General features: G+C 34.5%; 3 protein-coding genes across 6 annotated transcripts; all 3 read left to right on the top strand.

Moving 5' to 3' along the window:
• The first annotated feature begins 6,080 nt into the window (after positions 1 to 6,080).
• Positions 6,081 to 74,660, top strand: LOC123552992 (sushi, von Willebrand factor type A, EGF and pentraxin domain-containing protein 1-like). The gene is made up of 40 exons (XM_053542277.1): positions 6,081 to 8,340; positions 10,702 to 10,869; positions 11,369 to 11,542; positions 12,280 to 12,474; positions 14,771 to 14,950; positions 15,182 to 15,355; positions 18,093 to 18,272; positions 18,536 to 18,709; positions 19,590 to 19,769; positions 20,039 to 20,212; positions 24,083 to 24,250; positions 26,453 to 26,626; positions 28,910 to 29,083; positions 29,416 to 29,589; positions 30,210 to 30,383; positions 31,036 to 31,209; positions 31,835 to 32,008; positions 32,657 to 32,830; positions 34,035 to 34,208; positions 35,935 to 36,108; positions 44,295 to 44,468; positions 47,640 to 47,813; positions 50,723 to 50,896; positions 51,295 to 51,468; positions 51,748 to 51,921; positions 55,145 to 55,318; positions 56,894 to 57,067; positions 58,892 to 59,065; positions 59,490 to 59,663; positions 59,888 to 60,061; positions 61,278 to 61,454; positions 62,339 to 62,440; positions 64,488 to 64,579; positions 69,159 to 69,362; positions 69,558 to 69,629; positions 69,945 to 70,059; positions 70,633 to 70,764; positions 71,304 to 71,376; positions 73,033 to 73,135; positions 74,442 to 74,660. Exons 1-40 carry the CDS (start codon positions 6,687 to 6,689, stop codon positions 74,658 to 74,660), a joined length of 8,016 nt encoding a protein of 2,671 aa, XP_053398252.1. The 5' UTR covers positions 6,081 to 6,686.
• Positions 73,223 to 83,441, top strand: LOC123542316 (adhesion G-protein coupled receptor D1-like). Of its 4 annotated transcripts, XM_053541687.1 has the most exons (9): positions 73,223 to 73,359; positions 74,064 to 74,130; positions 75,016 to 75,101; positions 76,489 to 76,615; positions 80,344 to 80,385; positions 80,653 to 80,721; positions 81,903 to 81,945; positions 82,481 to 82,548; positions 82,873 to 83,441. In XM_053541687.1, the coding sequence occupies exons 3-9, from the start codon at positions 75,052 to 75,054 to the stop codon at positions 83,044 to 83,046; spliced, it is 573 nt and encodes a 190-aa protein (XP_053397662.1). In that variant the 5' UTR covers positions 73,223 to 73,359; positions 74,064 to 74,130; positions 75,016 to 75,051; the 3' UTR covers positions 83,047 to 83,441. The 4 variants fall into 4 exon arrangements, with proteins under 4 accessions (XP_053397662.1, XP_053397661.1, XP_053397663.1 ...); XM_053541686.1 differs by lacking the exons at positions 73,223 to 73,359; positions 74,064 to 74,130 and adding an exon at positions 75,809 to 76,054; XM_053541688.1 differs by lacking the exons at positions 73,223 to 73,359; positions 74,064 to 74,130; positions 81,903 to 81,945; positions 82,481 to 82,548 and adding an exon at positions 75,809 to 76,054.
• Positions 83,442 to 106,591: 23,150 nt separating this feature from the next.
• On the top strand, positions 106,592 to 109,864 carry LOC123524808 (uncharacterized). Its single transcript, XM_045303298.2, has 2 exons — positions 106,592 to 107,872; positions 108,446 to 109,864. Exons 1-2 carry the CDS (start codon positions 106,592 to 106,594, stop codon positions 108,470 to 108,472), a joined length of 1,308 nt encoding a protein of 435 aa, XP_045159233.2. The 3' UTR covers positions 108,473 to 109,864.
• The last annotated feature ends 17,689 nt before the right edge of the window (positions 109,865 to 127,553 follow it).

Genomic DNA, 127,553 nt, shown 5'->3' with positions numbered 1-127,553 from the left:
TAAGTCTTTATGAAACCTGTGTAAAAAGTATATATAGTAATCTGTGTTTCAAATTAGAGTATTTGGTAAAATTATATATATATATAACCCTTTTATCATTGTAGAGGCCACAATTTCTATTTACTCTACATAAAATTTAGACAGAATATAAGTCATCATAAAATTTAGGTCAAAGTTAGTCGACATGGTAAAATGATAGAGAATAAAATAAAATGGGCCGTGCCATGGGAAAACCAACATAGTGGGTGTGCGACCAGCATGGATCCAGACCAGCCTGCGCATCCGCGCAGTCTGGTCAGGATCCATGCTGTTCGCTAACAGTTTCTCCAACTCCAATAGGCTTTAAAAGCGAACAGCATGGAGCCTGACCAGACTGCGCGGATGCGCAGGCTGGTCTGGATCCATGCTGGTCGCAAACCCACTATGTTGGTTTTGTCATGGCACGGCTCAAATTATCATTTGGAAGCATAGAACAACGTAACCAAGCAACATCATAGCAGACTTGGTTCGATAGAGTTTGGTCATGAGAAGTTACGAGAACCGAGAACCCTCACAGGGGGCCTCCGTGGCCGAGTGGTTAAGGTCGCTGAGTTGAGATCACTTGCCCCTCATCGATGTAGGTTCGAGCCTCACTCGGGGCGTTGAATTCTTCATGTGAGGAAGCCATTCAGCTGGCTTACGGAAGGTCGGTTGTTCTACCCAGGTGCCCGCTCGTGATGAAATAATGCACGGAGGGGCAGGGGTCTTCCTCCACCATTAAAGCTGGAAAGTCGCCATATGACCTATCATGTGTCGGTGCGACGTTAAATCCAAAAAAAAGAAAGAAAAAAAAATAGAAACCTCACACCCCATAGCACTAGTTTAAGCCGAATTCTATTACAGTACAGTCGCATCTTTTCCATGATCTAAAGGCCTAGAAAAAATAAAGCAACACCGAGTCAATGTATGGGGAGACTATTTACAGCCGTCACACGGCACTTGAAGACTGCTGTTTTGATAGGAAAGGATCATTTGGAAGCAAAGAATGCAACCAGGAAATACAATACCAGACACGGTTTGATTGAGTCTGTTCTTGAAACATAGGTAATGAAATGTGATTTTAAAATGATAGAGAAAGCTTCCTCCCCGAATACTTACGGTTGAAAATTAAATGATCTACGTAATTCATCTCCAAGATAGGAACCTGAACATTGATATATTTGAAAGACAGTATAAATACCTTTCTAATGACGTAAACAACGCAAAACTTGTTGTTGACGCAAAACACATTCCCTAAAAGAGAGTCTGTGAGCTGTTCAAAAGAAGACTTGAAGAAGATTGAATGATATACTTTTTCATCCCCATATGGGTCTAAATGCGTCTGAAAGACAATATAAATACCTTTAACCTGATGTACAGTAAGTGGTGTTATATATCCGGCATAAGATTTTGTGTGTTGTTTATCATGGCCGCTAACGGCATTTCTCCCTCGATACCATACGTACAAAACTGTTCATTACACCCTATGCATCCTAAAAGTATGTACTTTGAATTACATGCATTTAAAAGACATTAAAATTACCTTTAAATACATGTATGATAAGTTGTCACATTCCCTGGCGGTTTGTCTATAAGCTGTTAAAAATACCCTAATGATGATTAACATCGTAAGACCGTACACTAGTATTGGAAATTTCGCCGTTAAATGCCCAATTTCTTTACCCAGAATCCTTACTGTGCGCTTGGGCATCCATTTTGTTATTGTTACGTGTGCGCTTTCTTTATTATCATGGCGATTGTTATTTTCTCTCACTGTCACGTGATGCTTGCATGGTGCTAGCTGAACGGAATCCCATTTGTTTTATAAACCGGGAAATCCTTATCAGAAATCGCAGAGGAATGATTTTATTTAAAATTTGTTAGAAAAAACAGACAAATACATTGTTATAGCATCAGTTATGCGACAAAAAGATCTATAGGGAAAGTTTGATGTTTAAAAATCTCCGACCACGATGTGTAGGGTAGTCGCTTTAATTAAATAGAAAAAGTGGAAACTCCACAGGTCGCTCAACACAACAAAAACGAAAATGTTACAGGCTCGGTTTGATTGAGCCTGTTCATGGACGGTAGTGGAAATGCATGCTACCGTCCACGCCCTCTAGCCCCGGGTTGAGCAGAACTCAACATTTACACATGCTAAAAGTACCAAAAAAAACCCAACAATTTAGAGACATCCGCAGATGTGTTCATACGGCGTTGTACATGGAACCTTCAATGCTACACTAGTGTGTAATTCCGTGAAAAGCGGCGTGTGGTCCCCAGTCCCCTAAACGAGAAAACAATGGGCAGAACTAAATAAACTGGAATTTAGAAAGGGGATCTGAGGTTATGGAGCCTGCATATCACAGGAACTGCCAAAAGACAAAATTGAAAAGCAGGCACCATACCCAAGGGGTGATACAATACCCAAAAGCTATGAAAGCGGGTGTATTGGAATCACCCAGGCCGAAATGTTCATTCTGAGAAAGTAAACAGTACCAGTAACACGGCATAAAAGTCTTGCTTAACGAGCTGAGAAGATCGAAATATAACAGCTCTGATTACTCAACGAAGTTGTAAATCTATTCTCTAATAAACGTCTGGAACCAGTCTAAATACCTACAACATTTGAACATTTCGACAGTGATGTATGTTTTAGCACAAGTGTATCAAGCTCTACAATAAAACAAGTGTTTGGTTTAGTTTATACTAATATGTTTTAGCTCGATTGTGATGAAAGCCAAAGCCTAAAGCTTATTTGAACCACTCTCGATTCTGCTTCCTGGAAAAACCAATACTGATGTCATATGAGAAGTCATGTTCGTGACCGAAGTGGGGCTCGAACCCACGACCTCCGGGTTGAAGGCCGACACTTTAACCACTAGGATATGATATTGCATATATTTATTGACAGAGATTCAAGCGCCTGTGGTTTTTGTTTGAGTTACTTTGTTTTACATTAGGAAATTTCTATCAAAGTATTATACTTAAATTATTTGAATGTATTGAAATGTATTTTACAAAAAAGGTTCTCAAGGCAGAGACCTTCATAAAATGAATGATATGATGACATATTTGATAAAATGTTTATTGTATCTGGGTGTCCGGATGAAAAACTAGATTGTTTTGATAAAGGTAAAATTGCAGCATTAAAGCGATGCAGTATAAATTTAAAACTGAATAAGTTAATAGGACTTTAGTTTGACCATAATAAAATAAAGATCATAATCTGTTCATGCAGGCGTAGTATACAAAACAAATCATCCGTGTGAAAGTATGTCGTCCGAAGTAGCTATTAAGATTTTAATAGTTTTGTTCAAACGATGTCGATCAGTATCAGAAATCTGTTATGTCCCATTTGGCTGTTTCTATGAAATTATTAATATTTTCGCTTTGGGATATTCTGTTTTATCAGATTCTTTAAAGCTGATCTGCTGTTATAAATCAACTAACTATGTTAAAGGATATTTGGTAATATTTTTAAAGTCTGCTTGAAGAAACGGGATGCAGTTATATGTAAATTTCACTGTTTGTTGGAGGGCAGGAGATGTTATTAAATCAGTTGCCGCACAAACTTACTTGATATCCTGATAACGTTTATTATCCTAAAAAGAACTAAATTAAAATGGGGTGTTTGCTTTTATGTTAAAACGTTACACTTCATTCACTGCAACCCTCCTATGTTTCTTTTTGGGACTAATATTTTTTACGTAATTTTTAGCGTAGAGATATTTCGACAAAATACTGTACATATGAAGTAGGGTAAAATAACGCCTGTGATAAAGGTATGAGGATACGATGAAAGATGAGGACAGGGGGGTGGGGGTACTGACTAGCCTTTAGATTCGTTTGCCCAATTTTAATCAACAAGTTAGAGTGTCTTACACATTTAAGGAAGTACATTGCTTATTACCCCATCCTGTTCTCATCCAGGCTCAAATTTTGGAAAAAATGTTTTTACATAATATTATATACTTTCCACAAATACATAGTTATTTCGAATTATATATATTGCTAATGATAGACTTAAAAACCCTTAAAATTTTGAGCTTGATAAACATTGTTATCAAATGAGAAGAAATGAACATGTTGTTACATTTTAGCAGGTCTACTATTTCAAAGTTAAGTACGAGACTTACGTTTTTCTTATTTTAATTTTTGATACACTTTTAGGTTATTTCATACGCGTCATTTATGGTTAAAATCTGGAAAATCATATAATGTTCGATTATATTAAATGTCCGATTGTGCACATATTCCGCATAAAAATACAGTTTTTGAGCATTCCTCTTTTATCTAAGGCCTTATTCAACTATACGCATGAAAACCCTCCAACGGAATCTATGTACATTTTTATTAGTTGTTTTGTTTATTCAGATAGGACGATCAGGTTACTAAGAATTTGTCAAAAAAAAAAGAAAAAAGAAAAAAAAATAATTCCTAAGTGAACAGAAAATTCAACAGTATCATACTGGCATGTATACTTACTTATATTGATGATTTAATTGAAGTGAAAATCTAATGTTTCAGGGATTTTTTTTATATTACCTGGCTGTCCTTAACTAAAACTACATGGTTTTATCGCAATATTTCTTTTTCTGCAAAAGAGTGAACGACGCATTTGCATGATGATATTTTCAATTTCAGACTGTTTTTTCAATGTCTTTGTTTTGGTGGGCTCAAAAATTTACGAAGTTGGAAGTATTAGTAATTTTTCAATGCAACAAAAGTTATATCCTTCATTTCGAAATTATAATTCATATGAAAAAAGTTAACTACTATTTACACGTGATAATAATACATAACAAAAATAAGTCTTATAGATATTCCTTTTAACATCTTTACTACTTTTGTATATTTCAAAGTCACTAAGTCAAAGGTCAAGGTCAAAATGACTGCTTGTAAAGAAAACCGATCCCGCCAATCCATTCTTATTTGCAGTCTCGATTGATTTTAAGTTAATTTGGTGGTTTTATAAATAACAACATAGACATTTTTTAGGTTTAAAGATTCACCACGACCTACTGACTTACTTTTTCGACCTACATGAACTTCGTGAAAAACATTCTGATAATACTGGTACAATCACGGGTGGTAAACGCGCAACCCAATTCCCGCCGGGAATACGCTTAAAATGGGTTGCGCGACTTCCGGTGCTGGTGTTGCGCGTAAAAATAGACGAAATTGAGATATGTGAAGTCATGATTTTGCTTCGTATGAGACAAGAATATTTTTTCTCGAAAAAAGGAAAATGCTATTCGACACAAATATGATGATACATCGTATATATAAAATATCTGGTTTGTAATTAATGATTCGGCTCTATTATCACAAAAACTCTGGCGGCACGAAGTGTGAAAAAAGTATGAAATCAACAAAAATGGAAGTTTCTGACCTCATATACCTAATCTGAGGACATCTGATGCTTTTTATGATAACTCAACTGTTATATAGTAACGAATATCAAAATTATTTGCTTCAAATCCTGCTTACAGGGACATAATTGACAAAAAATAATCGGGAATGGGGTTGCGCACCGGGAATGGAGTTGCTCGTATACATCATAATGTATATAATGTATACGCGCAACTCCATTCCCAGGGCGCAACCCCATTCCCGATTGTTTTTCTGCCAATCTTTCCCCCTAAAGCAACATTTCGTTCAAGTGTATGTAATATTCATGACTGTTATACACGTGTTTGATCATTAGAAGCGTCACATTTCCAGAATGAAGGCACAAGAGTTAGAAAATTTGCATTTTTATGATTCCAAACTTTTCTGACAGACCGAGCCAGCAGAGTTTTCATGATATCAGGGCTGATTCTTAAATTAATAATTTCGCATTTCAAACATATGATCTTTATTCATTTTTGTGTCGAATAGCATTTTGCTTTTTTCGAAAACACTCATAAATGTGTCATTATTTACAAAAACAAAAACCCACCTACCTCGATTTTGTATATATTGATGCGCAACACCAGCACCGGAAGTCGCGCAACCCATTTTAAGCGTATTCCCAATGGGAATAGGATTGCGCGTTTACCACCCGTGACAATACAGCTATACTTCAAATGACAGGTGAAAGATTTAGGCCATCCCTTAATTAATGTGTTTTCACTTCGTCTCACACTGTAGAAACGAAATGTGGTCTAAACACAACTTGATACATCAAATACTGTGTAGACTGCTACATTCATTCAATAAAATGTTTACACATTTTCTTGGCCTAATATATGTCAGTCAATTTGAAACTAAATTCTTGTATATCTCATATTTTTCATGCAAATCATGTATAATTACCATCATGGAAATACATAAGAATAAAATTATTCTGTGGTGCTCCTATAATAAAATGCACATTATGAATTTTATGGTAGGGCTAACAGTTATATATTCGGTGATATATCAAGTTACATGTATATACTCTCAATCGATTGGCAGATATATCCTGTCATAACGGTTCATCACGATGTTAATTTGAGCGTGTCCTTTATAACTTAGATTAATAAATTGAGTTAAATAACGGACTTGTTCAATTACCTTTATAAAGAAAGTTCTATAAAACCGTCTGAGCACACATGTGTTGGATATTATATTGGTCGTTATTTATGAGAATTATATGTTTGGATTGGATGATTTAATTGTGATTCGGGTTTGGATATTTCGACATGGAAATATTTGTTGTTTGGCATGTTATCATTACTTGTGTTATAATGACAAAATGCCAGGCAGTGTATCCTATGGAAGGCCTTATGACAGATTACGTGTCAGAATCATTTACAATGTACGAAACTACATCTATTTCGGAAACTGTTTCTTATTCCACAACTGCGAGTGCAACACTAAATAACGTTGCAAGTGATTCAGGTGCAGCTGTGACTCACACTGGTTCAACATTTTTAACTGAACTAACTGCTTCCTCTGGATTTACTGTGTCTTCTGAACTAAGCATTGCTTCTTCATCATTTACATCCAGTGAAACTGTATCATCACAGAACCGCAGCGGACGAAGCACTGGAACAAATGACACATTAACAGCTTCACCACATGTCACATCTCAGATTATCACCAGTACAACGTATACAACTTCTCAACATGTTATATATACATCTCCTCCACTTGACACACTTCAGTTAACCACACATTCAACAAATACAATATCTCTCTATGCCACACCTCGGATTACCACAAGTACAACGAATACAACTTCTCTACATACCACACCTCAGATAAGAACAAGTACAATGAATACAATTACTCCATATACCACATCTCAAATTACCACAAGTACAACGAATACAACTACTCCAGATACCACACCTCAGATTACTACAAGTGAAACAACATCTCCATATACCACACCTCAAATTACCACAAGTACAACGAATACAACATCTCCATATACCACACCTCTGATTACCCCAAGTACAACGAATACAACATCTCCATATACCACACCTCAGATTACCACAAGTACAATGAATACAACCTCTCCATATACCACATATAAAATTACCACAATTTCAACGAATACAACTTTTCCATATGCTACATCTCAGATTACATCAAGTACAACGAATACACATTCTCTGCATACTACTCATCAAATTATCTCAAGTACCACGGATACAACTTTTCCATATGCCACATCTCAGATTACATCACGTACAACAAACACAATTTCCACACATACCACACCTCAGATTTCCACCAGCACAATGAATACAACTTCTCCACATACCACAACTCAGGTTACCACCAGCACAGTGAATACACCTTCTCTACATACCACACCTCATATTACCACCAGCACAATGAATACAATTTATGTACATACCACACCTCAGATTACCACCAGCCCAGTGAATACAACTTCTCAACATACTCCACCTCATATTACCACCAGTTCAACGAATACAACTTCTCAACATACAACACTTCATATTACCACCAGCACAGTTAATACAACTTCTCAACATACCAAATCTCAGATTACCACCAGCCCAGTTAATACAACTTCTCCACATACCACACCGCAGATTACCACCAGCCCAGTGAATACAATTTCTCCACATCCCACTGAATCGCTTAATACAACACCGGTTACTACACAGCTAACACATACGTTTGAGTCGACTTCGATGTCTCAGAATTTCTCCGGCTCAACAGAAGTATTTTCAACAACTGAACACCCAGTTTCTACTGAGGGCCAAGGAAAAACAACTATTAACACTGAAACGCAAACAGGGGATGAAACAACGTTGGAGAAATTCTCAACAACTACAACAAAAACATCAGCAACAACAGCAAGATATGAGACAGGTGCTCGGTATTACTGAAATAGTAATGTTATCATATGATTTTTAATATCATGTGCGTACAACAAATTATGATGTTTTTAAGTAAACAAAATCTTTCTTTTTCTTTTCTGAAAGAAACTTGTTTTTTCTTGGGAAGAATACTTTACTGTATGTGATGGCTGTTGGTCGTATATCACTGTTTCCTTATTTTTGGTTATTTTTTTTCCATCCTTGTGAACATTTGAACAATTTATATAAACATTTTGAAGAAAAAGAAATTTTACATGCACATTGACAAATGCCTAATCGAAAATATTCATTATATTGTAGCCCAGTATGCTGCTATTCATAGGCTTTACATGTATAAGTTAAATGTTTTATTCATCTGATCTCGTTATGTTTCCTGATGAAAATACGTCGCACAAAAAGCGTTCCTGTATTCTATATCAGTACTAACATATTCTCCGCAAGTAAATACCAACCTCCCAAAATGAATCAGAGGTGGAGGACGCATGAATTTAGACACGTTGTCTTTTATCAAATCGTCACGTAGAACATACGCCCCGCCCGGGGATCGAACTCACGGCCCCTCAATCCGTAGATCGGCGCTCTCCCTCTTGAAGTAAGCGGGCATCCTCATTCCAATATTGAACAGGAAGGATATGAATGATATAAAATATATATCTATTTGTTGGTCAACTTTCCATATATTTTAACAACAGGTACCAGCCTGGTTACAATGTCAAAATACGGAAGTAAAAGTTATACGTTATTGTTTAAATAATTCCATATTTACAAGATACGTATTATATACGTTAATGAAATATCTGTTTTGTTCTGTGTGTTGGATACCTTAAGAATAGCTAAATTATTAAGTATCTTCTTTTTTACCTTGTAAAACTATCAGCGATTTCACACACAAAAATGTTGTACGTATAATTTTGTTCAACGATCAGATTAAGAAAATAATATTCTGAAAATTACAAGTTAAACTCTAGTTAATAATGTGTCTTAAAAAACGTTTTGTCACACCTGTAATCTGATGACATATAGTGATAAAATATCAGGATTTTACTGTAGGGGTACAATTTACATCCGTGTATACATGTACCCCGAGTATCTAATTTACATATAAAAATAAAGTATCCGTTTAAAAGCGACACAGTAAACAATTTTATTGTTTACACATAATGTATATGTAATTGAATGAAATTTCACAGTAGATTGGTAAAAGGCACTGTAATTTGATGGTAATGTCTCAAATTATACGGTGTAAATACAGCGAGGAAGTTTATTATGAGAAATTACTACTTGATGTAAATTCAGTCCAGTATCAGCAAGATAATTATGTTTGAAGAATTCCTCTGCATGTTTTGCCCAAACGTCAATAATTTCCCGTTTGACTGAATGTAGCGGAGTCACGCAACAGTTGATAACTATTGGGATAACTTCGTCTTTTATCAAATTTTGTACAGTTTCTATGTTGACTGTATTCCAACGATAATTGATTTATAGTCTTTGTAAATCAATTAGATATATTAATTTGAGTTACTTTCTAAAACAGGACATATTTACGGTATTATGTTTACATTCTTTACGGGAGGGTAGATAACCACGGTTTGCTCCGACCAATGTAGGTTCGAGCCAGACTTGGTGCATTGAATTCCTCATCCATCTGAATTAAGGAATGTCGATGTTTTTACGCAGGTGCCCGCCCGTGATGAAATAATTCACGGAGGGGCACATAGGGTCTTCATCAATCATCAAATGCTAGAAAGTCGCCATATGAATGTGTCAGTTTGGTGTAAAACGCAATAAAAATACCAACAGTTTCCATTCTATTTTTTTTAACATATTCGCTAGTTTCTACCATAAAATTGATATTTTTAAATCTATTCATTTAAAATATCCTTATGCCACCTTCGGAGAAATTATGAATGAAAATAATGAGCCGCACCATGAGAAAACCAACATAGTGCATTTGCATCCGCGCAGTCTGGTCAGGATGAATGCTGTTCGCTAACGGTTTCTCTAATCGCAATAGGCTTTGAAAGCGAATAGCATGTATCCTGACCAGACATCGCGGATGCGCAGGCTTGTCTGGATCCATGCTGGTCGCAAATGCACTATATTGGTTTTCTCATGGTGCAGCTCATATACACACATATCTTGCGAAAAAAATCTGCAATTCAAGGAAAAACAGTTATGAATTATGTGAATCACGGAACTTTAAGTTAGGATTGGTCATTACATAACCTTTTGTTCATGTTTGCTTTTGCACCATTATTAAATAAACTTTTGTTTATATTTGCTATTTCACTATCCCTTGGCCACGACAGTTTTGTCTTTTTAAAGATATATATTTTAAATTCATTTATTCTAGACTGTGGTGCGTTATCCATTTCAAATGCAAATGTGAATGACAGCGCAACCACCTATGGAACAGTTGTAGAAATAACGTGTAAAGAAGGGTACAACATCAGTGGGAATACAACAGTAGAGTGTCAGGCTGATGGTGTCTGGAGTGGGTCTGCAATTTGTGATCCAGTCGGTGAGATTAACATTTTGTTTGAAAAAAAAGAGGTGCAACAGAACGTGATATCTTTGATAGACTGGATAAACGTTTTTGCATTGTATTAAATACATTTTCAAAAATAAGCTAAATTCATTTAGTTGTGTTCATAACGCAACATACCAAAGCAAAAAGTGTGTAAAATTCCTAATCACAAATCTAGAAATTATGATTTTGCACGTATTTAGCAGTTCAAAAGAAATATTCTATTGCAAATTTTGGAGGTTAAGAGTGATGTATACCTTATATATGCAAAGTCGCAATTCATGGAAAATTCCTATTACAGTTAAAAAGAATATCAAACTGTAGTTTTATTTTAAGTTTGTGATTACATAAAACTTTGTGTATAAGCTAGTATTTTGTGGAAGGGCTACCGATAATCGAGCCCGTGTTAATAAGAGAACCGTGCTCCTTGCGTCGTTGTATATTATATGCTTTAATGGTTAATGTTATAGCCTATCAAATTTGTGGATTATAGATTGTGGGTCACAGTTTAACATCAGTGATGGTACTATTAGCCTTACCAATGACTCTGATACCACATACGGAGCATCAGCCGAAGTCAACTGTGATTATGGATATGAAACAAATGCATCGACAATATACTGTCAGATTTTTGGTGTTTGGGAAAATTCAGTATGTACGAAAAAAGGTAATCAAATTCTTCCTATATGGTTGTCTAATAATATTATGTTACATGTACACAGTATTGTAAATGTTAAATATCGTACATGTCATTTAAAAAATATTGTTATACACTTGTAAGCACCGGAAGAAAAACAAATGATTTACCTTAGAAAATTAAGGCATCTGTTATCAAGATTTCGTGAAATCGATGTAAAATATACGGTACAAGTACCAAACCTTATACACTTTGTAGAGACTGTACGCACAAAAGCAAAAACGCGTAATAGTATGGATTGGCAAAGTCAACATAAAAGCAATATAAAATAAACTAAGAGAAAGAGAAATCAAATAAGAGTGTCCATCAGTTCATTTGTAGCAGAAAATGGATCATGGAGCCATTCAAGCCTTAGGAATAGGATTTCGTGTATTGAATTCTTTCATGTGAAAAAGCCAGCCAGCTAGCTAGCTTTTGGAAGGTCGGTTGTTCTAACCAGATGCCCGTTGGTGCCTGAAATAATGCTCGGAAGGCTTCTGGAGTTTTCCTCTACCGTTCAAGACTTGAATGTCCCTATATGACCTTTAATTGTATCATTGTGGTATAAAACCCTTTAAATTATAACAAGACCGAGTCATTAATTGTACGCATTATGTCCAAAGAAGAACGATATATTGAAAACGCCGTTTGTACAGCGTCTTCATTTAATGATGCATAAATGTTGAATCAGTTAAAGGTAGTACTTTGAAATGTTTCATTCTGATAAGATTGTGGGCCAGTGCCGGAAATAATGTATGGAAATGCAACGCTCAGTGTTGAGAATGAAACTACTTTTGGAGCTCAAGCAACAGTGGTTTGTGAGACAGGATACACTACAGAAATAGTTAACAATTTGTACGAAGTATTTTACATCTACTGTAGAGGATCGGGCGAATGGGATAATCGTACTTGTAGTATTACAGGTTAGTTTTTCTTACCTGTAAAACAATTTCATTTTAAGCATTGCAGTTTTAGATCTTGTTTATTCTAAAGTTATATCACGGTTCATGAAATGTGTTGAGACTAAATCCTCTTGCATGAATTTTCAATGTGGCTGTTGTTACTTAAATCATAAAAAAAATCATGTTGTGACTGGGGAGGGTGATAACTTAAGGGGACGCATATTGCTACATTCACAGTTCATACAGCAATGCGGAAGGGGTGCATATTCAAGAAATCGATGGTGGGAAAATAAAAAACATATTCCTAAACTGATATAATACTGATGGACACCTGTAATATTCAGTATTTTGTGGATAAGGATGTGGTACTATGAATGTAATAGGAAAACAGAGGTCTTTGTGAAAGTACATTCAACACAAAATATTAAGCTTTTGTATAAGGAAAAAACAGGTTTTTTACAATAACAGTGTTCCAAATAATGTTGAAGGGATGAGATTTTCTTTCTAACACACCAGGTTTGCTTAAACATGTAAAAATTTAACGCCATGTCAGTTCAGCTCGGGATGGACGCCATATTTCTCATTGATAAAAAATGTAAACAAAAAAATCAGAGTGGGATTAGCATTGCAAGGGCATAACATGACATTCTACACAATGAATACCTTAGAACAGATATCTAAGATGCTACACAGGTCAGGCGGGTTAAATGCATAATGGCGATCACTTGAAATTCATCTTGAAAAGGTGGTTAATTTTAGTTTGTTTACATGGTTTTTAATTTTCCCACGACTTCTCGGCGATTCACTGCAAATGTATTACTGCGCCGGACGAAAGGTAACTCTAATAAACAACGGGAGACAACTTAGGTGTCAGCACGTGTACGATTTTTAAAAAAAACATGTCGATGATTATAATTTCTTATCAAATAATGAATCCTATTCAGATATTCGTCTTTAATATTAGAAAATTATTAATTTCTGTGGACATTTGTCAAAAAATATTACTTACATTGGACTACTTTGCGCATCAAACTCGTTTCCGCTTCAGTTGTGAGGCACTTCCGTTATACTTTTTGACAACAATAACAAAACATAAAATGAATCAATAGTCACTTATAAACCGACTGCTACTTAAATCAGTGTAAGTAAAGTTGTTGTTACAACATTATACATGTTCGTTACGTTATGAGATAAAGTTTATCTTCAACTTCATAATCCATTAATTACGTTTAGATGATATTGCATTTACAACTTATTTGACCCCATTTTTTACGTGAATGACAGCATTCTCGTGCAACTCGTGCAAACAGAATTATGAAAAGTATGGTGGAGAATTCAAGGACAAATTATAAATGACATTAAAGTGAGGATAACTGTATATTCGTCCAGTTTTGATCATTGACATGCCTGCTGTGTATTAGTAACTTTTGTGAACAAGATTAGAATGTTACTTTTGCACATATACACATTGATTGGACCTCTCAACCAAATTTCATACCTTACTTTAGGGATTTTTAAGACAATACATTTTCAAAAGTTTGTTAAATGTGTTCTGATATTTAAGTGCATTGTAGTTCATGAATACCAAGTTAAAAATTAATAATGGCAACATTTCTAGGCCCTTATTGTAAGCCACTAGACTTCTGTAACGATAAATGTTTAATGTATTAAGGGGAATATACTCTTTTAGTTTTGGAATGTGGCATTCCTTGACCACCGTATCTTTTCTTATGCACTACTTTGTAAACAAACTAAATAATGTGTTTTAGCTTACATATGCGAAATGAAAAGCAATACAGTGACCATATTTCACATTCTTTCTTTAAATTAGAATCTGTAGGACATTGATAAATGTTTGGACAAGGTGAAGCACTATTATTTTCCCACCAAAAAGTCTTAATTGTTGACTTTGAATGTACACAAGAAGTCTTATGTAATTCAACAATAACTTTCTTGTTTCAGTTTTCTCATTTTTATTTTAGTGAGCAATCCTTTGTGTACTTATAACAGTTGAAACAGTATCCATTTCATGTACCAAAACCTTGTACTTTTTTGCAGGTAAATTTTATCATACCCCACCCACTTTTTTCTAATTTCAAAGTATGCGTCCCCTTAAAGCGTAATAAGGTGAACATAAAGTCTGATTGTCAGTTTGCCTATTATCATGTTTCATTCGGCCATATTGTTTTCATTTGTTGGAATAATAGTTAATTCATTGAACGATGCTAGTTATCCAAAATATTGAGTATCGATGTTTTTGCAAAGCTCATATCTTAACTGCATAAAATAGAAAGGCTTGTTTAATGACTATTTTTAGATTGTGGACAGCTGCCAAACGATACATTTTACGGGGAACTTACGCTTGATAATGAAGGAATAACAACTTACGGAGCCACAGCGACGTTAAAGTGTGTAACAGGATACGAAACCAGCATGCCTAATATAACTTGTCAGACATTAGGCGCTTGGTCTGAATTTGAAAACTGTGTAGTTAAAGGTAATGGTGATTTCAGTTACAAATTGTAGATACTATGGTATGCTGTTGATTTAAAATCACTCGTTTAAATATATATTGTACATAAAACTCTGGTATTTGTAATAATATTCTTACATATAACAGTATCTGAGCCAACATAAATATGTTCATCACAATTCATTAATCCTTCTGAAAATCACTGCAACTCCAAGTTATTATATTCTACACTTATAATTCACACATATATTACAGACTGCAATGCAGTTCCAAATATCTATAAAGGAACAGTCATATTAGCTGAAGACGGTAACACAACCTACGGTGCCCTTGCTAACGTAACCTGTGAAGAAGGTTATAATACCAGCACGGAAATAATACAGTGTCTTGATACAGGAACCTGGGAAAATACTACGTGTGAAAAAATTGGTAAGGGGATATCAATGATTATATTAAACGTGTGTAGTTATTCAACTTCTTTAGCAACGGAAAAATTATGTTAAAGATATAAAATGCCCACATGTTTTCCATATTTGAACTATGAACACTAACTTAAGAATATCTGTGTAAACATAGAATAGACATATTTGTTTGTAGAATCAGGACTGTATGTAAGATTTAAAATTTCTAAATCTGTGCGTCCGGTCGCAAAGCGGAATAGAGAGAGCTCAGGGTGGCAAAGTCGACCCCGTGCGATTTCTGAAATCATTCGTCCTCTATCTCTGATTCTGTTTGGAAACGCAACTCTAAGCGTAGAGGGTGAAACTTGCTTAAGAGCTCAAGCAACAGTGGTTTTGAGACAGGATACACTATAGAAGTAGATAAAAATTTGTACGAAGTATTTTACATCTACTGCAGAGGATTGGGCAAATGGGATAATCGTATTTGTGCTATTACAGGTTAAATGGTTAAATATGTTTTGTTAAAAGGTATTTCACTGTTTGCGTAAAATGTTGAGGGTACTGCACTCGCATGGATTTTCATTTAGGATATTTTCGATTTAAAATTATAAAATGAAATTCATGTGCGAATTTGGGAGGTTGAGAACCAAAGACATAATAACTTTAAAGTTAGTTTACCTTTAAACATGCTTTATTCTTTTCATTTGCTGCAGTAATAGATAATTCATTGAACAATGTTAGTTCTGCCAAAATGTTGAGTACAGGAATTGAGGCATATCTTTATTGATATACTGGTGTTTTGCATACCTCTGTGTCTTTACTACACCAGGTTAAATGATGGTTTTGGTGGCTGCTGCCACCAGTGTCAAAAAGAATACTCAGTTTGAGAAATCCTGTCAGTTCTTAAGACCATCCTAACAACACAACCAAAAATAGTTCCAAGCTTTCCAGGTAAACAATTATCTACACAACGTGCAGAATGTGCACAGCTACAATATATGCCTTAATACCATTTTTAATGTAAATTCGGCGACTCAGATCAATACAAACTGAAGTCAACGTTGTAATTAAAACAACCACGTGTATGAATACAAGTATGCAAATTTATGGTCACCTGATTAAACGATGACCTCTTGTCACCTGAACTGGAGCGATGATATTGATTAGCTATTGCATAGTACTGCCACAGAGGTCACGTAGCTTATAACGTAGAAAAGGTAGCTTATATACATATAGAAACCTAGCCTGGGAATCCAGACTGACAATTCAAAAATGTTTCCTAACCGCAGTGTCACATGTATAACTCCCGAAATTTAAGGCTTTATTTGATAATTTAAAAGAACAATTACTTCTGCTAGCTATAATCCGCGGCTAAAAATAGAAACGGAATTTCAACGGAAAAGTTTCCAAACATTTCCGGGTCCATAGACAATACCAGTTTGTTCCTCTGATAGCTTTTCCAGCAAGTTGTAACACTTTTCAAATATGTCAGAACAAACTTAAATGTTCGTCATAGCTATCAAATTGTAAGATATTATATTAATGCAACCCTAGTGATCTAAGAATGTTACTGAATTTTCGACTGCATTGTCTCGTTTTCGTTTCAAGCACGCAAAAATATGACCACATGTTAATTAGGCTATTTGACTAAGTTGTGCTACTGTATCACGATTTCATTAACTTGTAAGCCCGTGAAAGTGAGCGCAGCGATGATACTAATACTCGCCTTTTTGAAACGGCAATCTGTCAGACTGCAAGTCGTCGGATAACAGATTGGACCAACTTAAAAAGTTGAATTGTTTTAAGACAGATTTTGCTTACTTCAGCTATATTCATTCGAGTCGCACCATGAGAAAAACAACATAGTGCATTTGTGACCAGCATGAACCCAGATCAAACTGCGGATCCACACACTCTGGTCAGGATCCTTGCTGTTCGCTAACGGTTTCTCTAGTTGTAATAGGCTTTGAAAGCTAACAGCATGAATTCTGACCAGACTGCGCGATGCACAGGCTGGTCTGGATCCATGCTGGTCGCAAACGCACTATGTTGGTTTTCTCATGGTGAGTCTCAATATATCTGGATTGATACAAATATATGTATAAAAATTAAAACGGTTTCGTTTCGCCAGTTACATATTTTTCGACTTTTATCTCGGTCTGACTAAAGTTGTAAGCTTGTCTGACTTAATGTCCAACATTTTTGCGAAGCCTGCTGTCATGTCTAGCGAACTTTTGAGTATAACAGATGGAGTGATAATTACTGCACCTCTAAAATACACTGGCTGCAGAACTGACATTCTGAGATGCATTTGTGGTGCTTGTTTGTGTTGTTTTCTTTCACAAAAGTCTCATGAAAACCACAGCTATCTGATACGGACTAAATCCGTGTGTATAATAATTCATGACAGACACTGCCCAAAAGCTTGAAAAAGAAATTTTAAAAGCTGAATGATTTGGAGAAAAAGCTTATACTATTTATTCAAAGTAAAACATCTTCGATGTAATTTATGTTGTAGTTTTCGTCACAAATAATCAAAAAGGATCAAAACTATTCGTTAAAGACTGAATCAGTGTGTATGTAAACAATGACTGGCAGTGAAAAAGGATTAATTTTGAAACCAAAGCCGAATATTAAAAAAAAATGCAAAAAAAAGTTCTTATGGTTTATATTAACAAATCCTTAGTTGTCGCTTTCTTTTTAATATTTTAAACATTGATTAGCAGCCACCATCAGCGCTTTGAGCACTTTGATTTTATTTATAGATTGTGGAATGCCACCGAACGATACAATGTATGGAGAACTTACTCTTGACAATGAAGGAATAACAACTTACGGTGCTACTGCGACGTTAAACTGTGTTGTAGGATACGAGACTAGCACGCCTAATATAACTTGTCAGAAATTAGGCACTTGGTCTGAATTTGAAAACTGTGTAGTTAAAGGTAATGGTGATTCTACATACAACGGTATGTTGTTGATACACATTAATTCGTTGAAACAGACTTTGATGTATAACCAAACACGTTGTGAAACTTTCCCAATATGGTGAATAACATGAAGAGGCATATTTGAAATAAAATTATTGCATTCCTACATTAATTCATTCAAAATGCACGAATCATTTTGCAAATTGATACTTCCAAAATGATTTTAGTCATTGCTGCTCCGGGTTGTTATTTATTTGCAATACCACTATTATTTTCAGACTGTAATGCAGTTCCAGATATCTATAAAGGAACAGTCACGTTAGCTGAAGACGGTAACACAACCTACGGTGCCCTTGCTAACGTAACTTGTGGAGAAGGTTATAATACCAGCATGGAAATGATACAATGTCTTGATACAGGAACCTGGGAAAATGCTACATGTAAAATGATTGGTAAGAGAATATCAGTGATTATATTAAACGTTTGTAGTTATTCGATCTTTCTTTAGCATCGGGAAAAATCTGTTAAAGATAAATTATGCCCAAATGTTTTCTACATTTGAAATATGAACACTAACTTAAAAGAATCTATGTAAACATAGAATAGACATATTTATATGTAGAACCAGGACTGTATATAAGATTTCAAATTTGTAAATATGAGCGTCCGGTCGCATATTGGAGTAGATAGAGCGCAGATCTATGGATCGCAGGGTGACAAAGTCGACCCCGGGCTAGTTGTTAATTTTTCTTGACGAATGTTTCTGAAATTATATGTCCTCCATCTCTGATTCTACTTGGAAATGCAACTCTCAGCATCGTTGATGGTGGAACTTGTTAAGGAGCTCAAGCAACAGTGGTTTTGAGACAGGATACACTACGGAGGTAGATAGCAATTTGTACGAGGAATTTTGCATCCACTGTAGAGGATCGAATAATTGGGATAATCGTACTTGTAGTATTACAGATTAAATGGTTAAATATATTTTGTTAAAGTTACATCACTGTTCGCGTAAAATGTTGAGGGAATCTGCACTTGCATAGATTTTCATTTATGATATTTCCGACTGAAGATTATAAAATGAAATTCGTGTGGTGATTTGGGAAGTTTATAACCAAAGACATGATAACATATACTAACTTAAAGCAAGTTTACCTTTAAACATGCTTAATTCTTTTAAGTTGCTGCAATAATAGTTAATTCATTGAGCGATGTTAGTTCTGCCAAAATGTTGAATACAGGAATTCAGGGATGTCTTTATTGATACACTGGTGTTTTTGCATAACTCTGTATCTTTACTACATCAGGTTAAATGATTTGTTTTATTTGTAGATTGTGGAACACCGCCAAACAATACAATGTATGGAGAACTTGCTCTCGACAATGAAGGAATAACAACTTACGGTGCTACTGCGACGTTAAACTGTGTTGTAGGATACGAGACTAGCACGCCTATAATAACTTGTCAGAAATTAGGCACTTGGTCTGAATTTGAAAACTGTGTAGTTAAAGGTAATGGTGATTCTAGATACTACCATATGTTGTTGATCCACATTAACTCGCTGAAATAGAATTTGTTGTATTACCGAAGTATTTGTAAAACTATCCCAATATAGTGAAATACATGAAGCGTCACATCTGAAATAAAATTGCATTCCTACATAAATGTATTCACAATGCACGAATCGTTTTGCAAATCGAGACGCCAAAACGAATTTTAGTAATTGCTGCTCTGGGTTCTTATTTCTACTTCTCAAAATTTATAATACCACTATTTTCAGACTGTAATGTAGTTCCTGATATCTATAAAGGAACAGTCACACTAGCTGAAGACGGTAACACAACCTACGGTGCCCTTGCTAACGTAACCTGTGAAGAAGGTTATAATACTAGCATGGAAATAATACAGTGTCTTGATATAGGAACGTGGGAAAATGCTACGTGTGAAATAATTGGTAAGTGTATATCAATGATTATATTGGACTGTTGGAGTTGTTCGATTTCGTTAGCAACGGAAAAGTTATGTTATAGATATAATATGCCCACCTTTTTTCCATATTTGAAATATGAGCGCTAACGTAAGAGTATCTGTGTAAACATAGAATAGGCCTATTTGTATGTAGAACCAGGACTGAACATAAGATTTAAAATTTGTAAATGTGAGCGCCCGGTCGCAAAGCGGAATAGAGAGAGCGCAGATCTATGGATCGCAGCGCGGCAAAGTCGACCACGGGCGAGTTGTTAATTTTTCTTAACGAATGTTTCGGAAATCATTTGTCCTCTATCTCTTTGGAAACGCATGTCTCAGCATAAATGGTAAAATTAATCACAGATCTAGAGCTCAAGCATCAATGGTTTGTGAGACAGGATTTCCTATGGAAAAAAAGATAACAATTTGTACGAAGTATTATTTATTTACTCTATAGGATCGGACAAATGGGAAAATTGTAGTAAAATATATTATCTATCATTATTTGTAAAGCTATTTCGTTTTGAGCATTTGCAGTGTTAGACTTTTTTTGTTAAATGTTATTTCATTGTTTGCGTAATATGTTGAAGGTACCTCCACTCACACGAATTTTCATTTAGGATATTTTATCTGAGAAATATAAAATAAAACTCATGTGGGACTTTGGGATTGTGATTACCAAACAGGTAATAACATAAACATAAATAGTTTATCTTTAATCATACTTCTTCCTACTTGTTTGAGTTATAGTTGATTTATTGAACGATGCTATTTATGCAAACTTGTTGAATACAGGAATTCAGGTATCTTTATCATTACACCGGTAGTTTTGCATGCTGTTGTATCTAAACTACATAAAATTACATTCCATTTTTTTTTACCATACCACAGCACTGTTGTTTGTGCCCTGTGGCTGCCGTAAAATGTCTCTCATACATTCAATCAGGGGTGTTATATTTAGATTTTCTCAGGCCGTTCAGCACGATATTTATGTCGTGTTATTGGTACTGTTTAGTTATCAGCTTGAACATTTATGCTTGGGTAATTCCAATACTCCCGCTTTCATAGCTTTTGTATAATCACACCTAAGATACGATGCCTGCTTTTAAATTTTGTCTTTTGGCAGTTCCTGTGATATGCAGGCACCCCTTTCTAAATTTAAGTTTGTTTAGTTCTGCCCATGTAGGGCAAACCCATTATTTTAAAGAATACGCTGCTTTTCATACATTACACGCTAGTGTATCATTAAAGGTTCCATATGCATTGCCGTATGAATACATCTGCGGATGTCTCTAAATTGTTTTTGTACTTGTAGCATGGGTAAATGTTGAGATCTGTTTAACCCGGGGCTAGAGGGCGTCAGTGGCAGTATGCATTTCTACTGCCGTCCATGTAAAGGTTTTATCAAACCGAGACTGTAACATTTTTGTTTTTGTCAAAAAAAAACAAAGACAAATATCAAACAGGGAATGCCACGTACCAAAATCCCAGCCTCCCCTAAACGAAACTCACAGCACGCAGACGACCTGTGGAGTTTCCAGTTTTTCTATTTTATTATTTCTGCCTACACCACACTTATAATGTCACTAATATGTTTAGACAATAATATTTTAGATAGTATATATATTAAGCCGAAATCAGTATCTGATATCAAAAAGGGATTCCATGGCCGTGTGGTTAGGGCCTCTGACTTTTTCCACTTTCCCCTCACCGATGTGGGTTCGGGCGTCACTCGGGGCGTTGAATTCTTTATGTCATTAAGCCACCCAGTTGGTTTACGGAAGTTCGGAGGTTCTAACAACGTGTCCTTGCGTTACGGAGTAATGCATGAAGGGTCACCTCGGGTCTTATTCCATCATCAAAGCTGGAAAAGTTGTCATAAAACCTATACTTGCGTCGGTGAGATGATAAACAAAAAAAGTTTCTGTCATTAATGACAATCATTTTAGCAAATGATTGGCATAGTGTACCTTAAATCCGCTTGAAATGAAAACACAAGCATTATATTGTACCGTAGTTGGTTGTGTCAATACGCCTAGTTGCCATAACAAATATAAAATATGGTGCATTTCATTGGTAGGAAGAATGAAAGTACAACATTCCTTATGCTCCCTCGCAACGCCGTTTCTATTTTAAAAGAACATTAAATGAAATCTAAAATCTCAAAAGTCTGCATACGTTATTAGAACTGGAAACCTTCGTGACCGGGTGGTTAAAATCGCTGAATTGAAACGGTTCGTTCTTCACATTATTAGTTTCGAAAACTCACTTTGGGTTAGGAAGTCATTCAGCGGGAAGGCTGGTTTATTTACAACGATATTCGCTTGTTGATGAAATAATACACTTTCTCTTAACATTTGAAGCTTGAAACTCAGCATGTTACCTTTATTGTGACGGTGTGAGATTAAACCCAACAAATATTTTTTTCGACGAAGTGTTTCATAAAGTTAAAGTACTTCTTAAGGTACAGCTCTGCATTGCTTCTTTTCCTATTTTTCAGTGTATCTGCCTTGATTTTATCTGTGTTTTATATTGATGTGGAAAAGACACTTATCCCTTGTCTTAACCTATAGTTACACTGATGTTTGATTCAGTTTAAGATAAAAATTTGACATTTTTTATTTTGATAAGATTGGGTACATGTTCTAGAAATAATGTAAAATGGTCAATGCTCAATGTTGTGGGTGAGACTAAGTTGTGTAATATGCTGTGGCTACCTTACCTCCCCTCCAATGAGTTTTGTGTGTATGTGTGGTGGGGGTATTTTTACTTACATTTGTGCAGGGGCTCTTGTGGTTGTACGCGTGCGCGTGTGTATGTTCCATGGAGGTCTGGATGGTGGTGATGAAGTTTATAACCTAATAAATGATAACTTGAGTTGAAAATCTGTTTTTCAATTTGTCCATAATCATGTTTTTTTTTCTTTGGAGTATTGTATCAACTTGCTGAAAATTACTTTTTGTTGAAAAATATAGAACAAAGTAGCTTAAGTATTTAAGATACTCCTGCCTATTCTTGATGAATAAAACAACATATTTTCAGACTGTAATGCAGTTGCAGATATTCATAAAGCAACAGTCACACTAATTGATGACGGTAACACAACCTATGGTGCCCTTGCAAACGTAACTTGTAATGAAGGTTATAATACCAGCATGTACAAAAACATAAACGCTTTTCACGAAAAGAACTGCAAATATTAAATGGAAAAAGATTGCGTTTGTGCCCACTACTGCATAGGAAAACCAGATAAGTTTCGCGAAAATGGACTAAACTTTCATGAACAACGGTAAAGTTTTCGTGAAAATAAAATGTTTTCGCGAAAATAATATTTTATTTTCACGAAAACTTTAACGTTTTTCATGAAAATTTGGTCCATCTTCGCGAAACTTATCTGGTTTTCTTATACAGAAGTGGGCACTAACACAAATTTATCCACTTAATATTTGCAGTTCCTTTCGAGAAAAGCTTTTATGTTTTCGCGGAAAGTTTATATGTTTTTGCGAATTTTTTATGTTTTTCTTGAAAACTCGATACATTTTCGCGAAACTTATCTGGTTATCGTATGCAGAAATATGCCACCATACAAAAGTGGTAATACAAAGAACCATGATCTACGTATGCTTTGCACTTTCAAGCACTAACTTCGCATTTTGCAGAAGAAGACTGACGTTAAAATGGTCTTATAGCTGTTTAAGCATCAGATCTATTTTTATCGCACAGAAACAATTACAATTGTACATAATACCTTACCGCAAAAGATGTTTTGTATACATATAAGTATGAGGAGACATGCAGTTTTCAAAGGCAGGCTTAAGTTATGTAATGCATATATAATTCCACCTTATATTTTCAGACTGCGATGATCCTAGACCAACATACGGCATTGCAAATGACACAAGCACTTACTACGGTGCAGTGATAAAAATAACCTGCTATCAAGGTTTCAATATTACAGGAAATTCGTCTATCATATGCCAGTCTAATGGAAAATGGAGTGATAATCCCACATGTGAAATCATAGGTAAAAATTGTTATCATATTCATCAAATGTTAAAGCAAATATTACATAAAATACGATTTGTACCATTTTGTTTAGTACGTAGAGTAAGTCAATCTTGATGACTAATTTTCGTATTTGATCTATTTCAATTGCGTCAGTTTGAAATTTAAAGACTCGGTACTCTTCACGGAACTGTTTTATTTTTTTATTTTTTTTTTTGATCATGAGCTGTTTCGAGACTCAATCAAAAGTAAATGGAGAATAATATCTAAAGACAGAAAGTATAATTACTTATTTCAAGCACTTGATTCTAATGTTATGTTGTAATTAAGAATTTGTTTTGTCTGTATCATTAAAACACAATTGTCATGAAACTGACAATATTATTTTGAAATAGTATTGGACTGGTTTTTATAGGAAATGGTCCATTCAATTTTAAACACGCATTCTTGAATTTAAAACACGAGTTTTGGTTTCTAAATGCTTAATCATGAAACAAACACATATCTAAATCGGAAATCTAATCCGGGTTGCGTCTGCAATAGAAACTATCCTAACAATTTGCCCAAAGCACTAAGGAAATTGTTTTTCCGACAGACCGTTTATATGAAACTTAAAGATTAGCTTAAAAGCTCTTAAACTTCGGTACCCCATGATCAACGCTTCTCAAGTGTGAAAGAAAATCAAAAACGTGTAAAAATGTTTTAAGAAGGCTTGGATGCAAAAGCCTCACGGCAATTGATGTTTTCTGCCAGCCACCTTCCTTCCAAATGGAAAACTTGTATTAAGCACGAACGCAGCATTTGAGTGCGATAGTGATAATAAAGAATTTAACTGCTCTTATCTGTATGAAAGGACACAGGTGACTTTTACATGACAATATATTAAAATACAAATGTTGCAGCTGTTTTGGTCAATTGTGGTAACATCATGTTAATGTTACGAAGGATATGACTCCATATAGCGATACTCTGAGAGTATGTTAAGCTACCTCATTTAGCTTCCACACATGAACCTATTTTGCAAGCATATATGGGATATATATGTATGGATGAGAAAATATTAGTTGGCCTGATTCATTCTGCAACTGGTATAGGCTCGACAATATCGGTAGTTACTGATACAATATTTTCTTTTTTATCCCCCGCCGATGAAATCGGGAGGGGGGTATTGAAATGGCGTTGTCCGTCCGTCAGTCCGTCAGTCCGTCCGTCCGTCCGCAGCCATTTCTCAGTAACTACTTGGTAGAATTTCATGAAACTTGAAATAAACATGAACCAACATACTGCGATGATGCCCGTCAAGTTTTTTTTTGATTGGTCAATTTCCCTCAGAGTTATTGCCCTTGATTTAATAAAAAATGTCCGTCTGCAGCCATTTCTCAGTAACTAACAGGTAGAATTTCATCAAATTTGAAATAGACATGAACCAAGATACTGCGCTGATGCCCGTCAAGTTTTTTTTTGATTGGTCAATTTCCCTCAGAGTTATTGCCCTTGATTTAATAAAAAATGTCCGTCTGCAGCCATTTCTCAGTAACTAACAGGTAGAATTTCATCAAATTTGAAATAGACATGAACCAAGATACTGCGCTGATGCCCGTCAAGTTTTTTTTTGATAGGTCAATTTCCCTCAGAGTTATTGCCCTTGATTTAATGAAAAATATCCGTCTGCAGCCATTTCTCAGTAACTAGCAGGTAGAATTTCATCAAACTTGAAATAGACATGAACCAAGATACTGCGACGATGCCCTTCAATTTTTTTTTCGATTGGTCAATTTTCCATATAGTTATTGCCCTTTAATTGTTTAAAAATCCACAGATCTGTACATAACAAACCAACCAATTGGAAGAATTTCATTAAACTTCTTTCATTCTTTTCCATGAACATTTATTATAAACATGTGATGTTGTGTACCTACACCTGGTCACCCCCCTCACCCCCCCACCCCCCACCCCACCCAATTTTTTTTTTTCATTTTTATTTTTTTTTCATTTTTCGTTTTCTATCAATATTTATAATCAACATGTAAACTGTTGTATCCTCACCACCCCACCCCCACACCCAAACAAACTATTCATTTTCTTTTAATTTGATTTTGACTAATGAAATTATTTGCTTCTTGGTAACATTCTTAACTTTTTGCTGGAGATATTTTTTGCCGTTCCTCAACTCTGACCCTTTCGGCGGGGGATTCCAATTCATCGAATTTGCTTGTTTCAGACTGTGGCGACCCATCTCCAGAGAATGGTGGGGTAGATTTCTTGATTGGCAAAACATTTTATGGAGATGTAGCCTTCATTACATGTGATGAAGGATACACACCTTCATACAACTCCAGCATTTCGTGTCAAGCCAATGGAACATGGAGTTCACTGCCAGGCTGTTTACCAAAAGGTAGATAGTAATTCTTGCTTTAAAGCATCCATTTTACCAACTTCGGATCATATACATATCGTTCACTTCAAAGTCTGAGACATGTCTTTTCTCAATAGGTTACTTCAAATAGAATACCGTTTTGTGATGACTTGATCTCATATCGTTTTACATCATACACATTTTTACCTTATTACTTTGTTAAATGACAACTGGCCCAAATAGGGATCTTGACATTTTAAGAGAGGGGTCTAGATTTTGCGCGCGGCACTCAGTCTCAATGAGGCAAGCATTTAGGCCAAGTAAAAATCCTCGATCCATGCCAAAGTTAAGTCTGGACAAGCTCTTGATTAAACTTTGACTCTAAATAGCGACATTAACCTTAAAGATTTGGCGTAGGGTTTGCGTGTGACATTCTTTCTCATTGAAGCACAAACTTCTGCCCAAAACTGCCTCCCATAAAAATAAAAAAAGATAATTGGTAAGGGCAGATTTCTCGGAATTTTGAAGTTACTGCCAGGCAATCCTTAAATGACCTTCGATCTCAATGTTATCTCGACATTTGAGGCAGAGACATAGAATTTGCGCATGACACTCGATAATAATAGTGATAACACTTCTGCCGAATAAGAAACGAGTTGTTTATTGCAAATCAAAATAATGCTCCTGACAACATCTGACACGATTTTTAATCACGAATGCAACATTTTCCTTTTGTTTTACTCATCACATTTTGTTTCAGTGATGTTAACAATTATACAAGATAGGTACAATTCGAAATCTGGATCCACTTACTGAAATGTCAATTTACTGAACCAGAAATTTTGAGATGGAATCTTGCCAAAAAATCAGAAACAATTGGAGAGTCTATCCGATTTTGTCGAAAAAATTTATTGGCTAATTTTTCAACACAACAAAGCTCAAAAGTCATTTAATTGACACCTGGATAGTAAAACTGTGGAGTTGTACTTCTACTTGCACACCCATGATGGTATCCAGCTTGTAGGACCTGTAGCATTTATCACCACACATATTTCTGTTAACTACCGTTGCTCAACACTTCCATTTGTATCAGTCAAATACCCCCGACCCAGTCGCGCATATAACAAGCGCAATAGTCAGTGATTCACGTCCAATCGTAAATTGTAAGCTCCAGAGTATAATATAGAAAAAAGTGAAAAGTCACAGGTCGCCCAACAGGACATAAATGAAATTGTTGCAGGGCCTGTTCATAGACAGTACGTGAAATGATATACAGAATGCAAATATATCAAAAGCTGTGTATGGTCCCCATTTAAAATAATGTAATTGCCGTAAACAAGAGTACAGAGGGGCTTTGGTGTTATTGAGCTTTCATGACATAGAAACTTTCGAAAACAAATTTTAAAAGCAGGCACCATATACAATGGATGAATGACATACCCAAAACTGTATTGGAAACAGTGCCAAGCTGAAATGTTCAAGCTGAAACATTAAATAGGACATTAACAAAACATAGATGTGAAATAATTGTTTCGTATAGCTGTAGGCAATATATTTATCTCATAAACAGGACAATTCTGCAGCATTGTTAGCATACGACCAAAAGACAGCCATCAAATACATACACAAACACAATCATAGCCTCTAAAGCTACTCCAGATGGCGACCCGAAGCTGGGATATACACTATATGCTTTATGTGCATATGTGAGATGGTTTTATAATTTGGTGGTAGAAGTTCAAACTAGATCTAAAACAGTGAAATATACTCTCAGCTGAAACACTGCCCTGTCAGATAATTCTTTCAAGTCGTAAAACACACTAGAATAACAGTGTTACATAACTCGTAATCATTGCCATAGGTGGACGGATAGCTCAGTGGTTTGCACACTGGCCTTCCAATCCTGAGGTCGGGGGTTCGATCCCCGGCAGCTACTTGGGAATTTTCAGAAACGCTTTTCAGTGTTTCCCACCCAACTAGAGGTGTACTGGTCAGAAATCCAGGCAATCCTTGCGTGTATCAGTGCTATACACCGGGCACGTTAAAGAACCAGGTTGTCTATTCGCAAAGAGCTAGGCTAATTTAGCCGGACAAGCCTGTATCTGATTTCTGATCTCTCTGTCGTGGGGGCTTTGTCTCACTCTGTCCCTCTGGTCAGATCGCTCTGTGTCTGTACTAGTAGAGGATGACTTATGCCCCCTGTATGGCTGCATTTGAACGAACTATGTAAAGCGCCTTTGAACGTGAAATTGATCATGAAAAGGGCGCTATATAAAACTGGTATAATAATAATAATAATAATGAAAGTTTAGTTTATTTCAGATTGTGGACCTCTAACAGCCATACTAAATGGAGAAAGTGTTCTTGGTGACACTGCAAACTCAACATTTGGGGCAACAGCGACTGTCATATGTGATACAGGCTATATTGCGAATACAACAAACATAACGTGTTTAGCTTCAGGGAAATGGGAAGTAGCAAAATGCTCTGTCGTCGGTATGTTTTATTTATGTGTTGTATTATTTAGCATAACCATATTGCAACTTTCTATGTATCTTAAAGACCCAAAGAATAAATGAGCTGTTTTAAATTTTACATTGTATTTTATCTCATGTTTGACATCATTTTGGTACAATACTAGTGAAATTGCAATTTGGTATCGAGTCGTTTTAAGTGTGAAATACCTTACACGATTGAATTTGCCTTAAATGTTCATGAAGGAGCTAACATTTGCCTTGTCGGTTCCTTTCGCAGCGTATTAAATTTTGCATTACTCGATGTGATCACTTAGGTGCTTTCCAGACAATTATAAACTACCTTTATTACAGACTGTAAAAATGTAACGGGTATCTCACAAGGAACTGCAGTACTACTTGAGGACGGAAATACAACGTATGGTGCCTACGCAGCTGTTACTTGTGAAACTGGTTATAATGCATCTTTGGACACAATACAGTGTTTGGAAGCAGGAGGTTGGGAAAATTCAACATGTGAATTAATAGGTAATACTTTTAAGATATTAAGCATGTCGGATATGTGCATCATTATATCTGCTTTACTTTTGTATGATAATTTTCTAAATATACTTCTTGAAACAAAGGCGTGTCCTTTAACTTCAAATAGATGTCGATTTGATTCCAATTAACGATTTCACCTCCATCCAATAGAAAAGCAAATATAACGTCGGAGAAAAAATCTTTAATTTTCAGTTGACAGTATTATACTACCGAGGTTTTGAAAGGACAAACATACGTCTTACAAATCAAAACATTACATGATACCTTACATAAATTAAAAATTTAAAGTATTTGAACTAAAGTTATCACCTCGTAGGATTGGTGAGCATTTTGTGAAATTATGCACAAGAATTTTCTTTAGAATTATGCTAAGCCAGTCTTTAAATTAGTCCAGATATTGTAAAGGGAGTTATATGTGACATTCTGATTCTCTAGTTGGAATTTCACTCAGTCATACCTGAGTTATGGTCTTTCGTTTAGTGAAAAATACGTATACATTGCTTATAATTTGTGTTACATATATCTTATCAAACTTCAAATACCACCATCTAAAGTGTTGCAGGGATATGACATTTGTTATCTGTGATCAAGTGTCGTTCTTTCAGATTGTGGACCACTTACTGCCATAATAAATGGAGAAAGTGTTCTTGGTGACACTACAAACTCAACATATGGGGCAACAGCTACAGTCACATGTGATACAGGCTATATTGCGAATACAACAAACATAACGTGTTTAGCTTCAGGGAAATGGGAAGTAGCAAAATGCTCTGTCGTCGGTATGTTTTATTTATGTGTTGTATTATTTAGCACAACCATATTGCAACTTTCTATGTATCTTAAAGTCCCGAAGAATAAATGAGCTATTTCAAATATTACATTGTTTTTTTATCTCATGTTTGACATCATTTTGATACAATACTAACTAGTGAAATTGCAATTTGGTATTGCAGTCGTTGTAAGTGTGAAATAACTTACACGATTGAATTTGCCTTTGATGTGTGAAGCGAGAAGAGAAGCAATTTCGATGCTTTGGCAGAATAAAAGCTAATATATGCAGATAAGATATTGAAAAAATGTGTTTTGCCATGTTGAACTTACCAAATAATATCTGTGATTTTGTTTCGTGTCCGCTCTGTAGCTCTTAAACTGCTTAAAAGATATTAAAGAAACTTGGCAAAAATTTTAACCACATTAAAATGACGTGTAGTGCTCATGTTTAGGATTGCTCGGTTCAAGGTCACTGTCACACTTAGGGGTCAAAGGTCATACCTGCGGGCTTATATTGCTCCGCTTTGAGGTGCTCTTGTAATTTCTTGAAGGAGCTATCATTTGCCTTGTCGGTTCCTTTCGCAGCGTATTAAAGTTTGCATTACTCGATGTGATCACTTACGGTGCTTTCCAGACTATTATAAACTACCTTTATTGCAGACTGTAAAAATGTAACGGATATCTCACAAGGAACTGCAGTACTACTTGAGGACGGAAATACAACGTATGGTGCCTACGCAGCTGTAACTTGTGAAACTGGTTATAATGCATCTTTGGACACAATACAGTGTTTGGAAGCAGGAGGTTGGGAAAATTCAACATGTGAATTAATAGGTAATACTTTTAAGATATTAAGCATGTCGGATATGTGCATCATTATATCTGCTTTACTTTTATATGATAAATTTCTAAATGTAGTTCTTCAAACAAAGGCGTGACCTTTAACTTCAAATAGATGTCGATTTGTTTCCAATTAACGATTTCACCTCCATCCAAAAGAAAAGCAAATATACCGTCGCCGAAAAATTTTTTTTTTTCAGTTCACAGTATTATATTACCGAGGTTTTGAAAGGACAAACATACGTCTTACAAATAAAAACATTACATGATAATTTACATAAATTAAAAATTTAAAGTATTTGAACTAAAGTTATCACCTCGTAGGATTGGTGAGCATTTTGTGAAATTATGCACAAGAATTTTCTTTAGAATTATGCTAAGCCAGTCTTTAAATTAGTCCAGATATTATAAAGGGAGTTATATGTGACATTATGCATCTGCTACTCTAGTTGGAATTTCACTCAGTCATACCTCAGTTATGGTTTTTTGTTTAGTGAAAAATACGTATACATTGCTTAAAATTTGTGTTACATATATCTTATCAAACTTCAAATACCACCATCTAAAGTGTTGTAGGGATATGACATTTGTTATCTGTAATCAAGTGTCGTTCTTTCAGATTGTGGACCACTTACTGCCATACTAAATGGAGAAAGTGTTCTTGGTGACACTACAAACTCAACATTTGGGGCAACAGCGACAGTCACATGTGATACAGGCTATATTGCGAATACAACAAACATAACGTGTTTAGCTTCAGGGAAATGGGAAGAAGCAAAATGCTATGTCGTCGGTATGTTTTATTTATGTGTTGTATTATTTAGCATATTAACCATATTGCAACTTTCTATGTATCTTAAAGTCCCGAAGAATAAATGAGCTGTTTTAAATATAACATTGTGTTTTATCTAATGTTTGACATATTTTGATACAATACTAGTATAATTGCAATTTGTATTTCAGTCGTTGTAAGTGTGAAATACCTTACACGATTGAATTTGCCTTTAATGTGCGAAGCCAGAAGAGAAGCAATTTCGATGCTTTGGCAGAAAAAAGCTAATATATGCAGATAAGATATTGAAAAAAATGTGTTTTGCCATGTTGAACTTACCAAATGATATCTGTGATTTTGTTTCGTGTCAGCTCTGTAGCTCTTGAACTGCTTAAAAGATATTAAAGAAACTTGGCAAATATTTTCACCACATTAAAATGATGTGTAGAGCTCATATTTAGGATGGCTCGGTTCAAGGTCAATGTCACACTTAGGGGTCAAAGTTCATATCTGCAGGCTTATATTTCTCCACTTTGCGGTGCTCTTGTAATTTCATTAAGGAGCTAACATTTGCCTTGTCGGTTCCTTTCGCAGCTTATTAAACTTTGCATTACTCGGAGTGATCACTCACGGTGCTCTCCAGACTATTATAAACTACCTTTATTGCAGACTGTAAAAATGTAACGGATATCTCACAAGGAACTGCAGTACTTCTTGATGACGGAAATACAACGTATGGTGCCTACGCAACTGTAACTTGTGAAACTGGTTATAATGCATCTTTGGACACAATACAGTGTTTGGAAGCAGGAGGTTGGGAAAATTCAACATGTGATTTAATAGGTAATACTTTTAAGATATTAAGCATGTCAGATATGTGCATCATTATATCTGCTTTACTTATCATATGATGAATTTCTAAATATAGTTCTTCAAACAAAGGCGTGACCTTTAACTTCAAATAGATGTCGATTTGATTCCAATTAACGGTCTGGAAAAAGCACTATCGCCTCCATCTAAACGAAAAGCAAATAAAACGTCCCCGAAACAGTTTTTTTTATTTCACAGTATTATATTATCGAGGTTTTGAAAGGACAAACATACGTCTTACAAATCAAAACATTATATGATACCATACATAAATTATTGCCATTATGAAATTTTAATTTGTTAGAAATTACAAGAAAATAATTAAGTTATATAGGTCTTGTTAATGTACGGCTTTTGTTCAACTAAAAAGTTGTTAAAAGGTAGAGCGCGTTGTCTTACAGACAGCTGTTGTTCTATTGTATTTTTGTATATTATGAATCACAAGTTTTGATTTAAATGTCATACTAATATTTCCTCGTAGCCTTAAATGCAAGATGCAGGTTCCATAACATTATATTGTATATGTACAAAGTGATGCCCTCTTCCGGCTCAGCAGTGTTTTTTTTTCCTCCTCTACTTAATCTTTGGGGCTGGGGCACTTGAATTTGTCCACGTCGATTCGTCCGTTCAAATTTGTGTAGTGCATAATTTAAAAAAAAATAAATAAATAAACATTTGATTAGATGTAATCAAAAGTCAAAGGGTTGTTAGTCAATACGTGAAATTGTGTACCTGGGTTTTCATGGATTTCCATACAACAAGACTAGAGTTATTGTCCTCGACTTAGTACAAAGATGTCAGTCCGTTTGTCTGTCTGTCCATCCATCCGAATGTATGCCTTACCTATCTCAAAAAGAATTTGACCTAAATTTACCACCATCGTAAGATTGGTGAGCATTTTGTGAAATTATGCACCTAAATTTTTAGAATTTTGCTAAGCCAGTCTTTAAATTAGTCAGGATATGATAAAGAGAGTTATATGTGAAATTATGCATCTGCTACTCTAGTTGGAATTTCACTCAGTCAAACCAGAGTTATGGTCATTCGTTTAGTGAAAAATACATATACATTGCTTATAATTTGTGTTACATATATCTTACCAAACTTCAGATACCACCATCTAAAGTGTTGCAGGGATATGACATTTGTTATCTGTGATCAAGTGTCTTTCTTTCAGACTGTGGACCTCTTACAGCCATACTAAATGGAGAAAGTGTTCTTGGTGACACTACAAACTCAACATTTGGGGCAACAGCGACAGTCACATGTGATACAGGCTATATTGCGAATACAACAAACATAACGTGTTTAGCTTCAGGGAAATGGGAAGAAGCAAAATGCTATGTCGTCGGTATGTTTTATTTATGTGTTGTATTATTTAGCATATTAACCGTATTGCAACTTTCTGTGTATCTTAAAGTCCCGAAGAATAAATGAGCTGTTTTAAATATAACATTGTGTTTTATCTAATGTTTGACATATTTTGATACAATACTAGTATAATTGCAATTCGGTATTGCAGTCGTTGTAACGGATGAAAATACCTTACATGATTGAATTTGCCTATAATGTGTGAAGCGAGAAATAATTTCGATGCTTTGGCAGAAAAAAGCTAATATATGCAGATAAGATATTGAGAAAAATGTGTTTTGCCATGTCGAATTTATCAAATTATATCAGTGAATTTGTTTCGCGTCCTCTCCGTAGCTCTCGAACTGCTTGAAGGATATTAAAGAAACTTAACAAAAATTTTCACAACATGAAGATAACATGTAGAGCGCATGTTTAGGATGGCTCGGTTCAAGGTCAATGTCACACTTTGGGGTCAAAGTTCATATCTGCAGGCTTATATTTCTCCACTTTGCGGTGCTCTTGTAATTTCATGAAGGAGCTAACATTTGCCTAGTCGGTTCCTTTTGAAGCTTATTGTACCCCCCGACAACAAAGTTTTAAGCGGGGGTATACTGGTTTCAGGTTGTCTTTCTGTCTGCCTGTCTGTCCGTCTGTCCGTAGACGCAATCTTGTGCGCACCATCTCTCCTTATCCCCTTGACAGAATTTAATGAAACTTCACACAAGTGATCAGTACCAACAGTAGTTGTGCATGGGGCATGTTAGGTTCTTTTAGAAAAAAACAATGCAGAGTTATGGGACTTTGTGTTTTTGTTACTATACTATATACATAGACACAATCTTGTGCGCACCATCTCTCCTCATCCCCTTGACACAATTTAATGAAACTTCACACAAGTGATCAGTACCAACAGTAGTTGTACATGGGGCATGTTAGGTTCTTTTAGAAAAAAAACAATGCAGAGTTATGGGACTTTGTTTTTTTTGTTACTATACTATATACATAGGCACAGTCTTGTGCGCACCATCTCTCCTCATCCCCTTGAAACAATTTAATGAAACTTTACACAAGTGATAAGTACCAACAGTAGTTGTGCATAGGGTATGTTAGGTTCTTTTAGAAAAAAATTGCAGAGTTATGGGACTTTGTTTTTTTGTTACTATACTATATACATAGACACAATCTTGTGCGCATCATCTCCCCTCATCCCCTTGACACAATTTAATGAAACTTCACACAAGTGATCAGTAACAATAGTAGTTGTGCATGGGGCATGTTAAGTTCTTTCAGAAAAAAAAATTTGCAGAGTTATGGGACTTTGTTACTTGTTAACATACTATGTACATACAGTCTGCATATGCAATCTTGTGCGTGCCTAATCTACCAAACCCTTGCACACAATTTAATGAAACTTCACACAAGTGATCAGTACCAACCGTATTTGTGCATGGTGCATGTTACATTCTTTTAGATAAATAATCTGCATAGTTATGGGACTTTGTATTTTGTTACTATACTGTATACATACACTCTATATACATATAGTCCACATAATTATGCAATCTTGTGTGCGTGAAATTGCAATGTATTGTGTCAGTGCATGCGGGGGGTACATTCATCACCTTTAGTGATAGCTCTAGTTAAAGTTTGCATTACTCGATGTGATCACTTACGGGTTAAATTGGACATGCTCTCGAGACTACTATAACCTACTTTTATTGCAGACTGTAAAAATGTACCGGATATCTCACAAGGAACTGCAGTACTACTTGCGGACGGAAATACAACGTATGGTGCCTACGCAGCTGTAAATTGTGAAGCTGGTTATAATGCATCTTTGGACACAATAAAGTGTTTTGAAGCAGGAGGTTGGGAAAATTCGACATGTGAATTAATAGGTAATACTTTTAAGGTATTAAGCATGTCAGATATGCGAATCATTATATCTGCTTTACTGTTATATGATAAATTTCTAAATTTACTACTTCAATGGCGTGACCTTAAACTTCAAACAGATACCGATTTTATTCCAATTAACGATCTTGTAAAAGCACTTTCACCTCCACCCAAAAGAAAAGCTTTCTCTTCAGTTCACAGTATTATACTATCGTGGTTTTAAAAGGACAAACATACGTCTTACAAATTAAAACATTACATGGTACCTTACATAAATTACCTCTCCATAGTTAGTGCCATTGAACCGTATGTCATTCTACATGAAACTACTTTATCTTCCTCCCTCTTAATACTTAATATAAGAGGTTTTTCAGTAGCAGTTAAAAAGCTTTACGATATATCAGGCGTAGTAATTAATGGCACTGAACTTAAAGTATCACTTTCCGCAAATGAACCATTTGTATATACTAACGGAATCAAGAAAACATGAAATAGCCGTTCAGCTATTTAAGACTATTTTATAAACGCTTCAGGCCTTAAGCCAAATGCTAGGAAAAATAAATCTGCAAGACTCCAGGTTGGATCACTTCGATAGGAGTAGACAATTTCTTGTAAAATGATAAATGGTAGAGGACATCAAATCAGGCATGCACATTTGTTATCACTATTTTCTAACGGTTTGCAAAAGGAAATCTTCGAACTATATCATGATATGAACAGTAATGAAATGATCATGACAATAAACAAATCTGACTTTAATTGCCAACCTGAATTGTCAAAGCATTTGTAATTTCAAAAATAATGTTTTCACATGCTGTCCTCAATAATCAACCGACTCATTTAATTAGTTTGATAATAAAACCATTGGCTGAATGTCTGTGGGATTGCAAACTTAAACGAATTGCACAGAACATTATTAAACTACGCAAAAACATAGGCTTTAAGTATTTTAGGTCATACATAGCCTAAATTAAATAAAGCAAGTAAAACATTTTTGTTTAACGTCGCACCGGCACAATTATATGTCATATTGCGACGTTACAGCTTTGGTGGTGGAGAAAGACCCCAGGTGCCGCTTCGCGCATTATTTCATCACAAGCGGGCACCTGGGTAGAACAACCGGCCTTCCGCAAGCCATAAATTGCTTTCTCAAATGATGAATTCATTGAGATAACCTCGAACCCGAATCGGCGAGGGACAAGTGATTGGAAATCAGAGACGTAAACCACTCGGTCAGGGCGGCCCCTAGAGTAAATATATAAAGATAAAATTGGAATATAAAAACAAATCTATCTTCAAAAAATTAATGTAACCGAACAAGTTGTATTTGATACATTTATGAGGTTCAAAACAACCAAAGGAATCTTAAATTAAATGCGCATGGAAGCTTAGAGAGGTCACCTTTTACAAAAACTCGTTTAAATGCTCCCATTGACACCATATTAAAAGCGTTCCAGTATAAGTACAAGTAACACATCCTCACTACAGAAATGCAAAATTGTAAATTGGATCTCTGTTACACGAGTAATAAGCACTCACCTGATTTTTGGGAAATGGTGATATTAGACATTTCTTACATGACAACAATAATTTATAACCATATTACATGACTACAATAATAGTTTTTGTCTATTATGCCGTGTAAAAGCAAATTTTGTTAAAGATTGAATACTTGTGATTTGCCAAAAACTTGCTGTATACGTACAAACTAAGTAAAATCAAATCAATCTGAAACTGCACAAGGAAGATAAACTAAAAACCTAATAGCCCAAACTAAAATTGAACGATCAACGTCAATAGCCGATATAAAACAATAAAAAAAATCTTTATTTCAAACTACCTTAAAAATTTATATACAACGCTTGTACAACCGTCTCCTACTTCTTGTTTTTCTTTTAATACACCTATTTTGATGTTCCATTGTCGTTAATAATTTTTAAATTAATAAAACAAACAGTGTTAAAAAGAAGCAGATGAATTGATTAAAACATACACGGTAATAAACAGTTAATTAGGTGCAAGCATTGCGAACAAAACAAATTACATATAAAAATGCAGGTTCAATATTAAGAAGTAAGAAAACTTAGGTAGTGCTTAGTTTACTGACTGCAAAGAAGACAATGTCATCAAATCATATGTTGTCCTTTCCTATAAAAGTCGGTACATTAGCCGAGGTGACAAAGGTTATAATATACGATATTAGCTCTTATTCAGTGTCTTGAAACGAGAGTTGTGGAGATACCCTCATATGATGTCTTAGGTAAAATGTTAATTCGTGAAATACAGCATGTCTTGAAATGAAACCATCTTACATTAGCATTATCGGAAGTGACTATAAGATAAACAGTTGGGTTGTGTCCTTTTAATTTGGATTTTACTATTCTGTTTTTACCTAGTTTATTATCTAACAGTGATAGAAAACTTACTCAGCCGCTTTATGCACAAAAATCAGCTTGTGTAAACACGCATGCATTTTTTTTTCAAATATGCTAAATGTTTTACATATTCTGCTCACCTGAGCATAGGAGGCATTTACAAACAGCATATACCATTCATCCGTCGTCTATCATATATCAATTAAGACAAAGTCTGTTTTCAAACTGTGAAAGTTGATGCAACTTGCTTTCATTTTTCATAGACGACCCTATCAAAGTTTTCTTAAACTGTTGTACATGGAGACGATTAATCTTAAAATAGAACAGTCTTAAAACATTATCTTCTCTTGAACCGTTAGTATTAACAAGAATATTTTCAGACATATTTTCCTAGGAGATACCCTACCAAGGCTTTTCAAATTATTTCAATTTTTCAAAAATGATGGACATCTGGTTCTCTTCGTGCAAATGGTTGAAATTTTAATATTTTGGTCATAGATTGCTGACCTTATTGTACCCCCCCCCACCCGACAACAAAGTTGTAAGGGGGGTATACTGGTTTCTGGTTGTCTGTCTGTCTGTCTGTCCGTCTGTCTGTCTGTCTGTCTGTCCGTAGACACAATCTTGTGCACTCCTCATCCCCTTGACACAATTTAATGAAACTTCACACAAGTGATCAGTAACAACAGTAGTTGTGCATGGGTCATGTAAGGTTCTTTCAAAAAAAACAAAATTGCAGAGTTATGGGACTTTGTTTTTTGTTACTATACTACATACATAGACACAATTTTGTGCGCACAATCTCTCCTCATACCCTTGACACAATTTAATGAAAATTCACATAAGTGATCAATAACAACAGTAGTTGTGCATGGGGCATGTTAGGTTCTTTAAAAAAAAAAAAATTGCAGAGTTATGGGACTTTGTTTTTTGTTACTATACTACATACATAGACACAATCTTGTGCGCAACATCTCTCCTCATCCCCTTGACACAATTTAATGAAACTTCCCACAAGTGATCAGTAACAACAGTAGTTGTGCATGGGGCATGTTAGGTTCTTTCAGAAAAAAAAAATGCAGAGTTATGGGACTTTGTTTTTTGTTACTATACTATATTCAAAGACAAATCTTGTGCGTACCATCTCTCCTCATCCCCTTGACACAATTTAATGACACTTCACACAAGTGATCAGTAACAACACTTGTTGTGCATGGGGCATGTTGGGTTCTTTCAACGACAAAAATTGCAGAGTTATGGGACTTTGTTACTTGTTAACATACTATGTACATACAGTCTGCATATGCAATCTTGTGCGCGCCTAATCTTCCGAACCCTTGCACACAATTTAATGAAACTTCACACAAGTGATCAGTACCAACCCTAGTTGTGCATGGTGCATGTTACGTTCTTTTAGATAAATATTCAAATATTCTGCATAGTTATGGAACTTTGTTTTTTGTTACTATACTGTATACATACAGTCTATACATATACAGTCCACATATTTATGCAATCTTGTGTGCGTCAAATTGCAATGTACTGTGTCAGTGCATGCGGCGGGTGGGGGGGGGGTGGGGTACATTCATCACCTTAAGTGATAGCTCTAGTTTAAAACTATTTCACTTAAATGATCTTTTGTGCCTATGTATCGAGATCTGTCAAAATTAGACTGCCAGAACATGTGGTCAGCAGGCACCATTTTATTTTCATTCAGACACGAATTCTTTGCTATATACATATATATAATCAGAAACTTTAAAGTAAAGTTTAAAATCTGTCTTTTAAACTGGATAATAATTTTCAATGCATTTTTGTTAGGTCCGGCTAATCTTTTAGAAACATGGCCGACTAGTCTCAGTTCAGCATCTCTTAAACTGTTGTTGCTTTTACGAAATAATTTAACTAAGATGATCCTGAAATCTTCTTTGAATAACTGTAACTCCAAGTTGTCATAAAGCATGATCACCGCAGCTGAGATTTGAAAAATCTTCAATCGACGTCTCATCCGAACCTATTTGTCCGATATTGAAATAAACTCCTCAAAGGTTTGATAGCTGCCGCCATGGCAGGCCAAGTCGTCCCTAAATGACTCCATAGTAAACTTTGAAAATCTTCCCTTTGACATAGCATGCCAGTTATGAAGGGATTGGCAGTAATGTTTCATGTGTACCTCTTAGAGTTGTTAATCACAGGTGCGCGATTTAATATCATTAAGGTCTTCTTCTTTTCAGCTAGTACATTTGCGTTAGTTTCAACTACAGCAGCAACTGTTTGAAAACGTTTAAAATTACCTAATAACATCACATATCATGTACAGTTCATTTCATCCTGTATCGTTTTGACACCGTCTCCTATCAGTAAATACGAAAAAACACTAAGATCCGAAGGAAAACTCATCCGCCTAAAAAATAAACCCTCAATCAGTATAATATGCTTATGTATAAAATCTGTAAAAGTACCTTTTTGAAGCAAGCAAAATGATAGCAAACTCGCTGTCAAATAGTACTTAAAAACAGATCTTGTAGATGAAATATTATAAAGATTATTTGGACCAAGAAAAATAATAGCACATTTTGTTTGATTTTCTTGATAATAAAATTAATGGTATTTCAGATACCGAGTTGAATTTAATAAAAACAACATACACCGATCCTCACACCCGCTATCATCGGCTTCAGCTGAACTCTATTATCCTGAATAGACTTCATGATCACAAAGGTCCAGAACATATAACCAAGAACGGGGAGAAGCTTTACAGGCCCCACACATCACTTAACGACTGCTGTTGTGATAGGTTCTAGTAATAAGATTTATAGGAAGATCTTTTTGAGGCATAGAATGCAACCAATCTGTTGAAGCCTGCAAACTATGCTAATGTCACATTCTTAAAGAAAGGTTGCGCAGCTCTATCTCCGAACAGATTGATTAGCTTAGCTGATATCAGCTTGTAAAAACCATTGACGTTATTAAGTATTCTAATCATGAAATAATATCAGTACACAAGTAAACCAGTACAATATCATGATCAGAGTCTTACTGGTGAATACATGGCTAACTCTGTTATCAAAAAGGCAAATGCCAGGTTAAATTTCTGTATAGGAAACAGAAATTTCGTTCTGATCATACTAAACGACTTTTAGTTTTAGTTTTGATACAGTGTCATTTCGACTATGCTTGTTCTTTCTGGTTTCACGGCTTATCTCAATTTTGGAAAAACAAGCTACAGGTTACACAAAATAAAGTAATCAGGTTTATACCCAATCTAGAAAATAGGTCCCATAATGAACATTTTATTTTATTATGTCTCCCCCAGGAGACATATTGTTTTTGCCCTGTTCGTCCGTCCCGTCCGTCCGTCCGTCCTTCCGTCCGTCCGTCCGTCCGTACGTCACACTTCATTTCCGAGCAATAACTGGAGAACCATTTGACCTAGAACCTTCAAACTTCATGGGGTTGTAGGGCTGCTGGAGTAGACGACCCTTATTTTTTTTGGGGTCACTCCGTCAAAGGTCAAGGTCACAGGGGCCTGAACATTGAAAACCATTTCCGATCAATAACTAGAGAACCACCTGACCCAGAATGTTGAAACTTTATAGGATGATTGGTCATGAAGAGTAAATGACCCCTATTGATTTTGGAGTCACTTCGTCAAAGGTCAAGGTCACAGGGGCCTGGACATTGAAAACCATTTCCAATCAATAACTAGAGAACCACCTGACCCAGAATGTTGAAACTTCATAGGATGATTGTACATGCAAAGTAAATGACCCCTATCGCGTTTGGGGTCACTCCATTAAAGGTCAAGGTCACAGGGGCCTGAACATTGAAAACCATTTCCAGTCAGTAACTTGAGAACCACTTGACCCAGAATGTTGAAACTTAATAGGATGATTGGTCATAAAGAGTAGATGACCCCTAACGATTTTGGTGTCACTCTGTGAAAGGTCAAGGTCACAGGGGCCCGCACATTGAAAACCATTTCCGGTCAGTAACTTGAGAACCAATCGACCCAGAATGATGAAAATCCGTAGGATGATTGGTCATGCAAAGTAGATGAACCCTAACGATTTTAGGGTCACTCTGTTAAAGGTCAAGGCCACAGGGGCCTGAACATGGAAAACCATTTCCAATCAATAACTTGAGAACCTCTCGACCCAGAATGTTGAAACTTCATAGGATGATTGTTCATGCAGAGTAAATGACCCCTATTGTTTTTGGGGTCACTCCGTTAAAGGTCAAGGTCACAGGGGCCTGAACATTGATAACCAGTTCCGATCAATAACTTGAGAACCACTTGACCCAGAATGTTGAAACTTCATAGGATGATTGAACATGCAGAGTAGATGGCCCCTATTGATTTTGGGGTCAGTCTATTAAAGGTCAAGGTCACAGTGGCCTGTTCATGTAAAATCATTTTTTGGAAATAACTTGAGAACCACTTGACCTGCAATGTTGAAACTTAATAGGATGATTGGACATGCAGAGTACATGACCCTTATTTATTTTGAGGTCACTTGATCAAAGGTCAGGGTCACAGGAGCCTGAACAGTGACTTGAGAACCACTAGGCCACGAGTGTTGAAATTTAGCGGGATGACTGGACATGCCAAGTAGATGATCCCTATTGCAGCCAACCATCAGTGTCTCTTTGACTTTCGCTCCTGACCCCTATTGACTTCTTGCCTATAGGACTTTGCATTGGGGGAGACATGCGCTTTTTTACAAAAGCATTTTCTAGTTTAATTGGTTACCCGTCTGTAAAAGGGTGGCACAAATTACAGTGTGTCATGTTTTTAAAGTTAAGAATGGACAATTTCCTAACTATATGAATCAATACTTTGTGACACAAGATTCTGTTCATTTATATAGAACAAGGTCTAGTGACAATGGGTCTTTTATGCTACCTAGGGTCAAAGGCTTTGGTTTGAAGACAATTCCTTTTTAGGTTGTAAATTATGGAATATGCTTCCATCTCAAATAAGGAATCTGTCCAGCCTTACTGTTTTCAAAAGTGCTGTTAAGGATTTTTTAATCAGAAATCTGTCTTTTTGTGCCAAACTTTGACCTAGTCTTTCATTAAGTGCAATTTTTAATTAAATATCTTAAGTCTTTAATAATTAACACGGAACGTAACAAGTTTTATATAATAATAGTATCTTAATTGAAATATTTGTTCTACTAAAATCATGTGTCACGCCTCTCTATGTCAGAACATCACTTCCAGGGACCACAATGGAAATAAGGGAGTTCTTACCTTTTATGTGTTATCCCTGATATTGATGTACTGACATGGTCTATAACATATGCATATTTCATGATATTTATTATATTTTACCTTGCTGATAAATTTAAATATTAAATCATGAATGTTGTTATTGTGTCCATGTTGTCAAAATCGAAATAAACAAACAAACAAAAGACCAATGGCGACTATTAAATAAAAACACTACGTATAACACCATCTTTAACGTAGCCTGTGACTAGCGTAAAATCAATAAAAGATGTATTCATGTTTTTAGACTAATAGACGAATGATCTTTTAAAATCAAAATGAGTGTAGTTCAATTCAATAATAACTAATTCTGAAGCTTTATCCGAAGTAACGTGGACTGAGTGCGACTTCGAACATTCCTCGATTAAAATGCTAAGGAGATATCGATATTTGTCTGAAGAAAAAATATTGAAGTAACACAGCCGTATCGTTAAAATATTATCACAATGCATGGACATTTACTCAAAGGTAATATTTTGAACTCTTGATTATTTGTGACGTAAACGTACCATCAACAGTAACATTTGTTTTACTTTTAGATTGCAATGATGTTCCAGACATTACTAAAGGAACGGTCACACTAGTTGAAGACGGTAATACAACTTATGGTGCCCTTGCTAACCTAACCTGTGACAATGGTTACAATGCTAGTTCTAAAACGATACAGTGTCTTGATACAGGAAGGTGGGAAGCGACGACTTGTGAAGTAGTTGGTAAGAATAAGTGCTGATTTTTCAAAGGATTTTCTTTGATTCTGTTCGTTATACAATGCTAAGATTTTATTTATTCTAGCATAAATTGCTATCATAATCGTTTTGCACGTGTGCTTGAAGAAAGGGGTCACGTTCTGTTAACTTACCGTTGATAATCATATGTGCTTCCTTGGGAAACGTTTAACATATTACACGCGTTCCATGCATAAACAACATCAGGTTGAGTGGAAAGGGACGCTTAAGAATATATACTAATTTTAGCATTTTTACGGTTGATGCTAGAGTAGCTCCAATGTATGTTTGTGCCCATTTAGATGTAAAGCAGTTATAAACGGACACGATGCGTTATTCCTGCATGAAAGAAGAGTAAAATGAAATGTTTATCCAATACTGTCATTTGTCTTTTAATAGTAATGAGGTTTTTCATATTGTTGTTACAATTTTCTTTAGACTGTAAAATTGTTTTGGATGTACCAAATGGAACTATATCATTGCTTGAGGATGGGCACACAATTTACGGTGCATTTGCTAATGTTACTTGCGAAATAGGTTATCATGCGTCTGTGGATATGATAAATTGCCCCAAAGTAGGGTGGTGGGAAAACGCATTGGTGATAACCTTTATTGATTAACAAAGAAACTTAACAATGTTCTAACTAGATCTCAAACATTTTCATGACTTTTTGTACGCCCGAAGGGATGTAATATGTTATGACGTCGGTGTCCGTCTGGACGTCCGTCCGTCTGTATGTCCTTCCGTTAGCAATTTCGAGTCCGCTCTGTAACTCTTGAACCCCTTGAAGGATTTCAAAGATACTTGGCACAAATGTTCACCACATCAAGACAACGTGCACAGCGCATGTTTCGGATGGCTCGCTTCAAGGTCAAGGTCAATGGTCATATGACTTAGTTTCGTGTCCGCTCTGTAACTCTTGAACTGCTTGAAGGATTTTAAAGAAACTTGGCACAAGTGTTCACCACATCGATACGACGTACAAAGCGCATGTTTCGGATGGCTCGCTTCAAGGTCAAGGTCACACTTAGGGGTCAAAAGTCATATGACTTTGTTTTGTATGTATATTGCACTGCATTGTGGTGCTCTTGTTTCTATTTGGCAGATCCCTTTTTTTGTTCACTTACAATAATATTTTTATTGAATTACTTCCCTTTTATGTTACTATAAATAGCTTATTTTGTTATTTTTTTATTATTGGCCGTAGGGAAAAATCAAGACCACTTTTTTGTGGTACAACATGGATGATACCTCCAACTTTTAGGTGTATTTTGACATATCTGTACCTGGTAAGGATTTTTTGTGGACTTAGATTTTTTTCTGTCTACTTATCCTCCTGTGATATAACCCTTCGGGCGTATATTGCTCCGCTTGGCGGAGCTCTTGTTATAGCATGTATGCATCAAATAAATCTAAAATCACCCTGCTTAATTTTTACTAAAACGAGATCATTCAAGTAAGGTTTAGTTTCAATCGAATAATCTTAATGCTTTGATTTTCATCAGTGACACATGTAACAATCGCAAAAATATCGACTTGTCGGCTTTTTAGTGGAACAAAGCGCAAAATCATTATTTCATTTATCAAATGTTTAATATAAGCTTATGATTACCGAATAATTACTTGATTTACGTGATAGACTCTCGTTTCAAATCACACTCACAGCGCTAAGCTAAAAAAATTGACATACCCTCTTGTACAAGCGTCTCCTTCTTCTTGGAATCTGTCTCTTTTTATACTGTGTAAGCTATACATAATTAAATATTCCCCCGTCATTTCAGATACAGATTGCACTTTTTGTGTTGAAATGTGTGTATAATATTGAAAACTATAATAGTTTGAATATGTAAAACGACCACTAAAAGGACTAATAAACCCCTTAATTAATAAAGTGAAATTGTTTTCTAATGCTTTACGATAAACTATTTAATGAAAAACTTACATTTCAATGTCAAAATTCCCCCCGATATCGAAATGCAAACTGCAAACTGATTATGCGGCCCCAGAATGTTCCTTCCTTATTTATTAGATGTATAAACCTGTTACCCAATCCCCTCTTTTCCGAAAATCCCCTCATCTCTTTTTGTTCGAAACCGTTATTTGGTGTAGATCTATTTTTTCATGTGAGAAAGTCACCCAGCTTGCCCACAGAAGGAGGTATCAACATCTATTAATTTCGTTTAGCTGTTTTCATGTTTTTTGTCAGATGGGCGTTAATGTACAGAATTCGGGAATTTGCAATTGTTTTACAACGAAAAACATTCGTTATCGCTACATTTATAAAAGAGAAATTTGAGGTCTTTATCCGATTACAATGAGATGAGATATTTCACAGTAGTTGTGAAATTGTATGGAAGATTGCAGTATTGTATCGGATATCTCAAATGGAAATGTAACATTTCTCGGGAACTGAGATACAACATACGGTACCTTTGCAACTATCATTTATTTATTCATTATGGGGATAGAAACACCAAGTATTGTGTCGCTGTTTATGTTGCCTTGCGAAAATGGTTAAAATAATAGCTTTGAAATATTATGTTGCCGTGCGAAAAATGGATAAATGTTTCCTTTCCCGATCGTATGAAATTTAATTCAGTTACGAAATTCATTACAATGTCTGAACACTCAACAGAAGGTAAGTTGACAATGAACTACAGGCTTTTCTTAAGTCAGCAGGATGACCTTCGCAAATAATAAATGCCAAACCCAAGGCAAGGTTTCGAACCCAAAGCGGCGACTTTTCCAGCTTTTGATGATGGCGAAGATTCTACACTCGAAGCAAAGTTTCACTCCCACATCATTGATTCGAAGTCAACGACCTTAACCACGTGGCACGTGAGGCCCGTAAACCAATTTCTCTATAGTATTAAAAAGTAATCAGAGGAGTTGAGTGAAAGAAACGTTGTTATATAGAGTTAATTAGCGGCTGTTATTGTGAATAATTAAAAAACACAAACAAAAAGAAGATTCAATATAACGAAGTAATACAACTAAAAAAGTGGGTCTTATACTGACTGCAAGTCAAGGAGATTTTATAAAATTTTAACCTCCTCTCTCATTAAACCTGTATCTTCTTCTATCTGAGGTAAGAGTAGAACATAATAGATAGTACCGTCCATTATTATTTATACTTAGTTTTTTGTGAATTATTCTAGACTGTAATACAATCCCTGTAATTGCTGATGGGAACATCACACTCCTAGAAGACGAAAATACCACGTATGGTGCATTAGCCGAAGTAACATGTGCAAAGGGTTACAACACGTCATTAGATGTGATTCAGTGTCTTGAAACGGGAGATTGGGATATACCTTCATGTGATGTCATAGGTAAAATGTCAATATTGAAGAGAATTCCTTTTATTTTAGCATCATCAGAGGTTTATACAAGATGACGCAGGTGAGTGTGGGGGTACATCATTTGAATTTGGTCTTTCATGTTCTTTTTATATGGAATTCCATAAACGACAGCGTCCTGTTTACTGCTTACTGCCTACTGCTCAAATTGTCCTGCTTACTGCCTACTGCTTACAGCGTCGTGCCTACTGCTTACTGCTTACCAAAAGAAAAAACTTTAAATGTCTTCTTTTCCAGAAGTACAAGGCCAAGAGGCTAGATATTTTGCAAGTAGCATTACCTAGTAGACCTCTACCAAGACTGTTCAAATTATGACCCCCGGGGTCAAATTTGCCTCGCCCAGGGACTTACCAGTTTTTGCATAGAATTATATAGGAAAAACTTTAAAATTCTTCTTCTCTGAAACCATAAGGCCCAGAGCTTAGATATTTGCATATTTTACCTAGTGGTCCTTTACCAAGATTGTTCAAATTATTATCCTTGGGTGAAAAGAGGCACTGTCCTGGGGTCTAAACTTTTACATAGATTTAAATAGGAAAACACTTTAAAGAAAAATATTTGAAAGATCAAGACCTAGGTCTTTGATATTTGGTATGTAGCTGGTCTCCTCTAACAAGATTGTTCAAATTATGCCCCTTGGGTGAAAAGATGTCTCGCCCCGGGGGACACTTGTTTTACATGAAGCAAAAGGCCCTTATAACTCGGCAATGCTTGAGCCTAGGACTCACAAACTAATAGAGAGGTTTGACATGAAAAGTAGATGACTTTGAAGTCAAAGGGCAAGGTCACTGTGACCTTTAGTTCCAAAAAAGCTTATAACTCAGCAATGCTTATGGCTAGGACCCTCAAACCTAGTAGGGATGTTTATACTGACTAGTTAATTACCCTGAAGGTAAAGGTTGTGGTCAAAGTGAATATGACTCAGGTAAGCGATATAGGGGCCATCAAGGCCCTCTTGTTCTTTTTTATACGCCGGTCTGACAAGACAGGACGTTTTATGGGATCAACCACGGTGGGTGGCGTCCTAGAAAGTTGTCCGCTCTCTAAGCCCAACAACTTTTATCAGCTCCTCATGAAACTTGGTCACAGGCATTTCTTTGAAACCGTGTGAGATGGTTTTAAAAACTATTTTGCACCCCTAAACTGAGGAATTGACCCCTTTTAAAATGTATGTTTGTTGCTCTCTGTTACTCTGTTTAAGCAGAAGTATGTAAGTAACTATGTGTATTATTTGCAGTCTTTACTTGTTTAGTCACTTACCCTCTGATGATGTGTTGCTCTGTTTCTGTGTGTATTTGTGTGTGTGTGTGTGTGTAATACTTCTGTGAATTTCTTGTTGTGCTTAATATCTTCAAAAGTATTTTACCTTTAATAGCAGGTTTTTTTTGTAAAAATGTGTAAAGGGTTGTATTGAAAGATTGAACAAGTTTTCCCATGGCACAGGTGCTTAATATGGTGTGTTTTATCCCACATAATGGCAATTACTTCCTATTTTCGGACATCCACCTGTAGGCGACATGCTTTTTAGGCGTTGGCCTTGTTTCAGATACTACTTATAGGCTTTCAAGGAAACTTCTCACAAGTCTTTTCTGTCAAATATTGAACCCTGTCAAACAAACTGCATAAAACAGTATTGTGGTTTAACGTTGAAGTACTTGTATGTTTGTATATATATTTCTGTCGAAGTAAGCAGTAAGCAGTAAGCAGTAGGGAGTAAGCAGAAAGCAGTAGGAGGAAAGCAGTAAGCAGTTTGCAGGACTCAGTAGGTAGTAGGCAGTAAGCAGGACGCTGTCGTTTGTTGTGACGTCAGCACAATATTCGGAATGTTTTGATGTTTTTGCTCTAAAACATGCACAGTAAGCAGTAGACAGTGTGCAGTAAGCAGTAAGCAGGACGCTGTCGTTTATGGAATTCCATATTTTTACCTTGTTTATAATCTAAGAAAATGTGCATAGTGATGAAAATCTTGAAAACAAGTTTTATATACAACAAAATTTACGAAAATGATAATATTATTTCATCGCAGTTAATTATATTCTAATAGATACGAATGTTTCGCAACAGAAGTTAGCTGCTTACAAGTGTTAATTACGAACTGTAACTTTTCTCGATGTTGGAAATACGTATTGAGATTTTACAAAGGTAACTTTTGAGAAAAGTAATGAAATTAGCCTAGCGAAAACACGATGTCTTTGGAAACAGCTAGATTTGATATAACCTCGTTTGTGAAAAAAATCAGTTTTGAGGAAGCAGAAATACAGTTCATACTTGTGTTTTGAGCCGTAACTGCCCTCTATGTAAACTTGTTGATATTGTTATAGATGTATGTGCACATACAATATAAATTAATAATATTAATATATTATAAACGCTGAATAACGTGTTTGAAACGTTTTGTAATTCAGACGTAAGTATGCAAGAAAAAATGATATAACATATCCAAGATGATGTTTGTTGCTGAAAGAATTGCGGCGGTTGCGAAGAAGCATTCATTTACAACAGAACAAAAGAGCGGACTGAGCTTGTTATCGTTTTGCGTTTTATCAAACATAGGCGTGAATGAAACTCCTCATATTTATTAAGTTAAAGATGCTTTCAAAACAGAAACGAATGTTAATGAATTGAAACGATTAAACACGAAACTTTCGAGCGACCAGCTCTACACTTCTATATTCTAATAAATTTGTGTGTAGCTTTTCTATATAGTACATTATTACATTATTTCAAATGCAATTTAGAAGTAACAGTAGCATACTATTATAAATGTTTTTAAAATGTACATACATGTATGTTAATTCAAAGCTTCGCTGATATATTCAGAACCTTGATTTTTGTGACATAAAATATTCTACTAGCAGTACAATTGTCTTGAATATTTTCAGATTGCAGTGATGTTCCAGACGTTACCAAAGGAACAGTCACACTAGTTGAAGACAGTAACACAACTTATGGTGCCCTTGCTAATGTAACATGTGAAGATGGTTATAATGCTAGTTCAGAAACAATACAGTGTCTTGATACAGGAAAGTGGGAAGCGACATCATGTGAAATAGTTGGTAAGAAAAACTGCTGATTTAAGATTATTATCTGTTTCTGTCAACTTTTAATCTTCATTCTATCATAAAAAGTATGTCATTATCGTTTTTAATGTGTGTGTTTAAAGATTGAGGTCACGAACTGTTAACATACCATGTTAACACTTTACGGCCCTTACAGACATAGTGAACCAAGTTTGAGCGAAAAGAAATACTTATCAACATATTAATGGTTTAATCTTTTTCTTACGGGTTTTGATAGAATAGTGTTCATGCATGTTGTGTTCTGCATTATCCGGGATTTTGAAAATGTTATAAATGAAAACAATCATTATATAAATCGGTTATTTTGTTTTTATGTTTTTGTTTCTGATGAGTGTTATTGAGGTATATCCTATATTTGTAACATTTTACTTCAGATTGTAAAATGGTATCGGATATCCAAAATGGAACTATAACATTGCTCGAGGGCGGAAATACAACTTACGGTGCCCTGGCTAATGTTTCTTGCGAAATAGGTTACAATGCTTCTGTGGATATAATACAGTGCACTAAAGCAGGGATATGGGAAAGCTCAACATGTGAAATAATAGGTGATGATCTTTTAATGATTAACAGTGTAATAATTTCTATTACTTGCAGTTATAAAGAGATTCCGCTATGTTTAGATACAATATGATACAACTCGTATTGAATGACGACCTCGTCTATCAATGATGATAATGATAAATGGTACATCTTCAGGCATATCTACATATAATCGACTAACTGTTTCCCTAAGCAAGAGTCAGCATATTATTAAGTATTGATATGAACTTGCACGAAAGAAAATTTACTACTATGCTGTTTTTAATATACATATACTTTTATAGATTGTAAATCAGTACCAGATATAACAATGGCAAATGTAACATTAGCCGAGGATGGACACACCAGCTATGGTGCCGTGGCTTACGTTTCCTGTGAAAATGGTTATAATAATAGTTTAGGGATTATACGCTGTCTTGAAACAGGACGTTGGGAGATTCCGATTTGTGAAAAGATAGGTAAATATTTTCTGACCAAGACCTCATGAAATATAGTTTAAAGATGGAGTTTATTACAATATCTGAACACTTCTGGGAAGTTATATGGGCAATTACAGTAGTAAAAAGTATATTTATTACAAATCGTGTGGCGACTGTCCAACTTTTGATGGTTGAGATAGACCCCAAGTACCCCTCTAGCATAATTTCATCGCGTTCCTTAAGCCAGTTGGATAGCTTCCTCACATGAAGAATCAACGCCTTATGCTTGAACCGACACCGGTTACGGGTTAGTAATTTGAAGTCAGCGATCTTAACCACTAGGTCAAGGAGTAAAAAGTAATCAAATGTATAATTAATTTGAGTCTGTCATTATGATAAAAAAAGACACAAGAATTTAAGGCAATGCAAGTGACAAAATCACTGCTTAGTAAATTGACTGCAAGTGGAGCAGAAAAAGATTTTACCAGTTCATTACGTTTGCTTCTAAATCCTCGGTCTTGTTTCTTCAAGGTACGAGCTGCACACAGTTGACAGCCTTGGTATTACGTTCCGTATTTTATATCAAATGTTATATTATTATCCCCCCGACGAAAGTCGGAGGGATATAGTTTTGGCGTTGTCCGTCCATCCGTCCGTCCGTCCGGAGCCGTATCTAGGAAATGGTTGGGAATATTTATTTAAAACTTCATATACATGTTCACCACTATGAGTTCTTGCGGCCCGTGAAGTTTCAGTCAGATTGCCCAAGTAACACCAGAGTTATAGCCCTTAGAAGTTTCTAGTGTTAACTATATAGGGTACTATAAATATGGCAATTTCTGCATCATAACTTTTGATATATTTGACCTTGAACTATGAAACTTTAACAGAATTTAGAGCACTATAATGTGATTGTGCACACACAATTTCGTATGGATTTCTTTTGTAACTGCAGAGTTATTGCCCTTTAATTGTCTAAAAATCCACATATTTGTACATAACAACTTTGCCATTTGACAGAATTTCATTAAATTTCTTTCATTCTTTTCTGTGAACATTTATTATAAACATGTAAAGTTGCGCATCCACACCTGGTCGCCCACTTGCCTTGGTCACCCAGGGTGACCCCGGGGTCAAAATTGACCCCGCCCCAGGGGTCACTTGATTTTACAAAGGGAAATCTTTAAAAATCTTCTTCTCAAAAACCAGAAGCCCTAGAGCTTAGATATTTGACTTGTAGCATTGCCTAGTGGACCTCTACTAAAGTTTTCAAATCATGACCCCGGGGTCAAAATTTACCCTGCCCCATGGGTCACTTGATTTTACATAGGAAAATCTTCAAAAATTTTCTAAAAATAAACCAGAAGGCCTAGAGCTTAGATATTTCACATGTAGCATTGCCTAGTAGACCTCTACAAAATTTGTTCAAATCATGACCCCAGGGTTTTACATAAGAAAATCTTCAAATTTTTTCTAAAAATAAACCAGAGGGCCTAGAGCTTAGATATTTCACATGTACCATTGCCTAGTGGACCTCTACAAAATTTATTCAAATCATGACCCCCGGGGTCAAAATTGACCCCGCTTCAGGGGTCACTTGATTTTACATAGGAAAATCTTCAAAAATTTTCTAAAAATAAACCAGAAGGCCTAGATCTTAGGTATTTGACATGCAGCATTGCCTAATAGACTTCTACAAAATTTATTCAAATCATGACCCCGCCCCATGGGGTTACTTCATTGTACATAGAAAAATCTTCAAAATTTTCTAAAAATAAACCAGAAGGCCTACAGCTTAGATATTTCACATGTAGCATAGCCTAGTGGACCTCTACAAAATTTGTTCAAATCATGACCCCTGGGGTCAAAATTGACCCCGCCCCTGGGGTCACTTGATTTTACTTAGGAAAATCATTAAAAATTTTCTTAAAATAAACCAGAAGGCCTAGAGCTTAGATATTTCACATGTAGCATTGCCTAGTGGACCTCTACAAAATTTGTTCAAATCCTGACCCCTGGGTCAAAATTGACCCCGCTCCAGGTGTCACTTGATTTTACATAGGAAAATCTTCAAAAAATTTCTAAAAATAAACTGGAAGGCCTAGATCTTAGATATTTGACATGTAGCATTGCCAAGTAGACTTCTACAAAATTTGTTCAAATCATGACCCCCGGGGTCAAATTGACCCCGCCCTATGGGGTTACTTGATTGTACATAGAAAAATCTTCAAACTTTTCTAAAAATAAACCATAAGGCCTAGAACTTTGATATTTGACATGTAGCATTGCCTAGTGGACCTCTACAAAATTGGTTCAAATCTTGACCCCCTAGGGTCAAATTGACCCTGCCCCAGGGGTTACTTGATTGTACATAGGGAAATCTTCATAAATTTGCTAAAAATAAACCAGAAGGCCTAGATCTTAGATATTTGATATGTAACATTTCCTAGTAAACTTCTACAAACTTTGTTCAAATCATGACCCCCGGGGTAAAATCCCCCCCCCCCCCCCCCCGGGTTACTTGATTGTGCATTGGAAAATCTTCCAAAAAATTTCTAAAAGTCATCAGTTTGACATTAGAAACATGTAGCTCATATTACTCTGGTGAGCGACCCAGGGTCATCATGACCCTCTTGTTTTTCATTTTTAATTTTCCATCAATATTTATAATCAACATGTGAAATTTTGTTTCCTCTCCTGTTACCCCGCACCCACACACCCTTAAAAATATAAATATATATACATATATATATTTCCATTCCTTTTATTTATTTTCTTTAAATGTTCAAACCTTCAACATGTTAAGTTGTGACTGCACAAGCCTTGCCCTCAGTCATGTTCAAGATATCTTACCAGTGTTCTCATAAGGACATCTGTTTTTTTAAGTTCAAATGTACATGTTAAACAACAACACCTGGTGCCAAACCACTCAGACAATATTTCGTTCCAGTTAAACTTAAAGCTCATATTTCAATTAACTGCATTTAATTTTAAAAGCTAAGCTTATTACAGTAAGCATATCCCATTCAAAATAAATTCTTTAGTCAGGATCAAAGTATCATACATTTATTATGTACTCTTTAATTAAACATTTGTTTTCTGTTAAATTGATTTTGACTAATGAAATTATTTGCTTCTTATTAACATCCTTAACTTTTTGCCGGATATATTTTTTTGCCATTCCTCACCACAAACCCTTTCGGCGGGGGATACCAATTCATCGAATTTGCTTGTATACTTTATTTTTGCAATGTTCTTTTAGACTGTAATACCATCCCTGTAGTTGCTGATGGGACCATCAAACTTTTAGTAGAAGGAAACACCACTTATGGTGCATTAGCCGAAGTAACATGTGAAAAAGGTTACAACACGACATTAGATGTGATTCAGTGTCTTGAAACGGGAGATTGGGAGATACCTTCATGTGATATCATAGGTAAAATATCAATTCGTGAAATATGGCATATATTGAAGAACAAATCCTCTTATTGTTACATCATCAGAGGGTTATACAAAATGACGCAGGGAGGGTGGGATGTATCCTTTCAATTTGGTATTTCCTGTTTTGGTTTAACCTTGTTTATAATCTAAGGGAATGCGCATAATTATGAATAACGTGAAAACAGAAGTTTTATGCACAACAAAATTTACGAAAATGATCATATGAGCCGTGCAATGAGAAAACCAACATAGTGGCTTTGCGACCAGCATGGATCCAGACCAGCCTGCGCATCCGCGCAGTCTGGTCAGGATCCATCCATGCTGTTTGCTTTCAAAGCCTATCCTTACTAGACTGCGCAGTTAATTATTACCCAATAGATACGAGCGTTTCGCAACAAAAGTTATCTACTTGCAAGTGTTAATTATGGACTGTAACTGTTCTCGATGTTGATAATACAACGTATTGAGCTTTTGCAAATGTGACCTTTGAGAAAGGTTTTAAATAAAATCTGGAAAGTAGATCCCTCGGAAGCACCGAAAACAATGCAAACAGTGAAAATTGCTTAGCACTAGCTTAGCGGAAGCACGATGCCTTTGGAAACAGCTAGATTTCATATAAACTCGTTTGTGATTTATTCAGCTTTGATGAAGCAGTGACACAGTTCATATTTGCGCACTTAGCCGTGACTGCATTTATAAAGACTGTTTCTGTTTTTTCTGGTTTGGTTATATACAGGTATTTGCACATGCAGTATAAAAAAATAATATGTTAATATAATCATTAACGCTGCCTAATGTGTTTGAAGCGTTCTGTAGCTCAGACATATGAAAGAAGATAATGATATAACATATCCGAGTTGAAACAAATGTGGCGGTTGCAAAAGAAGCGTGCATTTTTGAATAGAACAAACGAGCGGACCGAGCTTGTTATCTTTTTTACATTTTATCAAAATTAGGCGTGGATGAAACTCCTCATAAGTTTAAAAGTGTTTTCAAAGTAAAAACGAAGGTTTAGCAGTATATCACAAAACAACAGATTTTTTAATAAATGAAAGATTCTTGACACACAACGTATCTGCGCAATACATGTTTTACTGTTTTGTCCTACAGAATTGGATACTAAAAATATTCTAAATGAGTTGTCCACCTTTAAATAAGACTGCCATTTGTAAAGAAATAAATGTAAACAATTGTCAAAAACGATGTTTTACCTAGTCATGTAAAGTTTAAACTCTCGTACGATGTTGCAAATGCATCAAAACGAAGACTTGTAACAGCTTTTTAAAAATTGTGTTTTTTAAGGCGCTGAACTGTCCAGAAGTGTGGCCCCTTCATGCAGTCCCTTTCCGGAATTCAATATATATAGGAGTAAATTGACAATGGTTTTGTAGAATAATATAATTGTTCTATATGCTGTTAAATTTTCACGTAAAACAATGCTTTCTTTCTATGATTTGATAACGTTCAAACATTAATTTTTCTCCGAAACATGGACCTATATCTTAATGAATTGAATTGATTAAAAACGAAAATTTGGAGCGACAAGCTAAATTGTCTTAAATACTTTCAGATTGCAATGATGTTCCAGACATTATCAAAGGAACAGTCACATTAGTCGAAGACAGTAACACAAATTATGGTGCCCTAGCTAACGTAACATGTGAAGATGGTTATAATGCTAGTTCAGAAACAATTCAGTGTCTTGATACAGGAAAGTGGGACACGACAACATGTGAAATAGTTGGTAAGAAACAGTTCTGATCTGAAGGTTATTATTTGGTTCCGTTTGTTATACAATGCAACTGTTAGTTTCCATTCTAGCATAAAATTGATGTCATTTTGCTTTAAGAACTTAAATGATGTCATGAACCATTAACATACCTTTATAGTGAGTGAGTGAGTGAGTGAGTTGGGTTTTACGGCGAATCAACACAAAATGGTCATATATCGCCGAGAAGAAGTTATATTGAAAACGCCAATTGTAAAGCATACCTTAAATCATTTATGTAAAACTGTAAAGCGTATCTAAAATCATTTATGTAAAAATGTAAATCATATCTAAAATAATTTATGTAAAAATGTAAAGCATATCTAAAATCATTTATGTAAAAATGTATATACGTATCGTATGTGTTAAAATATCAGCTGCAAACATAATGATAATATTGCAAAGGATGTGTATAAAAATAAGAAATGTTCAAGATTTTTGATAAATTCCTATCTGCTTTAAAAACGATCAAATCGTTCCAACTGAACATACCTTTATAAATGTATGCATTCCACGATGAAACGAAAACATTTAACGGCCCTTACATACCCTAGTGAAAACAAGTTTGAGTGAAAAAGACGCTTATGAAAATATTTTTTAATTTCTTTATCTTTTTGTTACGGATTTTACAAAAATAGCGTTTATGTTGTGTCTTGGAAAATTTCCGGAGTTTGAAAAAGTTATGAAATGAATTTATGGGTTATACCTAGATAAAAGAGTAAATTGAAATTTCCGCAATTTATAAAATATGATACACCTCGTATTCAATAACGACCTTGTCTAGTAGTGATAAATCAAATTACAAGTACATAAATTTATTTCCAAGCCAGAGTTGTTCATAGTATTACGAATTTATATAAGCTTGAACAAAACGAAATCTACTAAGCTGTCTCTGATACATATACTTTTATAGATTGTAAAGCAATACCAGACTTACAAGTATTTAGTTACAAATTGACAGTGACATATATTAGGCCGGGACAATGTGTTTAATGTCTTAACATTTTATTCAATTACTATAGCAGTATTAACAGAAACCAGTGTATTTATTTAAATTTCATTCAGTTTGTTTCTACAATGTAAGATAGTTATTTATCCATATGTTTGAAACTATGCTGAAAAGAGTTTGACTGAATAAGTTTGCAGATGAAGTTGTGAAAACACATTAAAATTGTCCGCCTGAAAACTTGTAGTATAGCTGTATATTACCTATATTATAAGAATTATTTTCATGAAGTTTTGTGTGAGAGAGAAACGTAGGTCACTAGGTCGTAGTGGGTCTTTAAACTGACAGATGAATTTTGCTCCGTGAAAAGTATCTTATTGGGGAAAATTACCAAAAGGTGTTATCGTCTTGTCAGCAATAATTCGTGGACGATGGTGTTAATAATGTGCCAGTTGCAAAAAGACATGGATTTTGAACTGAACATAAGAGCATACTGAGCTTGCTATCGGTTTGCCTTTAATCAAAAATACGCGTGAATGAAACTTCTCATAAGTTTCCAAAACAGAAACGAATCCTAATTAATTGAAATGATTAAAGACGAAAATCTTGAGCGACAAACTCTACAAATGGAGTTAATTAATACCCACTTTTTGTCTAAATTATAATGAATACGTGTGTAGCTTTTCTATATATATCACATTATTTTAAATGCATTTAGAATTAACAGTAGCATCTTATTATAAATGTTTTCAAAATATATAGATGTATTTCAAAGCTTCACTGATATATTCGAACCCTTGACTTTTGTGACTTAAATATACTACCAGCAGTAATATTGTATTAAATATTTTCAGATTGCAATGATGTTCCAGACATAACCAAAGGAACAGTCGCATTAGTTGAAGACAGTAACACAACTTATGGTGCCCTTGCAAACGTAACCTGTGAAGATGGTTACAATGCTAGTTCAAAAACAATACAGTGTCTTGATACAGGAAAGTGGGAAGCAACAACTTGTGAAATAGTTGGTATGAAACAGTTCTGATCTTATGGTTATCATTTGGTTCCGTTTGTTATACAATTCAACTGTTAGTATTCATTCTATTAGTAGCATAACATTAATGTCATTTTCGTTTCCATTTGTGACTTAAGAAGGATGTCATGAACAATAAACGTACTTTATAAGTGTATGCGTTCCACGGTGAAACGATAACATTTCACGGCCCTTACATACATAGTGGAAACAAGTTTGAGTGAAAAGAAATGCTTATAAAAATATGTTTAATTTCTTAATTTTTTATAAAGAAGTTTATTAGAATAGCGTTTATTGTTGTGAATGAATCTATGCGTTATACTTGCATAAAAGAATAAATTGAAATTCTTTATACAAAACGGTTATTGCCGTTTTAAGTATGATGTGTTTTATCGTATTGTTGTAACACTTTACTTCAGATTGTAGTATTTTATCGGATATCCCAAATGGAACTGTGACATTGCTCGAGGACGGAAATACAACCTACGGTGCCCTGGCTAATGTTTCTTGCGAAACAGGTTACAATGCGACTGTGGATATAATAAAGTGCACTAAAGCAGGGATGTGGGAAATATCAACATGTGAAAAAATAGGTGATAATAAACGGTCTAAATATTTCTTTCACTTACAGTTACAAAGAAATTCCGCAATATTTATAAAATATGATACACCTTGTATTCAGTAACGACCTTGTCTTGTACTGATAAATCAAATTACAAGTGCCTAGCAAGAGTAATTCATTGTAATAAGAATTTATATGAGCTTGTACATAACACAATCTGCTACTAATCTGTCTCTGATACATATACTTTTATAGATTGTAAATCAGTACCAGATATAACAATGGCAACTGTGACATTAGCCGAGGATGGGAACACCAGGTATGGTGCTGTCGCTTATGTTGCCTGTGAAAATGGTTATAATAATAGCCTAGAGATTATACGATGTCTTGAAACAGGAAGTTGGGAGATTCCGATTTGTGAAAAGATTGGTAAATATTTTCAGTCCAGATCTTATGAAATTTAAGTTTATTATAAAATGTATTAGATATGTATGAATACTCCTCGATGGTTATATATCACTGATCCACTGACCTTTTGTAAATTAGCTGGATGGTTTTCTCACATGAGAGAATTCTACACCCAAGGTGAATTTTCGAATCCACGGCTGTGGTTGGCAATTGATTCGAAGTCATCCCTTAACATATGAAAACTATAATTGTACAATGTAATCAAATACATACAGGTACAGTTTACTGGCGGCTTTCCTTTTGAACAGAGCAAAGAAACTCGTATAAAAGGAAATACAACTTGACACAATACGATAATTTAGACACTGTTCACTCTATTGACTGCAAGTAAATGAAAGGAAATTTTTTATAAAATCAATCTCACAAAACCTCGATCTTCTTTCTTCCGAAGTACTAAAAGTACGCAATTGACAGCCGTTGTAATAGGTCAGTGTTTAGATTCTATTTTATGTATTTTCTTGTCGAAATGTACTTTTAGTCTGTAAAACCATCCCTGAAATTACCGAAGGGACCATCAAACTTTCGGAAGCAGGAAATACCACTTTTTTTGGCCTTCTGTATTTTCTAAAAAACGTTGCATAGCAATGGAAAAATTGAATACCGCAGTTTTTACAAAAAAAAATGTTTAAAGGAAAAATGGAAATCAAAGGTTTAAGATTGACTAAATAATACTCTTCGTCTGTCCGATCTTCGTCTGTAGCATTTTCTTAGGATAACATCTCCTCTGAGACTTGGGGCGTGGCCACATTCCTAATATGTAAACAGTGAAAAATACAAATATTTCTAAACATTTTGTCACAGTTTGTTTGAAATTTTTCAACATGTTTACTTCGACCAAGTTGACACTGAAAAATTGATAAAGTGAGTGAAAATAAAAGTTAAATCTTGTTAAAACATGCAAGAATAATGTAAATTTTCTGCATCGTTTCAAAAGCGTTGCAACGGTTTACTACCTTCTGCACAATACATTTAGTTATTTATAAGAGTATTTTGCTGAAATCTTGGGTTAATAAGTTTGTACCACAAGTAACTTTCAGAGTACTAACTTTTTATGCATTTTTGAGAGAAACTATTTCGCCTGAAATGAGTGGGTTAGTCCTAAATTCACATAACTGAGACGCATGTATAGTAATAGTCTATGTAAATCGTTATTAACAATGATATATTGCGTTTTAAGATTGCGGCGAATTAGAAAATCCAACAAACGGAGCAGTAAACATATCTAAGGGAACAACATTTGGTGCTACGGCAAGTTATAGTTGTGATGAAGGTTTCACTCTTGTTGGTGATGAAACACGTAATTGTGGACCAAGTGGCAAATGGAGCAATATGAAACCAGACTGTGCACAACAAGGTTAGTGCTATTATTTACTAGCAAAAAAAATTAAGTCTTTGTCCTACATAGAAGAACCACAACTGACCTCATGCCAGTGTCAGATTTTGGTAACAAAGGAATTAATAGTGTTAGTACAACGGAGAACTCACCAATATCGAGCTGTTCAACTAGTTATGCTATTGCAAAATAAAACTGGCGTATACCGAGATATTCAATTATCTTAGTAATATTGTAATACACGGTTTTTATGGCTTCATTAAGAATCCAGATCATTTTCAGAGAGAAAGAGAGGGAGAGAGGTGATGGACATTCCATTGCCTAAAGTCTAATTAAATGGATTTTAAGATATCAGAAACTCAAAATGTTGTAATGCCACAAAATTGTTCTACTTTGCGACATCCGCAAATCTATCAGTGATCCCATAAATTCATTTTGTGATATCAAAGTAACATTTAATGATGTCATAAATAGGATTAAAAATATCATTTTACTGAATTAGATATGAAATAATATAATTATAGATATCTATTTAATTCTTTTATGATATCTGTAAACGAACTTAATGATGTCAAAAATGATTAATAGTATCATACTCGAATTTATAATGTTTCTAATTAAATAACATAACTAAGACGCTTATTTACAACTATTCTAAGTAGATTACAGTTCTTCGATTAGATGTGAATAATAAAATCTGTAAAAAGATCCTTTGGAGGCATAGAATCTGTCAGTCATATCACGAAAAAATGAATGAATATAAACGTCACCCTATACGTCGTTTCGAATGAATCTATTTATAAAGATCTGAAGTAGTAAGAGTTTTTAATATTAAAGCTAGGCACTTTGTTTCATATTTGTATTGTTCTCCTAAATACTTGCTTCATCTGTGTTATTGTATACAGGTGATAGGAAGTGTTCGGAAGACACAGACTCAAGAGGTACTGTCTGGAATGAAATAGCAGCTGGGAAAACCAGAATCTACGATTGTAAAACAAATTTTACAGGTAACTTTTACATACCTGTAATTCGTAGTCTCCTTATGAGTAATTATATTTCTTATTGTAATACATGTACATTGTAAAATATCAATAATTTGTTTGATTATATATTATAATAATTAATTCCTTGGCCATGGATTGTGATATGATATTGCATTTCTGAGGCCGTTCGTATACCCAAGATATATTGATCAAGGCTCTCCGGCCGAGGTTTATATTGCGACGGGCAAATATTTTACTTATAAAGAAAAATCAACATAACTGGTTTAATGATTAATTGAAATAATAAATAAAAGGTGACATATTAATATCAGTAAGATATAGACACAGAGCCATGTTTGCCTATAAAGTCTGAAGATCATCCTCCGAAATTGTGCCAAATATTTGGAGAGATTATTTCGTTGTTTTTCTGTATCATTAGACGAACGCTTTAAAGGCATTTATCAATAAGCGCATAGACAACTGTGATCGTGGCAGGATTTCCCTCAAACGAAAGATTGATATCACCTAAAATTTGAATGGAACGCCAGAAATGTAACGTCATATAAATGACTTCATTAGAGTTGACGTTGGTATTGTTATTACGATATTCTCTTGATGGAAGTCAAAACGCATTGCGAATGGGAGTTTGCCTATAGTTGTGGACTAAACTGACCAAAGGATATTTCCTAGATTTAAATAGCGTTTGATATAGAAAACCACAGTTCTATTTTTAGACCTTATATATCAAAGAGAGTTTTTGATTCGAAAGATAGCGGTATTGGCCAACGAAAATTAATTTATTTACAGTTATTTGTTAAAACTTACTATAATAAATGATTCTTTTTTTTCTACAAACATTTATCATACATTTTACGTCGTGTGAATGAAATAACGTAGTATTACTCCAGTGTAAAACCATTTTTACGTTGATGTAAGAATGATGCAAGTTTTTTTCGTGTTATAACATCTGCAGAATCCTGAGGGATTGGTTTGTGCCCGAGCCCGGGAGGACGAGGGTAACAACGTATCCTGAGGGATTCTGAAGTTGTAATAACACGGAATGAACATGCGCTAACGCTATTCTAGCATAAAACATGTAAAAACTGATAAATGAATACTTTGTCACTCATCGTCATTAAATTTTCACGAATACGCTATTTTTTACGTTGACATCATTCCCTTTTGAATTATCAGTCAGAATGACGTTTACGCTTTGCCACGGAACGCGTATGTATAATCAAAGCCTTGAGATGTCTGGTGGTTGCGGGTTTTGCTAGAGTTATTTTCATTTTAAATGCCAATATCTATAAATATACATGTATAAGAAACAAATACTAATGTGCCTCATATCGAAGATAAACTCTGCCTGACCTTACATGAACAGCTGGAAGTCAGTGATGTAACCATGGGTTGGAATACCTAATCATTGACAGAACTTATATAATCTAGTGTGAATGGATAGAAGATGAATAAGAACTGCTTGATCATTGATAATGCATCCGCATTGTTCATGAATGGGACTACTTTGTGTAGCACATGAACAAATTCCTTTGGATGTGATTTGGAATCAAATAAAGATGCTACATGATTGTCAGAAATACACTTAACTTTGGTAGCGGTATAAACCCGCAACCAAAAATTTGTTTTAATAGCACGTAAGCGCGAGAATCTCTCTGTTAACACACGTTTTCTATCCTGTTAAAACACCCTCGAAAAATGACAAGAACAGCAATTTTATGCTAGAATGTCGTTTTATGTATAAAAAAAAACATTACTGAAAATGACTTTCTATAAATGGTAAAGAAAGAAGGAATTTCAAAGTTTTAGCAAAAAAGATAACATGTGATAAGAGAATATTACATACATGTCACTCTACATTGGCTTAAATACATTCGTTGCATAAATATGTTAAATTGCTCGACAGATCTTCTCATTTTATTATAGTTTATTGAACTCCTTTAAAAATTCAATATGAAAGAAACTCATGTAATATTCAATTTAATGCATTAATATTCAAGAAAGTTTGCTTGTTCAGATCCAGCTTGCTTTTATATACTATTTTCCGTTGAAGGAAGTAAAACGAGGCACTGTGATACGGACGGAACATGGGCGTTTCCTAAATATGAATGTATACGTGAAACAGTTAAAAATGCTGTCAGCCAGGTAAATTTATAGATATGTAGTTTAATGTCATATTACGCAGCTTTACTCGTTTACTTGTATGCGTTTGTGCACTGATGTTGGTAACAGCATTTTTCAAAACATCTATCAGTGCTGTATTAGAAATGTATATGAGTGAGACCAACCAAATTTGAATTCGAAAACACTCTACCTCCTCCAATATTTTTTTCGGTATGTAAAATACCCTTAAAAATCTGAAACGAATCCTGTTCTTGGCACTAATGTTCCCCATTATGAGACCATGTGTCGCGGCATATGACCAAAATCACTATCTCAAACGTCAATGTCTCATTATGTCTCCCCCAGGAGACATATTGTTTTTGCCCTGTCCGTCCGTCCGTCCGTCCGTCCGTCACACTTCATTTCCGAGCAAAAACTGGAGAACCATTTGACCTAGAACCTTCAAACTTCATAGAGTTATAGGGCTGCTGGAGTAGACGACCTCTATTGTTTTTGGGGTCACTCCGTCAAAGGTCAAGGTCACAGGGGCCCGAACATTGAAAACCATTTCCGATCAATAACTAGAGAACCACTTGACCCAGAATGTTGAAACTTCATAGGATGATTGTACATGCAAAGTAGATGACCCCTATCGATTTTGGGGTCACTCCATTAAAGGTCAAGGTCACAGGGGCCCGAACATTGAAAACCATTTCCGGTCAGTAACTTGAGAACCACTTGACCCAGAATGTTGAAACTTCATAGGATGATTGGTCTTGAAGAGTAGATGACCCCTATTGATTTTGGGGTCACTCTGTCAAAGGTCAAGGTCACAGGGGCCTGAACATGGAAAACCATTTCCGATCAATAACTAGAGAAGCACTTGATCCAGAATGTTGAAACTTCATAGGATGATTGTACATGCAAAGTAGATGACCCCTATCGATTTTGGGGTCACTCCATTAAAGGTCAAGGTCACAGGGGCCCGAACATTGAAAACAATTTCCGGTCAGTAACTTGAGAACCACTTGACTCAGAATGTTGAAACTTCATAGGATGATTGGTCATGAAGAGTAGATGACCCCTATTGATTTTGGGGTCACTCTGTCAAAGGTCAAGGTCACAGGGGCATGAACATGGAAAACCATTTCCGATCAATAACTTGAGAACCACTTGACCCAGAATGTTGAAACTTCATAGGATGATTGTACATGCAGAGTAGATGACCCCAATCGATTTTGGGATCACTCCATCAAAGGTCAAGGTCACAGGGGCCTGAACATTGAAAACCATTTCCGGTCAGTAACTTGAGAACCACTTGACCCAGAATGTTGAAACTTCATAGGATGATTGGTCTTGAAGAGTAGATGACCCCTATTGATTTTGGGGTCACTCTGTCAAAGGTCAAGGTCACAGGGGCCTGAACATGGAAAACCATTTCCGATCAATAACTAGAGAACCACTTGACCCAGAATGTTGAAACTTCATAGGATGATTGTACATGCAAAGTAGATGACCCCTATTGATTTTGGGGTCACTCCATTAAAGGTCAAGGTCACAGAGGCCTGAACATTGAAAACCATTTCCGGTCAGTAACTTCAGAACCACTTGACCCAGAATGTTGAAACTTAATAGGATGATTAGTCATGCAGAGTAGATGACCCCTAACGATTTTGGGGTCACTCTGTTAAAGGTCAAGGTCACAGGGGCCTGAACATTGAAAACCATTTCCGGTCAGTAACTTGAGAACCACTTGACCCAGAATGATGAAATTTCATAGGATGATTGGTCATACAGAGTAGATGACCCCTAATGATTTTAGGGTCACTCTGTTAAAGGTCAAGGCCACAGGGGCCTGAACATGCAAAACCATTTCCAATCAATAACTTGAGAACCTCTCGACCCAGAATGTTGAAACTTCATATGATGATTGTTCATGCACAGTAAATGACCCCTATTGTTTTTGGGGTCACTCGGTTAAAGGTCAAGGTCACAGGGGCCTGAACATTGATAACCAGTTCCGATCAATAACTTGAGAACCACTTGACCCAGAATGTTGAAACTTCATAGGATGATTGAACATGCAGAGTAGATGACCCCTATTGATTTTGGGGTCAGTCTATTAAAGGTCAAGGCCACAGTGGCCTGTTCATGTAAAATCATTTTTGGAAATAACTTGAGAACCACTTGACCTACAATGTTGAAACTTAATAGGATGATTGGACTTGCAGAGTAGATGACCCCTATTTATTTTGAGGTCACTTGATCAAAGGTCAAGGTCACAGAAGCCTGAACAGTGACTTGAGAACTACTAGGCCAAGAGTGTTGAAATTTAGCGGGATGATTGGACATGCCAAGTAGATGATCCCTACTGCAGCCAACCATCAGTGTCTCTTTGACTTTTGCTCCTGACCCCTATTGACTTCTTGCCTATAGGACTTTGCATTGGGGGAGACATGCGCTTTTTTACAAAAGCATTTTCTAGTTAAGAGGTTAATATTTCAGTCATGTTCTTGTCCGGTTAGTAACTTTGCTTCGTTTTGATTAAAAGCATGTTCAAACAACTTGAAACAAAATGCCTCTATAACAATACGATGCATCGCATACAAGACAGACATCCCTAGAGAAAAGTTCAATGTCACACTTCTAGGCCAAAGGTTTACAGGGTAACGGGGTTTCAATATAACTCGACAAAAATATTCCTTATACTAGTAATTGGAGGACTTGCCGAGAGCAAAGTCCAGACCTCTATCTTTAATTTCAATGTTAAACTTAGAGGTCAAAATATCAGGTCTTTGTCATGTCCGTTCAATAATTAGGCTATGCATGGATGGATATTGAATTAACTAGGCATAAATAGTGTAAAAACTTGTATCTCATGCAAATCCAAGACCCGTAGCTCAAAGATCAGTGCAACATTGTAAATAAATTTGTTTTTGTTTTTTGTTCGGTATGTAATGCATCCTTGGATATATCTATAACTTTTGATACGCATTAACCATAATAAGACAAAGTGTCATATGTAAGACTCAGTCCCCTAACTAAAAAGTCATTGTCACGGGGACTCATGCAAACGTTTTTGATGGTACATTAAATTGCTTCCATTTTAAATACAAAAGTGCATTTGTAATACTCGTGTTTTTTTCAATTTTCGCATTAAGTTAGAAATAAAACTTTAAAGTAACTTAATTTATATTGATAAATATTAGAAAACAATTTCCAACATGCATACTTACACTGATGCGTAGTAACTGTTCAAAAACTGTTTCATTAGTACCATTCATTTGCCCTTTTTATTACTTCTCTTTTATCATGATTAAGACTTTCCTTTTTAGCTCATCTGATTTTTTGAAAAAAAATGATGAGTTATTGTCATCACTTGAGCGGTTGTCGGCGTCGGCGTCGGCGTCGGCGTCTGCGTCGGCGTTGCCTGGTTAAGTTTTATGTTTAGGTCAGCTTTTCTCCTAAACTATCAAAGCTATTGCTTTGAAACTTGGAATACTTGTTCACCATCATAAGCTGACCCTGTATAGCAAGAAACATAACTCCATCTTGCTTTTTGCAAGATTTATGGCCCCTTTTGTACTTAGAAAATATCAGATTTCTTGGTTAAGTTTTATGTTTAGGTCAACTTTTCTACCAAACTGTCAAAGCTATTGCTTTGAAACTTGGAATACTTGTTCACCATCATAAGCTGACCCTGTACAGCAAGAAACATAACTCCATCTTGCTTTTTGCAAGATTTATTGCCCCTTTTGGACTTAGAAAATCAGTTTTCTTGGTTAAGTTTTATGTTTAGGTCAGCTTTTATCCTAAACTATCAAAGCTATTGCTTTAAAACTTGCAACACTTGTTCACCATCATAAGTTGACCCTGTACAGCAAGAAACATAACTCCATCCTGCTTTTTGCAAGATTTATGGCCCCTTTTGGACTTAGAAAATATCAGATTTCTTGGTTAAGTTTTATGTTTAGGTCAACTTTTTCTCTTAAACTATCAAAGCTATTGCTTTGAAACTTGCAACACTTGTTCACCATCATAAGCTGACCCTGTACAGCAAGCAGCGTAACTCCATCCTGATTTTTGCAATAATTATTGCCCCTTTTGGACTTAGAAAATCATTTTCTTGGTTGAGTATTATGTTAAAGTCAACTTTTCTCATAAACTATCAAAGCTATTGCTTTAAAACTTGCAACAGTCTTTCACCATCATAAGTGGACACTGTACATCAAGAAACATAACTCTATTCTGCTTTTTGCAAGAATGATGGCCCTTTTTAGACTTAGAAAATCATGGGTAGGACAATATTTCTATTACACAAAAAAAATCAGATGAGCGTCAGCACCCACAAGGCGGTGCTCTTGTTTCTATTTTCGCATCCGTTTACAAATGAAAATCGTATTAAAAACATAACTGAAATCTTTTAACAATGAAAGAATTCCAGACATTTTTAAGGTTTTTATATCTTTATAAATTATATGATATATTTGATTGTTTGATGGTAGAATATAGATACAATTTACTATGTTGCCCTTTAAGGTTTTGACTGGCAATTTATTTTGTGAATATTGTCCATAGGCAAGGCACGACGGTAATTTTGTATTAATTCCTGTTTATTTAGTCGAATTTACTGAATAAAAATGCAACACAGCTAGACGTAAGAAACGTTTTACAAGATCTGAAAGGTGTAACGTCACAAGACGAAAGCATAGAGGAAGGCGATAAACTGACAGACTTGGAAATGACAAACTTGGTGACATCTAGTGTGGGGATTGCAGAGTTATTGTCTTCTTCGCCAGATTTATTGAATGCTGACATAACTAATGTAAGTTATTCGATAGTGATTTTTTTGTCATAAAAGCTACACATCAAAGAATTGAATTATATTCTAATCAAATTCTCTTGTTTGGATTTAAATGTCTGTATATTGTATATTTGTGCTTCCTTGTAGATTATGTAGTTAATTGTGTCACAGACATTGAATAATAAAGACATCTCAGTTGTTTGTTTACTGTTTCAGGACTTTACTGAGTATATAAGCAACTTATTAGATCCTACGAATATAGAGAGTTGGAATGCCATATCGCAAACGGTAATGTAACATTGTCTACATTACACATGTAGAGTCCCTAAAATATTGGGAAATAGTCATGTCAATTGTACTTTACATTATTCATAGCAATGTCAATAGTGTCACAAAATTTCCTTCATAACTGAGCAGATATCAAGCTTTGCGTACTAGTACTATATAACTGAAATATACTAAACTGTATTATTAAAAAGAATGATCTACCGATCACGGAAGTGTCATGATAGATTGAGCCATAAATCATTTCATTAACATTTTAATTGATTACATAATCTTTCAGTGCTTATTAAAAACATTTATTTACTGTTGTAACTACAGAGTAGCAGTGCGGCTGAAAGTGTCTTATCAAGCGTAGATACACTTGGTGAAGCGCTTGGAAAATATGTCGCATCATCGGGCACAGCCCTTCCTCCAGTCGTGAAAAAGAACATAGGTAAGAGTCCTTTTACTACTTTTATTTTCGAAATGTGTCCGTTTATCTTTGAAAGGGTTGTTGAGTTGGTGGCACCACTTATGGGAATCCAAAACAGCCGAGACAGTGATAGAGTGCAGTGAGAAGAAATGTTAAACACACAAGCTATAAATTTACCTGAAATAGTTTTAGAATCATATTCCATTTTGAACTTCGTGTTAACCCCTAAAATGTTTTGCGTTTTGCAGTCAAGGATAACAACTTTAAATACCTTAAAGGGAATTCAATATAGCTCGATACAACGATAGATCGTAATGATGGGAGTGCGAATCAGAACAACTACAACTACCTCGTAGATAATGCCAGAATTATGTCCCTTTTCGTACTTAATTTTTCCAATTTTAACATAACAAAGCCATGTATTTTGACCCAACTTATGTGAATCTAAGAAGTCTGGGGTCAAGGTTATGATTGCTTTACATGCTTCAAAGTTGTGACCTTACTTTTGTATTAATCTAAAAATAAATTTAATCACTTATTGTCATGTCTGGTTTACTAATTTATATATTTACGATATTAATCATCTTTTGCCAGCTGTTCAAGTAAAGCAGATTTCATCAGATGAGTTTGTTTTCCCTGGTTCCGATGCCAAACAGGACACTGTAGACGGCATTTGGCTCGTAGATACAAAGAGTAAAGTCCAATTTAATCCAGACTCATTGCAAGGTAACATACTAAATATTTGTCTGATATAAAACTTCAGCGCATTAGAGAAAAGAAGCATGTCCAAGTTCTACTTATAAATCAAAGGTTTTACGCCATTGTTCTTGTTTGTCCGGTTTGTAACATTTGAATGAATGGATAGACATTTATACAATATGTAACAAACATTCAGCATAATAACAGTGTTTGTAAAACTTAGATACCTAAAAGGTCATGGCCAAAGTGTGTAGAATACAGCCAAGCAAAAGAGTAGCATACTTGGTTTGACTGAGTCTATTAATGAGTAACTTATTTAAACATCAGCGGCTATTTCGATATTTAGCTTATAAATTCTCAACAACAACTGAACAAGGTGGTTTATTCCGTTCAAGACTTAAACAGCTAGGGTAAAGGTCAACGTCACATCTACGGTTCCAAATGTTATATTATATGTTATCTAATGGACGTATTTCTAGATCGTAATTATGCGAAAGATTTGCAAGATTTCAAAATGTACCTCATTCTTTTTTTCTGAAAAAAATCACTCATTCTTCTGTATTTAGGAGAAACTGACCAAGAGTTTATTGTCACAGCGGCAATGTATAAAGATTTGTCAGATATTCTGCCAGATAAAAGGTAAGAGCAAACATTTAGGTTTAGGAAGAACTCACATACAGGTTTAGTCAGAACTAACATATATGTTTAGGCAAAACTAACATATATAAGTTTAGGCAGTACTAACATACAAGTTTAGGAAGAATACGTATCAGATTTTGATATTTCCTCCTTGTAAGTCAAGTTTTATCAGTGCCTGAAATTGTACACATGTTTGTTTTTAATTTTCACTTCATTAATTTTACGATCGTCCTACTCGGAATAAGCCAGTTATCTGTTTTCGTCTAAAACATAAAGTCCTTAATATATAAACGTATGTATGGTCCACAAAATATGTATTTATACCGTCAAAGTTAGATATAAAGTTAATCTAACTCATTTTTAGCTCATCTGATTTTTTGAAAAAAAATGATGAGTTATTGTCATCACTTGAGCGGTTGTCGGCGTCGGCGTCTGCGTCTGCGTCGGCGTTGCCTGGTTAAGTTTTATGTTTAGGTCAGCTTTTCTCCTAAACTATCAAAGCTATTGCTTTGAAACTTGGAATACTTGTTCTCCATCATAAGCTGACCCTGTATAGCAAGAAACATAACTCCATCTTGCTTTTTGCAAGATTTATGGCCCCTTTTTGTACTTAGAAAATATCAGATTTCTTGGTTAAGTTTTATGTTTAGGTCAGCTTTTCTCCTAAACTATCAAAGCTATTGCTTTGAAACTTGGAATACTTGTTCACCATCATAAGCTGACCCTGTATAGCAAGAAACATAACTCCATCTTGCTTTTTGCAAGATTTATGGCCCCTTTTGTACTTAGAAAATATCAGATTTCTTGGTTAAGTTTTATGTTTAGGTCAACTTTTCTCCTAAACTATCAAAGCTATTGCTTTGAAACTTGGAATACTTGTTCACCATCATAAGCAGACCCTGTACATCAAGAAACATAACTCCATCTTGCTTATTGCAAGAATTATTGCCCCTTTTGGACTTAGAAAATCAGTTTTCTTGGTTCAGTTTTATGTTTAGGTCAGCTTTTATCCTAAACTATCAAAGCTATTGCTTTAAAACTTGCAACACTTGTTCACCATCATAGGCTGACCCTATACAGCAAGAAACATAACTCCATTCTGCTTTTTGCAAGATTTATGGCCCCTTTTGGACTTAAAAAATATCAGATTTCTTGGTTAAGTTTTATGTTTAGGTAAACTTTTTCTCTTAAACTATCAAAGCTATTGCTTTGAAACTTGCAACACTTGTTCACCATCATAAGCTGACCCTGTACAGCAAGCAACATAACTCCATCCTGCTTTTTGCAATAATTATTGCCCCTTTTGGACTTAGAAAAATCATTTTCTTGGTTGAATATTATGTTTAAGTCAACTTTTCTCATAAACTATCAGCTATTGCTTTAAAACTTGCAACAGTTTTTCACCATCATAAGTGGACACTGTACATCAAGAAACATAACTCTATCCTGCTTTTTGCAAGAATGATGGCCCTTTTTAGACTTAGAAAATCATGGGTAGGACAATATTTCTATTATACAAAAAAAATCAGATGAGCGTCAGCACCCGCAAGGCGGTGCTCTTGTTATATATTTACGAACACATAAATAAAATTTGCTTTATTTGTCAGAGGTAGTGGCTGCTTGATACGTGCTGTAGCTTTATTGATTTCCTTGCAGTGAAGATGAAAAACTCAATGGTCAGATTGTCGCATTTTCAACATGGCCTCCTGTATCAGGCGAGATTAATCCACCGGTCACTATAACTTTTGAGCAAACAAACGTGAGTGTTTCGTCCAGCTTTCTTTGTGTTTTAGACACAAAATTAAAATGTATTTACCTTAAGCCAGGATGTAACAATGAGAAGCTATTCAATACAACCTTATAACGGGTAGAAGTAGGCTGATGTTAATGGTTTATTTTGTTATTGTTTTCAGTGATTCCAGCTGTAATTGTTGGAATATCTCTAGGTGTGTCCAAACTAGAAGGCTACGGGAATGAAAATTTGTAAGAAAACATTATTTTTATGACAAAATAATTGTTAGAAATATTTCTTTCTCTACACTCATAGACATTTATGATTGGTGACCTATGATTTTCATATAATTCGGTAAGAATATGCAGAAAGAAAAAAACAATAAAGTATAACATGCATGGTTGATTTAAGCCATTTTAATGGAAAACTACCCTCACGAATAAATAGCATTTGGGAACAGTGACCGATTATAAATGTCTATGAGTGTAGGTAGAACAGCTGTTAGTTTTACTACTTCGGTTCTTCAGTGCGTCTTATAGTAGCCTTTTCCAAGTTAATTCCGCAAATAAACGAGAAGTGGTATTGCGCGTTTAGAACGAAAACTGGTGTAGTCATAAGGAATTAAAAACTAATGACATGAATAAATCACGGGAACTAGTACATTAAGTGATAACACTCGGTTACCTCAACATCTTTTTAAAGGTGTAACATAAAAAAATGCAACGTGAAAAAAATCCAAAAAGAGTTCTAATACTGGCTAAATATTTGCGAATCTTCATCATAAATAAAATGTATATTTTTATAGTCCATAGTATCATTAACCGTACAGTATTTGTACTTTGCTCGCAACTCGATAGCTCGTGCAAAAACATGCAAATTGATTGTTTCGTTCCTTCTGAATATGATTTTAATTGATATATATATATATATATATATATATATATATTATTAACAGTTGCTGGCTGTCTGTTGATAATGGTCTAATCTGGGCTTTCGTTGGACCAGCTTTATTGATTATCACAGTGAGTATGGATAAAAAACTAAATATTTTCTAATTATATATGGCTTACCGAAAAAGCCAGTTTTATTTTACCTCGTTGCTATGGGTCTTTTTTCACATATCTAATTTGATATTTGAATATCATGTGGTACGTAAGGCACGTAATTACACTTGCAAGTCGGGATCGTACTGGCAATTCAGAATCCTACTGGCAATTTAGTATCAGACTTGTAATTCAGGAACGTACTGGCAGTTCAGAAACATACTGCCAAGTCAGGAATTTTCTAATAATTGTGAGCCATACTTGCAGTTAAGGAATATCTGGCAATTCAGGATGATACTGGCAGTTCAGGATCATACTGGCAATTCAGTCTCATACTGGCAATTCAGGAATATTTGGCAATTCAGCGTCATGCTGGCAGTTCAGGATCATACTATTTGTTCAGGATCATACTGGCAGTTCAGGATCATACTGGTAGTTCAGGATCATACTGGCAAATCAGCAACATACTGGCAGTTCAGGATCACTCTGGCAATTTAGAATCATACTAGCAGTTCAGGATTAAACTGGCAATTTCTCTTTCATTGCCATTTTTGATGTTATAAGTAGAATAACAATTACAATTTTGTCCTTATTTTCTGCCTTGTTATGTTGCTGAGTGTTTGTGATATTTTATTTTTATTTTGCGTAATTAGTTTCTCTCATTAAGTTGTGATCCTCTTTAAACGACGTAGGTTTATCACAACATTATATGCGTTTGCTATGCGTTTGAGTTACGACTTGTTTGCTGCTTGCTAGTGAAATCATGGTCGAAATGGGTCTATCTTAACCAATAGTCAAAACGTTTCCGTCTTTTTGTGTTTTCATTTGTAAGTCTTCATTTGTAACATACATTGTTTATTTCAGTTCAATGGCATTTGTCTGATCATTGTCATACGTGTAATGTTCCAAACAAAATCTATGGAGACAAAGACTGCATCGGAGAAAATAAAGTAAATAATCTGAGTTATTATCTTTGCCCAGTATTAAAGAATTAAAAAACAACATTTTATGCACCTAAATCGCAGAAGAGGCACTTTGTTTGCCTGTCGGTTGGTAGGCCATTTGGTTTCCGATCAATAATTAAAGAACGCTTTGGTGTACACTTCATAGGTTGATTGTCCATGGTCTGAAAGGCAAACGTAAGTGTCAAAATGCCCTCAAATTTGAAAGAGTTTTTCAAATCAATTATTAAAGAAAGCACTGGCCTACAGTCGTTAAAATGCATAGAATAATTGCCTGAGGGCAGTAATCGACCTCTGTTGTTTCAAGGGTTAATAAGTCAAAGGTCATGGTCACATTTTACTGAAAACGTTTTCTCCTAAGTAGCTAAAACGAGTATTGACAGACATTCATCAAACCTTATAGGGTGATTTCTTGTGTTCGAAACACGTATTTATATTGTTGTGGGGGCCAGTAAGCCAAAAGTCCTAGGCCTGAAAACTTTTTCTACTCAATAACTGAAGAACGCTTTAGTCTTCTGACATCGGTAAACAATTGCATGAGGTCATTATAAGAGCCCTATTATTTTATTGCTCAGCAGATCAAAGGTTAAGGTCAAAATGATTTGTGAAACCTTTTTCAGTAAATATCTTGAGCACGTCTGGGCTTATGACCGTCAAACATCATGTTGTTTAAAGTTGACCTTTATCATTTTTAGTCGGTACCTCACGTGTCAGTCACAGTCACTTTGAGATTGACATCGATTTCTGGTGAATTACTAGAAAACATTTTGGCCTATAGCATTCAAACTGTGTGCTTGATGATGTGCTTGAAGTCAGTAGATGACCTCGAAAGATTCTGCTATCATTAATGTTAAGGTCAAGGTCACAGCGTACAAAATTATCCAGCTTCCTCTGACAGGCCACCATTTGGTGCATATGGGCTTTATAAACAGATCTTGTCGGTAATGATTTATTCTTGTTTATCGTAATCAATATCAATATTTCGTCCATCTGACGTAAAAGACTAGCTTGAAAAAGTTGTTTTAATATCTTGCAATCCTCCAGTCTGAACATAATCAACGACCAGTTTAACTTAGAATATCCATTTTTTTGCATAAGAGACCGGTTAATTAGCAAAGGTTTGAAGTAATGGCAGCTTTAAAACTTAAATGTATACTTGTTTTCCATTATTTTATTTTATAATATAACAGTCAAATCCAAACGATATGCTTATTAAATTTCTGAAATATTATTTCACACTGGATATAGTTAAATAAAAATCTTACCTGCTTCCGACTAAAACATTTTCATTAAAACTTAGCAAAGATATAAAAAAATCGATAAGAATTTACTTCAGCTGTGGCAAACATGAATTTTATAATTATTTGTTTTGCAGAACAAGTTTTAGATCACTATGCGTGCTGGTTCCAGTGCTAGGTTTGTCCTGGATTCTTGGAATATTCTATATGAACGACAGTTTCTATTTCGTTCAGTACATATTCGCCATATTGAATGGACTGCAGGTAACTACATTGAAAGTCTTAATTTAGGCATAGGGTTTTATCAAAAATTTTCAGTAACTTAAACGATGTGCTACTCATATGCTACAATAATTTCACTTTGAGGACATATTTTACATAACTGTATAACATCAGGATACACAACACAAGAATGAAAGGCACAGAATGAAACAGCATTCATTAAAAAACTCTTTCAGATATTATATTGATCAGATTAACAATTATGTATCCACATGATGAATTTTAGAAAATATGCCTGCTTGACGTTTATAAGATCAAAACTGCCTATATGAACGCTTATTGATATTGAAAAACACGTGTACACTTAGAAGCTGTCATTAATACTCTTGCGTTGATATTTCAATGTTAAACTTCACATGTTTTAGATGGACGAGATTCCAACTTTCAATCAGTGCCCTAGCACAAACCCCTCTATGCATTGCGATGAAAAAATATCGACATTTCCTGCATCCAAGTCTCTTAAATAAAAACTGTTCAAGGACTGAAAATCAGATTGAAGAGATTTTTATCATATTTGACAGCATATATCGTTGCACTCTATTCACTACAGACAGGACCATGTGAAATAAGCGCTACGATATTTATTTTGATTGTAAAATTAGACGTTAGAAATTAAATGTTGCAGCTTTAAGTTTGTTTTGCTGTCAAACATACCATAGTACTTCAAATAAGTACACTAATACCTGACAGAACATCAAAAAATGTTGCGTTTTTAAAGCAATTCATTGCATATCTCTTTAAATTATAAGGCTCGATACAGCTTCTAAACTTTATTACAAAATTAATACATGACTTCTTATATAAGTTGTCCGTCGGCTTTTTGTTGTAATAAAACATGTCAAAATCTCTAACTTTCCTGAAACATTATTTTCTACTTATTACGCAGACGACAAAAATATTGGCGCCGTTCGGAACGCAGGCAATCTGGACTATCCGTCTGCAAGTGCCATCTTTAATAAGTGTCTCTTGAATTATTCCCACTGAAACACTCCTCGCGAGCCAAGCGAAAGCGTTTATAATTTGAAACATATTGAACATCGATAATTAAGGAAGAGCCATGAATAATGGTATCCCTTTCAGGAAAAGAATAAGACGCTTAGAGAAGAAAATTCCCATAAGTTATATAAAATTCGCGCTCGAGACTTTCAATCGACCAAGAAGCTAATTTTGACTTTTTCTATTTTTTTCCCAACGTCATCAAATCCTCAACCTGTAGCATTCATTTAATCGTGTCTGCCACTCTATGACATAGTCTAGTGAATATAGTTAATACGTATGAAAGTATCATATTTGAGCCGCGCCATGAGAAAATCAACATAGTGACTTTGCGACCAGCATGGATCCAGACCAGCCTGCGCATCCGCGCAGTCTGGTCAGGATCCATGCTGTTCGCTTTCAAAGCCTATTGCAATTAGTGAAACCGTTAGCGAATAGCATGGATCCTGACCAGACTGCGCGGATGCGCAGGCTGGTCTGGATCCATGCTGGTCGCAAAGCCACTATGTTGATTTTCTCATGGCACGGCTCATTTTATTTCTCTTGCACTTTGAGAACATTTTACTTTGCTTACGAACTTTCTTGAAGGAAGATAACGATCTTCAGTTTGTACACGCCCGTAAAAAAGGACGTATTATTTGATCCCATCAAGTTATCTGCTGTCTAACTTGAGCTTTCTAATATGAATAGTATGTAGTGGGGGAGACATATTGATTTAGTGTTGTCCAATTGTCTGTCTGTCTGTCTGTCTGTCTGTCTATCTTTTCATCCGTCTGTTTGTCACACAGAACTTCACAAAGGTTATCATTGCAAAGCCTAGTTGGCATATTATTGGCATGTTCCGGTTAGATGATTTTCAGCATGAGGTTTGGCCCTCAGTTCATCAAGTGTTATGATTTTTTGGCCACTTCCCTTATATTATTTGGCGGATTTCCACAGCCTCAGCCTTACTGTGCATATTGTCGATTCCGATTCAGTGATTTTCATTTTGAGTTATGGCCCTTGTATTTCATCTTGTCCGGGCAACAACTTCGATGCTACCAAACGCCACAGAAGTGATCATTGTCTAGCCCAGTTGTGCATATCATGGGTATGCTCTGGTTTGGAGTATTTAAGCGGATTAATGGCTCTTGATTCGTCATTTTTTGTTGTTTTAGCCACTTCCCTTATATAATACCGCGTTTTCCACCAAACCTTGCAGGAGTGATCAGTGCCAAGTCATTGTATGCATACTATTAGCATATTCCGATTCAGTGATTTTTCAACAGGTTTATGGCCTTTGATTGCTATATCAAACCTCACGAATGATTTGTGTGAAGCATCGTCATGTTCTGCTTAAATCATTTTCAGCGGGGTCATGACCCTTGATTTGTCAACAACTTTGGTCTGTGCTACTTTTCCAATACAATTAATTGGAATTCCACAATACTTAACAGGAGTTACAACTGCTAAGCCTAGTTTTTTATAAAAATTAAATTAGAATGTTAGCAAACAGAGATTTTCCTTTAGTATTGGTCCTTATTTTGTAGCATTTTACCATTTCTGCATGATAAGTAGTCGAAGACTACTTTTTCCACGAAATATAATCTCTAGATCTTTTTAAATGATCAACAAGCCGGGTCACAAAGTTTTGAAGCATAATATCGCTGCCAAGCTTGATAACCAGCGAGGTTGTCTCAGAGGTCCATGAAGTACTGAAAACTGCAAAAACTGAGTGTTCGTTCTCTACGTTAAGCAGCCATTATTAAATGTCACAAAACTATAATTATATATCGGCCAAGTTTTTGTGTGTCCAAATTAAGTACAACATTTGCCGCCCTAGTATGATGAGGATTGTATGTCTATGAAAATAAGTCATTCATCATATTATCAGAAATGAAGTCAGCTTTGGTGTTCATAGCTTTTCTCATTGATCTTATAAAGACCACGTCTGGCGTCTTGTCAGTACTCAGAGAGGAAACACCGTATGACTGAGAGACAACGTTTAAATGTAATAGAAAATGGAAGAACAACTTCAAACTGTTATTAGATTTATTCCCAACTAGTTTCGGCTTTCAATGTCTTCATCAGGGGTATAATGTTTACAATGAATAACGCTGATGACGTCATGCAAAGCACGACGTCATGACAACGGCGTGAAAACGTATGCAACAGCATGGCTTAATTTAATATTTAAAAACATTATACAGAAAATACACAATGTAAAGGTTCAATGAAGATACATTATATCCAGAGAAAATGCAGACAGCAAACAGGATATTAAAAGTCTGGAAAAAACATCACATTTATAATGCTTATTATTGTATTTTATATATTAAAAGTATAGAATTGATTGGCTATCCGTTTTAATGTGAAATTCGTTAGTAATATTTTTAAAAACATTTTCCCTTTTATCTTGAAGTGATATCCTGATATCCTGACATCATTAGTTATCTCAGCAAACTCACAGATAAACGCACGTAACTCCCAAATGCAATTATCGAATATTAATACATAGTTATTGATTTTAGTGTATATTTGCTAATATTCTGTTACTTATAAAATTGTGAAATAGTAAAAATAAAAAATGCTGAAATACGCCATTAAATGCACAAAGTGATCGCAATTAAAATTAAATTGTCTTAATTTAGCACGTATAATCTGTTTTCATGTAATAAACTTCGCTACGCTAAATGACAATACTTAACAAATTATATTAAATTTTATGTTTTCAGGGATTTTTTATCTTTTTATTTCACTGCCTCCTAAATCCTCAGGTAAGTGTCATGAATCTTTTGGTTAACACTGAAATTGAAAATTGAGAAAAATAAAAGTAAGGTTATTTGTGTGTTCGAGATGTTTCAATATTGAGTAACTACAAAGAAAACATTTAAGTCATTGTTAACGAAAACTAATTTCTGAAAATAAGACGCATGACTTAAACATTTGTTAAGATACTTAGATGCATTATTTTTCAACTTTGAATAAAAGTTTTATTCCATATTTAATCACAGCTTACTGCTTTGTTCATATGCAAATTACAGGTCAAGAAAGCTTTGATGCTTCGTCAAAGAAGACGATCGTCCGCAAAAGAAACATTAAAATCCACAGATGTAAGTAACAGAGCTATTTTGATAATGCTTTCAAGCCGCCGCAGTCTAAATACCAAACAAAAGTTTTAAATCTGGCCATTTTTACAGCATTGAGACCAGTACCTTTTACTGGTATTGCAAAGAAATTACTATTCCAACATCTGGACTTGGAATTAAGTGAATTACAGTTGTGGAAAGACAATTTTAGCTTCATGTTTTGTGGACTAATTTTGCCTTTCATTCTAATACAATGCGATTGATCTTCTTGTTAAAGTTTGCTGAAACTGTCACTGTCTGTACGTTATAATAATAACGTCATAGCGTCAAATGTCATAGCGACTCTTGAAGACCACATATAAACAAGTAAATATTTGGTGGATTTGGTGGATGTAGTCGAGGCTGTAAATAATTTTAATTTGTTGGTATCTCAGTATCCGTCAGTTTGAATGGATTTGGATGGATTGAAATGTCACACACTTGTTCATTGTGAAAATCTGACATGCAATGCACAGGTTCTTTTAATCTATTTTGCAATTTTACGAAGTAATGCCTCTTTTTGGACTTAGCGATGTTTTTGATTATGATTAAGTTTTGATTGTTAGCTGGTATCTTAGTATCTACTGATAAGAATGGTGTGAAATTTAACACACTTGTTCACTGTCATGATAAACCGTGCATTTTGCAGGTTCCATAACTTTATTATGCATTTTATTGAGTTATGCCTTTTTTTCGACTGAGCAGTTTTTATTTAAGTTTTGTTTGTATCTTATTATCCATTAGGATAGAAATTAACAGAAATTTCACGCGCTTGTTCACTCTGTTGATATGACATATAAAGCACAGATCCCATAACACTGTTTTCCTTTTAATAAAGTTATGCCCCTTTTAACCTTAGCATATCTCATTAGGATCATAGCGGAAAGATCTATGACTCAAAACTGTTGTCATTTAGCTCTTGTTTCTGCCTATGCTTATATTTTTTTTTTAACTTTTTAGTGACAAAACTTTTGAATAGTCGAGTGTTGCTGTCCTCCAACATGTCTAGATTGCCATCAGACGCGTACTGTTTTATCATTTCTTCGCATCTGAACACCAAACAATGATTGTATTCAACAACAAATCACTGTTTGGGATATTTTACTTCCTAATTTATTTAACAAGTCATTTGCTAGATGTAAACACGACTTTCATTCATTTTACAGAGAAGTACATCTAGAGAAGAGAGAAAGTCAAAGGACCTTAGAGGTAAACTCTTTCATAATTATGCTGCATAGTGCTCTGCTTATATCTGTTTAGTAAATGTAATGACAAGTGTAAGACATGGTACCTAAATGATTGTAGATTTTAAACCGTAAATTTTACTTACTATCTGAAAGACAAACAAATGGAATAGATATATTGTTTAGACTGCCTTAACCCTTATCCTGCTAAATTTCTATAAGGAACTTGTCCATCTTTCAATTTGGACAGTATCATTAACTATCAAAAGGGGTGCATACCAAAAAAGACACTGACCGAATGGCGACCAGTGCAGATTATGATCAGACTGCACGAATGTGCAGGCTGATCATGATCTGCACTGGCCACAAAAGCAGAATCAATCGTTTCCGCCATCATCAGGGTTAATTAATAAATGACATATCCTTTGATGGCAGTTGTAACAATATACAAATGAACAGTTTTAGAACTGTGTAGAAGGAAAGCTTTATTTCTAATACATGTAATCAATTTTTTGATAGCGAATAAAACTTACTGAAATATTTATGTTATATGGTTTTAGATACTAATAAAACGTTAGTTGATAGCGGAGAGTTTGCACAAGAGACGAGCAATGACTGGAAAGATAAGGTAAAATTCCTAGAGTTACATACGTTAACTTTAACGTAAATAACACTTCAAATGCTAAGTAGTAAAATTAGTACGATACAGGATATCACATCTAGTTAAAGCTGGCATATGATATGCTAGCTATATGCTGTCTAAATAGATATGTTTAAGATTAGCTAACGCTATTAGAATTTTTTGATAAACTGCATTTACTAGACGGAAGCATTTTATGAAAAGTAACGATTCAGTTTCATTGTTACGGCATTTATGCAACTTTACTTCTGTATCAAGTCATTTCAAGCGTGTAATAACCATGATCTCGGTGGATGCACTTACATTTTTCAGATTTTACAACCACAATTCTCGCAACAAGAGGTGAAGTTTTCCACACCGCTAGGTCTCTATGGAAACGGGAGACGTGCAGCTACATTTAATGCCGAATCACATGAGTCCTATTCAGTACGTTCACAAAACCTATCTGATCAATTACAAAGAAATATATTATCTGCAAGACTCTGATAGTGTAAGAGTATATTTGAGTGCAAAGTAAATTTATCGTTCAATAGTGAGAAAAGAATTACTTAGTTACTTAGCCTTTTATGTTGCATTTTGAATATGACATTATCTTTCTGCTTGAAATAAACACGAATACATGGTTGTCAAAAACACTAATAAATGCTGGTCATTATAGTCAATCCATATTTTCAATGTACCGCGGGGCTAGACGAGCCCAAATAAGGAATCAAAGTCGTGTAGTTTATATGCTCAATACGATTTTATATCGATTGTGGAATGTGTGAAATCTTTAAGTTGTGTTTTTGGTGGTTTTTGTATTATTTTGATATGCTGACGTGCCAATATTTTTCTCGTATGCATTTTATGACTTGTTATCATATTAAATAACTAAAAGCTGATCTTTTGAATGTGCTTTATTTTTACTATTCTTATATTACAGTTTATCAATAATTGATTAAATACCGAGATGTCTATCGCTTTTACAAGTGCAAAAAGTACAACAGCCTTCCTAGGGTGTAGAATGCATTCAAAGAATGGATCCCCCTCTATGATAATATTAAGGTAGCTCTCTAATAAAAAACAACATTATATTAATCAATTCATTCTGTCGCTGTGTAAAGTGAAGATATACACGCATATCATATACAGGCCTTGAATAAAAGAAAGACGTTAGCTTGATAAAATATGTGTATGTTTCTGTACACATGTAGCCAGTTGCAAGTTTGCAGAAGACAGATTAATGCGTATTTTGAAACCATTCCCACAGTGTATGATCGTCCATACGCCATAAGGAAGTTTACAACATAGCACGAACAAGCATCGTAATTACTTGGTTAAAATAAGTGCATGAACCCAAACTCTTCGTTAGTGTTTGTATAGATGTTTTTTTTTTTGCATACCAAGCTTGGATTTCTGGAGATATCGCCGTTGGTGGTGTAAGGTGATTCCCATGTTGTAAATGTACAAAGTACAATGACGTGTAGTAATTGTTATCTTTTTATGTAAAACCAGTTATAAATCAAATACCTTGTTCCTTATGATATATTTCCCGATTCAGGTAACGTTATTTCACGAAAACATCATAACGTTTTACTGCAGATAATATTTTAAAAACAAAACCGGAACTATGACGTTGCTTTTATCTTTCGATGTGGCTCACCACAGAGCTGGATGTTTCAATGACGCTCACTACAGACCTGGATCGGTCGTGCTGCAATAGTCACAAAAGCATTTATATTGGCACGCAGGCAAAAATACGCAAATTATTGCATGCCCGCACGCAGTGTAAAAATATGTAATATACTGAGTAAAAATTAGGGTTATGATTACCATGGTTACAAAATGTAAACATTAAAGATACTAGTCATTCCAATCTCTTGAATCCGGTATATACCGGAGTCTGTAATATATCACAGGCGTTCGAAGTCTATTTTTTCAGTTACAGTCTTTATCTTTGTACCGTCATGACGTACTTCCTGTTTACGGACGTAAAATTCCAACGCTTTGCCATTTATTTATTTATTTAATTTGTTGAGTTTAACGTCGCACCAACACAATTATAGGTCATATGGCGACTTTGCAGCTTTTGTGGTGGAGGAAGACCCCAGGTGCCCCTCCGTGCATTATTTCATCACGAGCAGGCACCTGGGTAGAACCACCGACCTTCCGTAAGCTAGCTTGATGGCTTCCTCACATGAAGAATTCAACGCCCCGAGTGAGGCTCGAATCCACATCGATGAGGGGCAAGTGATTTGAAGTCAGCGACCTTAACAACTCGGCCACGGAGGCCCCACCAACGCTTTGTTAATACGCTACTGTAAGAAAACAGTGCTATAAGAAAGTAATTTGTTTGAATCTATTTTTACTATTATTTGTTGAATATGGCATGCAAGAAAAAAAAAAGAAATCACTGGTTGTAGGTGCAGATAGAAATATCCAGCTCTCCGGTAACTGAGCCTTGTTACCGCCAAAACAGTTACCCTCAAGCCAGATATTCCCATCTGCAGCTACCACCAGTGAAAGAATCTTATGATGCATGATGTATATGTACAATTTTTTTTTTACATATTTAGGCAGCGTTCACAAAACAGACTTATTCTTGCATACTTGACTGGATAGTTCCATCTGTCAGGGTGTAAGATGACTCTCATGCTGTAAATTTCGTATAGCGATCTTTGTAGTAGATTCGTTCGGTTATCGTTATTTTACGTAAAACGGCATAGAAATCAAATATCGTAGCAGTTCCTCGTTGCCTTCCTTACTTATGATATATTATAGCTTAAAAAAGTTGTTTTTGAAGAATTTATAGAGTTTCGTTGCTGATGATCAATTTGAAATAGAACCGGGCCTCGTGCGTTGTTCATAGCCTTTTTAATAACAACAAGGCGTGTTTCTTTTGCTCGCTTTAAATAAACACGCTGCTGTCTGAAAAAAATACATTCCCGTTTCTCGTACTGATTTTGTTTGAAGTTGTGGAATGTATTATCTTTATACATAATGTTTATTTATCTACATGACAGTTCACTTATATTCCAAACTCAGTCTGGCTTTTTACCAGACCAATTCAACTATTTTATACTTATTGAATATAGAATCAAATATGCAAAAATGTACAAAAATTCAAACAATAAAGATACATACAAAGCATTTGATGCCGTCTGGCGTAAGGGTCTAATTTTATTAAAATACGGTAATATTGATTCACAAGCAAGTGGAGAGACTGGCTAGAAAAGATTTTTAATATACATGTATAGAATTCAAACATTTTTCGTAGGAACCTTATTTGGAGGTCCATTGTGGAGTTCTTCAGTACTCAGTTCTCTAACTCTTTTATTTTTAGTATATGTAAATGATTCACATTTAAGTAATGCTAAACGTTTCGCAAATAATAGTTATTTAGCTGTATCAACAAGTGGTATCGGAATAATGGACGAAACTATTTAGCATGACTTCTATAAAATTAAGTTACGACTCAAACAATGGTTAGTAAGTTTGAATTATTGGTCTTTACGTATTGTAATAGAAGCCGTCCGAACTTATATTTAGATAATGTATATGACGACGGGTGTTCTTTTGTTGTGCCCCAGGGCTAGCTCGACCCTTCTATAAAAATATAATTTAATGGTAGATTGGGTTCTTGTGTGCTACACGCCTGGATACGCTTCTCCAAGTCCACATAAATTACTGAAACAAGGTAGTAATTGTCTTAGATAACAATGTATTTTTCATCAAAACAAAATAATATTCTATGTATATGCATTCAAATTGAGATAGCAAGTGCAACGAAATATTTACATATATAAAACAAGATTGAAATTGGGAATATACATGTACACTTGTAAATATCCTAACAATATTACAAGAACTGCTAATTGTGGTACAATTTACATCTAAGTCATAAAAAACAAAATTATAAATAGTCCTGAAACACGTATCACTTTGCTAATGCATCCGTTTACCGTGGAACGTTGGAAATAGAAAACGTGATCCTAGATTATGAAGCTTGCATATCCCAGAAACTGCCCGGACAAAATTACAAAGCAGGCGCCATATAGAAGGGATAATTAAACAATACCCAAAGCTATTAAAGCGGCAGTATAGGAACTACCTAAGCCGAAACGCAAGTTCGGTTTTGATTGAGACTGTTCATGGATGATGATGGAAATGCAAGCTGCCGCCCACGCCCTCTAATTCCGGGTTTGCAGAATTCTATTTTTACACATGTTGTTAGTACCAAAGTTTAATTAAGAGACAACCGTAGATATATTCATACGGCTGTGCACATGTAACCTTTAATGATACATAGTGTGCAATTACGGGTTTGCCCTTACCGAGAATACAATGGGCAGAACTAAACAAACTGGAATTTAGAAAGGGGAGCTTAGGTTATGAAGTCTGCATATTACAGAAACTGACAAAGGACATCTTTAAAAAGCAGTCAGCATATCCAAGGGGTGATCAAACAACACCAAAAGCTATTAAAGCAGGAGTATTAGAACCACCCAAGCTAAAACTTTAAACAGTACACTAACATAACTGTAGTTATCAATGCTCAACGGATTAAACATTAGTTGGACATTATGATTGTTTAATAATGATTATATGTCATAACTTATTCTTTAATAATGTTCTGATATTCATGCAAGTGTCGCAAAATATATAAACTGTAAATATAAACAAGTGGTGTTCTATTTATTATTTTAAACACTACGCAGACAATGAACATGCCATTACTTTGCAGGGTCTTATAACTCATTTAATACTTATCTAATACGGCTTGTATAGAAAAGTCCACGTTCCAAAGACTAAAAATCAGTTAAGAGAATAAGCACAGAACACAGTGTAATCATCTGTATCTTTATTATTGTGCTGGTATAGTGCCAGAAGGATGAGCTTAACTCCTTGAACCCGCTTATAGTAAAATCGTTTAGGTCAGAAGGTACTGAATTATTTCGCTACGTAAAGATAATAATGTATGACATCTTTAGTCCAAAGGTAATGAAATATACTAAAAGGTATGGTGTTGGTCAGAATACAATGGAAACATGATCACGTGATTGAGGCACGTTATAAAAACGCTAGTATTGCAGAGGTACCTACTTTCAATTTCATTGGACCCAGCCTTTGTAGTATATGAATAATCTTAAAATCGTTCGAAGTCATTTTTCTTTACAATTGAGCATCAATAAATATTATATGTCCCTTCTTGGTGGGAAAATGACACTTTGTACAGATATGGACTACATTCCAGTGGACCACGGAGGCATATCCGGCGAATTACTACCATCGTAACTTTACAACTAGTACGCAATTTTTACATTCTCTCAATTCGTTCCAAAAAAAAATCTTCAAGCTGAAGTTACATAAAAAGCATATTACTAATATGATTTCCCATACAGTCACACAATGTAAACATGTCGTTTCTAAACAATAACAAACATCATTTATTTTCTAATTTGTTGCTGACCCACTTACACGCTCCAGTAACGTTGTAGATTGCACCTAAAGGGGCATACCCTCTAACGAGAGGAGTAGATACAGAGCACCTATATTATTAGCTATATGAGCCTAAAATAACAAGAGGAACTTGCATCGAAAAACGTCATTTTAACACGTAAACAGCAATATAGTGACATTTTACAATAGATCGCTATCCACCGTTTTATTACCACAACAACAAGAAATATATCTGTTTTAAATTGTTCATTAGTAAGGCCGATAATTGTTGAAAGGCTGTTTGTAAGAACAATAATTTAAAGCGTTCCAATTATTTTATCTACCAATCGGTATCCCTGTTGGCTTGCTATATGACGTACCGTTTGGGTCAAAAGTCTGAAATCGCTCGAGCGATACCATAATACACGGTTAGCGTGTAAATTTACACGCTTACCGTGTAAATTTACACGCTTACCGTGTATTTCAATCGGTAGATCTATAAAAGTACACGCTCACCGTGTATTTTTACGCGTTTACCGGGTAAAATATACGCTTAACGTACAAATTTATACGCTTAGCGCGTATCGCTCGCTTGAGTTACACTTTTAAATAAATTAGCCAATCAAAATACATGTTACAAAGGAAGATATTTATAAAGTTTATGATTGAATTATTACTTTTAAGGAAACATACATAATATTTTTATTATATTACGAAATGTTTTGCCACTGTAAAGATGATTTCAGTCAAGTAATTTATTCTACTGTATATATGTTTTGATTAAAGACATGTATATTTTTTTATTATATTTTACCTGAAAAGCCTGCTTTATTCTTATTTTATTTAGTATTTATTTTTCTCCGACTTTAATGACATGTACATAATTGGGGAGGGGTGGGGGAATCGAGCGGCTCCATGTCACTGAAGTTGCTGTTTTAAGTGATCTACCGGAAATCATTACGTAACTTTTATGCAAAATGACATGATAAAACATATGTCACCTAGGTTATCAGAACAGGAAATCCTTTCGAGGTTCACTAATTAGAGCGGATCATAAAATTTACTGAAGCATATAAGATGGCTTTGATATGATATAATTTAATGCCTTCGGTCATCAATGCCACTATATATGAACGAACACGGATTAATATATCACGTGGCGGAGCTGTCTTGTGAAACGAAAATAAAAATTTCACAGGATATCTAGTATTCTAAAATCTGTAAGAATATATTTGGAAATTTAATGGACATTTATTTTTAAAACGATGAACGTGTAGTAACAAAAAATGTAAATTCGTTAGATATGAATCAAGGACTTAAACTACTACTGATGGGAAATACCTATTATCTGGAACAACTGATACGTATTAGACCTTCCTGCTAATATAAATCTGTAATTTTCTATTTTTTAATTTACATGCTGGATCATTTTCATATTGAAACTGTATCGTGCGCAAAGTAATTATCCGTAATTTAATAGAATAATTATGATAAAGCTGAATTCCGCAAAAAATAGAACAAGATTTCAAGTCTAGAACACTCTTCCCTGCTGCTACACGCAACCCCCCCCCCCCTCCGCTCCCCTCTCTCTCTCTCTCTCTCTCTCTCTCTCTCTCTCTCTCTCTTAAATCTGACCGCTGCCATTTAATATTTTCAAATAAAAACTTTCAATTCGAAGAATCAATAGAAATGATAACAATTTTAAGATGATTACTATTTTTGAATACGGAATGAATTCATCCTCACTTTAGTATAAGTGGATACAATATGAAAGGCTGGACTTAACTGAATATTTCATTTTCAACTTTTTAATTATATTACAAGTATCATGCAAGCTTATTGCGGCATGTTGTAAGTTCTGCGATGTCGAGCAAGGAAATAAGACAAATACTTTGGTATAAATAATTATCTTTAAATGTTCCATATATAATTATTTTCCATTTAGGTAATACAAATTTTAGCCATTTCGTCTATGAAATAATATTCTCCATTTCGTTGTATTTATTATCCATTTTAGTAATAAGTTTGTTAGTTACATGTACTTGTGGCCCGACCTATTTGTTTATTTTCTTGGCTGTACATGTACATTTTTGATGTTTGTTAGTATAAATGTAAACAGTAATAAGCAATAAAATATGATTTAACCCGGGGGGGGGGGGGGGGGGAAACAACAAAAAAAAAAGAAACTAAACGCATAATATACATTTTCTAGGCTTCGCGCGGCCGGTTGCCGGCTACCCAGAAATAAATATTATCCATTTCGTGAATGAAGTTATTCTCTATTTCGTTTTAGTTATAAATTATTATTCATTTCAGTAATAACTTTGTTAGTTACAGGTACGCATGATAAATATTACAGGATGTTCGCGCGGCCCGTCGTCGGCTACCCAGAAATAAATATTATCCATTTCGTCAATGAAATTATTCTCCATTTCGTTGTAGTTATAAATTATTATCAATTTTATCAAAGAGCAATATATATATAAGTTTGTTAGTAACACTTACGCATCAAATAAATAACTGGGACGTCGTGTAGCCAGTCGTTGGCTACCCAGAAATAAATATTATCCATTTCACCAATGAAATAATTCTCCATTTCGCTGTAGTTATAAATTATTATCCATTTCAGTGTAAGTTTGTTAGTTACAGGTACGCATCATATACATAACTGGGACTTCGCGCAGCCGGTCGTTGGCTACCCGGAAATAAATATTATCAATTTGTTTTAAGTTGTAAATTATTTCCCATTTAATAATATACACTCGTTTAAGAAACTACTGTTGTATGCATTTTTTTCATATTGATACAGAAGACGACCATACTACTGGTCCGCTGTGAATGCAGTCATTTTTGCAGTTCTAAACTAAATTTTGATTGGTCTATTCGCTCGAATTCTAAATTAGGAATCGGGTCAACGAAAATACACGTTGAGCGTGTAAATTTACACGGTAAGCGTGTAAATTTACGCGCTTAGCGTGTATTTTATACGCTAACCGTGTAAAAAACACGCTTAACGTATAAATTTACACGGTGAGCGTGTAAATTTACACGCTTACCGTGTATTATGGTACCGCTCGAGCGATTTCAGACTTTTGACCCAAATGGTACGTCATATTGCTACGTATCCCTTTTGGACTGATGCGCCCGGATAAGCGCGTTGTAGGTGTTGCGGTGGCTCAAAACAAAAGTGACAGAAAAACGAGAATTGTGGGCGAACGATAAGGTACAATGGTCTAGGGTCGGCGTCATTCGATGTAAATCAATTGCAAACGGTTTTCGGGTGCTCCAAATTATAGGGTATGCCTCTTTAATACGTATATATATCTTGTTTAAAAATCAACACGAAAAAATGCCAACTAAACATTTCAAGTCATTGTTACATTACTGTTACATGTCATTTGCATACTACAAGGTGAGGGATATAATTCTATGTGATTCAATGTGTTAAAATCGTTTTTTTTTTGTTTTTTTTTTTTTTTGGTTGGGTTTAACGTCGCACCGACACATTTTAGGTCATATGGCGACTTTCCAGCTTTGATGGTGGAGGAAGACCCTAGGTGCCCCTCCGTGCATTATTTCATCACGAGCGAGCACCTGCGTAGAACCACCGACCTTCCGTAAGCCAGCTGGATGGCTTCCTCACATGTTGAAATCGTAGGCATGGGTTCCCCTTACATGTCAAATACTCGTTAGATAATACAGTTGTTAGGGTCGCCAAACCACATGACTTTTGGATACCGTACACATGGAGAAAATGTCGTGTGCCCATATTTTCCTTATTACTTCTCTGATTTTCATAAAATTAAGTGCTTCGAAGACAGTAAAATGGGTGTTTTCCTCCGCAAAAAAAAAACGCCAAAAAACCTGCCATCAGTTTTCAGTTCTTTTCTCAAACACTTCGTCCAACTGCTTAACGTAAACTAACTGTTTCAATACATTACGATTGTTTCCTTGTACATTGTTTTTACTGTGTTCGGGGTATCCTAATTGGCTCCAGATTTATTGTGATATTTGCTATTTAATATAAGATATCAGTGTGTTTCAAAGACATGCACCTTCTTATTTCTCACTTGAAAAGTTTAATTGCGACTTAACTACAAGGAAGTATTAATCTTAAGTGTTGGTAAGATTGACGATTTACCATTGTTTGTTTCAAAAACTGAAGAAAAGGTGTTTCTCGGATATTGTATACATCGTTTAAAACCTTCTTCTGATTCAATCCGTATTCAGTGAAAATATCATTATCTAGAGACCGTACCATAGCTCTTCGCATACTTTGATTTTTCAAACTAAAGTGATTTTTACAAGTGCGCCGGTTACGATAAAAATGTAAACAACGGACTCTGTCTATGAAACTTTGAAATGAATGAATGACAGTCGATCTCAGTCATAATACCGATTGACAGTGAATGCTAATGACTCCATGTGTTGCAGAAAGGTATTTAGTTTGTAACTTTAATTTCCCATCAATTGAAATCCTCTCAAAACTGGTAAAATAATTACTTATATTTGGACAAATCTCATCGTCTTTGCCGTTCGGCAGCTGCAAAAAGGGCAAATATAAAAGATTCAGTGTAAGTAATATTTCACTGGTACTGCCACTTAGTAAGTTCATACTCTGAACAACACGTCAGAGAAATTTGGGCAGATTTGACCAATTATGACGTTGGCAGCATTAGATTATATTTTTTCTTTACACAAAAATTGCCGTTAGGTAACAAAGCGAATACGCCGATAATCCGGAGTTCACCGATTATTGTTCCAGTTCACGCAATGTAATCCAGCAATTAAACTGCATAGCTATTACCTACTGCTGTTATAGGGAAGTGGTAGAGTGTCTGCCTTAGGGGTGAGAGGTCCTGGGTTCAAGTCCCAGTTAGAGCTTAACTCTATTTAGATTCTGCTAAAGCATAGTTTTGCTGTTAATAGACTGTTCCAGATGTTCTAAATTTTTAGCACACAGTATCATCGATCAGTATTAAGCAATCCAGATCAAAGTTGAATGTTAAATCAAATGCACCCAATTAGAAAATATTGACTATATTATGTCCCTTTGATGTTTATGCTCTCCATGTTCAAGAAGAGTTACATTTCCTTGATCACAAAATTTTCGTTATCATGAAAATATTAAATGCTCATAACTCCGCACTTCTGGTTACAATATTGTCTATATTTCTGTTTTTGAGAAATATATGGACATTTCTCTTCATTTCAAAGCTTTTTAACTTCAAACCTATGATTTGAAAAACTTAGGTACTATCTCTACATTATCCATTAAAATTGTTTTGCTCCATTCGAAATGTCTGATTTGTAGAAAGTCAATCAGATAATATTAGTCTACTCATTTTGTTTCAACACTGCAAGTCTTAGAGTAGTTTACCATTTTGTCTATTATTTGCTTCTTTGCTGGTAAGTCTTTTCGTTAATTGTGCCAAGATGTTAATTCGTAGGGTAATATAAAATTCTTTGAAATTCGAGATTAGACAAGATATAGGATGATGAATGTTTCCCTTGATTTGTTTCTTTATGAGCATTTCAATATACGGTTTCAAAATAGATTTCATTTTTTACTTCGACCATTCTGATACAGAACTGCGGTAAGAAGGGTTGTTATGAAACAAATCAAACGAGTAAAATGAACAGAAATCTGGAGATGTCTACTTTTTTTGTAGTAAATAGATTTACTAGGGACATGAATAGATCTAAAATTGAACTTGTGGTTGAATTTTGGTTCGCAACGTTTGAAAAACTTATTTACGAATTCCTAACATTGTTCGTTATTTAATGAATACATAAGGCAAAGGAATGACTAATAGCACCTTGTTAAAATAGAAAAAAATGGAAACTTCACAGAAAAACATTTACTAAAGCTGTATAATAAAGGTAACTGTTATGATTCATAAATGTTTATTGACATGTTTTTAGTCAATATTCATGCAGTGTCTTGTTTTTCTTGTCAGCGACAGTATTGCAAGATATTGCATGCCACAATGCATTAAATCTGGAGTTGCAAATTGCAGGTCTGAACATTAATCTGCAGTTAATAGAAAATTGTTTAAAAATAGGAATTTGTCTTGTCCTGATCCAAATATATCACCTAATTGCTATGACTATGTCTAAAACTGAAGCATAAACGGACACTTGCAGACGAAAGCAATTTAATGTCAATAAACAATATAGGATTTTCAGCTACAGCTTTGGCTATAACTTGTGATCTCTATGCTATAACAAAGTAGCGGTGGTCTAGTGGGTAAGGTGTCGACCGCTCATCCCGGTGGTCAGGTGTTCAGACCCCATAGGAATCACGATAACATCCGCATTTCATATGTTACCAGTGCTGGTTTTTCAAGTAAGCGGACTCTCAAAATGCAGTTAACGTTTATTTATACTTTTTTAAATATTTCTAATGCATTTCCAAAACAATTAATCTGCCAGTAACTACGTTTTCAAAGGCTTTCTCAGAAATATAGCAACAATTTTCCAATATCTTAAACTTCCCCCTTGATTTTTATTTATTTTCATACAATCTAGAGGTCAGTCCCTATAAAATAAATGCTCTTTTAAAAGTGCTCAACATTCCGATGACCATTTTGCTTTGCATCTTTTGCGTTTGTATGAGCCTTTTTCCGAGATTCAGATGTTGATAATTTATGATGTCCTGAATAAGAAATGTACGTCATGTTCTTGAACCTTTTGCAACCAGAGTTTTGTACTAGAAAATCAAATATGCTTGGTTTAGATATTAGACGGAAAAAATATTAAATGACCTTATGAAATATAGCGGATTCTTGTTAAGATCCGTGTAGGTTGTACCGTGGTGCATGTGACAATGCACTTGAGTTTGAATAGTATACCTAATGCAGAAAGGCAATTTAATTCCTTTACAACTCTCACTTAAGCAGCTTTTATTCTCTTTATGGAGAATGTATTATTTAAGTGCAAATATATCATGATTTAAAGATATGAATCACATTTGCAGGCTATAATTAGGAAAAACCTCTCCTTTAAATGTACAGTGATATGTGTCCGTAACATGTTTCTGATGTCACGTAGGAAAATACGCCTACACAATAGTTCATTATTACGCAGCTTTCTGAGAGCTTCTCCCTACATACCGTTAGTAAGACTCATTTTAAGATGAACATGAAAACTTCTTTCACATAAATATTATATAAATAAAACATGAAAAAAAAAACTTCATTTTTTACATAACAAAATCTTTTTAAAATTCGAAATCAGTGATATTAAGCTATGCTATCTGGAAAATGTGAAAGTAATCACACATCCTTATTGATGGACCATATTTAAGCAAATTAAGTAAAAACGTTATTATGGAATAAACTGAAGTGCAAAGGCCAACTATGGGTCACCGTGACTAAAGTACACCATTTGCATACAGAATGTAATCTTTGTATCTCTAATAACCCAATAAACTATTAGTGTTATTCCCCAGTGTTGAATAACATGATTACGTTGTCTTAGACATTAAATTTCTTGCCTTAAAGATCGAAATCAAGTGAATGTGTTATATGTTCATCATATATAAATATAGTAACGGTAGCATGAAAATTGAGTCAAGCACTATCTGATGGGAACGTCGACAAAAGGATTAGTTAAGAGTAGTATCTCAAGGCTATAGGAGTTTGAGCTGATTATCATTAATTGAAGGTTGTTTGTTTGAAAGATAGAGTGATTTGCCTGATCCCTGTAATTATCTGGCTCATAATTTAAATCATTTGGTACACGACCCATTTAGACAAGGCAGCCAGAGAAATATTTTATATGTGAGATGTATGGTCTCATCGGCTCTACGTTTTATTAAATGACATTCTACTTTTGTTGTCAGACCGTCAGACGATGTTTTTGAATCAATAACATACGAGTCCTTTCGCAAGGATGTTTAGCTTATGTCCTCTTAATTGAAGCTGTAACTCAGTATGATTGCCCCGACTCCAGGATGCTCAACGCCTATATGCTATAACATATAACATTAAACTACCATATAGGTATGATCCCAATGCCTTGGCTGTACTTCATCAATAACGCTGCACCTCGTCTGTAAGCTCTCTCATTAGATTATCGAACCTATGTCTCTGTCTTAGCTTTCCGCAACTCTTCTTAAGTCTATGAATGACAAACGTCTTCTTTTTAATAATTTATCCACCCTGACAGTGTAGCTGCAATAGCTTTCTCATCAAGGTACTGGGTACTGGGATAAATTATTTGTTGAATCCTCAATGTGTCTACATTAATAAAGAAGTGCGCTTTGATTGATGCTATTTATAGAACTTATTTCAGATTGGTCCAAATTCGTACGCAGTATTTTACAACGAGTACTTGCTCTAACAAATACTTGGTACCCTTTTACTATTCTATATAACATAATGTGTGATGCTTGGATCCAGCTTTCACTGCAATTAACCCAAATCAGCCTTAAAAACCCCAAAACCCAATTCCTATTTTTAACAGTAACTCAATTAAAATTATAGTACTGTAATGGTAGCATGAAAATTGAGTCAGGCACTTTCACTGCTTATGTGTTACGTTGTCAATATATCAGATATACAAATTATTCTGACAAGTTGAAACTCGGCTATATGTCAAAGATATTTTCAAGTCCTGGCTCGAAAAAACGAGAATTTGAACTGTGCATATATAAACACACTGCTGTAGAGTTTTGTTCTGGAAGGCCACGTTCTTGGAAAGTTGCTATTCATACTGGATCTTAGTCCTTATTTTTATCCTTATGAAAATCTTAAATTCACACAACTTAGCATCACGCAAAATTAAAGAACTTGTTGAGACACAACTTCCATATAGATACTATTTATATCTTTCAATGAAAGGTGATATCGTGTGCAAATAAAAAGACAAAAAACATGCCATAATAAATAAATATAATAATTTTTTATCTTGCATCGTAAACATCAAACTTAAGCTTCAAATGTTTGATTGGTGAAAAAAAAAGAAGAACTTTCCATTCTGAATGCCAACAAACAATTTCGTTTTCATATAACTATAACCACAATATTTTCTCGTACTTTCAAATAATATCTAAGTTCCAAATACAAAAAGACAAGGGTAAATATCCAGTACGAAAGGCCATGACACGAGAACGCAGCAACCCATTTTCATTTTTGAAACACTCATAAAATATTGTGTGGGACACCAATTTGTAAACGAAACCGCTTATTCGGAGAACAATGCGCCAGTTTGTGAGGAATCGTATTCCTAGTTGCATGGCAATTCATCAAGGAAAATTCTGTTTTTGAAATGAGATAATGTCTGTATTAAATTGGAAAAATCACACCGACCAATTAGGTGATGATGAGCCGACAAAGTAGGAAAGATAATTAATTTAACCGAAATGAATTGCTGTTAACAGATAAAGGAATTCTCATTTGTACGGTGTATCCTTCTTTTAATGGCAGGGCGAAATGCTTTATTCGCATAACAAAAACTTAAATAACTCATTACGTTTCACGTTTTTATATAATTTGTATGTTGAAATGATTGAATTAAAGTCTCAAATTGTTAAACGCTGGCAGCCTTAACATATTATGAGACTTTTTCAGTCAAACCGAGATTCTTCATATTTTTTAGCAATATTAATCCAATTAAAGAACGCTTATTGTGACGTAAATGTCTTAGATATCACAAATAAAATATGAATACAAAATTGATTGTTCTATTCTTAGGAAACACACAAATTATTTCATATTATCTTTTTGCATTGTCAGGTTTTTCCTAATAGAAATTTAATAATCTGTATAATTTCTGTTAAATGTAAATGTCAAATTTCTGCCTATATCGCTTTCAAACAGAATCTTTCCAGTATTATTATATTTGCCGCTGATATTTAAACACATACGTTTTACATAAATGATTTTAGATATGCTTTACATTTTTACATAAATGATTTTAGATATGCTTTACATTTTTTACATAATGTGCTTTACATTTTTACATAAATGATTTTAGATATGCTTTACATTTTTACATAAATGATTTAAGGTGTGCTATACAATTGACGTTTTCAATATAACTTCTTCTCGGCGATATGTGACCATTTTGCGTCGGTTCGCCGTAAAACCCAACTCACTCACTCACTCCTTAATGAACGGTGTACTTTGTACGTAATGTGCTAAATTTTGAGATTCTTTGTCTTTCAGTCATATAGTCATGAGGAACTAAAAGTTCTTTATATAAAATTAATTAAATTATAGAAACGGAAAATCATAGACAGTTGCAGAGTTAGTGGGTTTCCTTTTCAAGTCAAAGAAATTTGTTCTATTTTCCTATCTAAGATAAATGTAAAATGGTGATGAAGCTAGATAGATAGACATGCATGATAGATATGTACATGACATACTACCTTGATTTAATAGATTTAATAATCATGTCGGTTACTTCAAATTTATCTAGAAAGAAATGCGTAAGGTTAAGACTATTTATACCGTGTTCACACTAGCAGATCGGTTTTATTCTTATCCGGCACTAATTGGCTATAATTGGTATTTGACATTTAAAACCCATCCGAATATAATCTAGTTTGCGTCCACACTAGGCAAATAAATATATACATGCAATGTTGGAAGTAAACAAATATTTTGCAATAAGCAAAAAAGGTTACAAAGAAGGAGGCTGACAGAAACAAGAAGGAGTCATTAATGTTTAAACTTCTGTGTTCATCTAAATATTTCTGTTCATTCCATCTATAGTCAATTTTGAGCATCAGCATGACTCCATATTGCAATTTAATATTTTTGCTTCATCAACACTCAAATTACTTTTGCCAGCCATAGCATAAATTGTTTGATACAAAAGAGAAACACATGGTATTCTTCAGCCAAAAGGTAAGATCTGGGGATTTGGGATTGTAAAACCGGTTATAACTCACATTTGCGTTCACACTTGTAAAATAATGTAGTATTATTTTTTAATATAGTATAGGTAGTTTTATAATACCGTGTTCCCACTAGCAGATCGGTTTTATTTTTATCAGGCACTAATTGGCTATAATTGGTATTTGACATTCAAACCCCATCAAAATATAATCTAGTTTGCGTCCACACTAGGCAAAGAAATATGGTTTAAATATATACATACAATGTTGGAAGTTAACAAATATCTTGCAATAAGCAAAAATGGTTACAAAGAATTGAGGCTAACTGAAACAAGAAGGGGTCATCAATGTTTAAACTTCTGTGTTCATCTAAGAATTTCTGTTCATTCCATCTATTGTCCATTTTGAGCGTCAGGATGACTCCATATCGCAATTTAATGTTTTTGTTTCATCAACAGTCCAATTACTTTTGCCAGCCACAGCATCAATTGTTTGATACAAAAGAGAAACACATGTAATTCTTCCGCCAGAAGGTAAGATCTGTGGATTTGGGATTGTAAAACCAGATTTAACTCACATTTGCGTTCACATTTGTAAAATAATGTAGTATTACTTTTTAATGTAGTACTAATACCGTGTTCACACTAGCAGAACGGTTTTATTTTTATTAGGCACTAATTGGCTATAATTGGTATTTGACATTCAAAACCCATCAAAATATAATCTAGTTTGCGTCCACACTAGGCAAAGAAATGTGGTTTAAATATATACATGCAGTGTTGGAAGTTAACAAATATCTTGCAATAAGCAAAAAAGGTTTCAAAGAATTGAGGCTAACAGAAACAAGAAGGGGTCATCAATATTTAAACTTCTGTGTTCATCTAAGAATTTCTGTTCATTCCATCTATTGTCTATTTTGAGCGTCAGCATGACTCCATATCGCAATTTAATATTTTTGTTTCAACAACAGTCCAATTACTTTTGCCAGCCACAGCATCAATTGTTTGATACAAAAGAGAAACACGTGGTATTCTTCCTCCAAAAGGTAAGATCTGTGGATTTGGGATTGTAAAACCAGTTATAACCCACATTTGCGTTCACATTTGTAAAATAATGTAGCATTACTTTTTAATGTAGTATTAAAACCACCTCCCGAGGTAGTTTTAATGCTACATTACAGAAACCACTTGACCTTTACAAAATTCACGTTTTACACCACATATAGTGTGGACGCAAACGAGTTTAAAAAATAAACCCAGGTTAATGTAGGATTAAAAACGTAGTCTGAACACGGTATAAGACCACCTCCCGACGTAGTTTTAATGCTACATTACAGAAACCACTTGACCTTTACAAAATTCACGTTTTACATCACATATAGTGTGGACGCAAACAAGTTTAAAAAAAAAAACAAGTTAATGTAGGATTAAAAACGTAGTCTGAACACGTTATTAATGCTATATTACAGAAACCACTAGACCTTTACATAATTCACGTTTTACACCACATATATATAGAGTGGACGCAAACGAGTTTTAAAAAAAAAACCCAAGTTAATGTAAGATTAAAAGCGTAGTCTGAACGCGGTATTACAGGCTTTTCAATTTCTGAGCTCATACAATGGGATAAAACATGTATGGGAAAACATACATACGTTTTTCTCTAAAAATAGGAATTACATTCAATAATGTGTCAAAAGTTATATTTTACTGTTTAAATTAGTTAAGACTTCTGATACCTTACAGATTTGAGAAATGTCACAAACGTCCAAAGAATATTCTCTTTATATTCTATATAAAACATAACTTTTTAAAGAGCTGCAAAACATAACTAGATCCACTTTAGAGAACAAACTCTTACCTCATTATGAAGAATTATGATAAACCTGACATCAAATGGAGAGAAAGGTAGGGGTCCTATATCAACAAAGATATATTTCTCTTGTCACATTTGCTTGCTGTAATATCACATCAAAATCACACTTCATTGACCCTGATGTATTTTCATACTAAAATTGATTTTCACTTCACCAAATACAACCTTCTCCCAAAATGTCACAAATATATCTACATTGAAATTTAAACAAAACAGTTTTAATTTAGACCTCTGTGGCCAAGCCAAATGAATAGTGTATGTTCAAAACCTCTTCGCCATTTTACGGCTGGACCAGATGGCTTCTATGCTGGTTCCTTTGGTATAGTCAGGTCTGAAACAAATCAGACGATAATTTCCGGTTTAATTAACCGAAAAGCATATAAAACGCGAAAAGAACTTTCACGACGTTTGCATTATGCCCTTTATTTTGATACAATTTAGATTAAGAAATAATAAAAATGTCCCTATATTTTATCATATATAATATATATATGATAAGAAGTTCAAATGCGTAATAATCAAAACACGACCAGGAGTGTGTAGCACGACTGATTTAATTATTCGCATCCGAACGAATGTCCATATTTTATTAACTGATAAAATTATTAGAACATGTTTATTATTTCGATACTAACCACACAAATACTTCACATTTTACAGCACTTGATACGCCATTCCCCGGGTCATATGCTGTTATAAACACCTCTACACTAATGGAAAGCGTTGTATAAATTTAGTGTTATTTTACTAAACAAATGTGAATTAAAAATCTTAAGAGTATAAGTTATTAAGTTTTATAGTTGACATTTATGGTACCTGCATTAAGTACATCGGAGAAATTATAACTTACACGGCACGATGTTGAACTGGCAACTTACCGGAACGATGGACGGCAAACATTTTCCAACGGTGCCAATTGCTTAATACAGTTCGTTGACTGGTTCCGACGCACTTTTTATAGCAATGCGCCCCTGTTAAATAATAAGAGTTGCACCATAATTGTTATAACGAATTTCAACAAAGTCCTTTATTTAAATCAATAATTATTTATTGCAAAATATATCGATGATAACAAAAAAAAACAGTTGAAGTTACTTGCAGCCGATTTTATCCAGTTCCGATGCACTTTCACCGGTTCCGGCGTTTTTCATACTTCCGTGGAAATAAAACGAGGTGCATCTGAAAGGAAATCTACAAAGTATTAAAGATAAAAAGGTAAGGGTAGATTTCCTGGAAGCATAGAGCACCCCAAACACAGCCATAGAGCCATGCATCCCAAAGTAGGCCTACAAAATAGATAGCTTAACACTCAGGAGTGTTCAAGAAGGGCAAAATACAGATTAAAGTACATATTAAAATGTTTGTGAAGCCTGTTCTGTTACATCAACTTGACAAAAAATAACCCCATAGAAAGTTATGTTTGAGATAAAAATAACACATTGTGTGCTAAAGGAATATACACCAAGATATAACCACAAATGAACACTTTCTAAAAGTAGATCTGGAATATTCTAATATGTATGAAGATAATGCTGTCTTGGTATTGGTGCCAGCTAATAGAGATTTCCCATGCATGGAAGGCCAAGCTCTATAAAGACTGTCAACTGTTTTTTAAAATTTTAATCACTTATATTCCTATTTGTCATGTTCAAAGGGGAATTTTAATATCAAAGTAAATGGAGACTTTGTCAGTGAAGAAGACGCCCAGAGCTTTCATTCATGTCCTGTATGTATGAAATGTCATTGGTGGTTGTCTCTACTGAATATGTTATTAAACCAGATAAACAGACAAGCTTGAAAGCAGACTGGCTCCATATTACATAAGATTTCAAAAGAAGGCAAATAAATGTTTGAAATATATGCTTTCCAAAGAATAACGGAATCATTTGTTTTTGGTTTCTTCTCTGGATACCCTTTCCATATAGCATTTCATCAACACATCCGTCGGAACTGGTAAACAGGGATACATTATAAAATACACATGTACAGTAACTTCCGAAGGTTTTATTTCCAATATCTTTTTCTGTAATAAATACAGTCAGTAAAATTAAAGTATAATCCGATAAAAAAAATGGAATTTGTGTCTTACAAAAAATGACTGCTTCATGTAAACATTACTCACAAAACGCGTCACTCCGACACAGTCAATTTACACCCAATCGGCGCAATATAGATAATATTTTGTTTAACTTTAAAACAACTATGGGAGATGAAATTTCTACGAATAGAATATATAATATTCGTGCTTGCCTATTCATACTCGCTCAGGTGTCAGCGGATTTCACTAGTTTGTGTAATGTTACATGCGATTCATATTTGTTTATTTGTATGCCTTTCAAAATATTCAAGACAAAGTGTCTCTTTTTCTCAGTGACAATACTTGCAATTTATTGCATGTTAAAATGCAGTAAATTGAAAACCTGGACAAAAAGACATTAATTTTAGAAAATGATCAAATTCGAGAAGAATAAAATACAAATTTGTCTCGTTTCAATCCGAATATATCTTATAATTGCAATGAAGTTAGCCGAAGCGGAAGAATTAGCGGAAACTCGCAGACGAAAACAATTTAAGTACAAACACAGTTGTTCTGTTGTTGGAAAGTACCCCACACTTAGCAGAAAGTTTTAATGACAAACATTCCCTGCACAGTCAGACAAAATGGTCATAACGCTAGTAGATAATTTGTTATTTTATTTGTACACAGGTAGGAGTTATTCCATTTTTAGTTTTTTTATAAGAATACCAGAATGTCAATAAACACTGTCACAGTAAAATAGTAAAATTCAACGTTTCGTTCAGATGTTTCAGGAGTGGATGAATTTTCAAATGCGTAAAATGTGAACTTATTCATTTTTGCTTCAGAAATCAACTTTTACGGAACAAGGTAAGGAAATGTGTTGTGGGCAGGTTATATGTGTTTCATGGTAAATAGAAAAACAGGTTACTGTCTTTTGATATTAATGTTATCGGTGAACCTCACTCTTTCCAGCCCTTGATAACATTGATATCAAAAGACGGTAGCCTCTTATTCCCTATATATCAGTATTATATGACAGAACGACACTGGCAGAAATCAGCCACCATAGTATTAATATACTTGGGCCGTTCAACTTGTTGTCTGGATTACACGTTTTACTGTCTTAATTGAACATGTTAACGGAAGCTCATTCGTTTCTAATATTTACGAGCAAAACAATTTACATGTCGTTTTTAGACTGATTAAAACTATTCTTTTCAATGACATATAAGTTGATCAGATTATTGGCCAACGGTTAAACTATATGCACTCAGTCAAGGAATGCCTCGGGAAGAATTTATATCAATTATTGTTTATTATATTCTCAACAGTTACTATTAACCGAGGTTTAAACTTTCGAGAAATGATACTGCATCTAAAGAATAAAGATTTTGCTCGTTTTCAACATAACGTTTCTTATTCCTTATCAATTATTAAACTGCATGTTGAACGTTATAATAATATTGCCCTTGTGGTTTCTTATCCGAATTTAATTCATTTTCTACGATTAATAATGCATTTGGTGTTCTTACCATATATAGTAGAAACCCGGTATCTCAAATTCTAAAGAATCGAACGATTTTCGTTGATATAACCGAAATTCAATCACTATCAAGACTCTGTTTTAGTATTATAAATTTGTAATATCATACCTATAGAGACTGGTTATCATTTCTTTCTATAAAACCACCAGAAAGCTACTCAGTTAGTATGCATGTTTTTAAAGGTCGGTGGTTGTATTCAAATGCCTATCCATAACTGAATAATGCGCTGAGCAGCTGTAATCTTTCCCCATTATTAAAGCAGAAATGTCGCATTGTAACCTACGATTGTGTCGGTGTGACGTTAAACCTCTCCTCTCATCCATAAAACGAAAACCAACACATTTGTAATTTACTGAAATATTGTAAGTTATACTAAGATCCATTTATCGTTGAGTTATAACCTTTTTCGTGATTATTAATAAAGACAAACTGCTCTTTATTCTTGTTATTTTATGTAAAAGTCATTAATATCGCTGTTATTCTGTTACTGAGCATGAAAAATAGATGTGTTATACAGATATTGAATGTTTATAGATGTATAAAACAAATCTGTTATTGTATGATATATGAGGAAGCAAGGATGGAATATCCAAATGAAACAAAAACAAAAAAAAAACAAAAACGTTTAGTGATCAAATTATCGGCAAAACCGTCCCTAAATCATTGTCAGACAACTTTTGATTAACTGATTTTAGGCACATATACGTACTAGCACCAGGCTAAAATGAAAAATGCCATTTTGCATGCGTGCACAAGTATGTCCTAAAAGTAGAATGTACAGCTTTCGTCGTTATACAATGTAACTTCAATTGATAATTGAAAATCGGGGTAAAATCACTCTGAATGTGAAATCATACAATAGCACACATTTGTCTTTTTTAAGTAAAAATAGAAGAAAAAAACACATTACACATTCATGTTGTATGTACACATTTTAGCGTATATGTGTAGTTGAAACAACGCTTCATCAGCTAGTCAGAAAATCTGTTATCGTCCATACCAGAAGTTGACTAGGAGAATAAATGCAAGTTTTTCCATAATGTTGACGAAACCTTTAAACATGTTGAGTGTTACTGCGTTAAGGAACATTGATAAACTGCACGTTTGCGCGACTGATATGAGCTTTTGTAAATGTTCCCGTTCATGACAGTGTTTATCATAGAATACATAAAGGAAGAGTATCACATATGAAGTGGTATTGTCTTTTCTGTTGCCAGTGCATTTATAGGAAACAACATTTTAAGCAATGTAACGAGGGAAGCGTAAATAATAAGTATATTCTCGTGGAAAGTTAAGATATTTTCGTCACATCATTGTGTATAATAGACATGACATTTATGTCACGTTTGTCTGAGTTATGATATCAGAACAGCATTTACCGTTCTTTGTTGTTGCTAATTGCAGCGTTATTTACGTCAATCACAAATATAATCAATAGTTCCTGAGATTACATTGTAGCATTCTGTGCATAATTGAGCCGTGCCATGAGAAAATGCTGGTCGCAAACGCACTATGTTGGTTTTACCATGGCACGGCTCAAACATGAAACAACGATAAAATATATACCAAGATCCCTTGGAAGCCGTAAATGTCTCATTTTCATTAAGCTCTTTTTTCCTGAGTGCTATATTTGCTGCTCTGTACTGTTTTCAACTGCGTGTTAATGTATCGCTTAAATGGCTTAACGATATACACACATGAACGAATGATCATTTTCTAAAAGATAGAAATCTGGTAATAGCAGTTTGTACCGAAAATAATTTATCAATTTAAAAGCTTAAATTTGTACGCACTTTTCAAAAGGTCTGACTACAATAGAGTGCAGTATCATATAGACAGCGCATAAAAACGCATAAAAAGTGCCTAGTAGTTAATTGATTATATGTGTGATTAGAAATATCACGATTTATTCCTACATTTATAGGTTTTATACATGATACATAATATGTAAAGTAATTGCAGATTCATCATTAAGAGTGAATACAAAATTACTTCAATTTGCGTTACTTAGCTGTTTTGAAGAAAGCAAAAATAATAATATAATAAAAATGGAAAAAAAGTAAAATAAATAAAAACGGAAAGAGTAAGGGAAAAAACAATAGTTATCAATCTTTTTTCAATAATTCCTCACAACCCAGCAGATTTATCTCCCAGATTGAACGCCAAGGCTAACCCAACTGCTATAAATTAATTGGGCTAGAAATTCACAATTTCCTTAATTACAATCAATTGTATCTTTGTAAAAGTGTTTATAAGAATATGGCCGTTTATATTATATTAATTAACTATCTAAGCAAAACCGCAAACATATTGAATTATCAATTAATTATGTGTTCAATGTATTCTCTAAACAGTTTCAATAATTTAAAAGATAATGCACACCAACTGACCTTAGTGTCAGTTGGTGTGCAATCTAATAGTGACAAAGTAATTTATTTCGGTGTTGCGTACATTCCGCCGGAGGACTCGTCTGTATATAAAACTCCACAATCGTGTCTGTTTGAATATGACTTCTTTGAATGTTTGAGTGAAGATATTTTACAATATAGTTCCCAAGGGGAAATCTTTCTTGCTGGGGACTTGAACTGTCGAACAGCAGAATTAAAGGATTATGTTGAAAACTTACGGTTAGACAGATTTGTAAACATACCGCTAAATAATGACATTGATATACCCGTTAGAAATTCACAAGATAAAGGTATTAACTCTTTTGGGAACAGATTGATTGCATTGTGTAAAGAACACGATCTGCTTATTGTAAATGGGCGTCTGGAGCCGGGAAAATGTACTTACTATTGTCTAAATAATAAGAGATACGGGGCTAGTCTAGTCGATTATTTATTAACAAATATAAGAAATTTTGAATATATTTCTGATATGACAACTATGGAATTGACGGAATACTCTGATCATTGTCCAATAGCATATAATATCATGTGTCAGAAAACAGCTTTCTCGAATAGCAGGGAACATATTAAATTTGATAAGATATATTGGGATTCTGGAAGGTCTATGGATTTATTAGTATCACTGGAAGAAAATCGAGAGGTTTTTGATCGATTAACGAATAATATTGTGAATGATAATGAAAATATTGATTCGAATATAGAAAGGTTATCTGAAACTATTTATCAAAACTGTTTTAAGATTTTTGGTAAGTCTGTAAATTATAAACCAAACAAAATTAAAAAAAGAAATGAGTGGTTTAATGATGATTGCAGACGGGCTAAAAATTTATTTTTAGATAACAAAAGGAAAGTAAAGAGGTGTGGAAATTCTGAAAATATTGTCGAATTTCTGCAGAGTCGTAAATATTATTGTGATGTAAAACGTAAAGCCAAGTACAACTTTTTTGCAAAGGAAAAGCGCAACATTTCTGAACTTAGTCGCAAATCACCGAAAATGTTTTGGAAAAAGATAAACAAGTATAGAAATTCAAGTAAAACAAGTAATCCCGATGTTGATGTTTCATTATTTAGAAATCATTTTTCTAAAATTCTAAATACACCGGTTGAAAGTAGTTTTATTTCAGATAATGTACAAATAATAAACGAAAGGGATCGATCTGTTGATATTGATTGTTTAGATAAGCCTTTTGACGTACAAGAAGTAAGCAAAACCATATCTTCTTTAAGTAGGAATAAATCTCCAGGATGTGATCTTGTTGTTGCAGATTTTTTTATAGATGCCAAACAATTTATAACACCATATTTGGTTAAAATTTTTAATAAAATTTATCATGATGGAGTATATCCCATATCATGGACAAAAGGAATAATTGTCCCACTACATAAAAAGGGGATAAATCTGATCCTTCTAATTACAGAGGAATATCACTGATAAGTACTATGGCCAAGATTTTTTCTTTGTTATTAAGAAACAGATTGAATAAATGGTGTGAACACCAAAATGCTTTTACTGATATGCAATTTGGTTTTCGAAATAACAGAAGTACTTCTGATTGTGTTTTTATTCTTCATAGTATTATACAAAAGATTATTTCTATGAATAGATCGTTGTACTGTGCTTTTATAGATTATGAAAAGGCGTTCGATACAGTTAATAGGAATGCCCTATGGTTTAAATTATTTGAAATAGGTATCAGTAGTAAAATGGTTAGAATGCTTCAGTCAATATACAAACATGTATCAGCTTGTGTTAAGGTTTTTTCAAATGTTTCAGATTTTTTCGAGGTTTCGCTTGGCTTAAAACAAGGGGAACCACTCTCGCCAATACTTTTTATACTCTTCGTAAATGACGTCACAGCAAACCTTGATTTTAACTCATTAACAGAGTACGACTTGCAACAGCTTTCTATTTATTTGTGGATGTTTGCAGACGATATGGTACTATTTACTACCGACCAGAAGAGTCTCCAGGCACAGCTAGATAGCTTGTATATTTACTCTGTTAAATGGGGGCTTAAGATAAATATTGATAAAACGAAAATATGTATTTTTAGAAAAAGAAAACAGAATATTGATTTTCAATGGTACATTAATGATGCACCAGTGGAAACTGTGAACTCTTTTTGCTATCTTGGTGTGAAATTTAATTGTAATGGAGCTTTATCTGAAGCTATTAAGGCACTGTCTGATCAAGCACTTAAAGCTGTTAATGGTCTATATTCACTATTTTCTAGTTTAAAATTTGATGTTAAGACTAAATTGACACTCTTTGATCGTATGGTTGAACCAATTTTATTACATTGTGCTGAAGTATGGGGCGTATACGATACAAGTTGCTTAGATAGAATTCATATGAAATTTTGTAAAAGGATACTCGGTGTAAAAATGCAAACCCCAAATATGGCAGTGTTGGGGGAACTTGGAAGGTATCCTCTCTCAATACTGTGTAAAGAGAGAGTTCTAAAATATTGGTTAAAGCTTGTAAATAATCCAGATTCTATCATGACTGATATTTTTAGAGACCAATGTAACAATGTCAATTCTCCCCGATGTACAAACTGGCCCAAATATGTTAAAACTCTTTTAGAACAATTAGGATATGGATATTTATGGAACCATATAGCGCCAAATATTAACTATTTTCCAATGCTACAAAAACGGTTAAGAGACCAGTTTATACAGGAATGGCATGGTAGTATTACAAACATGCCAAAACTAGAATATTATTCAAGATTTAAAACGCTGTTTATGTTTGAACCATATCTCACAAATGTTGATAATGATTACTTAAGAAAATTACTCAGTTGTTTTAGAATGTCTTCACATTGCTTAGCTATTGAAACTGGAAGGTATAGTGGTATAGCTAGGGATCAAAGAATATGTCAAAATTGTAATTTAAATGTTATAGAATCTGAGTATCATGTGTTATTGACTTGTCCTAAATATAAAAACTTACGTTCAAAATATTTGCCAAAAACATCGTGGCCAAATCTGAAAATGTTTGACAATTTGTTGTCATCTGCTAAGAAAAAAGTCCAATGGAATATATGTAAATATTTGAAGGAAATTTATTTGTTAAGGGTTTGAAATCTTGATTACAAATTATTTATACGCATGATTTGAAAGAACTGTATACTGTTCATTAGCCAAAGGCATATATATGTCGATTATGCTAATAAATGTTGTTGTTGTTGTTGTTGTTGTAGTGATCTCTTTACAATGTATAGCATGTCGGATGAAAAATGATTTGTCTCCTTCATTGTGACATCAATATCCTTTAATTCTCACAAACAAATCTGTTGCGTGGATTTGATGTAAACTTATCTCTTTTTTGTACGTTCCTATATTTTGCATACATGTTATATATTCAAAGTGTCTGCAGTAAAAAGAATTTGCTTCTCCACTGGAAGCGTTATTACGGCTTACGTTTTCTTAGAGCGAAATGAACCATTGTATTAAATGCGGTTTTTGTAATTCTGTTATTTTCAAAATAGGAAAAGAAGGAATGAGCCAACGACTATTGTAATAACAGCTATAAGAAGATCTGTTTCTGCCTTAAGGCGTACTTAAGCATCGTATTACTGCAATAACGCCCCTCTACCTAAAGGCAAAATTGCGATACAGGCATTGCATTATCGTACTTCTGTAATACTGCCTGCGAAAACACGATGCGAAAACGCAAAAACACGATGTGAAAGTGAGGTATTATCGCATTATCGTATTTTCGCCCTTAATAATACGCAAGCTGAATGCACTAATGTAATACCGTAATACTGGGCAATGGTATTAATTTTCAAAAGCATAAATGTATTGATTATTTAATATTATTTGTTTGCAAAATAATACTGCATAACGTATTTACCCCATTTACAAAAAGAGGAGTATTGTTCAAAATAACTGTGTCAACACACACGAAACAATCATGCACACAGGCAGCCGCACATGTGAGCACAGACAATATGATTTTGCAATTTATCTGCTCTGTCTGAAGATAACATTTAATTATCTTTGGTTTACGTCTGCGTAATTTACATACATCACGATCGCATTTGTATTTATAAAATAAAAGACAATTATTAATGTTTATTGGTCACGCATGCGTCTTGATAATGATAATACGCCATAAATGATTTGTGAATGTTTTGTGAATTCATAAATCATCGGGCTAAAGTCTAAATAATAACAACACTACTGGCACCGAATACGATGATCAAATGTTCAAAAAGGGGACCAGAAAATATTACATTGTGTCAAAAAACACCTTGCTTGTTATTGAAGTTTATAAGTCATTCATATATTTGCAACATTTCACATTCAGGATGTTTTTAATAACATTATTTTTTTGTTTGGTTTAAAGTCGCACCGACACAATTATAGGTCATATGGCGACTTTCCATCTTTGATGTTGGAGGAAGACCCCATGTGCCCCTCCGTGCATTATTTCATCACGAGCGGGCACCTGGGTAGAACCACCAACCTTCCATAAGCCAGCTGGATGGCTTCCTCACATGGATAATTCAACGCCCCGAGTAAGGCTCGAACCCACGTCGATGAGGGGCAAGTGATTTGAAGTCAGTGACCTTTACCACTGGGCCATGGAAGCCCCCATTATTATTTAAGAAGTGGAAAATGAATAATTCTGCTATACCACGAAAAAAAAATGAGTTGATTAATGTACACAGCTGGAAAATTTTACAACCTGTCCTCTCTAGTTTCTGGCTGTCACAATAAATGCCAAATGACAGAATTGCATCGTATTCTCTGTTTAATGTAAATATTTAGCCGTTAGACAAATTACGGTGTAAAAGGACAATCATTATATTAATCAGTGTATCATATTCAAATAAATAGAACTGATAAGGGAAAATCGGACATGCAAATTCAGAGATCTTCAAACTAATTTGAACATGCTTGTTAACGAAAAATGCATGTGCATGATATTATTTAAAGTTGGGTAAGCAGTTTTTGACAAATAGATTTAAATTTTCCACTGATAACCAGGACCACACATCGAAAGGTGACCCAGCCCAACAGCGGCCATGTTTTTGGTAAATCAGATAATTTAAACATTATTCGTAGAGGGTTACCCGAAAAAGACCTGAAGTCTGGTCAGTAGTTTCTAACAGGTTTTTAAGATTTTCCTTTCCATTGCAATGGCAATTAGAGTTCTGCTTAGAATTGATTTCTGTGAACACTTCGAAAAAGAACAAGTTTAATCAACTTTCACAATATGGTTAAAGAGGAGACTTTAAACACAGTGTAGAAATAAGAAATAAACTTAAGCAAATACTTAAGTTCGTTATATCGTGCTTAAATAGAAATATCACATTTGCGCGACTGAATAAGCACTGCAGACAAATTCTACTATACCTAGTATACTTTAACTACATTGTTATAGAAAAAAATCAACATTAAATAACAATAACTTAAGCAATAGCACAATTTTAAATTAATAGACTTAACTAAGTAATTACTTAAGTTTTTTCGTGAAATTGGGGCCAGAGTGGCTACGAGATTGCCGTATTTATATAATTGTTTTATATTTATATCTATAAATGGAAGGCAAGAAATGGCATCAGCTGTGCTTGCCTGCTTTGAGTTTTGTTAATATCAAAACCTTACATAAAAGCCTTGATACAGACTACATGTACAATTATGCATGGTATATTTCAATATACTGAACCTGTAATTATCACAGTATAATTCTCAAACCTTAGCTTAAGAACGCAAAATATTCAATTCGCCATGGCTGTCATAGCACATATCGTGACAGGGGGCGGAACCGTTCGCACAATGTACAGTTTTGCTCTTACTCTTCGATATATCAGAGGAGAAATTGAAAAGAAATTTCATATATAAAATTTTAATGTATAAGAGTCCTGGATTAAACTATCTTTAGTTATTACGTAAAGAAACTGAATGTAAAGTAAAAGAAATGTGGTTACTGTGCAGTCATCTCGAAAGATTATTGCTGGGCAGAATGACGAGTTGGTGTTCTATAAACTTTAGATATGATATTCTAAATGATAGATTGAGTTATGTATAGTCATTTTCTTGCTTCGTCAGATTGTCATTAGAGAATAATTTAATTGACAGTTCACGTCTAAAATTTCCATTTGCCGCTCGTCTTATACAAATAATAATGTTATCGGTTTCTCTGGAAGAGACTGTTTAATTTACATGGACATAAATAGATCATAATTTACATGAAACTTTTGACTAAACTATTCGTAGTTACAAGCAGAATGTACAAATGGTGTATATCCGAGGTGTTTGTAGATACATTTACGCAATAGCTTACCTGATTTGTTTAGGGTTTGGGAATCTTCTGCCACAGAGTGATCGTCATTTGTTGTGTGGTTTCCAATTTTGACATAGCTTTTTTATACGCCCGTTTGAAAAACGGGACGTATTATGGGAACGCCCCTGGCGGGCGGGCGGGCGGCGTCCACAGACCTTGTCCGGAGCATATCTTCTACATGCATGAAGGGATTTTGATGAAACTTGGCACAGTTGTTCACCATCATGAGACGGAGTGTCATGCGCAAGAACCAGGTCCCTAGGTCTAAGGTCAAGGTCACACTTGGAGGTCAAAGGTCAAATTCAAGAATGACTTTGTCCGGAGCATATCTTCTTCATGCATAGAGGGATTTTGATGAAAGTTGGCACAATTGTTCATCATCATGAGAAGGAGTGTCATGCGCAAGAACCAGGTCCCTAGGTCTAAGGTCAAGGTCACACTTAGAGGTCAAAGGATACAAGAATGAAAACTTTGTCCGGAGCATTTCTTCTTCATGCATAGAGGGATTTTGATATAACTTGGCACAAATGTTCACCACCATGAGGCGGAGTGTCATGCGCAAGAACCAGGTCTCTAGGTCTAAGGTCAAGGTCACACTTAGAGGTCAAAGGATACAAGAATGAAAACCTTGTCCGGAGCATTTCTTCTTCATGCATAGAGGGATTTTGATATAACTTGACACAAATGTTCACCACCACAAGACGTAGTGTCATGCGCAAGAACCAGGTCCCTAGGTCTAAGGTCAAGGTCACACTTAGAGGCCAAAGGTCAGATACAAGAATGACTTTGTCCGAAGCATTTCTTCTTCATGCATGGAGGGATTTTGATGTAACTTGACACAATTATACACCATCATGAGACGAAGTGTCATGCGCAGTTCCCTTCTTTAGAATTACTTCCCTTTGTTGTTACTATAAATAGCTTATATTGTAACTTTTTCATTACTAGTCGTAGGGAAAAATCGAGACCACTTTTCTGTAGTACAACATGCATGCTACATCCAATTTTGAGGTGTATTTTGACCAGTCTCTACCTGGTAAAGATTTTTGTGTGGACTTACAATTTTTTTTGATTTTTTTTTTTTTTTTTTTTTTTTTTTTTGTTTAAGATTAACTTCCCTTAGTTGTTACTATAAATAACTTATATTGTAACTTTTTTATAATTGACCGTAGGGAAAAACCAAGACCACTTTTCTGTGGTACAACATAGATGTTACTTTCCAATTTTAGGTGTATTTTAAGGTATCTCTACCTGGTAAGGAGTTTTTTTGTGGACTTAGAAAAACAAAACACTTAGTTATTACTAAACAACCACAAAATTAAAATTCCATTTGCAAATACAGGTGCTAGAGTAAAGAAATTTGCTGTGACGGGCGTATATTGTGACATTCTTGCACTCTTGTTGTATATGTGTTTTGTTTAAGTTTCGCGAAATTATCAGATCTTTCACTTTTTACGTAACACTGTCGTTCCTAAATACTTCAGCATCGTGTATCGTGCTGTCTCAGTTTTGTAGTACTCAGTGTAATGCATTTTATTGATTTTTTGTACATAATTCCATCAAATAAATCCCCTGAGCTACAAAAACAAACGCCAGAGAACAAAACGTTATGATAGGTATGGTATTTGAAACCAGGCACCAGGTCAATCTCAAGTTCAAGGCAGACGGATGATTTGGATGACCTCTACTTCAGTTGTCCTCCGCTCGCTCTAAAAAGTAACCCTGTTAAATAAAATTAAAAAAAAACTCCAATTTGTTTACTGATATTGCTATTTCTTGCAACATAACACTCCTGTCGAATGTCTTGCATAACTGGAAATATATCTGATGTTACGCCATAAAGTTTGTAGCAGTTTATCATAAGGCGTAGAAAGTTTCCTTTGATACCTAGTTGTTGCAGTTTCACTATTATAGCACTGTGTCTCACATTGTCAAAAGCACCTGCTGTATCTAGGAACGCGGCGTAGACATTGGAATTACTCTCCGTGTATGATAATACAGCTTCTTGTAAATTAAATGCCACTGTCATGCCGAGTATTTGGAAATTCTAACTCTTTGCATGAAGTCCAATCAGTGATGCGTTGATGCAGGACACGTTTGAAAAGTTTATAAATAACTGGGAGCGTTATCGGTCGTAGCTTTTAGCATCTGTTTTATGTTTTCCATCCTAATTGGGATGATTACTCCAATTTTGCATGGTTCCTGAATGTAAGAACATTGAACCATCATATTAAAAAGTTTTAGCAAGTAGATGGCCTAGGTATCCTCTCCATGAATTATATGTTCGGATGTAATTGAGTCTAGCCCGGGTGCTTTTCTGCGTTTCTTATCTCGATTACAAGTTTGTTATCTCCCTTGTTAAAATTTCATACTCTGAAAAGTCGTCACTTGCATCGAACGTCCATACGCTTTTATCAAGATTTTGCAAAAAAAAAAAAAAAAAACATTTTCAAAGTTCTCCGGCGTAATAGTTTCTGAATGTTTGTTCAATTCCGTCAGGCTCACGAATAATTTGATCTTCGCTAATGATTTCATTTACTATTACTAGGAACTTCTTAAATATGATAACATTATTATTCAGAGTTTAAGACACTGTCTTCCGATTCTGTATTGGATGACAAAAGTAAAATAGGTAATGTGACATATGCTTTAGTGACGATGACGATTATGAATGAAAATGATGATGATAAAGAAAGTTGTTGATCATTGTTGACGAATACAGAAAATGACAAAGGGCAATGATGATGATGAAGATGTTGATGATTGGCGAATAATAATGATCAAGAATAATGGTGAAGAGCGCCCGCTTCGAGTGCGGAAGGTTATGGGTTCGATTCCTGGCTGCGTCATACCAAAGACGTAAAAATGGTACGTACTAGTAGCTTCCTCGCTTGGCGTTTAGCATTAAGAGGATACTAGGACTGGTCAGCCCGATTTCAGTATAATGTGACTATGTGGGAAATCATATCATTATTAGATTCAACTGCATTATTTTATTTAAAGAAAATGTCAGTAACAGTTATTGTACATTATTATAAAAATCTTATAGGTCTATTATGTGGTCTAAAATATATTGACTAAGAGATTTATGTAAAATCACAAGAATGTTCTCACAGAACGGAGTGTGGGTATAATGTGAGTCCTTCTTTATATCTAAATGACATTTTTTTCTGTCAACCCGCTATAGATTTTTTGTATGCAGTTTTATATTTAGTGATCTGTTAAAATGTGATAAGAGAAATGTATAATACTTTCCCTACATCATTGGTATCTAACCCTTAAGAAATCTTTCTATCATGTTTCAAAACATTAGTACTTTAGTTTTTGTTTTGTTTTTGATACACATTGCCGCATTTATTTTGTTTTGTCGCCGCTGTCTCCTGTCCACTGTGTTGTTTTCCTTGTCGACCCCGTGCTTGCTCGCCATGCATATGTCTGCTATTAATTTATTGCCTCATGGGTAATGATCTAGTATCATAGCGGGCATCAGTGAGGTCATTTTACAACAGCCAGCAGTTGGTCCGTGGCCATGAGAGATATACTGTATATTTGACATTTTTCCTGACGGAAATTGTATCATTTTTCTATTCTTATGTATGTAAACTGTTGTTTCAACTAACAAACTCGGTAAGAAGAGCAACTTTGAATATGACATTTATAACTGGAATGATACTGTCTGTCAGCCTTTTTCACGGTTCATCAAACATGCATAATCAGACAATTGTATGAATAATCAGCTGTACGAATCGATCGATTACCTAAATACCGGTTTCAACTCTTTATGATACATAACGTGTTTATAACTTTTGGCAGGTGACGTCGAACTAAACCGAGGTCCGATGATGAGTCACGAAAACTGTTTATCGATACTTCACCAAAATATTCGTAGTATAAGAAATAAATTTGACTATATAAAAAATCAACAGAAACCAAGTTGGATGCAAATATTCAAGTGCATTACAACTACCGGGCTTTGATTACATGTTCAGAAAGGATATTACATGTCATTCTGGGGGCTTTTTAGTTTATATTTCCGCCTTTTTTAAGACCTACAAGACTAATTAATCTAGAAAATATACTTCCCGAATCACTTTGGGTAGAAATTAAAGATAAAAAACATTCATATCTTTTATGTACAATTTATAGACCACCTCATTACACGGTTGAATTTTGGGACAAACTGAATAGATGTTTAGAAATAGCTTTAGAATCAAAACAGAACTTAATAATGGTAGGCGATATAAATGAAGATCAGCTTAACATATCAAACCACAAGTTTCGTGAAATAATGCTATTAAACAATTTGGCCAATTTTATAAATTCACCCACTCGAATTACATCTAACTCCAGAACATTACTTGATCCTATTGCTGTTACAAATAATATTCATGTTTTTGATTCAGGGATATTTGAAACACCGAAAGAATTTAGTGACCATTTTGGAACATACATATGCCTTAAAATAGATTTTGACTCTAACAAACCGTTTAAATGAAGAGTTTGGAACTATAAAAAAGCTGATTTTGTTAAATTAAATGACTTAATTCAAAACACAGATTGGTCCGATATATATAACGGAAGTATAGATAATGCTTGTGATTTCTTTACTGCTAAATTTCTAGAACTCGCAAAACAATGTATCCCTACATACATGGCGTTGATTCGACCAAAAGACAAACCCTGGTTCAATTATGAAATTCGAGGAACTTTGCGACAAAGAGATAGGCAGTTTCATAAAGCACTGAATTCTAACAAAACTGCAGACTGGCATTTATATAAACAACTAAGAAATCGCGTAAATAACATGAAAAAACACGCAAAAGAAGTTTTCTATAATAATCTGGAATTTTCATTAAATGACTTAATTACTTCGAATCCGCGTAAATACTGGCGTACAGTTAAAATGCTTGTTAAGGATAACTCTTCGAATAATGAGAGTATACCACCTCTGAAAATCAAAAATAATACTATTCATTGTCAGATGTTGATGAAGCAAATACTCTTAACGATTTTTTCCGTGTCTATTTCAAATGTTGATGATACAAATACTGAACTTCCTATCTTCTCACTAAGAACACCGACAAGTCTTGAAAATTTTATAATACAGGAACAAGAAATTACAGACATTTTAATAAAATTAGTTGTTAACAAAGCTTCCGGTCCTGACGAAATTAGTCATAAAATGTTAAAAGTAACTTCTAAAACATTATGCAAACCTCTTTGTCTACTTTATAATCGTTCAATGTCCGAAAAAAATATATCCGTCTAGTTGGAAATTAGCACACGTTATGCCTCTTTTTAAAAAGGGCAACAAAGATGAACTGTCGAATTACAGACCAATTTTTCTAATTAGTTGTGTTGGAAAAGTTATGGAACGTATTATATTCAGACATATGTTTAACTATCTACATGACAATTCACTAATATTCCAAAATCAGTCAGGCTTCTTACCATGCCATTCTACTATTTATCAACTGATTGACATCTATAATCAAATATGCAAAGCTTTAGACAATAAAGAATCCACATGTATTGCTTTTTGTGATATATCCAAAGCGTTTGATAGAGTCTGGCATAAAGGACTAATTTTCAAAATACGACAATGTAGAATCACTGGAAATTTGTTAGACTGGTTAGAGAATTATATGAGTAATAGAACTCAAAAAGTTTTCGTCGGAACTTCTTTTTCAGAGTCACAATGTCTACATGGTGGGGTTCCTCAAGGCTCAGTCCTTGGACCTCATTTATTTCTTATATATGTAAATGATATAGCTGATTCACTTTTAAGTATTACTAGACTTTTTGCAGATGATAGTTCTCTAGCCGTATCAACAAGTAACGTAGATACGATGGAAGAAACTCTTAATCATGACCTCCACAAAATTAAGTTATGGTCCAATCAATGGTTAATAAATTTTAACTTTTCTAAAACAGAAGTTATGTTTTGTTCCTATTGTAATAGAAACCGCCCAAACTTATATTTGGATAATGTACATCTAACATTTGTTGAACATCATAAACATCTCGGTGTCACTTTTAGTCTGGACGGGTCATGGCATGAACATATCGCCACTATACTCTCATCTGCCTCGAAAATTTTAGGATCAATGAAAATGTTGAAATTTCAATACAACGAAAATCCCTCACCCTCAATCAAATATATATATCTTATTTACGTCCACGTCTGGAATATGCCTCTTTGTTATGGGATAATTGTGCTAATTATGAGAAGGAAATATTAGAAAAAATACAGTACGAAGCTGCAAGAGTTGTAACGGGTTTAACAAGATCAGTATCTATTCAGAAACTATTAAAAGAAATCGGATGGGTATCTCTTGCGGACAGAAGAAAGATTCAGAAATTAATATTAGTATACAAAGAAAAACATCATTTATTGCCATTGTACTTATCACAGTTATTCTCCCCTTTAGTCGAAAATGCATATGAAAATCAATACTGGTTGAGAAATAATGTTAATTATGTATCAATGGCGAGAAGAACAGAAATATATTCAAAGTCCGTCATCCCTTCAGCAATACAACTCTGGAATGAATTACCTTTAGATATTAGAGAATCAGACTCATTAGCAAGTTTCAAAAGAAAACTCAAGGATTTATACAAACCACTAATCGTTCCATCATATTTTACAAGTGGCGATCGCTCACCATCAATACATCAAGCACGCATTAGAAACAATTATAGCAACCTTAATTCAGATTTGTATAACAATCACCTTATCCCAAATCCTGCATGTGACTGTGGTGCTTTAGTAGAAGATGCAGAACATTTTTTATTTAAATGTCCAAAATACAACAATCATAGGGGAAATATTTTTATATATACACGTCAGTTCCACCCACTTAGCACGAATAAATTACTTTTGGTATTGGCATCCTAAGCGATGCTCAAAATAGGCTCTTATTTCATCATGTACATCATTTCATAAAGGAAACTAAGAGATTTTGATAATTATTGTACTATTTTACTGTTTAGTTTTCTGTATCTTAATGATGTACATCAAGATAGAATGGACCACTGCTAAAATATTACATACATGAAACGCATTGGACAGGGGAGGTGGCATCTTTATTGGATCGGCGGCAATTGTATTGTATTTTATTCTCTTTTTTTTTTCGTTTTTCTTTAATATATAAATGTTTTTTTGTTGTTTTTGTTCAGTTCAATAGTATATTTTCTTTTTTTCCAATTCTTGATTTGATAAGCGATTGTTCACACATATCACATAACGACAGTATTTTTAAATAACATAGTCTGCTTTGTCAGGGGAGGGCCCCCGATAATGTTGTTATAACTTCTTGCCCAACCCTTTTGTATATTTACATTGATTGTAATTATGTATGCTTGTTGTATGTGTGTATATTGAATATGTATACATATATACAATAAAATATGATTAATTTAAAAAAAATCATGTCTCGTGTCTACGGCGTTATATTCCAGTGAGGCAGCAGTATAAAGTTGGGCATTGTGCTCACTGCTACAAGTAGGCACCGTCGTTTATATGACTAAAATGTTGGAAAAGACTAGCACACACACATACATACGTACGCACGATGTCTTTAATGACAATAATTTAAGACACTATTGATACGATCTTCTTATCTAACACAGAAAAGGCCAAGGATTAATATCCAAAAGGAAAAGCCAAGTTAAAAAAGTAACCTCCACATGCACTTTAAAAATCCTCTGATATTGACTGGGTTTCATTACTAATAATGCCGTCCACTGAAAATTATTTTTCATCTTAACGTTGGTCTGTCAAAGATATCTAAGTTAGACAGCTGCATGTATTTCATGTCGGAAAAATAGAAACAGTAAGCTATTAAGTTTTCTCTTGGGACGATAAATGTTCTGAATAATTCATTGGCATTTATCAATTATTGCTTATTTTTACTAAGAAACGAATTATAGACGTGAAACTTGAAATAAAAAAAATGAGTGTGCACTCTGCTTATTATTTTAAAAGCATGTTCGCTGCTTCAGTATTTCAAATTCAACCATATGACGCATAATAACTTGAGGCTTATCATCTACACAGTCTGTACATACTCTGATGATTTGGAACTATTCGACCAATCATTATAATTTAAAAACGTTCATTTGTAGCATTTTGATTCATCTAAAAACAAAAAAGACAAGGCGATCGGTAACACCGATGGATGCTCCCAGAAATAATTGTAGCATAGGGGTCTTTTCATTCAAGGGGCTTGTGTTAAGGAGAAATGTACCTGTGAGGTGGAAATATGACAAATGAAAAACATGTATTTTATTTGAAAACGAACTTATTTATTGCAGAATTAAGCCGTAGACTTGATATTTGATGAAGTTAGGTGACAAGTTGTGGGTAATGTAATGTATAAATGTCTGCAAGTAGCATGACAGTATTTTTGTCAGACTTTGATTAGGATCATCAAACGAATTTAAGAAAGAAATGTTCGAGTTATGCCCCGGACAAGGTTTCCAAAACGGGAGATATTAGTATGGTTTCTTGTCACTGTATTCCCTCTCATTGACATCTACCGATATGTAAAGTATGAATTTCATATCTGACAAAGTATTCAAAAAAGAGAGATAATTAAAAAATGTGACGTCCTAGAGTTATGATTCTTTGTCTATGGTGGCTGATTTCTGTCATTTCGTGTTGGCGTTTTGGCGGGGCGAAAACACGACAAAACGAAAACTCGACAAAAACCTAATTTGTCGAGTTTTCGTGTTGTTGTGTCGGCGGGGTTAAATTACATGAAAACACGACAAATTTTACGCGAAAACTCGACGTAAACGGGGCGCCGACACGACAAATTTATCTGTGGAGTTTTCGGGTTGGCGGGTATAAATATGTCGTGTTGGCGCCCTTTATTTGTCGAGATTTTGTGTTTTTGCTCCGCCAACATGAAAACACGACAAATATCTTATTTTTCGTGTGTTCCGAGTTTTCACCCCGCAGACACGAAAACAGGAAAAATACTTTTCAGACATCTTTTGTAAAACGTATAGTTACTTCAAGCTAGTGGAAAAGAGTTTTAGAAGCAAGTTTCTTTCTATTCGAACGAACCGTCCATTCAGAATTTATTTATATTCACTAAAGCTGTATTAGGAGATCTGAGATTATAAAAACACATATGTCAGATGTCAGTTATCGTTTTAAGAATATGAAACGTATGTATAACAGACCCGGTTCCAGAAATATTTCATTTGGGTGGGGGAGCGGCACCAGTTAAGAATGAAGGCGGCATCAGCGAGCCGAGTGGGGTTATGAACGGAAGGGGTAACACCTCCTGTTAGGTGGGTCAGAGCGTGTCCACTTGGAAATGTTTGAAATATATGTATAAAATGGTGGGCCTCAATGAAGATTAACTTTCCGTCGTTAATAAGGGCTTTGATATTATTATTATGATATTGTTCATGATATTGTTCTTATAAAACATTAAACGTATGACAGAACACAACCTTATCATAGAATACTACACATACAATGAATTGATTGTAATTATGTATTGTCGTCATGGGATTAATACCAGGTATATCAAATATTAAATTATTCTGTAATTTTATAATAATGGTGATATCCTCCATATGTGTATCTAACAGCTACAGTTCGTTTTCGTAAACATCATGTTTGTAAACATTAAAGATTGCGTTTTGTTACTTAAACTCAGGGTTCCATATTTTAGTGTGTCTTGTATAAGAAAAACGTGAGCTCAAGCTAAAACAAAACATAATCAAAAACTAGAAAGGTCATTTTGTAAGTAGAGAAATCTTTGTTTGAAAACGTGTAAACATGTATGACCTTGTAATCGAACTGTAACGCCGTAATACTGAGTAGAATTATCAAAATTAAAACAAAAACAAAACAAAAAATGTCAAAAAACACAGACATCAGATTTGGTCATTATCAAAAAATACATAAAATGCAGGTGAAGATCTAGAGTAAAAAGGCAGAAGTAATAAGTTTGATATTCGACGTTCGTCTTTCGATATGTTTTATTTTATGTAACAAAAATGGTATTCCGCCGAAATATACATAGAATATAAGTCAATTTTCATTCTAAACTTATATTCTCATGTTGTTATGGCATATGTTTGCGTGCAATTATGTTGTGTTTAGCTCAATAATTGTTGTGCACATGTCAAGCAGAGGACGCCAAAACGAAAACTCGGGGCGAAAACACGAAAACTTGACAAATAATGTATTTGTCAAGTTGTCGTGTTTTCGTTTTGGCGGGGCGAAAACACAAAAACTCGACAAATAATATATTTGTCGTGTTTTCGCCCCGCCGACACAAAAACACGACATCACGACAAATAAAGGGCGCCAACACGACATATTCATACCCGCCAACACGAAAACTCGACAAATAAATATGTCGTGCCGCGCCCTCTAAACGTCGTGTTTTCATGCTGTCGTGTTTTCGCCCCGCCAACACGACAACAGGAAATGGCAGAAATCAGCCACCATATTTGTCACTGTCATCTCTCTTACTGACCTCTCTCAATATGTAAAGCATCAAGTCAATACCTTACAATACCTTACATAGTATTCGAGTTGTGCCCCGGACAAGGTTTTCAAAAAAGGGAGATTATTAAAATTGGGACCACCCATAGTTATGGTTCCTTGTCACTGCACTTTCTCTCAATTAGCTCTGTCATTGTATTAAATTACAACTTGGTACCTTCAATAGTTTTTTAGTTATCCTCTGGACAAGAAGTTTGGCAGACGGACAGACGGACGGACAAGGTGGCGGCTACATGCTCCCTCTTCGGGAAGCATAAAGAGAAGCTAAGAGGGCAGATAGAAATTTAGCAAATATCTTTTTGGCTATTTCGAACGAACCCTTCACATTTCGTTACCATTCGTTAATCTTATACATCTGTTTTCACCAACCGTTTTCTAGAAAAATGATTTCCGGTACAACGTTTATACATTTGTATTACAATTATTTCTCTTAAATGATTATCTCTGACATGTTTTACAAATAAACAAGGCCATTTAACAACAGCTATATGTTGAGTTTTCTCTCCCAGTAGAGATCATAAAAACAGATATACGCTAGAAGTTATAATGATAACTAAATATAGGTGGAACAGAAATACAAATTTGCAAGTATGAGAGTAAAACAGTGCTCTTTATCATTTAGACAGGGCGGTCGCGCGTTGGTCTTTTTGGATGAAATTCAATTCTGGAATTATTGTAATGAGCAATGTGATTAGAAACAATATTAATAATTAATGTTAAGTTTAAAGTAATAATCTGATAAATGTTTACGTTGTCTTGCAAATATGAGAGATGCTCTGTGAAAAATGTAACACTGATGTCTATGGAAGAACTGATTACAACAGCGAAGCGGGAAGGCTGAAAACAAAACAAGTTTTCTTTTTATTTTATGCTTATTTGTGAAGCTCTTATTACAAGCTTACATGTTCAAATATTACCACTACTTCATGACAAAATTCGGATTTAGTTAGGATACTGTGTAACATATGATGCATCCGCTAAATTCCATGGACACTTCTGCACATTGATATCGAATACTGGTGATTAGGTTCGTGAAATCCGGTTTTGATCTGGTCTTAAAGTCTCTAAGTGTTTTCTAAAACAGTATTTTGTTACTCTGAAGGTAAATAATGTTTTTCTACATTAGGTATTTCAGCTTATTTGCATAAAATAAAACAAGATATAAATAAAACTGAACAGCGTGATGTAATAAACTGTGATCAATAAACTGGTGATTATTTGAGTTGCATCATATGAAAATATATTGTAAATACTTATTAGAAGGAGGAATCTGTTTGTAACATACTTTACACATGTTACGTCACCATTCAAGTAATCTTGTTTTATTGTATCGATATCGTCTATAAAGTATAAAAACATTCAGTAACAAGTTATTAAATATTCTTACAAAATAGTATAGTTTCATACTTCTCAAGCAATGAGATTTTTCCGTAACGGAGTTTAAAATACTTTACCACTGTGTTTTATTGTATTTAGAAATATTCAGGAAGAAATTGGAATCATTGTTATCAATATTATTATATCAATGATTTGTTTAAACTTTGAAGTATTAATTCTGTCAATTTTATTTCCTTTTGTCATCTGAAACATTCATTACACATTCAATGTTCCTTTTTCATTTTGAATTAATGTATCTATCAGTTTAATTATACTAGTATCAGTTTCTTAATAATATTGTTCTTATATTTGATGGTTTCATTATTGTTGTCGATAATTACATTTTGCATCGACTATGTACTATGTTTATATTCTGTATATATTAATTATGTATACATGCCTGCAAACATCCATACACTGATAATAGGCTGCCTTTCGTGGAAAATGTGTTTTTAATGGATATTTATCTTTGTTTTGTGTGATTATGAAGTGTATGTATGCAGTCATTTTTTGAGAAATAAAGCATTTTGTTTTTGACTTTCAGAAACATATGCATTCCATTAAGATATTTATACGCTCATTAATTAAATGTTCACTGTTGTAAAGCAGCACTGTCTATTTATGAGAGATAATGAAGTGTGAAACACTCCTTACGCTCCCAAGCACCGGCTTAAGCGGAATTCCGTTTTAATAAACATGATCCAAAATGACCGGAAAATCTAACAACTGAGTTTGAGGCGACTTTCTACAACCATCACAACACATGGCACTTAAAGACTGTTTTTGAGATAGTAAATATTTTTCAAGATGATCCTTTGAAAGCATAAGAACGCAACCAAAAAAAAAATAATAGCTGACTTTATTTGATTGTTTCTGTTCATAAGATGTAGTAAAATCTGAAACTGCCCTCACAGTCCTAGAAACTAGCTTAAACATTGTCCTGTTACTAAAATTGAATGGATTAGTTAAAATCCGACTCTAAAATCATGATGAAATATCTGAAAATTATGAACTGCACACATTTTGAGGCAGCAGTGTTACAAGAATCACATTCTGCACGTCTTGATTAAGATGTGACTTACGATATTTTCGCTTTAATGTTACTTATTATAGCATATTTACTCTCTTGTTGGTTATAAATAATGTGCTGCTTTATATATTTATAAAATGAAAAGGCCACCCAAAAATCACTTTATGTTTTATGAATGACATTTAATTACACTTTGATTCTGAAGTAATTTGTATCATTTTATTATAAATTCTCTCAAGTGTCTTGCTACAGTTTGGACTTTACACAAAGCCAGGTCATGCATTTATCATAGCCTTTGATACCTAATTTTAATTTTATTGATATTCAAACTTTATTTGTTATGATTGATGCCTAGTTTCTCTTAGTTTTTCTCTTGATAATGTTTCTAGAATATTTTCCCAATATATGATGCAATAAAACAAGGTGTTGAAATGGTAACGTGACATGTGTAATGTATGTTACATTATAATTCCTCCTTCAGTTAAGTGTTTACTCTATGTCTGCGAACAATATTGATCCCATTTTTTATTTCATTGATAAATTAGATTTTATTCAGTTTTAGTGGTCTCAAATGTTTATTTGTTGTTTGTGGCATTAGATCATTTTATGCAAATTAGCTAAGCAGACCTAGTCTGTTGTAAAAAATACCATAAGAGTTTTAGAAAACAGAGAAAGACTAGATCAAAACTGTTTGGTACATTTAAATTGATTCAAAACTTTAAAAATGGTATTTTTAAACAAAATGTTGCCAATTTGTAACATTCTCATTAATATTCATGAATATGCAAATTTGTTAATTAAATAGAAATGCTGCTGTTAAAGGCCAATGTCTCAGTTCCATTTTTACACCATTTTTATTGCTTTATCACAAAAACTGTTATGACTAATTATCACCTATATTGTTGTCCGTTCCAAAAATGAGCGGTTGCCACGGAAACAGTGAAATCATAATTTATATAGTTCAAAAGAGTTTTCTCATGGGAACATTTTATTTTTGTTTTGGAAGCGTTGATCCTGCCAAACTATTCAGTACCTATGAAAAAAGTCTAGGGGTGCATGGTAGACGGTTTTGACCCCCGAACTATAAATCCATAAGCTAAAAATTTCGGGTACTATTAACATAACAAAATACCCAACTATCTACGCACCTGTAAATACGTTTGTTAGTTATTGGTATATGACATTTGTATTGCAGTAAAACACGTCGCACTTTTTGACATATTTGAAGAAACTGTAAGTTTATCATTGTTTAGTTTACTACTTAAAGATACATTGCCGTGTACATATATCTTTATAGATTTATCATTACATTATTTCAAGAAATGCAAGACATCCGTTTATATAAGCAAGTTGATTTCGCATGCCTTTGACGTGACATAAAAATCAAACAACAGGGTTCTTTTATATAGTTTTGGTAAAATAATTTTAGCAGGCTGGGCACATCTCCCAGGCTTATATCATTTCGATCGTGATATATTATAATAAACACCAATCGGGGTATCAGAAGAAAATAGAACAACTGAAAACTACTAAATACCTTTTTATTAAGGAAGTGTTAATACTCATACTATCTTGGCAATTTTGTATGGTACACGTATAAGTTAAAGCTTTTAACAAAAGCAAAACAGATATGATTGTAG

The sequence above is a fragment of the Mercenaria mercenaria genome, chromosome 4 (genome assembly GCF_021730395.1).
Source record: "Mercenaria mercenaria strain notata chromosome 4, MADL_Memer_1, whole genome shotgun sequence".
NCBI classification, from domain to species: domain Eukaryota; kingdom Metazoa; phylum Mollusca; class Bivalvia; order Venerida; family Veneridae; genus Mercenaria; species Mercenaria mercenaria.
This window is presented reverse-complemented; position numbering and strand designations above follow the sequence as displayed.

Excerpts from the sequence above, each read along its gene's own strand:
- LOC123524808 (XM_045303298.2), top strand. The coding sequence starts at position 106,592 with ATGTGTTCAATGTATTCTCTAAACAGTTTCAATAATTTAAAAGATAAT. Across the intron at positions 107,873-108,445 it reads AGCCTTTTGACGTACAAGAA|ATTTTTTCGAGGTTTCGCTT; the intron begins GTAAGCAAAACC and ends CAAATGTTTCAG.
- LOC123542316 (XM_053541686.1), top strand. The coding sequence starts at position 75,933 with ATGACCTCGAAAGATTCTGCTATCATTAATGTTAAGGTCAAGGTCACA. Across the intron at positions 80,722-81,902 it reads AAACATTAAAATCCACAGAT|AGAAGTACATCTAGAGAAGA; the intron begins GTAAGTAACAGA and ends TTCATTTTACAG. Across the intron at positions 81,946-82,480 it reads AAAGTCAAAGGACCTTAGAG|ATACTAATAAAACGTTAGTT; the intron begins GTAAACTCTTTC and ends ATATGGTTTTAG.
- LOC123552992 (XM_053542277.1), top strand. The coding sequence starts at position 6,687 with ATGGAAATATTTGTTGTTTGGCATGTTATCATTACTTGTGTTATAATG. Across the intron at positions 24,251-26,452 it reads TCCCACATGTGAAATCATAG|ACTGTGGCGACCCATCTCCA; the intron begins GTAAAAATTGTT and ends TGCTTGTTTCAG. Across the intron at positions 32,831-34,034 it reads TTCAACATGTGATTTAATAG|ACTGTGGACCTCTTACAGCC; the intron begins GTAATACTTTTA and ends TCTTTCTTTCAG.